At 35.5% G+C, this 144179-nt stretch overlaps 4 protein-coding genes across 5 annotated transcripts in view; 2 read left to right on the top strand and 2 right to left on the bottom strand.

Moving 5' to 3' along the window:
* LOC131146001 (ceramide synthase 1 LOH3-like) overlaps nt 1-14357 on the top strand; it is a 25649-nt gene extending 11292 nt beyond the window's left edge. The window contains exons 2-6 of one of the 2 annotated variants that reach the window (XM_058095218.1): nt 10940-11178; nt 11373-11528; nt 11811-11996; nt 13156-13340; nt 14054-14357. In XM_058095218.1, coding sequence (XP_057951201.1) covers nt 10940-11178; nt 11373-11528; nt 11811-11996; nt 13156-13340; nt 14054-14085 — 798 coding nt within the window. In that variant the 3' untranslated portion in view covers nt 14086-14357. The remainder of the gene's footprint in view (nt 1-10939; nt 11179-11372; nt 11529-11810; nt 11997-13155; nt 13341-14053) is intronic. The other variant, XM_058095219.1, reaches the window with a different exon arrangement.
* Nucleotides 14358-15770: 1413 nt separating this feature from the next.
* Nucleotides 15771-23486, bottom strand: LOC131146000 (uncharacterized). Its single transcript, XM_058095217.1, has 6 exons — nt 22914-23486; nt 21852-21994; nt 19233-19376; nt 18796-18981; nt 16823-16947; nt 15771-16204 (listed from the first exon to the last, which is right to left on the bottom strand). Exons 1-6 carry the CDS (start codon nt 23125-23127, stop codon nt 15979-15981), a joined length of 1038 nt encoding a protein of 345 aa, XP_057951200.1. The 5' UTR covers nt 23128-23486; the 3' UTR covers nt 15771-15978.
* A 57233-nt stretch (nt 23487-80719) lies between these two features.
* On the top strand, nt 80720-123947 carry LOC131146130 (agmatine deiminase). The gene is made up of 10 exons (XM_058095484.1): nt 80720-81137; nt 85909-86022; nt 86127-86216; nt 86312-86396; nt 87000-87055; nt 87172-87250; nt 95512-95646; nt 108900-109132; nt 117091-117249; nt 123581-123947. The coding sequence occupies exons 1-10, from the start codon at nt 81051-81053 to the stop codon at nt 123686-123688; spliced, it is 1146 nt and encodes a 381-aa protein (XP_057951467.1). The 5' UTR covers nt 80720-81050; the 3' UTR covers nt 123689-123947.
* Nucleotides 123948-130221: 6274 nt separating this feature from the next.
* Nucleotides 130222-139513, bottom strand: LOC131146129 (DNA-directed RNA polymerases II and IV subunit 5A-like). Its single transcript, XM_058095483.1, has 5 exons — nt 139279-139513; nt 133887-134095; nt 133161-133340; nt 131168-131281; nt 130222-130569 (listed from the first exon to the last, which is right to left on the bottom strand). Exons 2-5 carry the CDS (start codon nt 134085-134087, stop codon nt 130444-130446), a joined length of 621 nt encoding a protein of 206 aa, XP_057951466.1. The 5' UTR covers nt 134088-134095; nt 139279-139513; the 3' UTR covers nt 130222-130443.
* Nucleotides 139514-144179: the final 4666 nt, after the last annotated feature.

Below are 144179 nucleotides of genomic sequence, written 5' to 3'. Positions count from 1 at the left end.
GAAGCCTAAAGATTTTGCTCAAGGTGATCAATCAAGTTGGAGTCGGTGCCAGTAATGACAATATCATCGACATATACAAGTAAAAGAACGAGACCATTCGGAGTCTTGCACAAAAACAAAGAAGAGACATATTGGCTTTGAACAAAGGAGAGACGAAGCAGAGTAGACCTGAATTTTTCAAACCACGCTCGGGGAGCTTGTTTTAAGCCATAGAGAGATCGCTTTAACTTACATACCACAAAAGACGAGAAGAAAACAAACACGGAGGAGGACTCAAGTAAATATCCTCTTTGAGATCACCATGAAGAAAAGCATTTTTTTACGTCCATCTGGTGAAGTGGTCAACCTTGGGAAGCGGAAATTGAAAGAATCATACGCACTGTAGTCATCTTTGCCACAGGAGCAAATGTCTCCTCATAATCCACCCCATATTCTTGCCTATTTCCAAGTGCAACTAAGCATGGCTTGTACTTGTCTAGACTCCCATCAGAGCGGAGCTTAATCAAGAAAACCCATTTACAACCAATGGCTTTAACAGTAGAGGGGCAAAGAACAATATCCTAGGTATAATTGTCGTGGAGAGCTTGCAGTTCCTCATCCATCGCTTTTTTTCCAACATTCATGTTTAACAGCCTCTAAAAAGCATGTAGGAATGGAAATAGATGACAAAGTAGTGTTAAAAGAAGTGTGGTAATCATCATACCGAATAGGAGGACGTGATACTCGGGTAGATCGTCGAGGACTAGGCTCAGGAGGGATGGGAGAACTGATCGGACCTATCTCGGATGTCATGTCAATCTCAGGAGAAGTCATCGGAACGGTTTCAAATGAAGGGTCAGTCCCTAGAAGAGGCAGAGTTGGTCGACGTCGTGTTTACACAAGTCCGAGTTTGAACCGGTTAGGAAGAGATGGCAATTCATCAAAACAAGGTGGAATACCCTCAGGCAACAACTCAACATGTGTAGGAAAGTAACATTGATTCTCAAAGAAAACAACATTACAAGATATTCGAAATTTGTTAGCACAAGAATCATAGCAAACATAACCTTTGTGGGAAATAACATAACCCATAAAGGCAAATTTAACAGACTGAGCAGAGAGTTTGTGACGTTCATGATGAGGTAAATGAAAAAACCAAACACATCCAAAAATATGCAGATTAAGATAGCTAGGATGCTGATGGTAGAAACAGTAATAAGGAGAATCAAAATTCAAGACTTGAGAAAGCAATCTATTAATTAAGTATACTGTAGTAGATAATGCCTCAACCCAGAATTTAGATGGGACAGATGATTCAAGCAATAAGGTGCGAACAACATCCAAGAGGTGTCAGTTCTTTCGTTCCACCCATGGTTTTAAATAAAGGCCGCAGCCATTACGTAACAGTTTTTTGGGTTACCGATACCGTTACACACCGCGAAATCAGTGAGAAGAAAAATCATGACCATAGTGCCCATTACGAACCGCAATCGTTACGTAAAGACCGCTACGGCCGTTACATAACCGATATAGGACTATTACACCAAATTTTTATTTTTTTTTTACTTTTTCGCTCTCTTTCCTAAATCATTCTCTATATACCATGTGGCGAGAGGGGGAAAAGATTATAATGAGGATGACAATGATACAAAATTTACTATTTCTTTAAATACCCACAATAGATGCATTAATTAACAATTTGAAAATACTAGTTAGGAAAATATTTTATTTTGATAATATTAGTAATGTGATATATATGTTCTACATTTTTCAACTTCAACCATCTTTCTTTTCTAGCTATTTTATATTTGTAGTATTTGTATGTCTTATGTGTCTAATAGATTAATGGAGTGTATAATGTATTTTGTTCTATTAATTAATTTAGCACACATAAGAATTTATCACGGATAAGAACTATGAGAAGTATAAATACACACACACAGACGTAATTTTTCTATCAATGGTAGTTTAAAACAAATGTAAACTTGTTGCCCTTACCAATAACTTAGTTACTTGAACTAAAGGATCCAAAATACACTAAAACTCTTTCTAAGAAGGGCTAAAAGCTTAAAACATGCAAGTACGCTAATATGCACAAGATTGTGCGTGCTTCAAAAAAATTTACGCCCGTTTCACTGGCTTCCCGTTATGTAACATCTGCTACTCCCGCTTCCTGTTACACCCGTTACTGTTATGTTACGCTACCTGCAACTGCAATTTAAAACCATAGTTTTACCACCCCATTTTGCTGAGGAGTATAAGGACAAGAACGCTAAGAGACAATTCCTTTATGATGTAAGAAGTCATGAAACTCGTGGGACATGTACTCTCCACTAGAATCAGACCACAACATCTTAATACATGTAGAAAATTGGTTCTCAATATATGCGACAAAGTTCTTAAAAACAGATAGGACCTCAGATTTGGCCCGAAGAAAAAAGACTCAAGTATATCTACTGAAATCATCTATGAATGTCACAAAATATTTATATCGAGCATGAGAAATTATAGGAGAAATGCCTCACACATCACTATGCACAATATTAAAGCATTTTGCCGCAAGACTACCATGAGGAGGAAACAACAGAGTCTTACTATTACCAAGTTTGCATACAGAACAATCAAATGACAAGTGTTTAGAAACATGTTCTTTATTGCCTAAAAAACCAAAATTTAACATACGAGACAACACAACGGAGTTTGGATGGCCCAAACGTTTATGCCATACTTCACTCGGAGTATTAACTGTCATACAAGCCAAAGATAAACTACTAGGAATAGAAAACTACAGTGGAAAGAGCTTGCCAACTATAGGCCCCTTCGCGAGTATCTTCCCCGACACTTGATCCTGCACAAGACAACCATCATAAGAAAAATGGATATCACAATTTTTTTCAACTGACTGGCCAACCAAAATAAGATTATTAGATAGTCCAGGAGAACATAAATATATTTGAATGAAGGATTGATTTCTCCTATTTCATTAATAGCTGACTCCCATTAGCTACTTGAATTTGCAACGAACCATGATATGGATGAACATTGCACAATGCATCAAATGATTTGGTCATATGATTGGATGCAGCAGAATCAATAAGCCAAGACTTATGCGAAGTATTTCCTTGAAGCCCCATGGCGGAGAAAGCTGACATAATCATTTGCTGGACCATTTCAGGGGTAATACTAGAGGATCCAGCGGCAGACGATGAAGCTGAGGACATCCCTAGAGCAGAATAAGTGTTCACTGTAGCCTGATAAGCAGTGGCGTGACGATTTGGAAGTCGAGTGGGACATTCTCTGATAAAGTGGCCTTGTTTCTTACAATAGTTGCACACTTTCTTTGCACAATTGGCTGCAATATGACCATACTCCTTGCAGCCAAAACACTGGACCTTGTGCATATCCTTACCCTTCCCTTTCCCATAGGCTGCATAGGCAACGGGATTCAAGTTAGCACCCTGCTAGAACTCAGCCTGTGTGAGAAGGCGCTGCTCCTTGCGAAGTAATTCTCCAAAACAAGCATCCAAAGATGGTGAAGGATCTTAGTTCTTTAAATTTGAACGAGTAGCCTCAAATTTAGGGCACAATTTCATTAGAAATTGATCTCTTTTGCTCTGCTCATGAACAGCTTGAACAGCAGAGATAGATGCAGCAAGTACCTTCACATAAACCACATCAGGAAAATCTTCCCATAAATTCTGAAAACCAGAAAAATACTTCTGAATGGAGAGATTGCTTTGAGTGTAACTAGCTATCTCATATTCCAACTGAAATCGACGTGCAGTATTATCCTGGTGATAAACCTTGAGCAAGTACTCCCAAATAGTCTTCACAGTCTTATAGGCCCTTAAATTGAGCACAATTAGAGGGTCAACCGACCTTAAAATCCAGGACATCACACGTGCATCTTTGACCTTCCACTTGGCCAACTCCTTAGGCTCCGTAGGAGCTGGATCACTACCATCAATCTGGCCTCACAATTCTTTCCCCGTAACAAATAAACGAAACTGGAATTCCCAGGCAAAGTAATTTTTTCTAGTAAAACACACCCCAAAGGAATCACGAGAAGACATGATGAAAGCCCCAAAGGAATCACTAGAAGACATGATGAAACCCAACAAAAAATTGAATCTCAAAAAATATAACCTAATTCGCGTGTCAACAACCTTCGGTGGAACCTCCAAAAGCTTGAATCGGCAAAGATATGCAGCAAAAACACACCACAGATCAACACCACCAAAGATTTGTCATGAAACAGAACACCAACAGCCACCAAAGATTCTGAAGCAAATAGAATCAACCAACTGCCCAATCCCAACACAACAGAAACTGTCGAATAGCAGTTTAACACCCACCAGAAACCCAACAAAAAACTACCGACAGTAAGAAACTGCCGACGACCTAGAAATTGCTGCTACCCATAGAAAAGAACTGAAAAATAAAATAAAATTAGAACAACCCTAATTGAGATAAAGCTCTGATACTATGTCAATTGGATTGCTCTTTGTGAGGGTTCTCGTATTATATAGTAAATAGAAACGTCAGTTACAAGGCTGAAAATCAGCAATTGCAGCCATTAGGAGACTAAATAAGGCAATTACAATCATCCTATTAATTACAGAATATCAACTACAATCAGCTTACTAATCACAAAATATCTACAGAAATAATATAAAATCATGCCATAATTAGAGAGACTAATTATGGCACCACATCTAACTGACAAAAACTACCATAAGTATTGCTCAAAATCCAGTACAACATGATCGCACGAAGCATGTTGAGATTGACAAACACTTCATAGAAGAGAAGATTGAAGATATTAATTTGGAAGTAAGGTCAGAAGGATCTGAACCATTTAAATTAAGACAATCAAAAAGTAGGAGGATAGTTGGTCAGAGAACCATAAGAATTCCTATCTACACAGATGAGGAAGAAGACCAATCTCATGTAGCATATATGGGAACATCCATTTTAAGTGCCAATATCGAAGAATGGGCAACACTTGTAAACATTTCTATCAGCAGGATAGAATGTACAACCCTTATAGATACTAGATATACTTGGTCATGTATACAAATCACATTTCCAAAAGTGAATTGGGAATCAGCAAATCTTCAAGTTACAGTAGGTAACAGTGCATTACTCCAGATTGGAGAAATAGCAAGAAATGTCTAGATAACTCTAAATGGTAGAGTATTTGAGGAGCAAATACTTTGCTTAATTCCAGAGTTACCAGATGATTTTCTCCTAGGGAATTTAATCCTTAAAGAGATATGAGCCGTTTATGGTATTTGCAGAAGGGATTATATTAGACAACCATTTTATTCCTACTTTGTCTTCTATCAAAAGTGGTAGAAGCCAAGTAATGATAGAAAGGAAAGAGGAAAGACATGTTTATCGAGAGAAGCTTGATGAATGAAGAAATTTGGTTGAAGGAGAAATCTTGAAGGTAATAGCCAGATTGAAGAAGTCAAGGCTATGCTTTCAGAAAATTGGTCAGATAATCCTCAAGCATTATGGCAGAAAGCTATGCCTAAGGCTGACATTGCTCTTAAAGATCCAAACACGATTATTCGTAGTAGAGGGGTCGCTTATCCTAAGTTAATGATAGAGGAATTTGAGAAGCAAATTCCAGAATTATTAAAATTGGGACTTATTCGACATAGCCAAAGTCAGCACAGGAGTGCAACCTTTATGGTTACGAATCACGCTGAAAAGGTTAGAGGCAAGGCCAAAATGGTGATTGATTATAGAAAATTAAACAAAGCCACAAAGGATGATGGTTATAATCTCCCAAATCAAGAATCCTTAAGGAATAGGATTCGAAGAGAGCAACCAATGGTATATTCTAAGTTTGATCTTAAGTCAGGATACTAGCAGATTAAGGTCAAAGAAGAGGCCATTGGTCTCATAGTCTTTACAACCCCAGTAGGATTGTATGAATGGATAGTTATGTCATTCGGATTAAAGAACGCTCCAGGAATTTTCCAAAGAAGAATGGATAAAGCATTCTAAGGGATGACAAAGTTTGTGGCAATCTATATCAATGATGCCCTTGTCTTCAATAGAAATTTAGAGGAGCATTACAAACACCTTAAGCAGGTGGCTGAGGTGTTCATAAGAAAAGGAATGGTTCTTTTAGAAAGAAAGACCATATGGGCTAAATCCTAGATTGATTTCTTGGGCTTAAAAATCCAAGGAAGTGGAGAGGAGCTCCAGCCGCATATAGCAGAAAATCTATTGCAATTTCCTGATGAACTCACAGATAAAAAGCAGTGTCAGAGCTTTTTGGGAGTTCTAAATTATGCAAGAAGGTTTATCTAGAATCTTGCAAAAAAATCGTTTCCCATACTAAAAAAGGTTTCTAGTAAGAAGCCATGGAAATGGGAGAAGGAGGACATTGAAGTAATCAGAATCCTCCAAAGGGAGATTCAGGATCTTCCAAGATTGGAATACCCAGATGGGACTGAATTAGAAATAATTCTAGAAATGGATGCATCCAATATAGCATGGGGATGTGTTTTAAAAATCAGAAAGATTGATAAAACAGAACATCTTTGTAGATATTGGAGTGGATGTTTTAATGGTGCAGAACTAAATTATCCAGTACACGAGAAAGAGCTTCTCACTGTAGTCAAAAGCATTCGTTGCAATGAATTGTTTCTAGGAAAGCATTTTATCGTCAGGACAGATAGTTCTTATATTAAGAATTTCATGAGAATTAAACTGAGACGATTCACACAGGCTAGATTAGTTAGATGGAGGAACGAATTGTAATATTACTTTTTTTAGTAGAATATATAAAGGGTAAAGAAAATATTATTGTAGACTATCTAACAAGATATCTCAATGCTTGCAGATTCAATGGCCAGCAGTAGTAGCCAAATTAGATGCATTCTTTGTCAACAAATTCACAAACCAGCAGATTGTCCGGTTGTAAAATTTGTTTAGGAAAAGAAGTATCTTCCTTCAACTTTCAGGGGGGAAGAAAGAAGAAGGGGAAGAGGCAGTAAACCAATCCCAGTTCGTGATGCAAAAAGCGGAATTACAGGAAGTAGTAAGTCTATTCACAAAGTTGTAGAAAGCAGCAAGGAAGTGAAAAAAGATAAAAAGTTATATTCAGTGTTTTATCTATAGCCAATATGAGCATTATAGCATGCAATGTACCCAGAAAAAGAAGAGGTATTCGCAATCAAAGAAAATAAGGAATGTAACTTGATTAGCGAGGATGAAGACTACTTAGAAACCAACAAGGTTAAAGAAGTAGATCTGTGTATTGAAGACTTTCTGGGAAGGATTCTAGATATTTCAAAAGATAAGAGAAGATCGTTGGAAGGATTACTAAAAGAACCAGTAAGTCTAGCAAACGATGAATTCTCTATCAGGTTCAAGGAAGTAGTTGAAATGATTGAAGAATTTGAGGCATTTATTTTAGATAACTACAAAGTAATCTATATGGAAAATATGGCAGCACTCATTCATCAGCAGATTATCCTAAAGGTATAAATGGATATACAACTTAAAAAATATAAATTTGCTACTAGAGCGATAATCGGAATTTCGGAGTACCCGGAATTAAAGCAGTATTGGATAAGAAGTGGAATGTATATTCCAAAATTACACATTCCTTGAAACTTTAACCCTAAGAATCTAATTGCAGTTCAGAAAGCCTTAAGGCTAGGAGATGTCCAATTCTTCGGTTTCAATAAAACAGGACAGACCTTTAATTTTCTACTAGCATTGGTAGAATATGTATTAAACTTCACTAATCCAGGAAGGTTATGGTGGACAGCATACATTGAGCCAATATAATTTAAGACAAGGAAAGTACTGTTTTGGAACCTTTTTCCAGAGGACTGGACGGATGGATAGGTTTTAGATTTTCATGAGGAAGAACCAGATTGGGATGATTTCTAGAAACATAGAAAGTTCTACGAGTTAGTTCAGAACCTATAGGGAATCTATCTCCTTGAAGCAAGGTCTGCTTTGGATTGTGTGTTCTTTGCAAATTTTGAAACCCTTATTTCTATTGAGGGAAAATATCTCTAGCGATTTGAAGAAGCCAGTTTAGCCGAATATGCAATTGAGGCAAGAAAGGTGGTAAATCAAATCAAAGACTGGGAATATCATCTTCCGTCAACACAAGCAATGAAGAGTGATATCTAGCTAGTATTAGCAGAACTAGCAAGAAAGGACAAAGATGAAGAAATCATCGAAGCCCTAAAAGATCTTTGAAGATAGTCAGGATCTTTGCCAGATGCACAGTCCAGATGATAGTCCAGAATTTCGTCATATCCCAGGCTAGACTAATTGGACTAATCGGTAGGGTCATATCAAACGCTTGTCCAAAATCGTGTCATATCCAGGCCTCATCGAAAGGATGATCCGACAAGTCATATCAGCTTTATTAAAAGAGATTCCATTTGTCTTGTCTTTTTGTAAAGTGAGTCAACAGACATGATGTGTTGTCCCTTTACTTTTTATTTTCTTTATTAAAGTAGCTTTAGCTTTTTTAAAGAAGGAATCTTTTCTTTTTCTTTAAGTCAAATCAAGGAGAAAGCGAGGTTGTACTTATCCCTTGAGAACAGGCATTAGCCTATTTAAGGGAACTCCGACCCTATTGTTCGGAGAGGAAAAATTAATAAAAGTTTCATTTTGTTTCAAGACATATCTCTTCTCTCTCTTAAATATTTTCCTTTCTAGTAAACATTGTTGTGTGGGTTGAAGTCCTATCTCGCTTGAAAGAGCCTGACGGAGAGGCATAGAGCCACCACATAGGCACCAACATAATAGTGGGATTGGAAGATTACCTTCTACAACTTCGTGGAGGTCCAGAGAAGAGAAGAAAGAAGAACAGGTATTGATCTTTTATTAATTTAGTTCTTCCTCCCCCTTTCATAATGATCTAATTAGTCGAGTCCTTTTAATTTAGTAAGAATTAAGAACAAGAAAATCATTAGATGAGAATAGGCTTTTGTCCTTGCACACGTGCCTCAATCTATCCACCACGAATTGTTATCCTGCAGTACATTTGCTTCTGACACATACTTCTTGTTGCATTTTTTGTGCATTTTTCTTATTTTTAAAATGTTTGTACTCTCTTTTATAATTTCCAATTTACCGCAATAATAGCATGAATCTATTTTCATTTTGTTTTGGTTGTAGAAAGAACCTTGTCTCTTAGTTTTTCTTTTATTAATTTCAAATTTGTTCAATGTTTGAATTCCTTTCCTTCATCATATGCACTTTCGAGGATTGCCTATATTGTTCATTTTGCCCAATTTGTTGCCCTTTATTTCTTGCTACGTTAACACTTTCTCAACTAAAAAATGGTGGGATATCAAATCCTTATAAATCAATCTTTTTTTTTTTGTTTTTTTAATCTATGTGTATTTTTGACTCTTATGATCTTTCCATGTAGGAAGAATTTTATCAGTTATGCACAACACATCAATCAGTTCATCCATATGCATATTCAATTGTTTCATTTGTCGTAAGATGCATTGAAGTTCATTAAATTGCTGACATATAGATTTGACATCTTTCATTTTATGAAGACATAAATTTCTGGTTTGTCTCTTCTGTTAAACATCATATAAATTGTCTGATAGAGCATTGAGAATGTGAACCTTGTGTCTTTCATAGTCATTCTAATTTCGTCTTAAGATTGTTAGAAATGCAGGGAAAAAAATGCTCCTAAACAAGCAATAACATGTTGTCCGTACCATACAGTTTGCAACAAGTTTTTTAGAAAATGTTTCCATAGAGCCTAGTCAATGTTTTAATTGTTTGCAACCAGCACATTTGAAAGCAGTTTGATTATGCTACTTTAATAAGTCCTTTGAAGATGCTGAAAATTTTTATTTGAAGGATACAAATTTCCATAGAGAATTTTTAGAATGAATACAGAAATGGATAATGCAGAAAGAGATATTTTGAATTGCCTGCATGTATTTAAATAGAGACCAAACACCTTCTTTAATAATATTTGACAGTCATTTCTTAGTAGAGTTGCATACAAATTTAAATTTAAAATTCTCCTTGTAATTGCCAATTTCCATGTTTAAATTTTAGAGGGCCCAAATAATATAAGATAATCCATGTTAGAAATAAAATCATGTCCTAACATAAGGTTGGCTAAACCCTGCCTGCTCTTGCACTTGCATAGAGAAAACTTGTTAAGCAGTACATGTTCTACTGAAGCGATACAATATACCATTAGCGCCTCACTGCCCACTGCCTACTGCCCTTGCTGCTCATGCACCTATATTTGCATGTGCTGTGGAGCAAGCACCACAGTGCCATTCAAGTGGGCTATCCATGGGTTGGCTTATAAGTTTCAAGGTATGGAAGTAAGACACACTTATGAACACATATTTCTTTTCTTAATTTTCCATGCAACCTTTCCATACATGTCTCCTAAAGGTGTTGTGTGTGGTTTTGAGAACCTCTAAGGAGAGAACCAATAATTTTGAAAATGTGATTTGTCTATTAATTGGACTGTCTTTCCATGATTTATAGTGTGATGTGGAAATTAGTAATCCAAACACTTGCAAACATAATCAAGTTTGGACAGCTTGTGACCATCCTGATCTTCAAATTATGTGGGGAGGAGATAAATCTCATTCCTGGTCCAGATCTGTCAAGAAAAAACATCTCTACAAAAGAAGTTTGAGTTTCAGTTGTGCTCCTTTCCAACTGCTTATAAGTTATAATGGCACCAATTTCTGTTAGTGGTCTGCTTTTTTGGGGGCTATTGATTAGCAATTGTTTTAGTACTGCTGTTCGCAATAGTCTTTGTAAAAATCTTTTAAGTGTGCACTTTTTAGTAATTGACAAATTTGCTTTTGTTTTTCATTCACTGTATACTGTTTTATTCTGTTTACATTTGCTTACTTGTGCCATAACTTTCTCCAAGATTAGCTCATTTTGAACTTAATATTCATGGTTATTGCAGAAATTTGCCAGACGTATGATTCTTGGAAAAGGGCATGCTTTGTTGGATGTTGACACACGGCGTCAGAGGAACAAAGTCAAGATAATCAATAAATTCAAGGAGTCAGCATGGAAATGTGTCTATTTCCTTTCTGCAGAGATTTTGGCTGTGTGTGTCACATATGATGAGCCTTGGTTCACTAACACAAAGTACTTTTGGGTTGGTCCTGGCAATCAGGTTTGGCCTGATCAGAAAATTAAGTATGATTTCTGAACTCATTATCTGGGAGTCTTTTTATTTTTATACTAAGTACCATGATATTTTTCACATATATGTTTGGGCATATTTTAATGTAGGTGTTTTTGTTGTGAGTCTTGCAATGGTATTATAATTACCATTGACCATGATAATCTCATCTGAAATGTCAACTGGCTGTTTCTTATGTGATACCCAGACTGAAATTGAAGGGATTGTACATGTATGCTGCTGGATTCTACACATATTCAATATTTGCTTTAGTTTTTTGGGAAACAAGGCGTTCGGACTTTGTGGTTTCAATGGCCCATCACTTAGCAAGTGTCATACTCATCGTATTGTCTTACATATTCAGGTTTGTCTTTAGAGGCTATGGCTTTAGTTTACCAATGAAGAATTGGGTTCAAGTTTGACGACACAAAGAAAGCATGAGGGATGCCTTATATGAAGTCACTAGCACATCTTTAAACACTGAAAAAATGCTTAGTCTTGGCATGGTATGCATATTAGTTGCACATAAAAAATCAAAAGGTGTGCTGCACATTCAAAAATTTTCTTTCTGATTTTCTAAGTTACAATTTAATCTGATGACATATGTTTCTTCTGCATCTTAACAAAGTTCTGCTGTCTTTTGCAGGTTTGCTCGTGTTGGTTCAGTTGTTTTAGCTCTCCATGATGCAAGTGATGTATTTCTAGAAGTTGGAAAGATGTCAAAATATAGTGGTTGTGAATGGCTTTCTAGCTGTTCTTTTCTTATGTTTGTTTTATGCTTCACAATACTTCGCATTGTTTACTATCCGTTCTGGATAATACGGAGCACAAGGTGAGTAGTTTGCAGCATGATAGATACCTATTGATGCTCATTTGTATTTGAATTTGTTCAATTTGCTTTCCAGCAGCACAACTCCCCCCCCCCCCCCCCGCCCCTCCCCATAAATAAATCTTCCTGCAAGAAAATGGTGATACAAATGAATAAGAGGTTTTCTCAAGAATAATTCCATCATCACAAGGAACTTACTTCATTATACAAAAATAGCAGATCTACAGTGCCAAGAATGAAACCAGAAAAGTCTTCCAGCATAATTTTTCCTTATTTAGCTGAGGAACTCCTTCCATTTTGGTTGATCTAGGAGTCCATGCAAGAGAACTATTTAAAGCTCAATATATTACTAGCTTATTTTACAAATCTGGAAATTAGCATGGAGCTCCTACTTCATATTGACTCACATGACAGCTTTAGAATTAACGCCCCCACCAAAATGCAATAAAATGGCTTATTTTAAAGACATTTATATAGTTCTTTTGAAGAGCTCTTATGTTACTTCAACTGCATCCCATAAAGGGCTTTGAGATTACAAAAATTTCTGATTTATTTCAATGTAAGGGCCTATATTCATGCCTTACAATATTAGCTGCTTCGGAAAATTGCCTTGGCTGCAACAGTTTATTATATTTGGAACTTTAGGAACAAATTCAGATTTGAGGGACATTCAATCTCTCTTTTGGAGCTAGTCAAAGTAATTCAAAGACACACCTTCACAGCAGTTTTTAACAAATATGATATGTTTCTAGTCAATATGTAATTCAATTGTTAAAAGTTGTCTTGTTTCGGTTATGTAAGGAAGAAATAGTATGATTTCTTTAAGGGATGCCTAGACTTGAATGTATTGAGATTGGCTGATTCTCTTTGGATCCTGGGTATGCCCGGGTTTTTGGATGTATTTTCAATTTGGTGTAATACCTTGTTTGATTGGCCTGGGTATGCCCAGAGTATTTGTACATACGTACTTTGATCAATATACGCTTTTACCATTTGATCAAAAAAAAGTATTAGCTGCTTCGGGTATTTTCTCTTAAACCCCTGATTTATGTGTTGAACAAGCAACTTGTTTCATTCAATTTACCCTTTTCTTTTTTCTTATGTTAGTGTAAAGCTGCACAAATCCTTCTGTTTGATTTTTTCTTTTCTTTTTTTATTGCAGCTATGAAGTTCTTTTGACCCTGGACATGGACAAGCATAAGTTGGATGCGCCTATATATTACTATTTGTTTAACACACTTCTTTTCTGTTTACTTGTTATTCACCTCTATTGGTGGAGATTGATGCTTCAGATGCTCATAGAACAAATCCGTGCAAGAGGCAAGTTGAGTGATGATGTTCGATCTGGTAAGAAGCACTAATTAAATTTATGTGGTGCAAGTTATGTGAGTGCAAATCATGGAAAAATAAACAAGAAAAAAATGTACTGAGCATAACTAAGTTGGAAGAAGGTACTATGGTACAGCCAGTAGAACTGATTCATGAGTCCAAGCGGCTTAGATTATAAAAGTGTTTAGACCTTCAGGAATCATTTTCAAAGGGGACAAACTGAGATGATTATCTTCTCTTGAGGAAAAAGAAGAGGGAATTGAAGTAGAATGGGTGGCTTTTCTACAAGAATAATCATAGGATAGCAGATAGCAATTTTAATGTCCATTAAACACTGCTGATATGTGTCAGCACATGTGCGTCTCTGTTTTTTTTTTTTCTCTTCTACATATAATCATTACGCTGGCCCCTATCTTGTATCTACCCCCGAGTGTAGCACACTGTAGAAATACCATCCCTCATCAACCATTCTTTATTGCCATTACTGGGAGTTAGGTCTTTATCATCCGAAGAATATGCTTAATTCATATTGCATACTAGCCTGCACTAATGTCTTCGTTAAAATATCCCAGTTTCTGTGGAACAGTAAGTAGTAACTTATAGCTGTGGTAGTGTAATACTTCTGTTTGAATTACTAGCCACCTCTCTAATTTACTGTAAGAAGTTATAGACTTTATCAACTTTACGTCTCCTTCAATTTCTTATCCTGAATGACTTTGTTTCTGGTGCAGATTCTGAAGGTGATGATGAACACAATGATTGAACAAAGATTGATTGAAGAACAATGCTCGCATGTGCCTATGTGCTTATGTTTTGTAATTAATCACTCAGAAAGGGATATTCAAACTTCTAGTCCTCAATCCTTTTGGTGAGATCTACATTGTCTATTGCCTTCATTCATGCACATAAGCTTCAATTAAGGTGTATATTTCATATCTACTGCCTCCCATTTTCAAATGTTAGAAAGAAAATATCAAAATATTTGTAAATGACATGATCCTTCTTGCTATAGAACTTCATATGTTGTGATTCAAACTAGGGGTTTGAGAAAAACGTTGTTAAGAGACTTATCCTATTCTGGTTTTTGGCCTACATAATACATTACTGCAATTTTTCACTTTTTGGAAGATTGTTTACAAGGAAATTCTTAGATCAGGATGTAATATTCCTTCTGCCATCTCAAACTTGGAATCCATTTGTTGGCCAAGGTGAAACGTAACGACAACTAGCCCAAATGGCAAATGCTTGGGGTATGGGTCAAGTCCAGTAAACATAGCACTTGGATTATTGTAGTTTTAGATGATTTGAGTGGCAGTCTAGAAGAAAGGTTATAGGTTTGATACTTGGTAGACTATTGTTGGGAGGAAGATTGTTTGCCGAAATGCGATTACAATTTGCTGTGATGGAGGCCCGAGATGTGGGTCAACTTATAGCCAAAACATGATGCTTAGATCCCAATTTAAGGTATTTGAGTAATATTTGACTATTAGTTATAGCTTTTGATGCAGCAAAAAAGGGTTCCATACTGGACTAAATTTCGTTGGATTTCTTTTTGCCTGCGCAAAGTAATGGCTTGTAAACTCTATTTTTTTCTTTTCAGACAAAATATTTCAAGATGGTTTTATTGGAAAGGGTGTTTGCATCAGGTAGAGTATGAAATACATGGAATTTTTTATATCGTGCATAATGATTAGCAAGCAAAAATGAAATCATGATTTTTGCATAGTCTTTCTGATTTGAGATGATAACACTTATAAATTATTAAATTCTTATATTATGAAAATTTTTTATACTGCTTGGATTGCAGAACAAGAGGAAGTCCATCTCTCATCCTTTTTCTCTCTTAAGATTTCAAGCCTAAAGTGTCCAACAAATTATTGAGGTTTATGTAATCAGTCGAGCAAGGATGCATCAGAATAAATAATCTATTTCCTAAACAACACCCAAATATTGGTGACTGATCATATAGTATAAAGAGGATTTTTTTTTTTTTTTTTTTCCCTGAGCAAGAGAAACCTTTTATTATGGTCGACTCAATGTGCAAAAGAAGAGTCGTCTATAAAAATTTAAAAAATAATTATAAACCCAGCATATGACAATAGAGCTGCCTTCCATCCAATTCCTTCAAAGGTTGGGCAGCACTCAGGCCCAGAAAATCCAAAGAGTGAACCTAAAATGAAGCCCAGGACACTGTATTATATTAGAAAGGGGGAAGATGGTTTTTCTACTCATCAAATGTTGATTGATTTTGAAAATAATTTATATAAAAAAATGTTAAGATATCATATTTTATTAAATGATATATAGAAATTCATGTTCTCATAGTGAGTCAATGTTACAAATATATAAATGAATTTAAAAAATAAAAAAATTAGTTATATTAAAAAAATAAATATATATTACACACGCATAGCATAGCATGTGCTAAATCACTAATCTACAGTAATGTTAAAACAAGAAACTGCTATTGCTTTCATTGCCACATTCTCACATTGAAGTAAAGAGGACATACAAAGGAAACTGGCACAAGGATCACAAAAACTGACACAAACACCCAATTTGCCAAAATGTGCATGGAACACCTGCGCATACTAATCCAAAATCTTCTTCCTTCTTGGGTTTTTATCTTTTTTCCTCTCTGGAGCCTCGAGTGATCTCAATGCGAGAACTTTGAGATGAGCTTGTCAACATGTATAATGATATCATCAATACGAGGGCGGAGTGTGGCCTGCGGCTGGAGCATCCATGTCACGAACTGGTGAAGTGCTTCTGGATATCGGGGCTTAGGCCCAGGAGGCCACCTTATCTGCGCATTTACAATGGCCAACTGTAGGCTCCCTCCAGACTCCCCAAGTGCATATTCGAAAGGAGATACCCCATACCTGCAAGCAGGGGGCAAAGCGAAAAAAAAAAAAAAAAAAAGGGGGAGAATTGAGGGGGTGCTCAAGAAGTTTAGCCTACATTTTAATGCAATATGACAAGAACCATTTTTCCACGAATTAAGGTGCCTGGAGGCAACATAGAAATGAAACCATTTCCAGTTTACTTTCCATGGATCATTTGAGTGCACAAATTACAATGAAATTGAGTATAAAACAGTAAAGGGGCACAGAACACATCCCCTGTGATGCCAAAAAAATAAACAATTGTGTCCTGATATTCTGACAAGAGAAGGATTAATATTCCAATGTTCACATGAGCTGATAAACATGCATGCATAATTTTCACACACAAAAACATGCATGCAAATTTGGAGTATACGATAGTGTTTGGTGTTACATCCAGGGCCAGCCACAGGGTGCTAGGCGTGGAAATTTAAAGACAAACTCTCCTTCTCCCCCTCTCCATACAGTGTGTGTGTGTCAGCGGATTCCACAAGAAGAAAGATTCAACAAGCAAAACTCAAGGAATACAACCACTAAAATCACAAAGGATCAATCAAATTATTCGCATGTCAAGAATAAAACTGATGAGCTGAAAAAGGAAGGATGATTCCTCACATTATTGCATATAAAGAGCACCCTAATGCCCAAATATCAGTTCTCTCGTCAATATCTGTGTGGCTTGGGCAATCCCACAATTCAGGAGCTCGGAAAGGTGCTGAACAGTGCTCAGCAGCCCATTCCTACAAAACAATCATCCAAGTAACAAACTGTGAAAATTTAAAATATAATGTATCTAATAAAATGAGAAAGGGAGAAGCAGCGTCCACAGTATGCAGAACGTGCATGAGTCTACATGAGGATTGATGTCAAGCACATAGAATAACCAACTATAAAAAAAATATAATAACAAAACGAGACATTTAAATGATTAAAAAAAAAAAAAAATCTCCAGGTCTGTTTGATATCATTTTTGTCTTTTGGTTTTGTTTCTGTCCAGACAATGAAACGTGCTTGTTTGCACTCATAGTTTTCTGTTTTTGTAATCGTTTTTCAGCTATTATAGAAAAAACTAAAAATTAGATTTTATGATTCAGTTGTTTTAAAAACTGCCAGAATCCTCCAATATCCAAAATTAACTTTCTAGATTAAATCATCCATTTTGTGCATAATTTTATATTAATATTAAAGTAAATCACATTGTGAATTTAAAATATAATTAAAATAAAAATATCCGTAACATTTTTAAAATTATAAAAATGAAAAATCCATTTGAAAAATATTTTTACAAATTTTCTATTGTTATGCACAATAAGATTGTTGTTATAAATGAATTTTAAAATACAATTAGTAAGTAAATTAATTATGATAACTTCTATTTTTATTATGATATTTAAAATTTGTAGTTTATTTTATTTTTATTATTTTAATCATATTTTCAATTGTTATTTGTTAATCATATTAAGGCAAAAAGCATGCTTATGAGAGATTAATGGATCTTGAAACAGGCACTAAATGTAGTTACAAATTAACATAATAAAAAGAAAACTGCACTGAAGTTGATATTTGCTCATACATCCTCCCCAGGCTACTCTCCCCCATACATCCATACAGATGCTGATAGATCTGCTCATGTTTACTCTCTTTAAAACACATTCCTATTTTTGGATGCTGCAAGTTTTCTTGAATCTCCGACATAAACACTAATCTATTAGCTTCAGGCTGTTTACCATGCACAAAAACCACATACCAATCAGCCATGTCGCTGTTATATCTTTCCAAATGCCAAATAGTCATCGCCCCATTCATCATCAAAACTAGTCATCATCCCACTCATTGCCAACTGTGAAATTTAAGTGCTGATAATAAAATAATGCTACATATATCAGCTCATTGTAAACTTCGCTGACCTACCCATACTGAGGTCAAGCTAAACTTCCTGATTGTTAATTAATAAGTGAAAACACACACAGCCTTGGGCTTTTCCCTCTCAATCTTACTGACAATTTATAATTTCTAAATTCCACCCAACTCTTAACCCTCACAAACTTCTCATCAAGCACTGATAACATAATAGTTAAGAAAGACTCCACTAAGGTCAATTAATGGGGATTTTCTACAGTTGTTTTTCACTGCAAGCTGATCCAAGTAAACAGAGCATAAGCCTTTGGTAATGCTTTGGCATGGCAGATCAAGAAACCAGCGAAGTTAGGTCCAAAGTACGACAAAACTCTGCTCACATAATCAAATAACCAGTTGGGTTTAGCTCAGTTCCAATGTTGCATTTAAAAACCAATTCATCTCAATGAAGAAAAGAAACCTACTAATGGTACAAAAGAATTGCAAGTGAAAAGCAGGAAAAATAAATGTGAAAAAGGATTTATTAACTAAGAAAGACACCAAATAGAATCAAAAAGGGCAGCGATGAAAGGCAAAATAGAAGAAGGAATAAACAAGTGAAAGAATTGCTAATGAAAAGCAAATAAAATAAATATATGAAAGAATTTATTAAAAGAAGAAAGGCACTAAACAGAACAAAAAAGGGCAACAATGAAAGGTGAAATTGAAGAAAAGAAGAAGCAAACAAGCACCTGCAACTGAAGTGCCTCTGATCGAGAGCGAATTTGCTTCCTTGCAGGACGAGCACTTCCAAAATCCATCAATATGGCAAGAGGTGCCTGTCCTTTTCTATGCGTTAGAAGGACATTACCAGGTTTGACATCATTGTGCGCATATGGTGGCTCAAAATTATGCATATGCTTCAGTCCTGCACAAAGCTGCAGCAGATTTCTTTCAATTAAAAATACTAAAAAATCTGAATGCAGGAACTTTTGATTGATATGATTAGCCACCAACAACTACCAATGCAAATAATTAAAACTAAAAATAAGGGCATGTTCATAAATTATCATGGCCTTAATTCTAAATTACTTAAAGGGCTAAAATCAAACAAATGCCATTACGGTCCTAAGTGTTGTATTGAGGAAAGAAAAGATGTCACGAAAAGGATAAAATGATTCTCATTCACCTGCCGAAATATTTGAAGAACATCCGAGGTAGAAAAGAACTCCTTTTTAGTTTTCATAACGTTAGCATTGTCCAGTATAGTTCCATCCAGATGAACTGGAAATAACAGGTATGCTTCATGTTTGAGAGAACTTTCTTGTCCGGCCTGGCCAATGCAGTATAATCTCTTTGATAAATAATTATTCATTTATAAAGGAAGAAAATTACCACCCAGAGAAAAGAAAAGAAAAGAAAATAAAAAGGTAAAATAAGGTTAACCTCCTGAAACAATACAAGTTAAAAAATCATTTCAATCATTAAATGGAATAATATTCACTTCAGGATTGAGGAGCAAGCAACAAAGGTGATTGTTCCCACAGGAAATTTAATGTGAACTTCAATTATTAAAGATTCATAAAGGTAAAAAAGAGGTAAAAGCATAAATAATCAACTATACTAAAACAGGTCTAAAGAGCCCAATTTTTCTGGTTCTAAAAAAACTCTAAAAATAATAATCAAATGCAGCATAGACTTTATAACAAAGTGCTCTTATGTCATTTAGCTACAGATTACATGAGTTTCCATAACAAAGCTGAAGATATAGCATTGTTATGCAAGCCAAAATTTCATATTGTTTTCCATTTGACCACAAATTTAATCATCCATGTCATGACTATAGAAGGTCAACTAGGAAGCTTGAGGACTCAACCTAGAAGTTCGTATTAGATTCAAATAAAACAATAAAAGTGGAATTTTTTATGTTCTTATGGCCAAAATTCACATGGTACATAAACGGGGCTGTGCCCTTAGTCTCTGTTTTACTCCAATGGCTGGTGAAAAAGAGGTGATGAAAGGAAGCTGCTTCAAGTTAATGTGAAAATTGTCCGCCCCTTTGAGGAAAAGGAGAATCTTTCTTTGAATGTTTGGAAAATAAAGCAGCAAACTTGCCAGAATGTCTTAAATGACAAGTGGATGATTTGTAAATCTACATAAACATCTTAATAGACAACTTTGCAATATCTGCAAAAAGTTAAGGATGCACATAGGGAAAAAAAAAATACATCCCCGTTTAGTTAAGGTTCAGTATATGAGGAAAACAGGAGAAATAATTGGTTACATGTTTTCAGAAAATCATTTTGGAAATGTATCCAAAAAACACCTAAATAATACAGGTTTTCTGGAAATGATTTTAAGGTGTTTCCTACATTTGCAGGTACAATTTTCCAGGTACAATGAAAAATGAGGCATGGAGTATAACCCACTTTTTAATAGTAATAGTACAATAATAATTATCCTATTTTATTATTTTATTAACAAATTACCACTTGGATCCACCTTAACCAACGCAGTTCCACTATTTTCATTTCTGGAAACAATTTTGAAAACAACTAACCAAACGTGTTTTTTAATGTACAAAGTACATGAACATCCCTTGTTTCCATTTTCAAAAAGACAAAAACAACAATCCCTGGATCTTTTGTTGTCAAAATCTCAGTTCATAGATTTTAAATGCTCCCAAAAAACAAGCTCAAAGTTTGATTCAAAAGCTTAGAAGTTTTTTGCCAAATGCCTCAAACCTAAATTTCACTTCTAGAAAGGTGAACCTGCCTCAGAATAAATAGAAAAAAAAAAAAAGGGGGGGGGCGGGGGAGCATTGTAATTGCTCCTGAAATGTGCTATGCATGGCTTGGCAGTATCAAGAACTACGATCATGCAAATTTATAAATGATGAAAATGCATCCCTAAGCCTATCAACAAGAAATGGGGTAGCAATTTGCACAATTATTAAAACATGCATACAATTTTAAGATGATAGTTCCCTGTCCCAAATTTAAAATTCAATTACCTATCAGATCTTATTTTGAAGTGAAGGTGGGCCTTGGATCAACGGTAAGGTTGCTCCTTTATGATCAGTTGGTCAAGGGTTTGAGCCCAAGGAAACAGCCTCTTTGCATAAAAGCAGAGGTACGATTGTGTACACTATGACGGCCCTCCCCTATCCTCGCAAAGTGGGGAGCTTTGTGGCCTAGGCACAACCTTTTTTATTTTTTTAAGATCTTATTTTGAAGCCTTAGATGAACTTAACTGCAAAGTAAGAAGTGTGAAGCACCATAACTATAACATATTTCCTAGATAAGTACCCAAGCCAAAAAGCAAGAAACTAACTATCCCTTTGTAACCATTTGATTTGAAAGCAGTTACTGACTGTCCTAAAATTGAAAATATTTCAAAATTTTAAAAATAAAAATAAATTAAATGATCAAGTTAGTCCTTTGCATTGGTGGAAGTGAGGAGCATCCAACCCATATTTCTATTAGCACATAAACCTAAGTTATTTCAGTTAAGCAACTCCAACTTACGGCACAATAAAGCAACAATGAATATCTAAAAGATTTTAAATAAAATATGGAGGTATGCAATATTCAGCCAAATCACAAATCTTGTGAATCATTGTTCCACGATTTTCCCATGTAGAAATTACAACAGGTAGTTTGTCAATTGTCACTCTAATACGATTCAAGAGATTAATTCACAATATATCCATAAAGGTTATAGAATTTATCAAATATAGATTCAGCATGTATCACATATCATTTGCTGGACATGGTGAGGAAAACACTCTTATGTCTAGGTTGACTACCTTCACTGTGATGATAGCATGATCAAGAAGTGGAAGTAGATTGGGATGACTAAACAATGACGAAACACGGATCTCCTCCCTCACCAACTCCAACTGCTCATTATTTTGAATGAGAATTTTTTTCATTGCATAGGTGCCATCATCTACACAAAAATCAGTTCAAAATAAAGCTAAAATTAGATTTCTATTTTCATCAATCAAAAAATAAAGTAGAACATATGCTAAACATGTCGAACATTTAAACACGCACACAAAAAAAAAAAAAAAAGAGAAGAAAAAGAATGCTAAAGCCATAAAAAGTTTCATACTACAAAAACCAATTCTTCTCTTCTTTATAAGCAGGAACATGAATAGAAAGGAAAAAAATGAAGGCCGCATTGGAAATCTATTACAAAAGAAACATGACAAAGAACAACAAAACCACAGGGTTCTGCTTGGTTGCTAAGAAAATGTAGGGAAAAAAAGAGTCAAGTTTGTCCTTTTCAAGAAAAAACAGCATTATTGGAAGACTTTGTTTTGTTAATGTTTCTTTTATGGTTTTCGATTTTCTTCTTTCTTTGTTCTTTTTCCCCCTCTGGAGGATGATTTTTCTTCCATTATTTATCTCTATTTCCCTATTTCCCTCAATAGCTTCCTTTTTTTTTTTTTTTTTTTTATATCCATAAAATAAAATAAACAGAGTATAGCTGAGCAAAATAGACGAATTTATCGTGGTTGAGTTGAGCTTTCCAAATCCAAAGCTAGACCTTGATGTTTCCCAAACGCATTGTGAGATTAAAATAATAATAGGAATAAAAGATACGCAACATTCACAAATCTAAGAATTAAAGAATTACTAGATCACAAATTCAAATAACACCTGCAACAAAAAAATAAATAAAACAAGCTCCGAGACACCAATACCACCATTTTAAGATCGCAATTCACAAACAATTCAACATTACTCCAAAAGGGAAAAAATTAATAAGCGCATTCTACGATAATCCAGATTCAAAATCAAACACATCACAGATCAAAAACCCAAGAAAATGAAAACTCCGGGGGTAGTTGAGGTGATCGAACCAGAGACGTGAGAGGGGTCCTTTAACTTCTTAGAGAGGCCACCGGTAGAAGCAGAAGAAGAGTCGGCGAGAACCTCCTTAACCAGGAAGACGAAGGCGAAGGCTCCTTCCCCGAGCTGCCTCACGATCCTGAACCGGTTCTCGTTGATCCACACATCCCCTCCTCCATTCACGGCGTCGTAGAGAGCATTCAACCCTGAAAACGAGCAACCCATCTTCTCAGGTCTGCTCTCTCCCCCTCTCTCTCTCCTCTCACTGGAATTCTCCTGGCCTCGTCGGCTCTGTCTCTCTCTCTGCTTCTCTCCGCTTCTCTCTAGTCTCTGCTTCCGATTTCTCAATCTAAAAACGCAAACAGATCCTCAAATTTTCTTGTCAACGAGAGTTTCTCTCGTTTTCTTACAAGTCTCTCCCCCAGATCTCTCGAACCACTACATTCTGAGTTTCCTCCACCCCGATTTTTCGCCCTTCCACTCCTCCCTTCCTGCGGTTTGCCTTCACTTGAATGCCCACAGGGTAGTGCATGGATCAAAAAAGGGGGCGCGCGGAAAGGGAAACTTTACTTAATTAACTGACCTTTATTTCGCTTTAAATGCCCACCAGTTTATATTTAAAATATTTAATCGCTCTCTCAAAAATTTATGGAAATTGAAACCAAAATTAAAAATTAAAACATCTTGATTAATTATATTATATTTTATATATATATATATATATATATATATGTAAAAGCAAAACAAAAAGGTCGACCATTCAAATTTTAATAGGACGAATGCACTGACCTTGTGAGATTTTAAAATTTTTTGGAATTTTTCTTGAAATTTCAATAATTTTATAAATCTTTTTGAGATTTGTCAAAAAAATTATTAATCTTTCTATATATTTTTTTTATTAAAAAAAAAAACCTTTGAGGCATGCAATGTCCAAAAAATAAATGTCAAAAAAGATTTGTGAAAATTTTGAAAGTTTAGGCGACATCTTTGTCTTTCTATTAAACCTTAAGGAAGGTCATTGTCTTTTGCTCAATTTTAATTCTAAATTTTGGTAATTTTAGTTAAAAATAAAATTTCAAAAATTAATAAATATTTTATAAATATAAATAAGATATTTATTATAATGAGCCATATAATTTGAGATATACAAAAAATTAACTTTTAAAAAAAAATGAAACACAATCATTATTTTTTGAAAAAAAAAATAATGATTAATTGTGATAAAAATTTAGATCCTAAATTACTAACTTTTTTTCTTTCAAAATTCAACTTACACTGTAATTTAAAATAAAGAGACACACTATAGTATCTAAATATGCACAATTAGCATGTTTTGTTATCGAGTTGATTTTATTGCTTTGTTAATTATTATTAATTAGTCTTTTATAATATTAACTTTTTTGCACAATAATTTTTTTCTCGAATTTACAAATTCTTTTTAAAAAAAATTCAATTAAAGTATTTTTTCCAACATGCATTTTACAATAAAATTAAATATCTTATACAAGTTATTTACCAAAGTCACATGATTTATCTTTTCTTTTCATGCAATAGTAAAAGGAATTGCTTTAGATTTATAGGCTTGTGTGTGCATGTGCTCACACAATAGTATAGCCTCTCATATCAACAAAATGGAATTAAAAACAAATGAGGAAAAACTAAAAGTTGAGAAGACAAAGGATAAGAGAAATTAGTATATGTTATTTTATTTATTTATATTATTACTTCAAGTGTATATAAATACTAGCGTACTCATTATAAATTTATTCATTCAATTCAATTGTTCTATAATATAATATAATATTATAATATAATATATATATATATATATGTATGTATGTATGTATGCATATATGTATGAGGAGATTCAATTGAAATCAATTTCAACCCCCCTCCCAAGGCCGGATACTCTCTCCCTCTCTCTCTCTCTCTCTCAAATTTTTCTCCATTTTCCGTCCAAATTGAAAACGGACACCTTTTCTGGGTCCCAGCTCTGCTTCTGAATGTTTTAATCGGAGTGATTTTGTCGTTTGGACGTCGTTGGCACTACTCCAGAATTAAGGTAAGGGGAATAGATTATGTTAGGTTTTGTATTAAAATATGACTGATTTAAATTGATTATTTTTATTTTCATTATTTCCATATATTTGAGTTAAGTTAAATTGTGTGAATTTGATCAAATCGAGATTTTGGGGAATATATTTAAATTAAATTAAACTGCGGGGATTTGATCAAATCGGACTTTTCAGAATATATTTGAATTAAATTAAACTGTGGGGTTTTGATCAACTCGGGTTTTTTGGGAATATATTGGAATTAAATTAAATAGGTGGAATTGATCATACTCACGTCTTTCTTTAAATTTACTACGTATATATATTTATAAGAATTTCGCAGGTAATTTATAAAATTATAATTATTATACAAATTGTGAGGCATGAGAATAATTCATGATAATACATAATTAAACCTGTTGGATTTTTATGGTATTTACTAATTCTGGAGTTTTTTTGAATATGTGAATATTTAAAAATGATTATTGGAAATTCTGTACTGAGAAAGAAATGAGGTTCATTTTGAGAACACTGTATCGAGAAAAATGGGATTATGAATTTGATGGTTTGATACCGATTTGTGAAACTGATGATTTTATACTGATCACGAGAATGTTTGGAAAGATAACTATGAAATGTATGTTGAGAATATGAGTTCATGTTACTGTTTTATTATATAAATTGTATTATATGGTGTTAAACATTGTAGCCCGGGAGTATATACGTGTGCCCTGCAACAGATATACAATATAGAGTCAGAGAGGGGTGAATGATTCATTTCGCGTATTTAAAATTTTCTCTACAAAATAAAATACTTGGCAAGAAGCAAGCAATTATATCACAATATATAGCAAATGCAAATCAAGCACAGGACAATATAATAAAGAGTAGCGAGAGAACAGCTTAACACTGAGTTTTAATGTGGTTCGGCACTAAGCCTACCTCCACGCCTTAGCACCAAGTCAAGGATTCCACAATCCACTATAGATGCTCCTTCCCCAGGGGAGCAAGCCTTACAACTCGGGTACAAAACCCTGCACTTGGGCACAATTCTCTACATGCTCACAAAAAGCCTTCACTTCGGTTCACAAAGAACCTTAACCAAACTGGTTCACAAAGAACCTTACAAAGAGATGGAACCTTACAAATCAATCAATGCTCCTCAAATGAACAAATATGAAATACAATTCAAACCTCACACTACTCTCTTAAAGAATGATTCAAATAAGATGAATGAGTAAGAGAGATTGAGCACTTTGTGAATGAATGACTAGAATGTAAGTGCAAAGTGCTTGGTTTTGGATTCAAAGATATTTTTTTCACTAAATGCTTGTAATAAATAATCAAAACCATTGTTAAACAAGTATAAGGACTTGTATTTACAGGCAAAGTGGGCTACTGGCTATTTTATGGATGTTGGGCATTTAAAACAATTAAAAACTATGCAAACTAGCCATTTTCCATCCGTTGGAGCAATTCTGCCCATTGGACTCGTCGACTAGCCCCCTACTCTAATCGACTAGCCACACACTACCACTCATCGACAAATCCCCTGTGTTCTTCAACAAGTATCCTGAATCAGAAAAAGTCATCAACATGAAAGTTGTGGCATTTTGTCTTAGCTTTCTAAGGACATGAAGATCGTTCTTTTTGGACATTTTTAGAAAAAAGTTATGCCCCAAATACCGAAAGGTGTTTAGGACTCAAAGTTACACTACGTTAGTGATGATTGCTTTATTTTTCCTTGTCAAAAAACCTTTTAATGACTTCAAATATTTTTGGACAAAAGTATATGAAATATATTAAGTCTAATGAAGATTAAAACTTGTCCAAGTGAGTTTCCTCGTGAATATAAGATATCATGCTTTATGAAAACATATTTGAAAACTCATTTCGATATCTTAATTATATGCTTAGTATGTCCTTTATTGAAAATATACTTTACTTTCTTTGTGCCCTTAAGACATAAGACTCGTTTTGATAAAATTGGGATTAAGTATGAAGATGTTCAAATTACCAAGATGTTTGAAAACTTGTCCCTTTGAAAACCATGTTTTGAGTTTTAGGATTCATTTGATAAACTCTTTAAGTTTAACTTTGAAAACCATGAAATGTGAGTTTGTGAGTTTAATGCAATCCTATAAACTCATTTGTCCTAGTATGCATGTGCATTGCTCAACTCTTGCTCAGAAATCATGTAGAAACAAAAACACAAGAGTTACAAACTGAAGCTACCACTCATATAACCCTTATTACAAATAATTCAACAATTATAAAACATCTAGTTGTGCTTGGGTCCTTCTGAGTATGTGTCCATTTGATATTTCCTTCTTTAAGCCTACTCGGTCCGATCTTTGCCTCTCACTTAGTACTTCAAGCATTTGCCACTTGTACCTCTACTAACCATAACTACAAAGATAAAAAAACACTAGGAACCCACAAATAGGTTAATATAATCAAAACACATTAAATATGATATTGTAGCCAACAAGGCTAACATTCTCCTCCTTTTTGATGATGTCTAACCTATTGCTAATTTACTTAATCTTTGCATTTGAGTTTGACTTACCATAACTTATTATGCAAAGATAAGTTAACCTAGAATCACTAATGGGTTGTTCTCATCAAAACAATGCAATTAAGCCTCTAAGGCTAGCATATAGTTTAAGAACCTCGATGGACCAAATGTGTCGAGAGCCCAGTATTGTAGGTAAAGAAATTGTTAGTGCAGCCACACTGTTATGAGAGTGTTGGTTAATGGATAGTTGATTTGACCAACGAAGGGTTGTGTAGCCCTCCTGGAGTCCAGACCAGGTTACGGTAGCAAATCGGACTTACAGACGAGGTATTTTGACTTAGCCTGGTGGTAGGCCAGTCAGTGTTAAGTCTAGTCTTTGGACCGCACAACTCAATCATGAGGGTTATACATGATGTTATATGATTGTCTAGTCAGGGAGATTCTTTTATGCATATATGTAGATTTATGTAAACAGAGAAATTTATTGAGTCAAAACATGTTTTGAGAAGAAAGTATGTATTTTCAAATTTTAAAGAAGTGAGTACAGTTTTAAATGCTTTTTTCATTTGAAGTTAAATAATGGATGAATTTTGTTTGCACTAAAACTCACTTTCCACACACTGATAATAATCTATTCCATCTTACTGAGAAGAGTGTCACCCCAATTATTCTATCACATTTGAGGGAATACAAGGAACCGAGCTTAGCGAGCTTCAAAAGGGGGCTTAGTTATTATAGCTTATAGTAAGTGCTTGTGAGACACTAATATGTATATAGATATGTTTTTGTCTATTTGGGATGTAGTATGAATGCTTGGAGGTACATGTGTAATCATGATGGTATTAGGACTCTGGTATATTTTTCAAGCTTATAATATTTTCCGCTACATGATTTTAAATTGAATTATGGATAGGAGTACCCGGTACCCCACTTTGGGTTCAAGTTGTTATATTATGGTATCAGAGATCATAAAATGGATTTATTTATAGATTTGTAGTACTCTGGGCCCCACCGGGTTCGGGGTACTACATGTTTAATTCAAATTATTCAAGTTCTCGAGTTCTCTCTATTTCTTCCTCTTGTTTTCTCTTTATCTTTTCCTTGTCATCAAGTGTTAGAATTGGTGTATTCCCAATAGGGGGGTTGAATTGGATATTTAAAATTTTCTTCCTATGTTTAACTAAGCCAACAGCAGTAATACACGACATAGGGTCTATTTAAACATAAACCAATTCAACAGATGAATTACCGAGCAGATATTGAAACAAATTAACTATTCTCAGTAATCACAATCATTCAAAGTGCATATGTAAAATAATCAGAGTATTAAACAATAACATATAGGTGTAGAAAATAAATTGCGGAAATATAAAGTGCACACCCGATATGTTATTGGGGTTCGGCCAATACTGCCTACATTCCCACCTTAAGCCGCAATTCAAGGATTCCACTAATTGCTCGCTTGACAAGTGGAGCGATACCGTTTACAACACCTTACAAAGATGGTGCACCTAGTTCTCTTAACCGGTTCTGAACTAGTTTGGTGCTCTCCTAACCAAGTCAGAGCAATTCGAGACTATTCACGGGACTAGTATCCCTCTTCCGACCACCTGTCAGGAATACAACAGATAATCAAATATTTGTGTCCAAACAGAAGCTTTTTACACTAATCAGATATGTACTCACAAATGATAGAGATTTATGCTCAAGTGAGATTAGGTTTAATCAGTATATCAACTCACAACAATATGTGTATCTATATGTATATGTGTGAGTAAGTGAGACTTTTTATTCAAGATAATATATTCTCAATATGAATAGTCAAAGAATCTCTACAACCCTAAGCAAATATCACAATAGTATTTTTTAAATATCAAGCACAATAGATATTAGGGTTTAAGCTTGCTAAAAATATTTTTATCAAAACATGGAGCAAGCTTATGAAACTTGTAATAAGGATGCAAGTTCCCAAGCTAGGAAGAGTTTTTCCTACTCCAATATTTATAAGTGAAATACAATGGGAAAAACTTTAAGCTACTCTCAAAAATCAATATTCAACAAATGCAAGTATAAGAGAGTTTAAGCTATGAAGAATGATGTAAAAACGTATGCACGACAATAAGAAATTAAACTTCCTTTCAAGTTGCAATTAGATTGCAAGCAAGGAATATAAGCAAAGATTCTCCCCAAGGATAATTTTTCAAATGAGAGTGTAAGGAGAATGAGTAATATGCTTTGAAAGATTGAAAAAATATGAACAAAAAGGAGGAGTATGAGTATAAAAAATTTCAGAGAATTTTTGCTAATGATCTTTGCTAATCTGATGCTAATTAAAACAAATGAGGGAGTATATATAGACATCCATAAATAAAAAAAATAACCGTTGAGGACACGGATGTTTTTTGAAAAAAGATTAATGGTGTTTAATTAAAATTAACCTCATTTATCTACGGTAAACAATTGACCAACCAAAGAGGTTCAGTCAACCAAAGGATAAGGTTCAGTTGACCACTTTTATAAGTTTGGTCAACCAAGGCAAATTTGAACTACAGGTTTGGTCAACCATCTCAGGGTGATTTTGAACCCTTCGTGGGTTCGGTCAACCAAGACAAAGGTCTAGTCGGCTACTCATCTAGGTTTGGTCGACCAAGGCTAACTTGAACTACATATTTGGTCGACCAAGTAGTTGGGGAGTTAGACACTTTATGGTTCAGTCGATCTAGGACAGTGCATTCAATTCAGTATGGTCGACTGATTGAAATCAACATGTTAACTTCTAACCTGTTCGGTCGACCGAGACATTTATATTGCTAAGGGTTCGATCGATTGAGACCACTTAAAAATGTGCATTTACGTTCATTTTGGCCTCTATGCTTCATCAACCTTGTGTGAATAAGCATATGACATTTAAGTTTAAAGGGGATGGTTCCAATGGTCATTCTAAGACTTCTTGAGCATAAATACATAGTATGCATGATATGCAGATTATTACAGACCATTATTACAAACCAACGATTTAAATGCCAATCCTAATGAAAATATCTTCATTCTCTGCTCTTTATGATGCCAAGTCAAATCCGTAATGAATTGATCTTTCAGCTCCTTCAAGATTTGACAGTATCCACTCTTTGTGCCATCCAAGAAATACATGTTCAAGTACTAGGCACACACATTAGATCCAAGTGCTTCGCCAACATCAAAACAGAGATCATACTCAAAAAGTCAACATAAAGTTCTTGACATGGTATCAAAGCGAGAATCAATCTTGCTTCCGCAAAATCATTTCCTTTCTTTTATTCTACTCAAATCTTGAACTTTGTATTACAAACATTCATTCGATTTTGTAATTGCCTTCATTACAGATTTTTTATTTTGCATCCTAAACTTGAATTCAGATTTTCTTGCCATGAATTCTCTGTATTCTACTGTCAATCCTTCGGATGACTCTTCTAGCCCATATTGACTTCATCTCAGTGATAATTCGGATGCTCTCTTGGTCTCAAAAGTTTTTGTGAGAGACAATTACATTGCTTGGAGTCACTCGATCACCGTAGCCTTGACTGTCAAGAATAAGGTTGTAAGGACCCGACCCGAGAAATGTGGATTAAACAAATAAGAAAAGGGGAAGGAATTTAAAAAGGTGAAAACAGCAGGGTTCATCAACAAGGTTCCTTCGCTCGTCGACGAAGTCTCTTCTGTGGCTCGTCAACGAGGTTCAAAGGATCGTCGATGAATGGATACCGAGAGATTTCTAGAATTTTGGAATCTCAGGCTTATCCACTTCGTCGACAAGTCTAGTTGGGTCAACTAAATTATAAATATCTATTTCATTGCTTCATGGTTAAGAAACTCAAAACTCTTTCTCTCTCTCTCTCTCTCTCTCTCTCTCTCTCTCTCTCTCTCTCTCTCTCTCTCTTCGATCCTTCGCTATTCCTCACTCGAATCCACGATCTAACGTTACTACATGGATCAGGGGGAAAACCTCTACGATTATAGCAAATCGGATCTTCAGTTTGAGGATTTCCAGGTTTCATCTTGAAATCGAGGTAAGGGTCTAAGTTCATTCATGGTTTGGTAGATATGTAGTAAATAGGATTGTGTTGAAGTATTGTTCCTTGGTTTATAGGTTCTGAGAACTCGGTTCGCTGTTTTGGAGCCATATAGTTCGTGCTTCGAAGTTCTAGGAAAGGTAAGCGGATTTGTTTACATCACTTTTTTTAGAAACAAAACTGTTAGAAAGTTAGCTTATGTTTATATGCAGGTACTAACTGCTTATTTGCAAAGTTTCACTGGGTAAAAATGTCAGTTTTACGATTTTGGTAAAAATGAGGGTTTTGGCATATGATCTCCAAACTTTTCAAAACTTCTTAATTTGCATTAAACTTATGCAGGAGATGCTTGGACCCCTTTTGTTTTCCATTTAAATGTTATTTTTCGAGTTATATACTATATAGCAGATTTTAACTAAATGAGTGTGGTATATGATATGAAATGGAATATGTGAATTTGTTTAAGTACCTATATGAACTATGGGAACTGAAGTTCCATTTTGCTATCTAAAAATTGTATATATGATATTGGGACCGTAGCTTGTTACTATGAAAGCCTTAAAAAGCTTACATATGTATATATATAAAAGCTTTTTAAGGCTTTCATAGTAACAAGCTACGGTCCCAATATCATATATACAATTTACAATAAGACAGATTAATTTGTTTCCAATTCATAAATCACCTGTTAGTTCCTGTATTTTCACAAACTCATTCATTCATACTGTGGTATATATATATATATATATTTGTGTGTGTGTGTGTGTGTGTGTGAGCACGGTTTCGTTGCTATATTCTAGATACAGTGCAACCACACATCTGATTTTCAGTGTTGGTATCAAGATAGTCGGTTGGATAGGTATGTGCCACTGGTTGATTAATGGACCAGGTGGATTTAGTCGGACTATAGTAACCATAATGACTGACAAGTGCCTGGGCAAGGTAGGGCTTGTTTAGGGATTTATGATCGCATAACCCACGCCAAGGGGTAGTGTTGGTATTTGTTATGAAGTTTCTAAGTTGGACGGTGTTCTAAATAAGCATATATATGATTTAAAAACTAAAACGGGTAAAGTCACAGGTTTGAGTTGTAACGCCTCAACATGGGTCTACCAAGGAGCACTGCGTCTCTCCTCCTCCACCTAGACCAGACAATAGGGGGTAGACCTTATCGGACTAATGGCTAGCCCCACAAACCAATACGTGTCCTTTTTAGTGTGTTTTTTCCTCACTCACACACTTCCTGAGAAAACTTCCCAAGTGGTCACCCATCCCAAGATTGCTCCAAGCCAAGCATGCTTAACTATGGAGCTCTTATGGGAAAGCTCCCGAAAAAAAGGTGCACCTTGTTGATATAGATAGTAACATCTAGTCTTTTAAGCCTTTCATCCATGGGGTATCACATTCTCCCCCACTTATAGAATGCAACGTCCTCATTGCGAACCCACATTTCCAAACCCAGGCGATGTGAATCTCATCACACTTCCAGCTGGGTGTTGGCTCTGATACCATTTGTAATGCCCCAACCTGGGTCTGCCAGGGAGCACTGTGCCTGTGATACCCCATGGATGAAAGGCTTAAAAGACTAGATGTAACTACCTATATCAACAAGGTGCACCTTTCTTTTCGGGAGCTTTCCCATAAGAACTTCATAGTTAAGCGTGTTTGGCTTTGAGCAATCTTGGGATGGGTGACCACCTGAGAAGTTTTCTCAGGAAGTGTGTGAGTAAGGACCAAACACACTGAAAATGACATGTGTTGGTTTGTGGGGTTAGTCATTAGTCCGATAAGGCCCGCCCCCTGTTGTCTGGTCTAGGTGGAGGAGGAGAGACGCAGTGCTCCCTGAAAGACCCAGGTTGGGGCATTACAAATGGTATCAGAGACAACACTCAGCCGAAAGTGTGATGAGATTCACATCGCTTGCGTTTGGAAATGTGGGTTCGCAACGAGGACGTTGCGTTCTATTAGTTAGGGAGAATGCAATACCCCATGGATGAAAAGACTTAAAAAAGATTAGATGTTACTACCCATATCAATAAGGTGCACCTTTCTTTTCGAGAGCCTTCCCATAAGAACTTCATAGTTAAGCGTGCTTGGCTTGGAGCAATCTTGGTATGGGTGACCACCTAGGAAGTTTTCTCAGAAAGTGTGTGAGTGAGGACAAAAATATACTAAAAAGGACATGTTTGGGTTTGTTGGGCCAGTCATTAGTCTGATAAGGCCCCCCCCTGTTGTCTGGTTTAGGTGGAAGAGGAGAGACGCAGTGCTCCCTGGCAGACCCAGGTTGGGGCATTACATGAGTACCAGGTGGAGGGATTGTACAGTGTATGGGCCTGTACCCTAACCTAACTTTGGGAACTCTCGCTTGCAACGATGTTGAATTATCCATTGCAGGAAATATATAAATATCTCCTATGTTACAGTATTAAGAATATTCTTTAAATGTAACTACTTTCGACTGAAATAAACACATGTAGTTACACACTGATGTAATATCTTCCACCTTACTGAGAAGTGTCTCACCCCAAAATACAACCTTTGTTTCAGGTCCTGCAGGGCACATGTCTTAGTTTCTAGAGGGACTTGGAGCATAGTCTTATGTGTAGATTACGTAAGTATTTTGTATATGTAATAGACTTAGTTCAGAATGTCTTTTGGGGGATTGTAAGAACGTGTTATGTTTTAAGTATGATCGTATGTATGTGAGGATACAATCAGAAACTCTGGTATGTCTTTTAGATTTCCATATGGATGTTTATGTTTTTTGCTATGCATGAGATTATAGATCAGTATAAAACACTCGTATGTCCCTATTCAGGGCGGGTTGTACATGTAGTGATCCTAAAAAAAATTTAATTAAATTTAAAAATTAATTAATTAAATAAACAAATAAAAATTAATAGTATGAAAGAAAAAAAATTGGAATAAGGATATATATATATATATATATATATATATGTAAGTTTATTATAATATATTTATATAAGTTGAAGTATAATATATATTTATATACATTAGAAAAGCTTCTTCAGGAAGCTTTCAAATCTTCAGAACCTGCAGCGCCTCTCTTCTCTCACTCTCTGCTTCTTGTTGTTTCTCCTCCTCCCTCCTCCTCTCTCACCTCATTTCTTTGACAAATATTCGACTAATCGGGAAACGGAAGGTACCGTTGGGTTCTTAGCTCTGCCACCGGTATTTTTACTTAAGCGGATTTGTCGTGGGAGAGGCGTAGGTATCATTCCTAAGGTTAGGTACCTTTTCCCTATTTTCTTAATTTCTCCTTAAATCTCCCGCTAAATCGACGATCGGGCACCACCATGGGGTCCTAGTCGCGAACGTCGTCATTTTGGCCAAAGTAAATTTCCAATTTGGGATTCCTAGGCACCACTCCAAAGCGAGAGTGAGATCTGGGGAATTAAGTAAAATGGTTATATTTGAAGGTATAATTATTTATTTAGAATTTAAGAGCCTAGGAAATATTAAAATAGTATTTTATTTAAGGTTGATTTAATTGAACTAAATTGAATCAAGGTTCGGGTGAGCGTCGTAGGCATCTTTTCGGGGTCCCTGTTGGCATAGTTCAAGAAACCAGATAAGGGGAAAAATATATATATTATGTAAGATCCCGAACCGTGATATATGGAATAAATAAATAAAGAGAAGGGTAAAACAGTAAATTGAATAGGCTTCGTCGACGAAGCTATAGTTCGCTGACAAAGGTCCTTATGCTATTTGGAGATGAAATGCAGGTGTTCGTTGACGAGGAGAAATCGAGAGGTTTTAAGAAATCTGGAAATCTCAGCCTCGTAGACGAGGCCACTGTTTCATCGACGAACTATCTACATTGACTCGTCGACAAAGATGCCGCCTCGTCGACAAGGTTGGCCGAGTCAAAGGTGTTATAAATATCCATTTAGGTTGCTTCTTAGCTAAGAAATCAAAATCCTCCCTCTCTAAGAACTCAAACCTGACTTTCTCTCTCTAGATTTTTTCGTCGTACGTTGTTAGAATCGACGATTCGACGTTACTACAAGGATCAGGGAAGGATTCTCTTCGAGATTTGTGAAACAGATCTTCGTTTCGAGTGTTTTCAGGTTTTGGCTCAAAATCGAGGTAAGGTTCGATTTTCATTTCCATTTTGATAGTTCTATAGGGAATGAAATTGTGAATATGTTTTGTACTGTGGTTTATAGGTTTTGGGAGCTCGGTTCACTGTTTAGGAGCCGTAGAGTTTAAGTTTGGCTATTTGGGGAAAGGCAAGGGGATTCTGTTTATATCGTATATTTTCAAAATCGGACTCGGTAGAACTGTGGTTCAAGGTCCTGTGTGTGTTTTGGTTACTCATTTGGAGAAATCTAACAGGTGAAAATTATGGGATTTTCATTCATTATGGTGTATCATTGGTGTTTTATATGATACAAGGATAGATTAGGTAACTAATTCACCCTTAGGTCCCATTACCAGGTTCGGGGCATGACAGCTTGGTATCAGAGCTAACCGGGTTGTTAGGTCATGTAGACTTGGTTAGGCATAACTATATGTACATACCAGAGGATGTAGGAAATGGGTAGAGTAGGTCGAGGGTTGTTTTGTTGCTAGACAGGGACTCATTGGCAGTGTTCCGTATTTTTCCTGGAATGACGATTTTAGTAAAATTATGGCAAACCATTGATGATTTTCGTGTCGGTGTGATAGGACAGACCTAGACCCGTGAGGTGGTAGTTAACATGATTAGTTGTAAATGATTGCATTAACTGTACGTGACGTAAGAGTGCTAATAGATTCCTATCGTATTTTCAGAATGGAGCCCAAGGATAATAACTTGCAAAGTGACTTCGAGGAAACTGCGAGCGATGAGTCCCCTTCTGTGCCTCAAGGGTTGACGAGCCAGGTCATGCGGGAGATCGGGCGGAGTGTTAGGAGACACGAACATTCTCCTACTGCTCTGGGGTGTACCATCAAGAGGTTCACACGTATGCACCCTCCTACGTTCTCAAGAGGACCTGACCCGATGATAGTAAAGGACTGGGTTAAGAAAACTGAGAGGATTCTGGAGATCCTACACTACATAGATAAGCAGAGAGTCCTCTACGCTACCTTCTAGCTGTTTGGGGAGGTAGGGCGATGGTAGGCTGCGGTGAGTCTTCTGGAGAAGCAGAGAGCCGGTCCTATAGAGATGACATGGAGTTGATTCAAGGAAATGTTCTTTGAAAGATACTTCCTGGCTTCCACACGCGATGCTAAGACGGATGAGTTTTCTGCTCTGACACAGGGAAATATGACGGTGCAAGGGTATACTGCTCGGTATATAGAGCTATCCTATTTCGCGCCGTGTTTGATCTCGAATGAGTACGGGAAGACTCGGAGCTTTGAGAAGGACTTGAGGAGAGACATCCGTAGGTTAGTGAGAATGCTGTAAATCAGTGAGTTTTTTTATTTTGGTGGATAAGGCCACTGTGATCGAGATCGGTATCCGAGAGGATGAGGTGGATTAGGAACCAAAGAAGAGGCCAGTACCTTCTGGATCTTAGTTCAGATCTTGTCAGGGATCATGGAAGAAGAAGAATAAGGGCTTGGGTTACCGTTAGAATACTGAGCATTAGAGTTCTTATGTGAATCAGTCAGGTGATTGTTGTATCGGGTGCCACAGATGGCATAGCCGTAATGCCAGCCGTTTGGGGGTAACTGCTACAACTATGGCCAGTCAGGTCACATGGCTCTGGATTGTCACGCACCAAAAAGGGGTACACATGCTTCGAGTTAGAATCAGGGAAGTAATAAGGTATCCTAGGGAACTTATCAGGCGAACACAACTCTGGTATGGGTATACTCGCTTACTCTAGCGAATGCTAAGCGTGCGGGGAATGTGGTGACAGGTACTATGATGTTACTTTTAAATAGAGCTATGGTTTTATTTGATTCGGGTGTGACCCATTCCTTTATATCTATTAATTTTCTAAAACTGTGTGGGGTGGAGACCTAAGTCATGAATGAAGAGTTGTCTGTAGCTACACCATCTGGGAGTGTATCGTTCTGTAGGAGGATGTTAGAAAACTGCCTAGTGGTAATTTGGGGAAAGTTGCTACTGGCGAATCTTATGGTATACGATATGTCGGGGTTTGATGTCATATTGGGGATGGATTGGTTATTCTCCAATTATGTTGTGATCAACTGTCATAGAAAGGTTGTAGTGTTCAGACCTCATAGGGAGCAAGAGTATGAGTTTGTAGGATCATGTGTGCGTTCGACGCCACAGGTTCTATCAACACTATAGACAAGGAGGTTACTCTTGGACGGATGTCAGGGGTACATAGCTTGTGTGAGGGAACCATCATGGGATGAGTTGAGGCTTAAGGATATTCAAGTGGTTAGCGAGTTCCCGGATGTGTTTCCAGAAGATTTGCTCAGTTTACCTCCAGATCGTGAGGTGGAGTTTGCGATAGAGTTGCTGCCTAGTAAGGCACCGATCTCTAAAGCTCTGTACCGGATGGCTCTAGTAGAACTTTAGGAGTTGAAGGAGCAGTTGCAGGAATTACTAGACAGGGGCTTTATTCGACCTAGCATTTCACCCTGGGGAGCTCTAATTTTGTTTGTGAAGAAGAAGGAACGGTCGATGCGCATGTGCATTGATTATCGTGAGATCAACAAGGCGACTGTGAAGAACCATTACCTGTTGCCTCGTATCAATGATCTCTTTGACCAGGTACAAGGGACTCAGGTCTTTTCAAAGATCGACCTATAGTCAAGGTATCATTAGGTAAGGGTTAGATCTAAGGATGTGGCAAAGACTGCTTTCCGAACCAGATATGGCCACTACGAGTTCTTAGTCATGCCTTTTGAGTTAACGAATGCTCAGGCAGTGTTCATAGATCTTATGAACAGGGTTTTCCATGAGTACCTGGACCAGTTTGTGGTGGTGTTTATCGATGATATTCTAGTATACTCGAGGAGTCTAGAAGAGCATGAAAACCATCTAATATTCGTGCTACAGATTCTGTGGGAGAGGAAGTTGTATGCCAAGCTAAAGAAGTGTAACTTTTGGTTGAATCAGGTCGCATTTTTAGGCCATGTGGTGTCTAAGAGCAGTATCTCAGTTAATCCTAGCATGATTGAAGTTGTGGTAGACTAGGTGAGACCGAAGAGTATACAGAAGGTTCAGAGTTTTCTAGGAGGACTGGCGGGTTATTATCGTTAGTTCGTGGAGGGATTCTATAAGTTGTCTGGGCCTCTGACATGATTGACTAGGAAGGGGGTGAAATTTGAGTGGACCAGTGATTGCGAGCAGTGCTTTCAGGAGTTGAAACATCGGCTGGTTACTGCTCCGATTTTGACCATTCCTTCTCGGAATGGCAATTTTGTAATTTATAGCGACATGTCTCTAAAGGGTTTAGGATGTGTGCTTATGTAACAGGGTAAGGTAATAACGTATGCTTCTCAGCAACTTAAGGAATATGAGAAGAATTACCCTAAGCATGATTTGGAATTGGCCGCTGTAGTTTATGCATTGAAGATTTGGCGACACTACTTGTATGGTGTACAATGCGAGATTTTCACTGATCACAAAAGCCCTAGGTACTTTTTTATGCAGAAGGAGTTAAACATGAGGCAGAGACAGTGGCTTGAGCTAATCAAAGACTACGATTGCACCATCATCACTCGGGGAAAGCTAATGTAATAGCTGATGCGTCGAGTCGGAAATCGGAACATGCGACAGTATCTGTGGTTGTAGCTCAGCATCATATCAGACAGGATCTGGAAAGCCTTGGTATAAAGTTGGTAACAGGTGATCATCAAGCTTTCATTGCTAGCATGGTGATCCAACTGACTTTGTTTGAGCGTATCAAAGCTGAGCAGGCTAGTGATGCAGAGTTAGTCAAGATAGTAGGGAAAGTACAATAGGGGTTGACTATGAATTTTAACATCTGAGGGGGGGGGTGTTGAGGTTTGGAACCAAACTATGTGTTCCAAACAACGACGAGATCAAAAATACAATTCTATAAGAAGCGCATCGTTCTTTGTATATGGTACATCCGGGTAGCACGAAGATGTATCAGGATTTGCGCGAGACCTTCTGGTGGAGTGGTATGAAAAGGCAGATTACTCAGTTCGAGGAGCAATGTCTGATGTGTCAACAGGTGAAAGATGAACATCAGAGGTCGGCAGGGTCGTTACAGCCCTTAGCTATTCCTGAATGGAAATATGAGCATATTTCCATCGACTTTGTGAGCGGATTTCCGCCAACACTTCATGGGCAGAATGTTATTTGGGTGATTGTGAACAGGTTGACAAAATCTGCTTACTTTTTACTGATGAAGGTTAGCTACCCTTTGAGTAGGCTAGCAAACTTGTACGTGCATGAGATAGTTAGAATGCATAGGGTACCGGTGTCCATAGTGTCAAATCAAGACCCGAGGTTTACCTCTTGTTTCTAGAAGAGCTTGAAGGAAGCACTGGGGACGAAGCTTACTTTTAGTCCAGCGTTCCACCCCTGGACTGATGGACAGTTGGAGAGAACAATACAGATCTTGGAGGATATGTTACGGGCTTGTGTGTTGGACTTCAGTGGTAGCTAGATACAATTTATGCCACTAGTAGAGTTCGCCTATAACAATAGCTTCCAGGTTAGTATCGGGATGGTACCGTTTGAGACTCTGTATGGTCGGAGGTGTCAATCTCCTCTGTATTGGGATGAGGTTGGTGAACGTCAGGTGTTAGGACCTGAACTTGTGCAGCAAGCGTCTGAGAAGGTGGGGTTGATCCGGGATAGGATTAAATTGGCTTAGAGTCGGCAGAAGAGTTACGTGGATGTTCATCGTCGTGAGTTAGAATTCGAGGTGGGGGGTAAGGTATTTCTGAGGATCGCTCCAATGAAAGGGGTGATGAGATTTGGGAGGAAAGGCAAGTTAAACCCGAGGTTTATCAGACCATTCGAGGTTCTTGAGTGAGTGGGTTCGGTAGCCTACAGGATTGCATTACCCCCAGCACTCTCGAGGATCTACGATGTGTTTCACGTATCCATGTTGAGGAGGTACGTGTCAGATCTATCGCATGTTATTAGTTACGAGAACTTGGAGATTAGGGATACTTTAGCGTATGAGGAGGTACTCGTTCAGATTCTGGACAGTAAAGTTCAGAAGCTACGTACCAAGGACATATCGTTAGTGAAGGTATTGGGGCAGAATCACGAGGATGAGGAAGCTTCTTGGGAATTGGAAGCAGAGATACACCGGAAGTATCCACAGTTGTTCTGAGTATGTGTGTATTACCTTACTAAGGTATTGGGATAGGTGGTTAGTTGTTGGGAGTGTGTGTTACTGTGAACTTCCGAGACGATTTATGTATGTAACCACAATATTCCTTCGCCATAAGTGAGGGTATATATATATTATGACGGGGCTGCGTTGTAGTGGCCACCGGTTCTTTCTAGAGTCGAGTGTGTGCTTGGTTGTGTGAATGAGTTCATGAATGAGAGATTTCAAATTTCGAGGACGAAATTTTTGTAAGGAGGGGAGGTTCAAAGAACCCAAACCGTGATATATGGAATAAATAAATAAAGAGAAGGGTAAAATAGTAAATTGAATCCAGTGTTCATTGATGAAGGCCCTTCTTCTGTTCGGCGACGAAATGCGGGTGCTCGTCAATGAGGAGAACCCAAGTGGTTTTAGGAAATTCAAAAATCTCAGGCTTGTCGACGAGGCCACCACTTTGTCGACGAACTGTCTACATTGATTCATCAACGAAGACACCGCCTCGTCGACTAGATTGGCTGAGTCAAAGGTGCTATAAATATCCATTTGGGTTACTTCTTAGCTAAGAAATCAAGATCCTCTCTCTCTCTCTCTCTCTCTCTCTCTCTCTCTCTCTCTCTCTCTCTCTCTCTCTCTCTCTCTCTCTCTTTAAGAACTCGAACTCCACTCTCTCTCTCTAGATTTCTTCATTGTACGTTGTCAGAATCGATGATCCGATGTTACTATGAGGATTAGGGAAGGATTCTCTTCGAGATTTGTGGAATGGATCTTCGTTTCGAGCGTTTTTGGGTTTTGGCTCAAAATCGAGGTAAGGCTCGGTTTTCATTTCCGTTTTGATAGTTATTTAGGGAATGGAATTGTGAGTATGTTTTGTACTGTGGTTTATAGGTTTTGAGAACTCGGTTCACTGTTTAGGAGCTGTAGAGTTCGGATTTGACTATTTGGGGAAAGGTAAGGGGATTCTGTTTATATTGGTTATTTTTGAAATCGGACTCAGTAGAACTGTGGTTCACAGTCTTGTGTATTTTGGTTACTCATTTGGAGAAATCTAATGGGTGAAAATCACGGGATTTTCATGTTACAATTTTGGGAAAAGGGGGCATTGGGTTGCATCTCTGGTTTTGTTAAAAAACCGTGGATATATTGTGATATATATTATGTTATGGGGATGGTCGTGCCTGGACTTGTTTAAACTGTATTTTTGGAAAATCATGATTTTTAGATTACCAAATGGGTGTGGATTGTTTTGTTATGTGAACATGCATGAGCTGTGATTTTCTGAAATGAGATATAGGAATGGGGTTCCGAATTATTCCAAGTTGTGAAAGAGTGCCCGACTTTGTATTCGAGGGTGTGAAATACCACCTGCTAGTGATTGGCAAGAGTGTCCGGCTCTATATCCAAGGGCATGAGCCTTACCAACTGATCACCAAAGGGTGTGGATCCACCAGTTGTACCGATACGATGCCATGGGAGCCTGGGGCTATGCCATGTGCCAGGGATGCCGTGTAATGTGGGCTGACTTCGGGCTGAAGGGTGTGACGACACCGAGCTACTTGATCATGTGTGTGTGCGTGATGTGCACTATATTGGAACAGTTTTGTGAAAATACTAGAATTGTATTGAACTGTGTATATTTTATGTCATGATAACACTCATATGCCACACACCGATATAACCTGGATCTGCCTTACTGAGAGGTGTCTCACCCCTATCGTACGTACATGTTTTTCAGGTCCTTCGAGTAATCGGAACTAGCGTCCTTGTGTTGGGAGCGTAGTGGTCAATGTACTGCGGGAAGTACTTGTGTAAGTACTAAGACTTTATCAGGTTGTCATTTTGGGTTTTGGCTGACACCCGGGTTTATGTTTTGTATTATGGAGCTTAGACTCCTTTTGTATAGACTCTGGTATGGTACAATGTACGTATAGAAAGAACATTTTTCGCTGTGTATTTGTCATGTATGTGAATGTGTATAGGATGTACGGGAACCCTACGGGGTTGGACCCTCATTCATTATGGTGTATCATTGGTGTTTTGTATGATACCGGGACAGGTTAGGTTACTAATTCGCCCCTAGTTCCCATTATCGGGTTTGGGGTGTGACATATTAAACCAGAATTTTTATGAATTTAATGGAAAATGAATTGTGGTATATATACGTGTATATGTTTTGGTATGGGTTTAAAATGTCAACCATTTAAATTATGTTTTTCGAGTTTAGGGTTGTTTATTAGATACGTACATGCAAAAATGAACTGATGAAAAAGAGATATTTTTAAGATAATTATGTAAGATAAGAAAGGTATGTTTTGAGTATATGAATGTTAAATGCAGGTTGGCTTATTTTATGAGGAATACATTTATATGAATTTTACTTTTAAATAATATGGCATGAGTAAATTGAACCTTGTATGGGACTATATTATATGTACGAGATGCATGTTATGCAGGAAATGCACTAAAATGAAATGTTATATGGAATATGCTGCATGTGTTTGTTAAAGCAACCATGTTTACGACAACCAAAAGAGAGTTGTGGATCACATTTATGACAGCCAAATGGGAGCTGTGGATCACGTTTATGACAGCCAAAAGGGAGCTATAGATTATGCTCATGATAGCAAAAAGGGAGTTGTAGACCATGTTAATGACAGCCAAAAGGGAGCTGTAGAAATAACAACCAAAAGGGAGCTGTTGTAATTAAAAGACAATGAGAATGATAAGAAAATATGAAATGCGAACAATGTGAAATGGAATGAGCCACGTAAAGTGAAATGCTATGAAATGGTTAAGCTAAGAACATGAACAGTTAAGAATTACAGGAAAACGACAGACAAAATAATGTATTATGATATTATCAGTATGTATGCTAGTAGAACGTGTTACATTTGGACAGGGCAAACTCTTCACCCGAGGGCTTGCTGAGAAAGGCAAGTGCCCCAGTAAGTACAGATGTTGCATTAGGCTGCATAACGTGCTAGGGCAAAGGGAAACTATTTGTATGGGCAGGTAGATTTTCTTATTCTCGGGGCCTTCACTAGTAAACCTTTGTATGAATTGTGTGAGTACGAGATTACATCACTACCTAGGGGCTTACTGAGTAAGGTGAGTGCTCTGGTATGTTTCAGTTGTGACCTTTGGGTTATCTAAAGTATCAGAGCAGAGAGGTGCTATTTGTATGGGTGGGTAATCACCCATATCCTTGGGTAATCTCGTGGGTAATATGTCTTGCATGTGTTTGATTAGGAACAAGAAATGATTTCAAAAATTATGATAATGATTTGCAAATGATGAAAATCTATACTTATGTTATTTACAAACCTCATGTTGGCTACATATTGTTTTAATATATTGTTTCTTCCCTTACTCAAATGTGTCTCACCTGAATATGAACTTATCTTTTTCAGGACCTCCATGAGATCGAGCTTAGAGAGCTCGAGCTGTTATAGTTTTTTTTAGAAAAAGGGCATAATTTTGATGATATTTTGGGATGTATATATTTTATATTTTATATTTTATATTTTATGTTTTAAGTCTTCTGAGAAAATGATGGTTGTGAATACTGGAAGTTGTAGATTATGTTTTGGAGATATATGTATATGTGGATATAGGTGGATGTATGATTTGTTTTGAATGTGGTTAGATGTAGAAAACTCTAGTATTAGTGGAAGATTATATTTATGTTTTCCACTGCGTACATGATATTAGAATGTGGATCATTAGGTAAATGAATGGATTAGTAGCACTCCAGGCCCACGTAGAGGGTCGGGTTGTTACAGATGGTATTAGAGCCATGTCCAGCTGAAAGTGTGATGAGATTCACATCACTTGGTTATAGAAATGTCAGTGCATTAGGTTTGGAGATTCTGCAAACTTTGGGATGATTTATACCAGTGTATAGGAATCAGTTAGGATAAGGATACTAGATGGATAGGTGTGGTTGGGTGTTGAGAAGTATAGGATTTTGTTTTGTAGTTTAGAGGTAGAAATACATCGACAATTTCCTATGATTTTTCTGAAGCAGTCGACGGCCTCAGAAAAGTCACGATAAACCTTAGATGATTTCATTTCTTAGCTGTGAGGCTGGTCTTTATATGGGGAACTTGGATGTATATTGGATTTAAATTATATAATTGTGTTGTTGGGGTTATGATATGGTATTATTATCTCTTTTCTGTCCTATTTTCAGGATGGATCCTAGAGATGAGAACATAGAGGCAAAAGGAAGGGATGATTCAGAGATCTCGAGTGAAGAGGAATTTGATACCTCTGTGATGTTGAGGGGTATAGCCCGACAAGTTAGGGCAGAAATGAAGAAGGATTCCAGAGAGTAGATGTAACGACCCGACCCTCTAAGTGGGCCCGGAGTGCTACAATCCATTCATTTACTTGATAACCACATTCTAATATCATGTACGCAGCTAAAAACATAAATATAATTTCCATAAATATAATGTTAGAGTTTAATATTTCTATCTATAATCCAAAATAACTATTCATCAACTGCATTCTCATATATACACATATCTCCAAAAACATTTAGCATTCACAAGCATCAGTATGTTTCACAACCATCCATATCTCAGAAGACTTAAAACGTAAAACATAACTTACAAACAACCCAAAATATCAACTAAGTATATACCCTTTCTTTTCTATATCCCAAAAATGCTACAAACACCTTTGTAGTGACCCAAAGAATAATAGCATTTAAATAATAAGTGAGAGGAAAATATAAATAGAAACAGAAGGAGGCCGTAGACTTCGTCGACGAGAAAATACCGAGCGAGGTTTTTGGCTGCTCTGAATTTCGTCAATGAATTTAATGAAAGACTCGTCGACGAGGTGACGTGTCTTGTCGATGAATCTGGCCCTATAAATAGCTAAAAACTGGATTTTTATCCATTTTTTACGCCCCTCTCTCTCTCTCTCTCCTCTCTCTCTCTACGTCACTCTCTCCCTTCTCTCTTCGATTTCGGTCCCGCCAGACGCCGGATCGACGATCCGAAGCCACCACAACGTTCCTGACAAAGTTCTCTTCAAGTTTGCTAGGACGGATCGTCAGTGAGATCGAGTTGGATTTCATCCAAATTCAGGGTAAGACCTTTTAGCCTATTTTTGGCCTTATGATAGTTATAGGAAATGATGTAGGCGGAGAAATACTGATATTCTGTTCTGGCAAATACTATTTTCAGGGTGTTTTGTAGAAGGCCCTGCGGGTGTTAGGCTAGTATTCCGTAGGGGCTTTCTAATAGTCAGGTAAGGGAAATATGCTATGCTAGGTATTTTTAAAATATTATACGGTTTATTAAATGATGAACATTATGTATTAAAGTATCGTGTGGCTTATGAATATGAATATAGTACGAAGTTATGTTTTACGATATTTCAGTGTTCTGATTTTACAATATTTCAGTACCATGATTTTATGAATCTCAGTATCATGATTACACAAATATCAGTATTATGATTATGCAGTTTCAGTATTATGATTATGCAGATGTCAATGTTATGATTATACAGTTCTCAGTATTACGTATGAACTACAATTACAGTTTATGCAGCATCATGGTTATTTCAGTACTTCAGAATCATGGTAAATCAGATATATATATATATATATAGAGAAATATATTATATGATATCAGACCCTGTTGTACTTGCAGCTACAGAGCATGGTACCATTGCTACAGATATTATGTTACTTTATGAGTGCAACCACCTATTTAGATAATACGTGGTAAGGTCAATCACCTAGGCCCTTAAAGAGGTTGGGCTCCCCATCTAGATATGGGTTGAGGTGGGCAAATTGACCGATGGAGTATAGTAATTTATTCCTGGTTGGCCAGTCGGGATAAATCCCGCCTACGGGCCGCACAACCCTGTCATGAGGGGGTAAGTCATGACACACAAATAGCCATAGGGAATATTTTCAGTTACTATTACGTATGTATAGATTTGCAGAAACAGGGAACATACTTACTTATACTAGAAGTATTTTGAATAATAAACTCCAATACTGTCATGTTAAGCAATAGGGACAGGGGTGGTGGATTTTATCACTTATACTTTGTTTATATATTCAGTAATACATATTTATTTGAAAATAGATTTATGATATAGTAGCTCATTTGCCACACACTTGTAATAGCATATTTCATCTTACTGAGCGTTGGCTCATCCTAGTGTTGAATTATTTTTCAGGTGATCCAGGTAGGCGAGCAGATCAAGCTCGCAAATAAAGGCGCTTTAGTGGTGCCCTGTCAGAGAGTGAGTATTGGGAGTGTTTTTGTATATCCCAACATGGTTGTGGGTGTTTTTGGGAGTAGTGATATATGTATATTTTGGAAAAATATGTAGTACTCTGGTATTGTATTGGATGGTATTGATACTATATATATTTACATATGGTTTTGTTTACTTGATTTTAAGCTTCTCGCTGCTTAGGTTAATAATTGGGTTTACCCCAGTATGGTATCAGAGCATGTAGAATATTATAGTATAAAAATAAAATAAAAAAACCCAGTTTATTAAGCAAGTCGTTACAACCTCGAACTTTCTAAGCTCGATCTCGTGGAGGTCATAAAAAAGTTAAGTACATATTCGAGTGAGACACATCTCAGTAAGGGAAGAAACAATATATTAAAACAGTGTGTGGCTAACATGAGGTTTGTAAATAACATAAGTATACATTTTCATCTTTGCAAATCATTAGCATAATTTATGAAATCATTTCTTGTTCCTAATCAAACACATGCAAGACATTTTGCTTACGACATTACCCAAGGATATGGGTGATTACCCGCCCATACAAATAGCACCCCTCTACTCTGATACTTTAGGTAACCCAAAGGTCACAACTAAAGCATATCAGAGCACTCACCTTACTCAGTAAGCCCCTAGGTAGTGATGTAATCTCGTACTCTCACAATTCATACAAAAGTTTACCAGCGAAGGCCCAGAGAATAAGGAAATCTACCCGCTCATACAAATAGTTTCCCTCTGCCCTGGCACGTTATGCAGCCTAGTGCAACATCTGATACTTACCAGGGCACTCGCCTTTCTTAACAAGACCTTGGACGAAGAGTTTTCCCCGCCCTAATGTAACATGTTCTACTAGCATACATACTAATAATACCATAATAAATTATTCTGCCTGTCGTTATCTTGTAATTCTTAATTGTTCATGTTCTAAGCTTAAACATTTCATAGCATTTCACTTTACGTGGCTCATTCCATTTCATATTTCCTTATCATTCTCATTGTCTTTTAATTACAACAGCTCCCTTTTGGTTGTTATTTCTACAGCTCCCTTGTGGCTGTCATTAACATGATCTACAACTCCCTTTTGGCTGTCATAAGCATAATCCACAGCACCCTTTTGGTTGTCATAAACATGATCCACAGCTCCCTTTTGGCTGTCATAAACGTGATCCACAACTCCCTTTTGGTTGGCTGTCGTAAAGATGGTTGCATTAACACACACATGCAGTATATTCCATATAACATTTCATTTTAGTGCATTTCCTGCATAACATGCATCTCATACATATAACATAGTCTTATACAAGGTTCAATTTACTCATACCACACAATTTAGCAGTAAAATTCATATATATGTATTCCCCATAAAATAAGCCAACCTGCATTTAACATTCATATACTCAAAATATACCTTTCCTATCTTATATAATTATCTTGAAAATATCTTTCACTTTCATTAGTTCATTTTCGCATATACGTGTCTAATAAACAGTCCTAAGCTCAGAAAACATAATTTAAATGGTTGGCATTTTAAACCCATACCGAAACATATACACGTATATATACCGCAATTCATTTTCCATTAAATTCATAAAAAATCTTGATTTAATATATATTTTTACCCTTACTTGGTTTCTTGAACTACGCCAATAGGGACCCCGAAAAGATACCTGTGGAGCTCACCCAAGCCCCGAATAAAAAATCCTAGTTCCATTAAATCAACTCTAAATAAAATACTATTTTAATATTTCCTAGACCCATAAATTTCAAATAAATAATTATACCCTAAAATATACTTAATTTACTTAATTCCCCAAATCCCACTCTCGCTTTGGAGTGGGGCCTAGGAAACCCAAATTGAAAATTTACTCAAAATGACGATGATCGTGACTAGGACCTCGTGGTGGTGCCCTATCGTCAATTTAGTAACATATTTAAAGAAAAATTGAGTAAATAGCAAAAAAATTACCATTCCCAAGGAGTGGTGCTTAAGCCGCTCCTACAACAAATCCGCTCTGGTAGAAATGTCAAGAGAGAAAAGGAGACGGAGGTGACGCGAGAGTGAGCATCCAAAGGGTAATTCGTTCTGGGGGGGGGGGGGGAGTGTTGCTCAGTAAAGGAAATTGAAATTTCCTTTAGGAAAGCTTACTGCTTAAGCTTTCTAATATACTAATATATTAATTATATATATATATATATCCACTTTACTTTATTCATATACATATATATATCCATTATATTATTTATTTAATAAATTTAATTTAACAATATTTAATTTATTTATTAATTCAATTAAATAATATTTAATTAATTAATATATATTTTTTTGGATCACTACAGCAGAACTGCCCAATTGCAGATAAGGGCAATAGCATCAAGGAGTTTGTGAGGTTAACCCTCCTACTTTTGAGGGAGGACCTGATCCGGTGATTGCAAAGAACTGGGTTTAGTAGATAGAAGAGATATTGGAGGTACTTGGTTGCACGGACAAGCAGAAAGTCTGTTATGCCGCATTTAAGATGACCGAAGATGCAAAACGTTGGCGACTTTCTGTGAAGCTACTAAAGGAACAGAGATTGGTAAAGATAGCTCTGATATGGGAAAGATTCAAGAAGCTATTCTTTGATAGATATTTTCCTTCATCTATCAGAGAGGAAAAAATTGAGGAGTTCACTGATTTAACCTAGGGGAATATGACGGTTGTAGAGTATGTGACTAAATTCGTGGAATTGTCGCATTTTGCTCCGTTTTTTATTTCGAATGAAGTAAGGAAGGTCAAAAAATTTGAAAAAGGCCTGAGACGTAAAATCTACGAGCTGGTGGTGGGATTTTAGGTTCAGAATTTCTCAGACTTAGTAGATAAGGTTTTGGTGCTGGAGAAGAGTATTCAGAGCAACACAAAGCCTATAGAGCATAAGAAGGGGCTTGCACCACCTAGTTTCTAGGCTGAGGCCAGTTAGGGGTCAGGGAAGAAAGGAAAAGATGCAGTGGGTCCCGGTTATCAGGATAGTTAGTCTTACCCTGTATGCTAAACATGTAATAAGAGACTGCTGGTTTCAGACTCCTACCTGTTTTTGGTACTGTAAACCAGGGCATGTTAAGAAGAATTGTCGGGAACCATTGTCTGTAGTACCTGAACAGACCCAGGACTGAGGGAAATAGCAGATACCACTAGGCAAAAGTGGACCAGCACGTATTTATACGATGGTCTTGGATGAGGTAGATAAAGTCAAGGGGACAGGTATGAATTTATGTTTAAAATAATGATGATTTTATTTAATTATTGATGATACAAAAATTTATTTGGGAGATATATTTACTGAATTGTATGAGATATAGTGAATCGTGGAATTATGGAAATGAAAGATTAGGTAACGAATTTCAAGGACGAAATTCTTTTTAGGAGGGGAGAATGTAATGACGCTAAAAAAATAAAAATAAATAAATAAAGTTAAATTAAAAAATTATTATTAATCAATTTATTAATTAAATATTATTAAATTAATTAATTAATTAATTAAACAAACAAAAAGGAATAGTATGAAAGAAAAAAATTGGAATAAGGATATATATATAAATGTAAGTTTATTATAATATATTTATATAAGTTAAAGTATAATATATATTTATATACATTACAAAAGCTTCTTCAGGAAGCTTTCAAATCTTCAGAACCTACAACGCCTTTCTTCTCTCACTCTCTGCTTCTCGTCGTTTCTCCTCCGCCCTCCTCCTCTCTCTCCTCATTTTTTCAGCCAATATTCGGCCGATCGGGAAACAAAAGATACCGTTGGGTTCCTAACTCCGCCACCAAAATTTCTACCGAAGCGGATTTGTCGTAGGAGTGGCTTAGACACTACTCCCAGGGAAAGGTAATTTTTTCCTATTTTCTCAATTTCTCCTTAAATCTGCCACTAAATCGACGATTGGGCACCACCACAAGGTTCTAGTCCCGATCGTCATCATTTTGGTAGGAGTAAATTTCCAATTTTAGTTTCTTAGGCCCCACTCCAAAGCGAGAGTGAAATTTGGGGAATTAAGTAAATTTGGGATATTTGAGTGTATAATTATTTATTTAGAATTTATGGGTCTACGAAATATTAAAATAGTATTTTATTTAGGTGGAACTAGGATTTTTTATTCAGGGCTCGAGTGAGTGCCACAGGTATCTTTTCGGGGTCCCTATTGGCGTAGTTCAAGAAACCAAGTAAGGGTAAAAATATATATTAAACCAGAATGTTTATGAATTTAATGGAAAATGAATTGTGGTATGTATACGTGTATATGTTTCGGTATGAGTTTAAAATGTCAACCATTTAAATTATATTTTTCGAGGTTAGGGCTGTTTATTAGATACGTATATGCGAAAATGAACTAATGAAAGTGAAAGATATTTTCAAGATAATTATGTAAGATAAGAAAGGTATATTTTGAGTATATGAATGTTAAATGCAGGTTGGCTTATTTTATGGGGAATACATATATATGAATTTTACTGCTAAATAGTATGACATGAGTAAATTGAATCTTGTATGGGACTATGTTATATGTATGAGATGCATGTTATGTAAGAAATGCACTAAAATGAAATGTTATATGGAATATGCTGCATGTGTTTATTAATGCAACCATGTTTACGATAGCCAAAAGGGAGTTGTGGATCACGTTTATAATAGCCAAAAGGGAGTTGTGGATCACATTTATGACAGCCAAAAGGGTGTTGTGGATTAAGCTGATGATAGCCAAAAGGGAGTTGTAAATCATGTTAATGACAGCCAAAAGGGAGCTATAGAAATAATAACCAAAAGGGAGTTGTTGTAATTAAATGACAATGAGAATGATAAGGAAATATGAAATGCGAACAATGTGAAATGGAATGAGTCACGTAAAGTGAAATGATATGAAATGGTTAAACTAAGAACATGAACAATTAAGAATTACAGGATAACTACAAACAAAATAATGTATTATGATATTATCAGTATGTATGCTAGTAAAACGTGTTACGTTTGGGCAGGGCAAACTCTTCACTCGAGGGCTTGCTGATAAAGGCAAATGCCCTAGTAAGTATCAGATGTGGCACTAGGCTGCATAACGTGCTAGGGCAAAGGGAAACTATTTATATGGGCGGGTAGATTTCCGTATTCTTAGGGCCTTCGCTGGTAAACCTTTGTATGAATTGTGTGAGTACGAGATTACATCGCTACCTAGGGGCTTACTGAGTAAGGTTAGTGCTCTAGTATGCTTTAGTTGTAACCTTTGGGTTACCTAAAGTATCAGAGCAGAGGGGTGCTACTTGTATGGGCTAGTAATCACCCCCTATCCTTGAGTAATCTTATGGGTAAAATGTCTTGCATGTGTTTGATTAGGAACAGGAAATGATTTCAGAAATTATGCTAATGATTTTTAAATGATGAAAATGTATACTTATGTTATTTACAAACCTCATGTTGGCCACGCATTATTTTAATATATTATTTCCTCCCTTACTAAGATGTGTCTCACCCAAATATGAACTTATCTTTTTGAGGACCTTAACAAAATCGAGCTTAGAGAGCTCGAGCTATTATAGTTTTTTTGAGAAAAAGGGTATAAATTTGATGATTATTTGGGATGTATATATTTTATATTTTATGTTTTATGATTTAAGTCTTCTAAGAAAAGGATGGTTGTGAATACTGGAAGTTGTAGATTATGTTTTGGAGATATATGTATATGTGGATACAGGTGGATGTATGGTTTGTTTTGAATGTGGTTAGATGTAGAAAACTCCGGTATTAATGGAAGATTATATTTATGTTTTCCGCTACGTACATGATATTAGAATGTAGATTATCAGGTAAATGAATTGATTAGTAGCACTCCAAGCTCACGTAGAGGGTCGGGTTGTTACAGTATATGTATTTTTATCTGAGACAGGTGTATTATACAGGTGTAGTAGCACTCCAAGGCCGTATAACGAGCCGGGGCGTTACAAAGGTAGCCTTTAATGATGATTTGATTACTAATCCTCCTATTGATCATCGTGTTAATCATACTGCTTGGTTGCGTGCCAACACCTTGGAACTTTCTTAGCTCATAAATTCTATTTCCAAAGACATTAGAAATAGCTTGCTTTATGTTGCACCTACCGTTGATCTTTAGAATGAGTTAAAAACTAGATATTTGAGAAGTGATAGTGTTGGAATTGGTGTGATCCCAAGAGGAGGGTGAATTGGGTTTTAAAAACTTTTTTATTAATTTTAACATTTCTCTGATTCACCACAAAGCATATCCAATTCAATGTACACGCATATATGTAAAATAATTAAACTATGAGTTCAGGCATACACGTGTGCAATATATCTCATTTAATTTAAATGTGTGCATGCAAATAATTGTAACCGTGAATAAACAAATATACACATACAAAAATTTAAGTGCGAAAATATAAATGAGATAGAGAGAGAGTGACACACAGATTTGTCATCGAGGTTTGGCCAAACCAACTTACGTCCCTGCCTTGGGCATACCCCCCAAAGATTCCACTATCCCTGCTCACTTAAATGGGCGAAGCAGAAACCATTATAACCTCTCCTTATGGGGCGAGGTAAACCTCAGTTCAATTATAAGGCTGAGCCTAACTTGTCTACCTTACGAGGCGGAGACTCGCCAGTTCAATTTTCGGTCTGAACGGAACCGGTCTCACTTACAGGGCTGAGACTGCCTAGTTCAATTATGGACTGAACCCAACCGATACATTAAAATCATTTTTGTACATAAAAATACTTCTGAAATATACAAGCAGAAATGTATACATTTAAGCTCAATACATGCACTCTCTAATGATATGCATTATGCTTAGTAGAATAAGAGTTCTATCAAATAATTTTGCCCAAATGAAATATATGAATATATATAAGATGATTATTATGTTCTCCAACAAAGATTTTTTCTAATAAAAATATTTGGAGAATTTGGAGTTTAAGCTCAAGAAAAATATTTGCGTAGTAAAGGATTTCTTCCAAAAATGTTTATCAAGAAAAAATAACCGGAAGAAATCTTAAGGCTACTCTCAAAAAATAAATTTCAAGATAAAACCTAAGTGAGAGTAAGTGCATGTGAATATAAAAATACATACCCAAAATAAAAATACTCTCTTCCAAAGTGATTTTGAAAGAAGTGAATGGAAAGAGGGTTGGAGAGTTTTGTTTTAAAAAATTTGCCCCAAATGAATAGATTTTTGCAATAAAAATGATTTGGGGGAACTTTGACTAACAGAGGATTTGAGAGAAAATTTAGGCTAATCAAAGTTGCTAATCAAAGCAAATAAAGGGGTATTTATAGTTTTTCTGAAAAATATGACCGTTAGGGACACGTTGGGTATTTTATAAATTATTTAATTAAAAGTTAATTATGTTTAAGCCCTTCAAAAATTTGGAACCTGAAAGGTTCGGTCGGCCAAGGAAAAGGTTCGATGGACCACCTTTATAAGTTCAGTCAACCGTGGCAATTTTGAACTGTAGGTTCGGTCAACCATCTTAGGGTGATTTTCAACCCTTCCTATGTTCGGTCAATCATGACTTAGGTTTGGTTGACCGCTCATATGGTTCGGTCAACCGTGACCAATTTGAACTACACAAACAGCCAGCCAAACAGTTGGGATGTCAGACACTTAATGGTTCGATTGACCAAGAACAGTACGTTCATTTCATAACAGTCGACCGAGCGAAGTCAATATGTTGACTTCATACTTGTTTAGTCGACCAAGCCAATTTGTGCATGGTGGGTTTGGTCGACCGAGACTTGGTCAAATATTGTGAAGGTATTGAAAATCATCTGCTTAGAGAGAAAAATTGAATACAATTCTAAAATGATTTTCAAATCCAAAGATGGGAAGTATAGTTCAAACAAATCCTTAGGAATTAAAAAGAAAAATTTTTTTGAAGAGGATTCAGGGTCATAATATAAATTCCATAATCATGCCTCACCATGGAAACATAAGATTAGAAAGCATAGCCTTTCAGGAAATTCCAAAACTTGCTTATTTCGAAAAATGAAATGGCACATTCTATTTACTTGCTTATCTAGAAGTGCCAAAGGCTTAGAAAGAGAGATGAAATGGACAATCATGAAAGCAAACCCCATAGGACTTAAGGAAAAATAGGTTCAAATTGAAATTATCTTCTATTTAATCTTTCCTTAGTTTCTACGTTTAGGGATTGTGATGACTGTAGGCTTAGGAACTGATTAGTGCTTAAAATGAAATAAGATTTGCAAGCCAATTCAAAAATTGAATAAAATCCACTTCCAAATGGACTAGGCATCATTGCTAGGTAAATAATTCCAAATGCTTGACCCATGCTTAAATATAATATTTAAGTTAAGCCACTATTGTACATTGCACAAGATTTTGTGTTAGGGATCCATCTTATATCGTATATCACTATACCCTAAACTCACTTTTGAATATGAAAACCCTAAATCAAAAACAAGTCATCACTCTAAGCTTGAAGCACTATTGATCATAAATGACTAATATATATTGAGTGCTCATCATAAGACATCCCTCCTACTCACCAGCTTTATCGTTGCTTCATAATTGTAATTATATCTAAAGGATACATACCACTGTCCAAATAGATGTATTTAAAAAATTCATACTCTCCTAGACGCTCTTTGCTCATACCTGGACATAATTACTGAGCACGAAAATATTTTGAAAAATGTCCACTCATAATGAATACTCTTCAAACTTAACAGAAATTTTAATCCTTAAGAGTATTTAATCCTGTGTCTCTCACATGCATTGAGATTCATAAGAAAAGAGGCAAGGCAGACTTATGACCTTGAAAAATATTGTTTGTGACTTTTTGGTCCAATAAGCCTAAAGCAATCATAGCCAAGCTTGAATCATTAAAAATCTTAAGATTCTTGGCTAAGACATTTTGAGATAAAAAATGCATAAAATGAATAAGTGCATAACTCAAGGGGAGCATTTCTTTTCAAAATTTCATGACTCTTTTGAATACTTTCATTATTATATTTCCATATGCCTTGTGAAAAACAACACAACACTAATCTCATAACTATCCACTATTGTATATTGTTTTTAATATATCTTGATGGATAGTGATTTGTGATTATCTAGCATTGTGAATTGTTATTGAATATATTGATTGATAATACTGGATTGCATGGAACGCCATCTGCAATGCTGTTGCAGAAACTTAGTTATTTGCATGCTTGAATGGAACGCCAACTGCATGGCTGATGTAGTATGTTGTGTATTGCATGTTGGTAGTAGAAATAGGTTATCGCATGCTCAAACTGAATTATTTTGAATTGATTGCTTGAATCTATCAGGTCTTGGTGCATAAGAATTTGGGAAATGTTCAATTTGCAGTCGGCACGCTGCCGAAATTTCAGTGGAATTTTCCCCAACCAAATTCATGCACAAAGATGATTATGACGATAAAAGTGTTAAAATATTTTTGAAAGGATGAGTGAAAACTTAAATAGAAATATCAAAATTTCATCTAAATATAATCATCGAATAATTAGAGGAGCCCAGCTCCTTCCCTATAGAAAGAACATAAAGGATTCATATGCATTAATTCACATTTTTGAATATTGAGGCCCTTTAAAAAACCCTGAACATCATATCCAGTGCTTAAAGGTCTATGAATAGGTATGGATTGTTCTAGGTTGTGAGTATTAGTTCACGCCTTCATATATTTTCTAAGATGCATCTGTGGCCTATAGGGATAACCATACTAATTAGTATACTGTTAATAAATCATCAGTATGGTTGGTTTAAAGGATTTCAAATGAATGACTTATACTACGGAGCATAATGAAATTAATCTTTGGATAGTATAAGTAGTTAAAGAATCTAAGCACGTACTCAAATTGATAGGGGGAGCATACGAAATTAAATTCCTATCTTGTTATGCTCACCAATATTTTTTGCTTAGATCAGTTTGTTATTCACTATGGCACGTGCTCAATTGTGATGACCTTATTGAATATCTTAATTGAAAAATATAATACTTAGTCACATGTTCTTTGTTTTTGCCATATGATCTTGCATGCGATTGTTAAATCTTTAGGATCATTATGGTTGTGGTTTTCTAGTTATAATTTTGTATGTGCTTAATTGACAAACCAGAAAATTTTTGCTTGCTTGATCTTTAAAATTTCTTTTTCAACAAGAAAACCCCAGTACCATTTTTCAAACATTATAAGGGGGATATATATTATTATTATATACATATAATTTTAAATAGCATAACTGGTTCGATAAATTCACATTAAAATTCATACGAACTAGTTAGATTATCTTTATGTTCAAACCTTCTATATAGTATCATATGTCATGTGCTTTTAACTCAAATCTTTCACGGGTCTTATGATATGCTTCAATTGCAATGATTTGTGTATATTTCCATTCTGACCATGTTTTTCATGACATTTGAAATTCATGTGACCAGTTTTTCTGGTTTGTGTGCTTAATTGCTAAGCCTGTCATTGCTTTATATGTTATGAATTTGTTTGTGGTATGAAATGCACAATTATCATATCTCTTGCATATTGATAATTATATTTATGTTTTTTTTAATACTGGACTGTTTGAGTAAGTAGTTGTGGATATATTGTCAATATATTACTTAATAAGGTCATTTGTATACAGAGATTTTTGGGAAATGCTCTACTTTCAAATGGTATGCTGCCGAATTTTTTTAAAATTTTCCTAAACCATATCTTGTATATGAATGATATTTTCCACTTATTTGCGTATATATACTTAAATGTTTATCTAGGCCCTTTTTGATATTGCCAAAAGGGGGAGAAGTAGGCAAATATTTGTCATCATCAAAAAGGGAGAGATTGTTGACTTTATAGGTCATACTCAGTTTTAATAATGACAAATACTCTTAGTATTTGATGACTTTCGAGTTTGTGTGCAGGTACATATTAGCAGATAAATTGATGGCATATAAAGACTCCAAGTATAAAGACCCTGATGTTTTCTTTTGTTGTAATTTATAGTATTGCTCAATTCGGGTATGTAATAGTAAATATAAGAAAGGTCTGTAATGTTAATACATATCATACATGTAGGACTATAAGCACAAAGACCATAAGTTGGCCTTAGGAATTGGTCGACCGATGCTGAATTTTTTCGATGTCCTCATGGACGTTAGAAAGACCTTAGGTCCTTACAAAAATGTAAAAAATAGTCTCCATATCACTTACATTATCAGGGGAAAGAATTGAAATGAATTGGACTAAATAGGCAAAATTGTGAGAGGTGGGGTGACCGAACTTGGGTCTTTAAAACACCTCGGTCGACCGAACTGCAGAAAAGTTAGCAGGTTGACTTGGTTTTGGGCGACCAAACCAATAATGAACGTAACGTCTACGGGCGACCGAATCCCTTAGCTGACCTTTTTCACCAACTCAGCCAACCAAACATTTACGTTCAAAATGGGCCTCAGGTTACTGAACACATGAGTTCGGTTAACCGAACTTCAGACCGGGCACCCGAATCTCGGACAGTGTGGAAATCGCCTTGGTTCAGCAAACCAAACCCATGCTCAGGCGGTCGAACTTCAAAAACACATTTTTGCATTTTGTCTGTTCAGGCACCCAAACCTTGGATCGGGGACCCAAAACTCTTGGGTTGTTTTATTTTTTAAATGAGGTAAAATAGGTTAAATAGGGTTAATTTTTCCAAACACTTTTAAAACAATTTTAAGTATTACCCTGGTGTCCCCAATAGTCATAATTTTGCCATTCTCTATATAGGGGCTCATTTGCTTAGATTAGCATGGATTGGCAAAAAGATTAGGCAAAAATTTTCTAAAAAATCCTAAGCCCTAATTTGCTATACAAACCTCATACACTCATACTATACTACTTCCTTTGAGAAATCCATCATTGTGAGTGTTTTATTTATCATTCCAGATTGCTAGAAATCCTCTCTTGTTATGGTGATTGTGATTTTTATTTGAGGGTTAAGCAAATAATTTTTCCTTCGATTTGATTTGTTAAATATTTGTGTGGGAAAACACTTATTGTTAAGTGAGTCTTTGCATTGTTATTGCAAGACTCATTTGTGCTTGTATTTTTGATTGTGCAAAAATATGTTTACAAGCTCTGATTTGAATATCTCTTGATGCTTTGATATTGAGAAAACTATTTTGAGATATTCTAAATTGCTATTGGTTTGAATCTTTGAAACCCTAAACTAAGATTAAGATTTTATTACTACTTAGTTTCAAAGACTAGCTTGTAGAAACACTCTTGCGTTTGACTTGAGAAAATCACTATATTGAGTGTTGATTGCACATAAACACCATTGAGCTTATAATTCCTATATGATTGGTGTGCATTGATTATACTGTACTGAATCAGTATATAGTCTGCCTACTTTAGAAGCATTTATTTGTACGCCAAATTATATTGATTGTTGTATTCCAGGCATGAGTCTGAAGAAGGAGACTAGCCCTATGGAATAGTCTCGGATTGACTTAAACTCGGTTAGGAAAGCTAGGTGCACTACCCTAGTAAGGTGCGATTGTTGGTTGAGGTTAACCCAGTTAATTGACCTAACTATAACTGGTCCCACTCCACCCGTTAAGTGAGCACTAGTAGAATCCTCAGGCTTGTGAGCTAGAGGCGGAGACGTAGGCATAGTTGGCCGAACCTCGATAACATATCATGTGTGCACTTTACTTTTCCGTAATTTATTTTCTGCACGTGTATGTATTTTATGAATGTTGCGCATGATTTAATTTCCTTACATTTTATTTATCTGCGCATTTGATTTTATGAGTATATAGACAGACCCTAGGTTGAATATTACTACTACTGACTTGAATATACCTAGGAAGAAATTTTAAATACCCAATTCACCCCCCCCCTTTGGGAATACACCAAGGCTAATAATTGGTATCATAGCCTCATTGCACTAGGCTTAACATCTTTTGTAAAAGATCGCAATGGCTCTCATCGGTGTGTCCCTATTCGGCGAGGGACAGTCACCTTCTAGCCTCCCATTGTTTTGCGGTGTAAATTACACCCATTCGAAAATTAGATGAAAATATTTATAAAATCAATGAACTAGAGGGCCTGACAGGTGATTGTTAAGAGAATTTGTATGCCTGTGGAAAATGATATTAATCTGATGCATGCGAATTCATATGCCATGGACATGTTATATCTTGCATTAGATTCTAATGTTTTTGTTGAGTTTGGGGCATGTCGCAGTGCACAGGAAATTTGGGATGAACTAGAAAAGAAATATGGAGAATCCCAGGAGAAGGAGATTGTAACTCCTCCGAATGCTCCAAGCTCAAATGATCAGGAGGAGGTAAATCATGAGCTAGAAATCAATGATGAGGTATATGATTCTCACTCTAGCTCGATTGATGATTCTTATACTGAATATTGTGTTGTGTCACATGCTGAATCATCTATAACTAATATTGTTAATGATGTATGCGATGATTCTTATGAAAAGTAATGCAGCATATCGTATGATGAATCATCTGATAATCTTTGTAGTCCTGTTGAACAAGCATGCAATGATTCATATAATTTGTGTAATATTTTTATGATAAATCATGTGATGAACTAAATGTTAAAAGCATGCCATCGTATGGAGAACTAGAAAGAGGCTTCATTTAAATTTCATAAGTTTCTAGTTAGATTATCTAAGCAGGAAATTGTGGTGAAAAATGAAAATAAAAGATTGGCAAAACAATTAATAGATTTGAAAATTTATCATGTCGTCTTAGAAAAAAAAAAGATTGTGAAGGTATTGAAAATCATCTCCTTAGAAAGAAAGATTAAAGATAATTCTAAAATGATTTTCAAATCCAAAGATGGGAAGTATAGTTCAAACAAATCCTTAGGAATTAAAAAGAAAAATTTTTGTGAAGAGGATTCAGGGTCATCATATAAATTCAATAATCATGCCTCATCATGGAAACAAAAGATTAGTAAGCATAGTCTTTCAGGAAATTCCAAAACTTACTTATTTCGAAAAATGAAGTGGCACATTCTATTTAGTTGCTCATCCAGAAGTGCCAGAGGCTTAGAAAGAGAGATGAAATGGATAATCATGAAAGCAAACCCCGTAGGACTTAAGGAAAAATGGATTCAAATTGAAATTATCTTCCAGTTAACATTTCCTTTGTTTCTAGGTTTAGGGGTTGTGATGACTGTAGGCTTAGGAACTAATTAGTGCTTAAAATGAAATAAGATTTGCAAGCCAATTCAAAAATTGAATAAAATCCACTTCCAAATGGACTAGGCATCATTGTTAGGTAAATAATTCCAAATGCTTAACCCATGCTTAAATATAATACTTTAAGTTAAGTCACTGTTGTCCATTGCACAAGATTGAGTATTAGGGATCCATCTTATATCATATATCACTATACCCTAAACTCACTTTTGAATATGAAAGGCCTAAATCAAAAACAAGTCATCACTCTAAGCTTGAAGCACTATTGATCATAAATGACTAATATATATTAAGTCTCATCATACGCTAGGATGCTAGTTTTGACTACCCTAAGGACCTGAAAAACATTTGTATGTTTAGGGTGAGACACCTCTCAGTAAGGAAGAAAGCAGGTTATATCAGTGTGTGACATACAAGTGTTATTTCAACATAAAACATAACACAATACAATTCCACTATTTTCACAATCCAGTTCCAATACATACGATACCAAATATATGGTCAATGTCATCACACTCAAGCACACGATACCTTGCAATAACCGAAACCTCACAATAATATCGTTGCCAATACGGTGTCCACTCATGCCCATCGTGAGTAATTAGCCGCCCCTAGCTGCTTTACAAAACCTGGAACAATTTTGGAACTCATGTTCCTATACTCATCAGCGTATGGTAATTAGCCGCCCCTAACTGTTTTACAAAACCTGGAACATTTTACATGCAACAGTTCATTCCACACTTATTTGAGCATACACAAATCATATCGTTTTTAGTTCGAGAAATACAGTTTTATACAAATACATGTACGGTCATTTGAATACTACCATTTTATATAACATATGATTTTCCAATCGAAATAGAGAGGATACCCGAAACCCCAAATTTTTCGAAAGGTTTAACCCGAAAATCCCACATTTTCACCCAATAGATTTTCCCAAATAAGTAGCCAAAACATACATACGATCGTAAACTACATATTTACCGATTTTGATTTCAAAAATAACTGATATGAACAGAATCCCCTTACCTTTTCCCGAATACCACAAATCCGAACTGTACGGCTCCAAAACTACGAACTGAATCCCCAAAACCTAAATATCCAAGAACTATACTTCACTATAATTCTTACTACTACATATATACCGAAACAAAACTGAAATCAGACACTTACCTCATTTTTGGGTCAAAACCTGAAAATCCTCAAAACGAATTTCTGATCTGCTAAAAACGTAAAGCTTCTCATCCTGATCCACGTGGTAACGTCGAATCGTTGATTCCGGCAACTGACGGCCTGAAATCCTAAAAGGAGAGAGGGAGGATTCGAGTTCTAGAGAGAAAGAGAGAGAGAGAGGTTTTGAGGTTTCTTAGCAATGAAGCAACAAAATATCCTATTTACAGACCCTTGACCTGGTCCAATTTGTCGATGAGACGACGCGTTCGTCGACAAGTCATTCACCCATTTTGTCGACGAACCGGCTCCTTCGGCGACGAACCCTATTCCGATATTTTAAAACACGTTCGGTATTTCTTCATCGGCGAGGCTCTAAATTTCGGTGACGAAGAGTGTGAGGGCCTTCGTCGATGAGAACAATGGCTTCGTCGACGAAGCTTGTTAAATTTACCTTTTTACCCTTTCGTATTTATTCGATCTACATATCTCGGGTCGGGTTCTTACAGTAAGCATACAATAACCGACCCTTTCGGCGTGACCACACCTAACTCGAACCCTAGCAACTGAGTCTCAACTCCGTATACTCTAGCAAATCCCCGAGATATAAACGAGTGGGTCACACCTAAGTCAAATAACACAATGACATCATGTGACATAATTGAAATCGTACCCGTCACCACATTGTCAGCGTTCTCTACATCACCCGACGTCAATAAGCCCATGCCTACGCGGTGCCCCTTTGGTGACCACCTCTAGGTGCCTGACTACCTCCCCCATACTGCTAGTGTGGAGACGTGTAGATCAATACCGCGCGACAATCTCACACCAGATGTCTCGCATTACCACACCGGTAGCAACTCGTAAAACTAGCCCTTCACTTGCCCGCATGCTTCTTATGGCATTTAGGATAGGTAAAGTGTAAGAACCCAATCCAAGATATGTAGATTAACTAAATAGGAAAAGGGTAAAAAGGTAAATTTTACAGGCTACATCGACGAAACCATTGTTCTCGTCGACGAAGGCCCTCATTCTAATAACTTGGAAAAAAAATTATTAAAAAAATAATTAATTAAAAAAAATTAAAATTAAGAGTAATTATTGATTAGTTAATTAATTAAACATTATTAAATTAATTAATTAAATAAACAAATAAAAGGAAAAAATTAAATTAAATTAAAATTATTTATTATTAATTAATTAAGTATTGTTAAATTTAAATTGTTGAATAAATAATATAATATATATATATATATGTAATGGTTAAAGTATCTGTATATATATATATATATATATATATATAATATAATATTATTATTATATTACATGATAAGGTAAGTTTAAAAAAAAAAGAAAAAAAGAAAGAAAGAATGGGATAAGAGGAAGCTGCATCTCGTAGGATCTCTCTGCGCCTCTCTCTCTATATCCAGCTTCTTCCCGTTCACTCTTCCGTCATCCTCCTCTCTCTCCTCAATTTTGTCAACCTAACGAGCGCCGATCAGAAAACAGAAGGTATCGTTGGATTCTTAGCTCCACCGCCGACATTTCTATTGGAGTGGATTTGTCGTGGGAGCGGCGTAGGTACCATTCTTGGGGTAAGATAAAATTTCCCTAATTTCTTAATTTCTTGTTAAATTTGCTATTAAATCGACGATCAGGCACCCCAACGGGGTCCTAATCGTGATCATCGTCATTTTGACATAAGTAAAGTTCCAATTGGGGTTTTCTAGACCCTACTCCAAAGCAAGAGTGAGATTTGAGAAATTTGGTAATTTGGATATATTTAAGGGTATATTTATTTATTTAGAATTTATGGGTTTAGGAAATATTAAAATAATATTTTATTCAGGATTGATTACATGGAATTAGAATTTTTAATTTCAGGATCCGGGTGAACGCCGCAGGTATTTTTCGGGGTCTCTGTTGGCGTAGTTCAAGAAACCAGGTAAGGGGAAAAATATATATTAAATTAAAATTTTTATAAATTTAATAGAAAATAAATTGTGTTATATATACATCTATATGTTTCAGTATGGGTTTAAAATGCCAACCATTTAAATTATAATTTTCGAATTTAGGGTTGTTTATTAGATATGTATATGCGAAAATGAACTGATGAAAGTGGGAAATATTTTCAAGATAATTATGTAAGAAATGAAAGGTATTTTCAGTATATAAACATTAAATGTTGGTTGACTTATTTTACAGGCAATGTATGAATTTTATTACTAAACTGTGTGACATGAGATTCTGTGCAAATATATGTTAAATGTGATAGATTCTGTGCAAATATATGTTAAATGTGATGCAGGTTAAGTAAGTAATGTATTGTGAATAAAACATGATATGGACTATGCTGCTTGTGTGTGTTAATGCAATCATATAAACAGTTGACAAATGTTGGGTAAACAGCTGAAAAATGTTGGATAAAACAGCTGAAAGATGTTGGGTAAATATGTAACAGCTGAAAAATGTTGGGTAAAAACAGCTGAAAGATGTTGGGTAATTGTATGACAGCTGAAAAATATTGGGTAAAACAGCTAAAAGATGTTGGGTAAATAGCTGAAAGATGTTGGGTATGAAATGAAATGAAATGAAAAGGGAAATGAATGGAATGGAAATGAAATGTGAAATGTGAACAATGTAAAATAGGAAAGAGTCACTTTAAGTGAAATGAAATGCAATGTTTAAGTTATGAACATGAACGGATGTGTATGATTGAATAATGACAAAAAAGAATAATGTATTATGATATTAGAAGTATTTATGTATGTAGAACATGTTACGTTTGGGTGGGGCGCACTCTTCCCCTGAGGGCTTGCCGAATAAGGCAAGCGCACTAGTAGTTTTAGATGTGGCAGTAGCTGCATAACGTACTAGGGCAGAGGGAACCTACTTGTATGGGCAGGTAGATTTCCCTATCCTTAGGGCCTTTGTCGGTAAGCTATTGTTGAATAGTGTGAGTACGAGATCAATCTAACACTTGAGGGCTTACTGAGTAAGGTGGGCGCCCTGGTATGCTTTATTAGTGACCTTAGGGTTACCTAAATATCATAGCAGGGGGGTGCTACTTGTATGGGCGGGTAATCACCCTTATCCTCGGGTGATCTCGTGGGTTAAATCTTTTGCATGTGTTTGGTTAGGATCAGAGAATGGTTTCAAAAATTGTGTTAACGATTTTTAAATGTTAAATATTATATTGTTATATACCTCATGTTAGCCACACGCTATGTTCAGTATATGGTTTTTCCCTTACTGAGATGTGTCTCACCCGAATATGAATTTATCTTTTTCAGGATTTTCTCGAGATCGAGCTTAGGGAGCTTGAGTTTTATTGCATTATTGGGAAATAGAAAAAAAAAGAGAAAATGGTATATTTCTATGTTAATTTTAGGGAATGTAAATATTTTATATTTTATGTCTTATGTTTTAAGTCAATTATGAAAGGAATGATTGTGAAAATACTGAAATATTTTGGGAGTTATGTAAATTTATGGAAATGCAGGTGATGGATGATTTATTATGGATTATAGTTAGAATTTGTAAACTCTGGTATTATGTTATATGGAGATTATGGTTATTTTTTCCGCTGCGTATATTATGGATTAAGGATTATTAGGATTTTATCAGGTATAACACGCTAGACTTGGGTTTAAGGGTTCGGGGCGTTACAGATGGTATCAGAGAAATGTCCAGCCGGAAGTGTGATTAGATTCACATCGCCTGGATATGGAAATTTTAGAGTATTAGGTTAGGAATGATTTATACCAAAGTATAGGATTGAGTTGTGATAAGGATAGGAATGGGTAGATTAAGATATCAATTGGAATTCTGAGTTGTGTTTCGTAAGTTTGGGGGTAGAAATTCCTTGATGGTCTTCTGTGTTTTTCTGAAGAAATAGCTAACTTCAGAAAATCATGGCAAATCCATCGATGGTGATGTTTCCGAGTAGAGAAATTCGAACTTGGGATTTGAACTCGATGGTGAGGTTAGTTGATTTTAGAGGTTATGGTATCGAGGGAAATCAGCAGATAACACAAGGTAGAGGTGGACAAGCATGTGGTTAAACAATGGTCCTGGATGAAGCAGATAAAGCCGAGAGGGCAGGTATGAATTTATGTTAAAGATGATGATGATTTTATTTAATTATTGATGATGCAAAAATTTATTTGGGAGACGTTTATTAAATGGTATGAGGTATAGTAAATCGTAGAATTATAAAGATGAAAGATTAGTTAACGAATTTCGATGACGAAATTTCTTAAAGGAGGGAAGAATGTAATAACACAGAAAAAAATGTATTAAGAAAAATAAAATTAATTTAAAAAAAATAAAATTAAGAGTAATTATTGATTAGTTAATTAATTAAACATTATTAAATTAATTAATTAAATGAACAAATAAAAGGGAAAAAATTAAATTAAATTAAAATTATTTATTATTAACCAATTAATTAATTAAGTATTTTTAAATTTAAATTGTTGAATAAATAATATATATATATATATATGTAATGATTAAAGTATCTGTATATATATACATAATATAATATTATTATTATATTACATGATAAGGTAAGTTAAAAAAAAAAAAAAAAAAAGGGATAAGAGGAAGCTGAAGTTTCGTGAAGGAAGTTGCATCTCACAGGATCTCTCTGCGCCTCTCTCTTTGTCTCCAGCTTCTTCCCGTCCACTCCTCCGTCATCCTCCTCTCTCTCCTCAATTTTGTCAATCTAACGAGCCCCGATCAAAAAACAGAAGGTGTCGTTGGATTCTTAACTCCACCACTGACATTTCTACTGGAGCGGATTTGTCGTGGGAGTGACGTAGGTACCATTCCTAGGGTAAGACAATTTTTTCCTAATTTCTCAATTTCTTGTTAAATTTGCTGTTAAATCGACGATCAAGCACCATCACGGGGTCCTAGTCGTAATCGTTGTCATTTTGACATAAGTAAAGTTCCAATTGGAGTTTTCTAAGCCCTACTCCAAAGTAAGAGTAAGATTTGGGAAATTTGGTAATTTGGATATATTTATTTATTTAGAATTTATGAGTTTGGGAAATATTAAAATAATATTTTATTTAGGATTAATTACATGGAATTAGAATTTTTAATTTTAGGGTCCGGGTGAATGCCGTAGGTATTTTTCGGGGTCCCTATTGGTGTAGTTCAAGAAACCAGGTAAAGGAAAAAATATATATTAAATCAGAATTTTTATAAATTTAATAGAAAATAAATTGTATTATATATACGTGTATATGTTTCAGTATGAGTTTAAAATGCCAACCATTTAAATTATATTTTTTCGAGATTAGGGTTGTTTATTATATATGTATATGCGAAAATGAATTGATGAAAGTGAGAAATATTTTCAAGATAATTATATAAGAAATGAAAGGTATTTTCAGTATATAAACATTAAATGTTGGTTGACTTATTTTACAGGCAATGTATGAATTTTATTACTCAACTGTGTGACATGAGATTCTGTGCAAATATATGTTAAATATATGAGATGCAGGTTAAGTAAATAATGTATTGTGAATAAAACATGATATGAGCTATGCTGCTTGTGTGTGTTAATGCAACCATATAAACAGCTGAAAAATATTGGGTAAATAGCTGAAAAATGTTGGGTAAAACAGCTAAAAGATGCTGGGTAAAACAACTGAAAGATGTTGGGTACGAAATGAAATGAAAAGGGAAATGAATGGAATGGAAATGAAATGTCAAATGTGAACAATGTAAAATGGGAAAAAGTCACTTAAAGTGAAATGAAATGCAATTTTTAAGCTATGAACATGAACGGATGTGTATGATTGAATAATGACAGAAAAGAATAATGTATTATGATATTCGAATTATTTATGTATGTAGAACATATTACGTTTGGGCGGGGCGCACTCTTCGCCTGAGGGCTTACTGAGTAAGGCGAGTGCACTAGTAGCTTCAGATATGACAGTAGCTGCATAACGTACTAGGATAGAGGGAACTTATGTAACGCCCCGAACCCTTAATCCAGGGTCCGGGGTGTTATACCTGATAATATCTTGATAATTCATAATCAATATATACATAGCGGAAAATATAACCATAATCTCCATATAACATAATACCAGAGTTTACTAATTCTAACTACCAACCATAATAAATTAATCATCCACCCGTATTCAAATATATATATATATATATATATATATATACATGTCTCCAAAACATTATCCACTAATACTAGTATGTTTCACAATCATCCATATATTATAAAATTTAAAACATAAACGATAAAACATAAAATATACATATAAAAATTAACATAAAAATATACCATTTTCTCTTTCTATTTACCAAAAATGTATAAAATCTCGAGCTCTCTAAGCTCGATCTCGAGGATCTCCTGAAAAAGATAATTTCATATTCGGGTGAGACACATCTCAGTTAGGGAAGAAACAATATATTAACCTTAGCGTGTGGCCATTATGAGATTATACATATCATTTTATAATATTTGCAAATCATTAACATAATACTGAAAGTCATTTTCTGAACCTAACAATCACATGCAAAGGTTTACCCATGAGATTACCCAATGATAAGGGTGATTACCCACCCATATGACCACCCATACGAGTAGCACCCCTATGCTCTGATACATAGGTAACCCTAAGGTCACAATTAAAACATACTAGAACACTCATCTTTCTCAGTAAGCCCTCAAGTGTAAGATTAATCTCGTACTCACACAGTTCAACAATAGTTTACCGGCAAAGACCCTAAGGATAGGGAATTCTACCCGTTCATACAAGTAGGTTCCCTCTACCCTAGTACGTTATGTGGCTACTGCCACATCTGTAACTACTAGTGCACTCGCTTTACTCAGCAAGCCCTTAGGCGAAGAGTATGTCTCGCCCAATCGTAACATGTTCTACGTATATTCATACTTCTAATATCATAATACATCATTCTTTCTTTCATTATTCAATCATACACATCTGTTCATATTCATAGCTTAACATTGCATTGCATTTCACTTTAAGTGACTCTTTCCCATTTGTATCATTCACGTTTCACATTTTATTTCATTGCATTGTTATTCCTTGTCATTTCATTTCATGACATTTTCATTTCATTCATTTGTACTACAACCGCTCTTTAGCCATCATTTATTAGTCCACATAAAAATGCGTTAGAATCTAACACAACTCCTTATAGCTGTCATCGGTTAGTCCACATAGAAATGAGCTAGATCTGCTAACTCAGCTTTCAGCTGTCATACCTTTACATGGTTGCATTTAACATACACAGGCAACATTGTCCATATCATATTTTATTCTCATTGTTTTACTTACTTAGCCTGCATCTGATACATTTAACATATATTTGCACAGAATCTCATTCCATACAGTTTAGCAGTAAAATTCACACATTGACTGTAAAATAAGTCAACCAACATTTAACGTTTATGTACTGAAAATCCATTTCATTCCTTACATAATTACATTGAAAATATTTTTCCACTTTCATCCGTTCATTTTCGCATATACATATCTAATATACAGCCCTAAACTTAAAAAAATATATAATTTAAATGGCTGACATTTTACCCATACTGAAAAATTACACATACATATAACACAAATTATTTTTCATTTAATTCATAAAAATTCTGATTTAATATATATTTTTCCTTTTACCTGGTTTCTTGAACTACGCCAACAGGGACTCCGAAAAATACTTGCAGCTCACCCGGACCCTAAATCAAAAATTCCTAACTCTAATAAATTATTTCTAAATAAAATATTATTTAAATATTTTCTAGGGCCATAATTCCTAAATAAATAAATATACCCTTAAATTTAGTCAAATTACCAAATTTTCCAAATCTCACTCTCGCTTTGGAGTAGGGCTTAGAAAATCCCAATTGAAAAATTACTTACGCCAAAATAACGATATCGACGACTAGGACTCGGTGGTGGTGTCTGATCGTCGATTTAACAACAGATTTAAAGCAAAATTAAGAAAATGAGAAAAAATTACCTTTCCCCAGGAGCAGTACCTAAGTCAATCCCACGACAAATCCGCTCTAGTAGAAATGTCGGTGGCGGAGTTAGGAACCCAACGACACCTTCCGTTTCCTGATCGGCACTCGTTAGGCTGACAAAATTGAGGAGAGAGAGGAGGATGACGGAGGAGTGGATGACGAAGAGTACAGAGAAAGAGAGATACTGAGAGGCTACGCAGGAAGACAGAGAGATCTTTATCTTTTTTTTTTTTTTAGCTTTTCAATTCTTAAAGGTTAAGTTTTGTATATATATATATATACATATATCTTATATTATATTATATTAATATTTTATATATATATATTTATTCCAATTAATTTTTTTTACTATTTATTTTATTTATTTATTTATTTATTTAATTCAATAATGTTTAACTAATTAAATACTAATAAATAATATTAATTTAATTTAATTTTTTTCCTATTTCCTTTATTTATTTATTTAACACATTAATTTAATAATATTAGACTAATTAATTGATTAATAATTTTAATTAATTAATTAAATTTTTTTTAAAAAAAATTTCGGGTTATTACATTCTTCCCTCCTTTAAGAAATTTCGTCCTCGAAATTCGTTACCTAGTTTTTCATCTCCATAATTCTATGATTTATTATACCTCATACCATTCAATAAATATGTCTCCCAAATAAATTTTTGCATCATCAATAATTAAATAAAATCATCATCATCTGTAACATAAATTCATACCTGCCCTCTTGGCTTTATCTGCCTCATCCAGAACCATCGTATAACCACGTGCTCGTCCACCTCTACCTAGTGGTATCTGTTGATTTCCCTCGATACCATAACCTCTAAAATAAACTAACCTCACCATCAAGTTCAAATCCCAAGTTCAAATTTCTCTGCTCGGAAACATCACCATCGATGGATTTACCATGATTTTCTGAAGCTAACAACTTCTTCAAAAAAACACAGAAGACCATCAAGAGATTTCTGCCCCTAAACTTATGAAACACAACTCAGAATTCCTAACGGTATCTTAATCTACCCATTCCTATCCTTATCACAACTCAATCCTATACTCTGGTATAAATCATAACTAACCTAATACTCTAAAATTTCCATATCCAGGCAATGTGAATCTAATCACACTTCCGGCTGGACATTGCTCTGATACCATCTATAACACCCCAACCTTGGTCTGCCAGGGAGCACTACGTCTCTCCGCCTCCACCTGGACAAGACAACAGTGGGCGGGCCTTATCAGATTAATGACTGGCCCCACAAACCAACACGTGTTCTTTTCAGTGTGTTTTGTCCTCACTCACACACTTCCTAAGAAAACTTTCCAGGTGGTCACTCATCCCAAGATTGCTCCAAGTCAAGCACGCTTAACTATGAAGTTCTTATGGGAAAGCTCCTAAAAAGAAAGGTACATCTTGTTGATATGGGTAGTAACATCTAATCTTTTAAGTCTTTCATCCATGGGGTATCACATTATGGTATCAGAACAAAGGGGTAGTTACCCCCGATCCTCGGGAACTCTCGCTTATGAATGTTTGTGGCGAAGTAAGACTCTCCGCCTGGGGGCTTACTGAATTGAGGGACGGTGATATGTAACGCCTCAATCTCAGTGAGTGCTCTGATAGGTACCCGTTGTTGCCACGAGCGCAAGGCGCCTAAGGGAAAGTGACAATGCCCGAAAAGGGGGTCATTACAGATGGTATCAGAGCAATGTCCAACCGGAAGTGTGATTAGATTCACATCGTCTGGGTTTGGAAATGTGGGTTCGCAACGAGGACGTTGCGTTCTATAAGTGGGGGAGAATGTGATACCTTATGGATGAAAGACTTAAAAGATTAGATGTTACTACCCATATTAATAAGGTGCACTTTCTTTTCAGGAGTTTTCCCATAAGAAGTCCATAGTTAAGCGTGTTTGACTTGAAACAATCTTGGGATAGGTGACCACTTGGGAAATTTTCTCAGGAAGTGTGTGAGTGAGGACAAAACACACTGAAAAGGACATGTGTTGGTTTGTGGGGCCAGTCATTAGTCTGATAAGGCCCGCCCCCTGTTGTCTTGTCCAGGTGGAGGCGGAGAGATGTAGTGCTCCCTGGCAGACCCAAGTTGGGGTGTTACAACCTACTTGCATAGGCGAGTAGATTTTCCTATCCTTAGGGCCTTTGTCGGTAAGCTATTGTTGAATGGTGTGAGTACGAGATCAATCTAACACTTGAGGGCTTATTGAGTAAGGTGAGTGCCCTAGTATGCTTTATTAGTGACCTTAGGGTTACCTAAATATCAAAGCAGAGAGGTGCTACTTGTATGGGCGGGTAATCACCCCTATCCTCGGGTGATCTCGTGGGTTAAATCTTTTGCATGTGTTTGGTTAGGATCAGAGAATGGTTTCAAAAATTTTTAAATGTTAAATATTATGTTGTTGTATACCTCATGTTAGCCACACGCTACGTTTAATATATGATTTTTTCCCTTACTGAGATGTGTCTCACCCGAATATAATTTATCTTTTTCAGGATTTTCTCGAGATCGAGCTTAGGGAGATCGAGGTTTTATAGCATTATTGGGAAATAGAAACAAAAAGAAAATGGTATATTTTTATGTTAATTTTAGGGAATGTAAATAATTTATATTTTATGTCTTATGCTTTAAGTCAATTATGAAAGGAATGATTGTGAAAATACCGAAATGTTTTGGGAGTTATGTAAATTTATGGAAATACAGGTGATGGATGATTTATTATGAATTATAGGTAGAATTAGTAAACTTTGGTATTATGTTATATGGAGATTATGGTTATGTTTTTCGCCACGTATGTTATGGATTATGGATTATCAGGATTTTATCAGGTATAATGCGCCGGACCCGGGATTAAGGGTTCGGGGCGTTACACTCGTACTCTTCGTCGCCGAAATTCAGAGTGTCGTCAACGAAGAGTTACCGAACGTGTTGTAAAATATTGGAATAGGGTTTATCGTCGAAGGAGCCAGTTCATCGATGAAATGTATGGATGATTTGTCGATGTTAGCTTTACCGTAATCCCAAGAGGGGGGTGAATTAGTATTTTTAAATGTAAGCCCTAGGTTAATCTCCTAACACTAGTATATTCACAACCCTATGGACAATCTAGTGCAAGCAATGTAAACGTATACCAGAAAGTAAATAAATCAATTTAATCAATCACACATGCACTAGAAAGTAGTAAAGTAAGAGTGACACGCAAAAATGTTATCGAGGTTTGGCCAATTGCCTACGTCCCCGCCTTGGCTAACAAGCACAAGGATTACCATTATAACTTGCTCACTTAAATGGGTGGAGCGACATCTATACAGACCAGGTCAATCCTTACTGGGCTGGATTACTACCCCCTCAGGCTACGCCTGGAAACACTCATATTTTGCAATCAAATGGTACATAAATTGTGCTTTCACGTAAAGTAGGTTTGTACCCAAATTTGCACAATGACATATGCATCAATAGCATGGATATAGTGTAAGCTCAGTGATGCAAGATTTGTTCTATCAATACTCAACACAGTATAGTCAATATGAAGCTCAAGAGTATTCAACACAATGCGATCAGTATGATGCTCAAGAATAATCAATACAAGCAATGACTTGGAATCTAAACAAGATATTTCAACAGCACATCAATATTCCAAGTATATTAAGCAGATAATCAAACTAGTTTCAGAATGATTTTCTTCAATGAAATAAGCACAATGCTAGTTTGAAAAGATTACTTGCTTGTTTGAAAAATCTTTGCACACTAAAAGTAAAGCTCTTGGACACTTGCAATGTAATGCAAATATCCTAAGCATTCTTGGGTTAATCCCACACAAGATTTATAAAGGAGAAATCTGTGGGATAAACCTAAGCTAAGCTCCCAAAAAAATTAATCTCAAGCACACACACAAGTGAGAGTATTAGCATAGAACAATAATCCCATAAGCACAAAAGTAACTCTCACACTCTTAGATTTTATCAAATGGATGCAAGATATGAGAGTATTTGGACAAAGAGTAATTTTTCAGTAGAGAGGATTTTTGCTTAATCACTTTTTGCTAATCTGCCTCTAATCATGCAAATGAAGGCATATTTATAGCCAAGTGAAAAATTATAACCGTTCGCGACAAAATGGGTATTACTAAAAAAATTCCCAAATAATTAAAATCCAATTAGCCTCATTTAACCCATTTTTACCACGGTTAATTTAATGGCTGGGGTTCAGGTGGCTGAACCTAGGTTCGGTCGCCCGACAAGACACATACAAAAAAAGTTTTCTATTAAGTTCGGTTTCCTGGATAGAGGTTCAGCAACCTGAATCAAAGTCAGTAGCAAAGCTACATAACTTTGGGTGCCCAGTTGAATTCTTGGTGACCCGAACACAGGTGTTCAGTCGCCTGGGGGTCTTTATGAACTAAAATCATCGGTTGCCCGAGTTGGTGAACAGTCCCTTTCGAGGGATTCGGGCACCCGGGGAAGACGTGTACATTTATAGTTCGGTCACCCAAGGGTTGGTCAACATTTTGACTTTCAAAGTTCGGGTGCCAGAGGAGTTTTGTACTCCAAAGGTTCGGTCGCCCGAGCCCTCTTAACTTGCTTAGTTTTGTTCAATTTTTGACCACAATTATAACACACTCATATATTTTATACTGTGTGTGTGAGTGTTGGAGCCTAGGGTCTTGCTATGGTCTAGTTGAGTTTACGCTATATCCTGTATGCATGATGTGCAGGTGATAAGCATACAACCACAACCTAAGTTACTATTACAGACCCATATAAATTATTACAAACTGATTATAAATTACAATTTCAAATTACAGATCTTCGCGGTCTTCTTGTTTCCTCAAGTGTAAGTATGCACAAGAACTTGACAATCATCAAATATCAGTATTTGTCATTATCAAAATCGGGTGCGACCTATAAGGTCAACAGTCGACGAAGGCGCCATCTCGTCGACGAGGTTGGTCGGGTTAAAGGGGTTATAAATATCCATTTCTCTTGCTTAGTTGCTAAGAAACCTCAAACTTTTTTTTTCTCTCTCTTTATCTAGAACCAGTAGGATCTCTCTCTCTCTCTCTCTCTCTCTCTCTCTTCGATTATTCGCTATTCGTCGCCTAATTCATCGATCCGGCATCAGGGGAGTAAGTTCTATTTTTTTAGTGGACCGGAATCTCATTTTGAGGATTTTCAGGTTTTGACCCAAAAATCGAGGTAAGGATCCGATTTCAGTTTCGTTTTGGAATATATGTAGTAGTACGAATTGTAGTGAAGTATAGTTCTTGGATGTTTAGGTTTTTGTGTCTCGGTTCGTAGTTTTGGAGCCGTAAAGTTTATATTTTGGTATTCAGGAAAAGGAAAGGGGATTCTGTTTATGTCGATTATTTTTTAAATCCGAATTGGTAAACATGTAGGTTATGATCGTATGTATGTTTTGATTACTTATTTGGGAAAATCTATCAGGTGAAAATGCAGGATTTTTGGGTTACCGTTTTTGGAAAAATTCGGGAGTTTCAGGTATCATTTCTATTTTGTTGGATAAACCGTATGTTGTATTAAAATTGTAGTATTGAGATGACCGTACCTATATTTGTACTAAAATGTATTCTTGAACTAAAAAATGATATGATTTGTTGTATACTCAAATAAGTGTGGAATGAAATGTCATATGTAAATGTTCCAGGTTTTGTAAGATCAGCTATGGGCGGCTAATTACCGTATGCTGATGAGTATAGGGACATGAGTTCTAAAATTGTTCTAAGTTTTGTAAAATCAGCTAGGGGCGGCTAATTATCGTATGCTAAATCAGTTAAGGGTGACTAATTACCGTACGCTGATGCCATGTGTCGGCTAATTACCATGGGCAAGAGTGTCCGACTCTATATCTAAGGGTGTGAAATATCGCCTGTTCTTGCCGGCTGATCACTGGTTGGTGTGAGCTACACCGTACTGGCAACGATATCGCTGTGAGGCTTCGGTTATTGTAGGGTATCGGCTGCTTGAGTGTGATGACATTTACCATATGTTTAGTATCGTATGTACTGGAATGGATTGGTGAAAAATATTGGAACTGTATTGTATTGTATTGTATTGTACTGTGTTATGTTTTAAGCCAAAATAACACTCGTATGCCACACACTGATATAACATGTTTTCTTTCTTACTGAGAGGTGTCTCACCCTGAATATATAAATGTTTTTTAGGTCCTTCGGGTAGCTGAAACTGGCATCCTAGCGTCCGAAAGTGGGGGTGTTGTTTAGCTACGTTTAGTACCTGTGTAGGTACAAGTTTTGTAATCGAGTTGTCAGTGTTGGTTTTGTAGATACCCGGAGTATGTATTGTAATTTTGGAACGAATATTCTAGTTCTGTATAGACTTTGGTATGGTGTGATGTATGTATAGAAAGAACATTTTTTGCTATGTATTTGATGAGTATGGATATGTATGTGAAAGTGTATAGGGTTCATGTGTACCCCACGGGGTCAGACCCTCATTCAGTGTAGTATCATGTACGTTTTAATTAATACAGGGACATGTTAGGTTACTAAAATCACACCTAAGACCCATCCGTGGGTTCGGGGCGTGACATAAAGCGCTGAGAAATCCCCTTAGGAGTTCGAGATCCCATCACTTGTCTCTGGCCTGACGAACTACCAGGCTGCTTCCATGAGCTCTGGCTAGTGCTGGACTAAAAACTCTGAGACAAGGGCCTCTTCTTTTGATTTGCCTCTCTCTCCCCCTCCGGAATACTGGCCTCCACTGCTATGGCTCTGTCCACTAACTTAGTAAAGCTCTGAGCCAATAACGCTGCCACCTACACACGTATTGCTACCTCAGCCCTCTCTTAAATATCCGAGCCTTCTTCGGCTCATCAGGGACCATATGTGGAGCGAATCGAGATAGCTCCACAAATTGGGCCACATACTACTATACAGTCATGGGCCCTTGGGTCAGATGTAAGAACTCCTCAGCCTTCACCTCCCGGGTGGCGATGGGGAAGTATCTACCGAAGAAGATCTCCCTGAAATAACTCCAGCTAATAGATACATACCCTGGACATTGTTCCTCCACCAGCCTAGCTGATCTCCACCACCTCTTTGGCTCCCCCACCAGTTTGAAGGTGGCAAAATGAAATCTACTCTTTGGTGCATTCCAGCACACCTAGTAGCTCCTTCATCTCTTGAACTCAATCCTCCGCTGCAATCGGGTTCGACCCTCTTGAAAACACCGGTGGATTCGTCCGAGTGAACTGTTGGAACGTGTAGCCCTTGTTAGTCGCTAGTTGATCCTGCTCTCTAGAATCCCTTCGAGTTTTCTTCCTAACCTGCCATGCTATACTGCGCAACACCACCGAAGCATCGGTATCGTCCTCACTAGATGTGTCCACATGGTTATCTCCCCTGACATCCACGTCCTTTCCCTTGGAGTCCATCTTGAAAACGGGATAGAAACCAGCTCAATATTCCATTCTTATTAGGTGGAACACAATTATCAGATGAAGCAATACCATGACATGTAAATTCTCAATTTAAAAGAACAAGTCAAGCAATTCTGACACAATACCGTTGACAGTTTGCCATCCGCAAACCATCTCTCTCTCTATTACGTATACACACTTAGTTGTATAAGGATTTAGGCCTCTAATCCTTACTCCGGGATAATTACATACTCACTTAACCTAACATCTCAACTTAGATTTTGAGTTTCAGCCTCTCAACCCCGAAATGAAACCATAGATGGATTTACCATGGTTTTTCTGAAATCATCATTCCAGGAAAAGTACAGAAGACCATTGAAGGAAATCTGCTTTCAAGCCTCTAGACTAAAACCTGCCTAACTTACTAACTCTTATCTGCACCTCATCTCAACCTATACTCAGATAATCCTACTCTGGTAATCCTTAACCTTCAAAGTCTATAGAACCTAGCAAACCTGGCTCTGATACCACCTGTAAAACCCTGAACCTCTCGCAGGCCCAGGGTGTTACTTTAGTGACGTCTGTGTACCTGATACCATCTCATATTTAAAACATGTAGTAGAATAAATAAAACATTCTCCATAATCTATTACCACAGTCTAACCATCAACATACATCAAGGTCTTTCCATTCTCACATTACATCTCAAACTAATAAGTCAACTAACTTAGTCCATACAACCATAATACAAGCCCAGATACTTACAATCTCTGGGATTTCCTAAAAAGATATGTTGTATAATGGGGTGAGACACCTCTCAGTAAGGAAGATTAAGTTAATAACAGTGTGTGGTCAACATGCGTTTTAGTGAATACGGAACCATACATCTCTCTTTTAATTAAAAATAGTCTGTATACTCATTGCTTGTTTCTCACAGTATAAAATCAATACTGAAAACAATTACATCGTTTATATAAATATACAGATATGCATAAAAGACTCTCCCTGGAACTAAACGCCATGTATAAACCCCCGTGGTAAGGATTGTGCTGCCCGAAGGCTGGACTAAAATCCGGGGGATCAACCTAGGCCAAGTCATTCCCTACTATCTACGTCTGCAGGCTTCCACAAGTTCGCTTGCGAGTCCGATTGTCTTACCACTTTCTGGTACATACTTCCAGGGAAGATAACACCTCTACCTGGGTCAAATGGCTGGACCACCCAACACCACTCTCGCAGTATAGTGTGGGCGCACACGGTCAACTGGTGAAATTCTCTTTAGCAACGGTACCATACTCATAACAACTGGGTCCTTAGGGTTCTTAGAGCATATCATGCAATTTAAGTAATTAAAATTATACTTTAAACTCATTTAACATAAAGTCTATCATTTTATAAACCCTGGCCTCGTGCCGTTTAATACAAACTTGGCCTCAGCCCTCTGTTACAACTCGACTCTCAGCCGCTAAATAAAACTCCGACCCTTGGCCATCTGATAAAACTCAGCCCTTGACCCTCTCATAAAAATTCCTGCATTTCTCAAACAGTTCCAATACATTTCTCAATCAGTTTAGTATTTCACAAACATTCTTATTTCTGGTCTTTCCATAACTTTCAAAATAATATTTGCCTGCCACACAATTTTCCATATTTAAAACATAACCTGTAGGCAAACAAGAAGAACATTGTATAAATGGTTTGTAGGATCAAAGCGAGCTTTCCACCGTTCATTTCTACTTAAAATATCATATCATATATCTTAAGTTTAGAAAAAACTCATTTCGAACGGTCGGTTTTCAAAAAGATAACTGAAAAACATAAATATACGTACTCAAATCATATTTCAATCGGTTCAAAATCATTAAAATGCTGCATTAACTTAATCCCCTTACCTGTTTTCGCAATAGAAACCGAAACAGACCAAAAACTCGAAAATCGAACCCTAACTTTTTCCCTAGTTCAAGAATCCACTCTACTTGACTTGAAGAGATTCGCCCTCTGATCCTCGTGGTAACTTCCGTTCGTAGAAACGGGCAACGAACGACGAGAGATCGAAGAGAGAGAGAGAGAGAGAGAGAGAGAGAGAGAGAGAGAGAGAGAGAGAGAGATAGATATTTAGTTTTCTTTATGAAGAAGCAAACGAAATCCTATTTATAGCCCCCTTGACCCGGTGAAATTCATCGACGAAATGGCACCTTCGTTGACTGACTGTAGAAAACCGTTCATCGACAAAAGAAGTACTTTGTCGGCGAACCCTAAGTCTGATATTTTCGGTCATTCTGGATCTCTTCGCCGACGATACTCTAAATTTCAGCGATGAACCTCAAAAGGGTCTTCGTCGACGAAAGCAAAGGATTTTTCGACGAAGCCTGTTGAAATCCGCTTTTTTTTTTTTTTTTTCTTATTTAATTTCCTTATTTTCTGAGTTCGGGTCTCTCTACATCTAACATCTCAATTTGAGGCATCGAGATTTGATACTCATCGTGCATTAAGGAGACATACTTACAGTTATCTTTTATTTTTTATTTTAATATTTTAGAAGTTATACTTTTATGTTATTATTTTAACATGTTTTCTATTGCTATTTGATCACAGAAAAATGAGAACGAATTTGGTTAGGTTTTAATTTATTTATTTTAGTTTTAGAAATATGAATTGAACAGTCTGTTTATTTTTAATTTTTAACTTTCATCTCTAGTTTTGATTTGCATAATTTTTGTGAAAATTTTTATGTTTAATTAAATTATGTAAATGTAAATAAAATAAAATAAAAAAAATATTATATTAAAAAAAATAAAATTCAACCCAATTTGAGACTTCCAAACATAACCTTCCATGCTATCTGTAGACTCTGCTGGATATAAAAATTTTTGTAGCAGAGAGTTGAAGTCATTTGACTGAAATGGGGAAGAAGGCGGATGTGGCGATCCAACCGCTGCTTACTCACATGGAGACCCGGAATGGAGAAAGAAATCACCCATAACCATTTGTCGCCACATGATTATTATTATTATTTTAAAATAAGGGAACCATTATATGATCACAGTATCATCTTCTTGCGCTTCCTGCGCGAAGTGAAGTTGCAGAGAGAGAGAGAGAGAGAGAGAGAGAGAGAGCAGGGGTGGAGGAAGGTTCATTGGCGATTATGGAGATAGAGGGCACGCCGGCTACAAATGGGTACCACATGCCTGCAGAGTGGGAGCTTCACTCACAATGTTGGATGGGTTGGCCTGTGAGGTTCCTCTCTGCAATTGTTCTATGCCTTACTATGATCATTTGGCTTATGATGTTCGAGTAATCTCATATTTCATATTAACAGGCTTCTGTAGCTTAAAAATATTTGCTTCTTTATTTTTTTTAATGAGTGTTTTTGTTGTTCTTATGGTATTCGATCCACGCAGGGTTCTCAGATTTTGTTTTCTTTTGGAGTCAACTAGTCTTCTGATAATTTTAAGTTGCATGTGGAAAAAGAACATATATTTATTTATTTATTTATTTTATAGATTTTTTTTTTATTAAAGACTTTCTGATCTGACAATTTGTGCTTTAAATGATATCTAATTGCTTTTTTTTTTTTTTAATGTCGCATGCTGCATCTGACCTTAACTTGTTTGCTGCATTTGACGATGTTCTTATGAAAAAATTGTGTTTTCACATTATGTCAATGATGCTTCCTTTTTTTTTTTTGGTTTTGTCACTTGTTTCCTATAGTATTTTCTGTTTCTCAAGTTCATATAGTAATTGTATCATATTATGAGCCATCTACTTTCATGTCTATTGGGGAGTTGAAATGCTTTTCTAAGTTCATTATCCACTCAGAAAAAGCAAAAAAGAAGAAGAAATTGTTATGCCATCCATCTGTTTGATGATTTTCCCCCTTTTACTCGCTATTCATTGCATGGTTGTGTCCTCCATTTAGTAACATTTTACATGAGGCTCGTGTTTATAATTGGCTCTCTTGTAATTACATACTGCTTGGATGAAAGCATTATTATGTAGATCAAAAAATTGATTTGTTTTATGAGCTTGTATTCTCGTGTTTCAGGTCATTGATTTTCTTAGAAGTTTCTATTAATCAAAAGCTCCTTATCTTTCCCACTATTATTTTGATGACACTACACTAATTTCTGAAATAACTCCTTCTGTGATGCACTTAATGTCCTAATTTTTTCACACACAACCGGTCCCAAGCCCAGTTAAAGGAGGAGGGTTGCGTTAGGTAGTTGACAGCCAGCGTAAAATTTGTTAGATCGCTATAATATGAATCCTTACCGAATATTTGCTAGGGCGTCCCCTACGAGCGACGCGTTGCACTTGAACCACCTGAGTGTAGTGAAAAGTGGGCGAGGGTGGGCTAGGTCGTCGCCTCGAAGCGACGCGCCATGTCGGCGCCCGGGTACGGTGTCGAATATGCCAGGGTTCCTGCATCATTCTGGATGTGGGCAGGTAAAGACGTTAGTTCAGGAAACTAGGATTAGATTATCAACTTGGAATTTAGGGACACTTACGGGTAAAAGCATGGAAATTGTGGATACAATGATTAGAAGAAGAATTAATATAATTTGCCTTCAAGAAACTAAGTGGGCAAGGGAGACAGCAAGAGAAATCGATAAATTAGGATTTAAACTTTGGTACACTGGAAAAGAAAAACATAAGAATGGAGTAGGCATTATTATAGACAAAAACTTAAAAGATAGCGTTGTGGATGTAACTAGAGTAAGGGATAGAATTATCAAAATCAAGATGATATTAGGACAGGAGATAATAAATATCATTAGTGCTTATGCTCCTCAAGTTGGTTTAGCAGAAAATCTTAAGAGACAATTTTGGGAAGATATGGATAGTATTATACAAAGCATACCAAGGACTAAGAAAATATTTATAGGAGGAGATCTGAATGGACACGTTGGAAGAGATAATAAAAATTATGAGAGGATACATAGAGGATATGGATATGGAGACAAAAATGAGTCTAGGGAGATGATCATAGACTTTGCTATGTCATATGATTTTAGTATAATGAATACTTGCTTTAAGAAGAGAGAATAACACTTAATAACCTTTAAAAGTGGACAAAATAGAAGTCAGATAGATTTTTTTTTTAACTAGGAGGTAGATCGTTTATCATGCAAGGATTGTAAAGTTATTTCAAGTGAAAGCCTAACCACACAGCATAGAGTCTTAGTGTTAGATATATGTATTAAAAAATGGAAGAAAAAAGATAAAATAAATTAGTGTAAAAGAACTAGATGATGGAACCTAAAAGGAGAAAATATAATAAAATTTAAAGATAAAATGATCAAAGATGGGGATTGGATCATAGAGGATGGGATAGATACAAATACTCTTTGGAGTAGATTAGCTAGTTCTATTAAAAAGATAGCAAAAGAGATTTTAGGTGAATCAAGGGGAAGATTCTCGAATAGCAAAGAAAGTTGGTGGTGGGATAAAGATGTACGAAAAATCATAAAGACAAAAAGAATTTGGTATAAAACGTGGTAAAAATGTAGAAACAGAGATAGCTTTGAAAAATATAAGGAGGCAAGAAAAGATGCAAAAAAGGCCGTTAGTGAAGCTAAATATAGATCATTTAATAATTTGTATGATAGATTAGGTACAAAAGAAGGGGAAAGAGATATATTTAAACTTGCTAAAGCTAGAGAAAGGAAGAGCAAGGACTTAGGAAATGTAAAATGTATTAAAAGTGAGGATGATATTGTCTTGGTTAGGATGAAGATATTAAAGAAAGATGGCGAAGTTACTTTAGTAAGTTGTTTAACGAAAACCAAATAGAAGACTTAAACTTAGAATTGTCAAATGAGGAAAAGACTAAAAATATAAGATTTATTCGCAAAATTAGAGTTAACGAAGTTAAATTTGCACTAAAAAAGATGAAAAATGGGAAAACTATGGGATTAGATAACATCCCAATTGAAGTTTGGAAATGCTTGGGTGATAACGGAATTATATGGTTAACTAATTTATTTAATACAATTGTAAAAACAAAGAAAATGCCAGATGAATGGAGGAAAAGTACTTTAATACCTATATACAAAAATAAAGGAGATATTCAAAATTATAATAACTATCGTGGAATTAAACTTATGAGTCATACGATGAAACTATGGGAAAGGGTAGTTGAACAAAGATTAAGGTTAGAAACGAAGATCTCAGAAAATCAATTTGATTTTATGCATCGGAGATCTACCACAGAAGCTATTTATCTTTTAAGAAGATTAATAGAAAAGTTTAGGAAAAAGAAGAGGGACTTGCATATGATATTTATTGACATTGAGAAAGCATATGATAGGATATCTAGGAAAGTTCTATGGTGGGTTTTAGAAAAAAAGGGTGTATGTTATAGGTATACCGATGTCATTAAGGATATGTACGATGGAGTAATGACTAGTGTAAGGATTATTGATGGAGAAACTAGAGAATTTCCAATTACCATAGGTTTACATCAAGGATATGCTTTGAGTCGTTATCTTTTTGCTTTAGTGATGGACCAATTGACTAAAAGTATTCAAAAGGAGGTTCCATGGTGTATGTTGTTTGCAGATGATATTGTATTAATTGACGAAACTAGGGACGGAGTAGAGGTTGAGTTAGAATTATGGAGAGAAACTTTGGAATCTAGATACTTTAGGATAAGTAGAAATAAAACAAAATATATGAAATGTAATTTTAGTAATGATAGGAGGAATATTGGAGTCAAAGTTATACTTGATGATGAAGAAATAAATAGCATTTGTAGATTTCGATACCTTGGATCTATTATGTAAGTTGAAGGAGAAATTGAAGATGATATAATGCATAGAGTTGAAGCAGGTTGGGTAAAATGGAGAAGTGTTTCAAGTGTGCTATGTGATCGTAGAATACCCTTAAAATCGAAAGGGAAGTTTTATAGGACAGCTATAAGACCAGCTATGCTATATGGATCGGAATGTTGGGCGATGAAGAAACATAATATCCAAAAAGTAAAAGTTGCCGAGATGAGAATGCTTAGATGGATGAGTGGTATGACATTGAAAGATAAATTAAGGAATGAACATATTCGTGGTAAGCTAGGTGTAGCTCCTATAGAAGATAAGATAAGGGAGGGACAACTCAGATGGTATGAACGATTGGAACGTAGGCCACACAGTGCACCTATGAGGAAGAGTGATGTAGTTACTGTGGGGGGTAGTAGAAGGGGTAGGCATAAAATAACTTGGGAGGAGATAGTGAGTAAGGATTTAATATCTTTGAATCTATAAAAAGAAATGGTCCATGGTCGCATAAATTGGCGGAAAAGGATTCATATAGCCGACCCCACTTAGTGAGACTAAGGCTTGGTTTTGGTGTTGTTGTTGTTGTATACTAATTTCTGAAATGTTATGAATTTGCTTCACCTATAGCACTTTTTTTTTTATGGGGAGTTGAGTTTCAGGTTTTCATAAGTAATAAGCGTTAGTTGCTATCCCCAGGATTCTTGTGGATACAACTTTCATCTAAGTGAGTTGTTTTTGAACCTTATATTATGAGGGCACTACCATGGCATCTTTGGTAGTTGCATCTCATATGGCCTGTTTTTCCTTTCAGTGCTGCTGATTGTTGTTGTTGAACTGTAAATTAAGTTGGTAGACTTGGAACAGCCACGACATCTTTGGTAGCTACGCTTTATGTGGCCTGTTCTTCCTTTTAGTACCGCTGATCACTAATTTCTTTTTCTCTACCACTAGGCTGTGCTCTTCCTTTCCATAAACTGCTTCATGCCATTTGAATCTTTCTTGCTTCTTCCTCTTATATATTGGGACTTTCATGTACTTTTTCTTTAATATAAATAATATATATGCTACCAAAAAAAATATAAGTAATTTATATATCTGCTTTTATTTGCAAAAAAGATCAGGTGGGCTTTGAGATCTCAGTTAACATTCTTTTAGGGTTCATCTTTCTTTTGAGTATTGGTTGCTTTGCTCAGAGTATGTTATGATGGTCAATTCCATTTTGACTTATAGGAACGTGCTGACAACTGGCGTGATAAGGCAGTGCATGCACAACATGTATTTGCCAAGGTAGCATGTGCAATCTCAGAGTTTGAGCCCGTGACTGTCTGTGCAAGTGCTGCTCAGGTTTGTACAGCTTGATGTTAATAAGTCATGGAAATCTTTCATTGTAAATATAGGCTTTGATATGATTTACAGTTGGGTCTAATATTGAATTGTTGCATGCTTAGTGGGCCAATGCACGAACTCAGCTACCACAAAACATCCGGGTTGTTGAGATGAGTATGAATGATTCTTGGTTTCGTGATACTGGGCCAACTGTAAGATTCTTTGTTCACGAAGAATCCTATTTTGTGACAGGAAAATCATTAGTGTAGTTGCAGTTGTATCCTATGACATGATTGTTTTTTTATAGTTTGTGGTAAGCAAGAGGTCATCGACTCCTGGTACCCTGAAGCAGAAACTTGCAGGAATTGATTGGAATTTTAATAGTTGGGGTGGTAAGGCTGACACTATTTTAGTCTCTTCTGTCCTTAATGAGGAAGTGTTCGCCGTCATATTGTAACATTACATAATCATTCTGTTACTTCTTCTATGATCCATAACGATTGATGCCTTGGGCCACATATATTAGTTCAGCTTAAGTTTTCACCTTTTCTCTTTTCTCATTTTTGTTTAACAAAAACCTTGTAGGCTTTTTCCTCCCTTCCTAAAACAGATGGTTTTCCTCATAGAACTTTGAGCTTATGAACAAGAATTAAATGTGAGGCAGTGAATCCTTTTATGTTTGTGCATGCTGAAAATTATTTTTGTCATTGAATTGAAAAGTATTGTTAATCCTGGATTCAAACCCTTTTAACAACCAAAAGAAAGAAAGAAAAAAATTGTTACGCGCACCCCATTGCTAATATAACAAACATAGCCTCTTACTTGGTGCATCATGTCTACAATTTTGAAGAATAAATTTGCAAGGTCTGACTTTCATTGCAGTTAGTGAGGAATTCCTTTGGGGTCAAAATCTGCGGACATGTTAGTATTCCTATTGAGAAGTCTTGTTGTGGATTCCATTCTTTAATGGAAATATTTTGGTCTGGGATTTCTAGGTGTTGATGATGGCTGTTACAAAGACTGGAGTTCTGATCTTCTTGTTGCGAGGAAGGTTTAGTTCGTAAATTTTCATTTTGCTAGTTTCTGAGATGCACACTTTTCCTATCCTAAGTGCATTGATAATTTATTTTTGCCAGTAATTAATTCTCAATTTTGTTCTGCTGGTAGATTCTTGAAATTGAGAACATTCCTAGGTTTCCGCAGTCTATCGTGCTTGAAGGTGGGAGCATCCATGTTGATGGAGAAGGTAAAAGTTGAATATTTGCATTTACATGGGCAGGATTGTTCTTTTTTATGGATAGGAAGTTTTTAAATGTCTTCTGCAGACAGACATGCACATGCGTACATGTGTTTATCAGTAGCCATGTAACCATTTATGTAACCATTAAGTCATATTATTTTTCTACTTGAAGAATATTTCCTTGTAATGTTTTTGCTCCCTGCATTTCAAATTATTTTTCTTCTCTAATGTCCTGTTTTGCATGCTCTAAATTTAAAAAAAAAAATGTGTTGGAAAGTTTCAAATCTGTTTAGTCAACTTTCCTATTTTTTCTAAGAGAATCTCAGCTGTAAATGTGTGAATATCCTAGAATATTTAGTTTCCTTAGAAGTTAGCATCTTTGGTTCTTTCCTTCTATTCTTCTACTGTACATCTATTTATACAGACCTGCACCTATGTTGCGATTAATGAGAATTATTTCCACAAGAAGCTATCTCATTCTAGATGGTATTAGAGATAGGTCCGGCACTTGGCCTTGTGTAAACCCTAGTTTCCCTTGGCGGCTCCGATCTGACCCTAATCTCCATAGGGTTTTCTTCCGTGTTGTGTCGAAGGAGTGTGATGATGAAGAAAAAGGAGGATGAGACTGTGGAAAATTCTGCTCTACTTGCTGCCAATAATCCTGCTCCTCATGCTGCTGGTAACACAGATTTGGCTAATGCCAAAATTTCGGCACAGCAGCCTTACTCTGATCAAAGGAAGTTGGAAGATAAGCTTCGAGTATGGTGTGACTATTGCAATAAGCCACGCCACACTTGGGAAAATTGCTGGAAACTCCATGGAAAGCCAACAAACTAGAAGAGCAACAAATCTGGACCCTCTGGCAGCAATCATGCAGTCCCTAAAGCCAATGAAGCTAATTTCCTAAGTCCTTAGCAGGCAGATCGTTTTCTTCAACTGCTGAAATCTACTTTTGCCTCTGATCTTCCTACTGGTTCATTGGCCCAAACAAGTGATAACTCTAGTGCCTACCCTTGTTGCTTAAATTTTGCACCATGGATTATTGATTCTGGTGCATCTGATCACATGGCCAGTACCTCACAATTGTTTCAATCTTATTCTCCTTGTTCTTGTAATAAAAAGATTAGAATTGCAGATGGAGGTTTTTCATCCATTGTTGTAATAGGTTCTATCCAAATCTCTGAAAAAATAGAACTCAAATCTGTCCTTCACGTCCCTAAACTTGCTTGTAACCTGCTGTTTGTTAGTAAACTCTCATGGGATTCTAATTGTCGTATCATTTTCTTTGATTCCCATTGTGAATTTCAGGACCAACTCTTGGGGAGGATGATTGGCAGTGCTAGGATGATTGATGGACTCTACTACTTTGATGAAACTTTATTCAACAATAAACAAGCTTATGGTTTGAGTAGTAGTACTAGTTCTGTTTCTTTATGTGAACAAATAATGCTCTGGCATCTTAGATTAGGACATCCTAGTTTTCTTTATTTCAGACATTTGTTTCCTAGCTTATTTAAAAAACTGGATTGCAATTCTCTTCATTGTGATGTTTGCCACATATCCAAAAGTCACCGAAGCACCTATCAATCAAAAGCTTATCATTCTTTCAAACCTTTTTATTTAATTCATAGTGATGCTTGGGGTCCCTCAAAAATCACCACTACTTCTAGTAAGAAATGGTTTGTTATGTTAATTGATGATCATACATGTTTGTGTTGGGTGTACTTACTGAGTGACGAATCTGAGGTTGCAAATTTTTTTTAGGATTTTTATAATATAGTTGAAACCTAGTTCCAAACGAAAATCAGTATCCTTATAATTGATAATGATACTGAATATTTTAACAAATGTGTAGGAACGTTTCTTTCAATAAAGGGTATTCAACATCAATCTACTTGTTGGGACACCCCACAACAAAATGGCATTGCTGTGAGAAAAAATCGCCATTTGTGAGAAGTTGCACGGACCCTAATGTTTTCAATGCAAGTTCCTAAATATCTATGGGGTGATGCTATTTTAACTGCATGTTATCTCATTAATAGGATGCCTACTCGAGTGTTAAAATACATCACTCCCTTAGATTGCCTAAAAAAACTGTTTCCTACATGTCAGATAACATCAGACCTGCCACTAAAAGTGTTTGGATGCACTGTTTTTGTTCATATACCTACCAATCTTTGATCCAAGCTTGATCCTAGGGCAGAAAAATGTGTTTTCCTTGTATATGCTCCTAAGAAAAAGGGTACAAATGTTTTAACCCTCTGACCAGAAAAATTCATATTAGTATGGATGTTGTTTTTATTGAAAACCAGCCCTTTTTTGACCATAACTATCTTCAGGGGGAGAACAAGGAAACTGAAGATGAGTTCTGACAAACCTTTAAGCCTCTTCCAAATGTTTTCCTTGACATTGACATCCACTCTTTAAGGGGTCAGGAAACCAATACTTTAACTGGTGAAAATGATGGAAATCCTAGTCTACCTATACAAGGCATACCTGATTCACAAATAGGGGGAGAAGTATTATCAAATATTTCCTCATCTGAGCTTTGTGTTTATACTAGAAGATGAAATTATTAGAATAATAGAGCTCTTTCTTCAAATCCAGAGCAAGGCCAATCATCATCACCTACACAAGTTGGTCCTCCCTCACATACTCTAGGTACTTTTTCTTCTCCAGATCTGTGTTTTGATAATTCTTCTGATCTTGACCCACCCATTGCCCATAGGAAAGGAGTTAGAACCTGTACCATACATCCTATTTCCAACCATCTATCCTATCATAGACTCTTCGATTCTCATAAGGCCTTCACTTCAAATGTTTCTCATCTATTTATTCCAAGAACTATTCAGGAAGCACCAGATCACCCAGAATGGAGCTTGGCTGTTCAAGAAGAGATGGATGCACTAATTGCTAATGGCACTTGCGAAATCGGTGACCTATTAGAGGAGAAGAAGACTGTTGGCTGTAAATGGGTATTTACAGCAAAATTCAAGGCTGATGGGAGTATAGAAAGGTACAAAGCAAGACTTGTGGCAAAGGGGTTCACTTAAACATATGGAATTGACTACCAGGAAACATTTGCTCCTGTAGCCAAGATGAACTCAATCCGTGTGTTGCTCTCTTTAGCAGCTCACTCTAATTGGCCCTTATATCAACTAGATGTAAAGAATGCATTCTTAAATGGAGACTTAGATAAGGAAGTCTTTATGGATCTACTGCCAGGATTTGAAGGGAAAGGTGGCAAAGGCAAGGTGTGCAGCTTGAGGAAATCATTGTATGGACTCAAACAATCTCCTAGAGCTTGGTTTGAAAGCTTTGGGAGGGTAGTAAAGAGTCATGGCTACAACCAAGGTCAAGTCGATCATACTATGTTCTATAGACACACGAGTGAAGGTAAAATAACTATCCTTATTGTCTATGTAGACAATATAATTTTGATTGGTGATGATAGCAATGAGCTAGAGAGGTTAAAGAAGATCCTTGCTTAGGAATTTGAGATCAAAGACTTGGGCAACTTGAAGTATTTTCTTGGTATGGAATTTGCAAGGTCAAAGAAAGGAATTTTTGTTTCCCAACGCAAGTATGTGCTTGATTTACTTGGAGAAATAAGTTTGCTAGGATGCAAAGCACCAGAAACACCTATAGAGCCGAACATAAAACTCCAACCAGCTAAGGCTGAAAAAGTGATCAACAGAGAGCACTACCAAAGATTGGTAGGGAAACTCCTTTATCTCTCTCATACTCATCCTGACATAGCCTTTGCAACAAGCGTGGTAAGTCAATTTATGCACTCACTAGGACCCGAGCATTTTGATGCTGTTGTTGGAATAGAAGGATAGAAAAACAGAAAAAACAGAGAAGAAAAATACTTAAAAATGCCTCTTTAATTTACTGACTTGAAGAAATTACATATATAAAAAGCTACATTGCTGCAGCACTTTTTGCTGGATTTTTGAGATTCTTTTCTATTTTTTCATTACTTAAAATGACTGGGATAAGGCCACTATTTATAGGGCAGAGTACATGGGGAATAGATGGGAAATTTTAATATTCTAGGAACTTAACTACTCATTAAATAAACCTAGAAACAAGGCAAAGAATATGACAAGTTCCTAGACTAAATAACTTGCTCCTGTGCTTTTAATGGATGACAGTTGTATTCCACTTTGAAAAACTGAATAGAACTTTGAATAAGAATCACACTGGCTGCAACTTGCTGATTGAATAATTTTATTGTTGAATGTTTTGATGACTGTAAGCTGAGTTGTCTGCTGACTTTTCGACTAAATAGCTGAATTAACTAACCTCAGTAGGTTCGCTGCTTTCTCCCAAATTCCCCTCTAAAGCCGTGAGTCCTAACATGTCTCTGAACTTCAAAAACTTCTCAACAGTAATAGGTTTTGTGAGCATGTCTGCTGCTTGTTCATTAGTGCTGATGAATTCTAGCTGAATTTCTTCCTTCTGCACAAGGTCACGAATAAAGTGATGTCTGACCTCAATATGCTTTGTCCTGGCATGAAAAACTGGGTTCTTGGTTAGAGCTATTGCTGACATATTATCACAATAAATGGTTGTAGGACCCTCTTGCTTCAGTCCTAAATCACTAAGCAATTTCCTCGGCCAAACTCCTTCACAAGCAGCCTCTGTTGCTGAAATATATTATGCTTCTGCAGATGACAAGGCAACAGTGTTTTGCTTTCTTGAACACCATGAAATGGTGCCATTTCCAAGGCAGAAAACATATGCCGATGTGCTTTTTCGATCATCAACTGATCCGCCCAATCATTGTTAGTGAAACCGGTCAAAACAAGCTCAGAATCTTTGTTGTACTTCAGTCCAAGTTTTAGTGTGCCTTTAAGGTATCTTAATACCCTTTTTGCTACTGCATAATGAAGTACACTTGGGCTGTGCATGAACCTAGACAACATACTAACAACTTGTGTAATATCATGCCTAGTATGAGTTAAGTAAATAGGGATCCAACTAAACTCCTATACTAATTTTCATTGAATTTCTTTGCTCCATCATCAGAATTTAATTTTTCATTTAGAACCATAGGAGTACTTATAGCCTTACTGTCCTTCATATGAAATTTCTTCAAGATATCAGCTGCATACTTTTCTTGGGAAATGAAAATTTCCCTTCTTCCCTTGATTTTTCCGGTTCAAATTGAGCTTTGATTGAAAAGCCTGCTCCAAGGGCTGATCTGAAGATCTTTTAATTCTTTCCTCATGTGATTCTAAAGAACCACGGAGGTCGAACATGGTCATAATTGAGAGGTCTTTTGATTCTTCAATTGCTGGAGCTACATGATCAAATTTTGGTGGTAAACTTTTGAGAATTTTTTCAACGATCTTTTTTTCTTCTATCCGATCGCCATAAGCTCTGATTTGGTTGACTATTTCAGCAACCTTGGTGAAAAAATCTTTGATGCTTTCAGAATCTTTCATTGCCAAGCAATCAAAGTTCTTCGAAAGAGATTGTAGTTGGATCAAGACTACTTTATTGTTTCCTTGAAAATCCTTCCGCAGTGTTTCCCATGCGTTTTTAGCCTTTTGAATGCCAAAGATGCGGGGATAGATGGTCTTGCTGATCCCTTGATGAAGATAACTCAAAGCAAGAGCATTATTTTTTATTTTTTCTTTGTTCTGAGCAGATCTCTGAGATAAGGTTGCTGTGCTTGTGTTTGTAGAGGATGAATCATCATTTGCTGAAGTTGAATCATCATACCCTTCTTCAATAATCTCCCTTAAGTCTCGTGCAATGAAGAAAATTTTCATTTGATCAGCCCAGTATCCATAATTTTCTCCTTCGAAGATGGGTACTTGGTTTTGAGAATAATTGAACATAGTTCCAGCAGAGGAATAGGTGCTAGACGACATGGATCTGATACCAAATTTTGTTGGAACAGAAGAATAGAAAAACAAAAAAAACAGAGAAGAGAAGTACTGAAAAATGCCTATTTAATTTACTGACTTGATGAAGAAATTACATATATAAAAAGCTACAGTACTGCAGCACTTTTTTCTGGATATTTGAGATTCTTTTCTATTTTTTCACTACTTAAAGTGACTGGGATAAGGCCACTATTTCAGGAACCTTGGAGAAAAAATCTTTGATGCTTTCAGAATCTTTCATTGCCAAGCAAAGAATATGACAAGTTCCTAGATGGGAAATTTTAATATTCTAGGAACTTAACAACTCATTAAATAAACCTAGAAACAAGGCAAAGAATATGACAAGTTCCTAGACTAAATAACTCACTCTTGTGCTATTAATGGATGACAGCTGTATTCCACTTTGAAAAACTGAACAGAACTTTGAATAAGAATCACACTGGCTGCAACTTGCTGACTGAATAATTTTATTGCTGAATGTTCTGCTGATTGTAAGCTGAGTTGTCTGCTGACTTTCTAACTAAATAACTGAATTAACTAACCTTAGTAGGTTCACAGTTTTCTCACAGCTGTGTACAGGATTCTAAGGTACCTAAAAGGGACTTTAGGTAAAGGTTTATTATTTGGAGGACATGGGAATTTACAGGTTGAAGTATACACTGATGCAGATTGGGCTGGAAGTATCACTGATAGAAGATCAACTTTTGGCTATTGCACCTTTGTTGGAGGAAACCTAGTAACATGGCGCAGCAAGAAACAAAATGTGGTGGCAAGGAGTAGTGCAGAGGCAGAATTTAGGGCTGTTGCTCATGGAATTTGTGAAGCACTATGGATCAAAAGGTTGCTGGAAGAATTAAAGGTTACTAATTCACTACCAATGAAACTATATTGTGACAATAAAGCTGCAATAGCTATCGCTCACAATCCAGTTCTTCATGATAGAACTAAACATGTGGAGGTAGACAAGCATTTTATCAAGGAGAAAATAGATGAGGGAGTAATCTATCTGTCATATATCTCGACAACTGAGCAAGTAGCTGACATACTGACAAAGGGACTGCCGAAGAAACAGTTTGAAAACTTCATTAGCATGCTGGCCATGGAAGATATCTTCAAGCCAGGCTTGAGGGGGAGTGTTGGAAAGTTTCAAATCTGTTTAGTCAACTTTCCTATTTCTTCTAAGAGAATCTCAGCTGTAAATGTGTGAATATCCTAGAATATTTAGTTTCCTTAGAAGTTAGCATCTTTGGTTCTTTCCTTCTGGGTTCTTTCCTTCTATTCTTCTGCTGTATGTCTATTTATACAGACGTGCACCTATGTTACGATTAATGAGAATTATTTCCACAAGAAGCTGTCTCATTTTATAAAATGATATATTTTATCACTCTTTTAGAAACATTTGGCATTATTTTCACACTTCCATAGATATATTTAGCCATTGGTGGTTGTTTGCCCTTCCAAGAATTTAGCTGATGATCCAAGGTGGACCTTGAACAAAAATAGCATTTTTCCTGTCAGTTCTTCCTATAGAATCTGACTTATAAGACTGAGATCAGCCCCACAGTCCCCTGAAAATGCATATATAAGACTCCAGTTCACACTGAAGTAGCTTTTTTCTCTTGGGAAGCTGCCTTGGGGAAAGTGCTCACTATCAACAATCTGCAGAAAAGAGGCCTTACCTTGATAAATAGGTGATACTTGTCTGAGAATGAAGCTGAATCTGTTGATCATCCTCTTCTGTTGCCTATGGACGAGGAACTTTTGGAATATTGCTCTTGCTTTGATAGGGCAGCAGTGGAGCACAACTAAATCAGTTGAGATGGAAACTTGGGCTTGAAAGGGTATCATTCCGTCAAGGAGGAGAACAGTGTTGTCCCTTATTCCTATTCTGCATTGTGAAGGAAAGAAGCAAAAGGGCCGTCGAAGGGTCAGCCATGCCTCTTTTATTGATGAATGACAGATGGCTGACCACTCTCACTACTTGGTTCAGGGGCTGTTTCTCTCTGGATACTTCTGCTGTTTTAGACTTTATGCACATTCTTCTTTGTTGCATTGTCTTGCTGTACTTTGTGCCCTTTCATGAATTATCTATTTTGCTCATCCAAAAAAAAATGTTATCAGAACTATGTTGACAGGCGGTCCTGGGTTCTATTCTTGTTGTACACGTTTACTATGTGATTGTTCAAAGTTATGTTATTTTTTATAAAGGTGCTATTGATCATTTATTTATCTCTCCTGTGCAATCGGCCTGCACATGTGGGGGAGTGTTAAGGCTTGATATACATGGTTGGCTCAGAACTGAAGCTTTTAGGTCTTAGTGATGAAGGCTTCGGTTGTATGTATTCACTATTTATATTTTTCTTTCAGGTACTTGTCTTACAACCGAGGAATGCCTCTTGAATAAAAATAGGAATCCGAATTTGACTAAAAAGCAGATAGAGGATGAACTCAAGGCATATCTTGGAGTCAAGAAGGTCATTTGGTTGCCTCGTGGATTGTTTGGTACGTGCTCTTGTTTACTTGATATTACAAGTTGCAATACTCTTATATGACTTGTATTTAGATACTTTTTTTCACCCCAAATGTTACATACATGTTATGAAGGCTAACATGATTCTTACAATTTTGGCTTAGTTTGTGTTAGCATGACATCATCTTTCTTAGTTTTCTGGTTTTCTTGGCATAATTGCAGCTTTTGTGAAAAATAGTGGGAGTGAGCTATAATGACAAAAACACAAGCTTTCATTTCATTTTCAATTATCATCTGATTTACTTAATTTCACAATAGACACATTTTCTTTTTGAGAGTGAAATATTGCTAAATGGACTCCAAGGAGGAGTCGCCCAAGTAGGGGACGAGATTACCTAGAAACTATAAATATCCAACAACGAAAGCTATTTACAGAGATTGTGTCCATAAACATCGTGATGCAATACGATGCATTCAACCAAAAGTGAGAGACAGAAAACCATTCTTCTTTCAATCGCTCCAAAGTGATTTTATTCCTTTCAAAAGGCTCTGAAATTTCTCTCTTTCCAAACAAGCCAGAACACAGCCAAGTGGATGGCATCCCAGAGATCCTTGTCAACTGTTACTCCTCCTGCGTAAAGGTGTCCAAGCTTTTAATTCCTGCTCCACCTTTTCTGCTGCACCCATCTGGTGCTTAGTCACATAAGCAAACCTTCACAGAGCCTTCGCCCATCTACAATGCATTGAGAAAATGATTGCCTGCCTTTTCTTGATCTTTACACATAAAAGCTGTGCACCATTCTCTCTTCATTACATTATATTCAGTTGAAATTCTTTCCCAAGCTTCCTCCCAAGTGAGAAAGTCCAGCTTGAGAGAATGATTGTCTTTCTATATTGTTTTCCAAGGCAAATTTACTACACCTGCTTGTCTTTCCATGTTAAGCTACCATGCACATTAGGACTCATGCGTAAATCTCTCAGACTTTGGATCATGGTTTTAAATCACAGTCACGCGTAACATTACGTAATGGTTGTGGGTGTCGCAAGGTGCAGGAAACGCGGGTGTTACGTAATGGGAAGCGAATGTGACGGTTGTAAATTTTTTTCACGCATGCACAACCATGCCAAAATAGAAAAATAAGCATGATATCCATTAATACATGATTTTTAATGAATTTTGACTGCTTTTATTCAACCTACACATGCTTTTTAATAGGCAATATGATTTTTATATTAATTTTAGTGCATTGTTCACAAAAAAGGCATACTTTTTTATAGTTTCATTACTTTACTGGGTAAAAAAATGTAGAAATGTAATTAAAACGAAAAATCAATTAATTAAAGACATAAAATTACTTAAAATGAGTCAATACTCAATATACACATATTTGAATTTGAAAAATAAATTTGGTATCAATAGTTGAATACATGAATACAATATTACAAATTTATAACATAGCACATGTCACCACCAAAAAAAATGACGTGGAGGGTCTTCATAATCTGCATCCCTATCTTGAGATTGGGATTGGGATTGGGAAATTATCTCCCCACCCTTGTGGAAATACATTGTTGAATATACCTATGTTTATGTTATTTCGTTGTTGCTCCTGAAAATCTACTAGGGGTGAAAATCCAACTAATATAGGAGGTCCTCCTTGACCATATCCTGAATAATATCCATAAGTTGGGGGTTGGAGCTAGCTCTGGGTAGTGTGGAGAAGAAGACTCACTAGATCCTGACCCACTATGATAAATATGAGATGCATAATATGGATCATAGTGTTTAGGTCATGGATATGCTGGATGACATTCATATGATTGTGATGATGAATCATCTAAACCAAAGTCGCCAAAACTACGAATCACGCCATATTAATCTCAAGCAAAATCACGATCTAGGTGTTAGTGACTTCTCCTAGTTTGTGCACCATGACTCCCACTAGGACCACCACTAGTAGCACTCCTCCTCCTAGGTTGTGAAGATTGGTACTTTGGAGGAATACCCAAGTCATAATTTTCGAGTATATCATGTAGTCCGTAATGGCTAGGAGGATATGTATCCCCTACAAATGATGTCCCTGAGTCACACCCATAATCATATTATACACTGCCGCCACCACCACTGCCATCACCCCCAGCCCTAGCCCTAGCACCACTGCCACCATCATCGCTTCGAGGGATCAAATCAAAATTGTCATCACTTTGTGTACGTTCAGGGCTTGAACTTGAATCATGCACGTTTATTGGTGGTTAATCACCTCCTTCTATAGTACCACCAACCTTTTCATTTAACCAATTTGAGTTGTCCTAACCGTTGAGTATTGACTCCTCTCTCTCCTCTAACCATGGACTCAAAGGATCATCTTCTTTGCAAATATAGTCCAAATTGATAGGGTTGAAACTATCTTCAATTTCCTGTTGACTTTTTCTCATTGTATGTCTTAACTTTAGCATCATGTTGTAATGCACGAAAACAAGTTTTTGTAGTCACATGTACTTTAGTCTATTTCTTGTTTTTGTATGGATGTGACTAAAGGTGCTCCAATTACACTAACAGATCGAAGTTGATGTGGTCTGATTAAGAACTCTGATAGATATTCTTTGGAGCTCAGGAGCACACATGCCATAATGAATCCACCATTCGACTGTATGAATAATTAAAGAGAGTTTTATGTCAGTATAACGTAGTTTTCAAAAGTCAAATTTGAACATAAAAATGACAAAATAGATCCATTCATCCATCATTTAGTTATATTTACTAGGATTTGTTTGTTTCACTGCCCTTTGAGCCAACAAGGTTCCAAATGCCTCCTGCCCTTTGTGCACCGGGCTGCCCTTTTTTCTAAATTAATATATATTCTAGAAAATATTACAAAATACTGAAATAATTTATTATTCAATTCAATAGAACCAATATTTACTTGATTAATAGCTCGAATTTGAGTATCTATATCGGATACCAACTTAGTTATCACTTTTTTAACCCCATCCATGACTTCCTATCAATTTCAGAAGAGGGTGGGGCACCATAAAGAAATTGAGGGTTCAAAAAATATCCTTAAATTAAATTTACAAACATATTAATCAATAATAGTGTTTTAATGCAACTATGCATAATTTAAAAGTTAAAATAATAAGAAATTATATTTTATTTACTCTTACCAGCAACGTGCAAATCTTGGTGCAATTGGAAACTCCACCAGTTGTCAATAATTTTCCAATAGTCTTTATAGAACTTACAGTCTTTTTGAATGACCAACTTTGCCCTATCATTGCCTCGTATATGAAACCCGTCGTTGGTTTTTCATCATCATCAACCAATTTAGGAACTTTCATAAAGGGTTCCTGTACTTTAATTATATCAGAGGCCTTTTGCCAAAACTCTTTCCCTAAGATAATCTTCTTCACATCATATGTTGAACCTGATTTTGCCATCCCAAACCTTAAGTTTTTCCAAGCATCAGATGTGAACATTTTCCTCAATGCTTGTTTATAGCTAACAATAGTCTCCAAGGCAATAAAGTTGGTGACAAATCGAGTGATGGCAGGGTGAAGCAACTCTCTATTATTTGTGAATTTTTTCATGAAATTCACTGTCCATGTGTGGTTGTAAATAAAAAAGGTTATTGTTTTTGTATCTTTTAAGACTTTCTTCATATTATTTTTTTTTACCAATATCTTCAAGAATAAGGTCTATGCAATGAGCTGCACATGCTGTCCAGTAGAGATTGGGCCTCCTCTGCATAGATAATTTCCCTCCTGCCTTCATTATCAATCACTACTTGGACAACATTCTTCTCTCCATTTTCTTCAACCACCTTGTCCATTAATGTGGAATGAAATTATAGATTTAATAATTACTACTACTTAATTAAAAATATACAAGTCCATAATACTATTTGCATATACAATTAAAATTAGACAATTATTTGAAATAATATTCAACTGTTCGGCTTGGCACATCAGAGGCATCAATTGACTTATGAATCACGGTGCCTCTATTGCAGTAAATTAAAAAGCTTATTATGTGTTATCTAGTTGGTCCTGACCAGCCATCACACATAATGGTTACTCCTCTCTCCTTCCAAATGCTAATAAAAGAAGATATATAATCTTTCATTTCCTGATACTCTTGCTCCAAATAAATTTCAGATACCTAATAGGGTGATGGACCCTTCACCTCCTTTCCAACCTCTGTAGCAACATCAAGCATAGGCTGCATAAATGGAGAGTTAGTTACATTTGTTGGAATATGATTATAAAATAGGAATTTTCCAACTGCTTTTCCTAATTTATTTCTTAAACCTTTCAGTACCTTAGTATTTATTTTTGGTTGTTTTGCACTCTTGCTCTTTTCTAAAATATGATCCATTGCCCTTAGTTTAACTTCAGGGGCATTGAAATTGATTTATTATCGTCCACTACCTCCAGCTTCTCGAACACTATAAGATCGAGCTCTATTGAAACCATTGGCACCACCATTGCCAGAGCCACCTCCCTTTTCATAAATATTACCCCCTTCAATTGTTCTTGCTTGAAATCTCTGTCTCTCTTCCCATTGTTGCTGTGATTGTATGTTTTCTTGTCGAGCAAATTTCATTCTTTCTTCTTCCGAGTCTTCTTCATCGCTCAAATTCTCAAAATCTCCTTAATTTGAGCTTCCGCTTCTTGCTATTTTTGTTCATCTCTTTTCTTCTCAGCATATTGTTGTAGTATTTCATCATTTGTTCTCTTACTTGTGTGGTTACATTTGAGCATCTAGTCACTTGACCTTTTTTATGTGTCAAGTGTTGTTTCAAGCGTGCAATGCCTCCTTTAATTATCTTCCCACACAACTTGCACATAATAATATGTCTGTTACCATCTACTGGATTACCAAAATGCCATCCAATGTCCTTACTAGGTAAGTTCTTATTTCCTTTCTCACATGGCATCTTGATAGACTTGATTTGATGATTTCTGCACAAAACACAAAGTACAAAGTTACAGTGCTTATAAAAAAGTGAAAATAATATATAATATAATTATTAAGTACTAAATAGTCTTTATAATTTTAAATATTTTTTACATAAAAATAAGATATAATATTTGATTAAAAATTATGAGTAGTGTTTATTTAAAATCTTTAAATAATTAAAATTTAAAAATATTATATATTTCATCTATTAATAAAGTAAGTCATAAAATAAATAAAATATTAATTATTTATGCATAATATATTTATTTTAAGACCATTAAATTTATTTCTCAAATCTTAGCAATTAGGAATTTAGGGTTTTAGGTAAACCTCATATAATATATAATATATAAATAAAGCTAGACCTGATATAATATATAAATAATAAGATATATAAATAACTAAAACAATATATAATGTATAAATAAAGCTAAACTTGATATAATATATAAACAATATAATATATAAATTGTATACTAGTTTAAGATTTAAGTAAACAACAAGAGAAAAAAAGACAAAAAAGGAGCTTGAAGAGTGAAGATTCAAGAGTGAGAGAGACAAAGATTGTGCTGGAGGAGTCTCGAAGAGTCCATTCCGAAACCCGAAGTCTCAAACTCTCGAAGACTAGAAAGGAGTTAGGGCTGGCAGCGACTGGCGGAGCTGCTGTATAGCTGGCAGCAACTTGCGGAGCTGCTGCAAGGCTGGCCTTTGACTGCCGAACAGGCTAGGACAAAGCTTCAAGCTTTCGATTGCTTGAGTAGGGGGGGAATGTAAGCTTTCGACAGTTCGACTGCTTGATGGGGGCAGATCTTAGCCTTCGAACTTGAAGAAATTGAAGAAATGGAGGAGGGGGAGAGTTGGTCGACCACAATGAAGGGTCCTTCTTATTCTTCAACTTCCAACAACAAATCTAAGGTACGATTTCTTGATTTCTGTCTATGGAATGGTAGATTTTCCAAGGATGTGTGGTTGGGAGAGGGGGAAAGCAGGAAATCATGAGAAAGTTGGGTGGATTTGAAGGAGACAAGCAGAATTGGAGTATCGGTTAGCATAACGGAATGTGACGCAGTGTAACGGATCGTAACGGCTATTACGAATTGTTACGACTGTGAATCCCCCCCCCAACAATATCGATCCATAATGGTTTTGGTTCCCCATTTTCCGTTATGTAACGGTCGTTACACTACATAACAGCCGTTATTTAAAACCATGTGATCTCATCCTAGTCCTTGGGTTATAGACTCCGCTACCACCATAGTTTTAAATAATGACCATTAAGTAGTGTAACGGAAATTAGGGAGGCCGAAACTGTTACGAATCGATATTGCGGGGGAAAAAACTTCCCGGCCGTAACGGTTTGTAACGGCCGTTACGATCTGTTACACTGTGTTATAGTCCGTTATGGACCGTTACGCTGACCGACACTCAAATTCCACTTGTCTCCTTCAAATCCACCCAACTTTCTCACAATTCCTTGCTTTCCCCCTTTCCCAGCCACTCATCCTTGGCAGATCTACCATTCCAAAGACTGAAATCAAGAAATCGTACCTTTGATTTATTGTTGGAAGCTGAAGAATAAGAAGAACCCTTCATTGCAGTTGGCCATCACTCCCCCCTCCTCCATTTCTTCGAGTTCGAAGGCTAAGATCTACGTCTACCCCCCTCAAGCAGTCAAACTGTTGAAGGCTTAGATTCCCCCCTTCTCAAGCAATTGAAGGCTTGAAGCTTTGTCCTAGCCTATATGGCAGTCGCAAGCCAGCCTTGCTGCAGCTCTGCAAGTTGTTGCCTGTTGTGCAGCCGCTCCTCCAGTCGCCGCCAGCCCCATCTCCCTTTTGGTCTTCGACACTTTGGGTTTTGGAGTGGACTCTTCGAGACTCCTCTAGCGCACCCTCTGTCTCTCTCACTCTTGAACCTTCACTCTTCAAGGTCTTTTTTTTTTTTTCCTCTTGTTGTTTACTTAAATCTTAAACTAGTATACAATTTATATATTATATCAAGTTTAGATTTATTTATATATTAGATATTGCTTTAGTTATTTATATATCATATTATTTATATATTATACCAGGTCTAACTTTATTTATATATTATATATTCTATGAGGTCTACCTAAAATCCTAAATTCCTAATTGCTAAGATTTGAGAAATAAATTTAATGGTCTTAAAATAAATATATTGTACATAAATAATTAATATTTATTTATTTTATGACTCCTACTTTATTATTAGATGAGGTCTATCTAGTATTTAAAATTTTTAATTATTTAAAGATTTTAAATAAACACTACTTATTATTTTTAATCAAATATTTTATTTTATTTTTATGTAATAAATCTTCAAAATTAGAAGGACTATTTAGTGCTTACTAATTATATTATATCTTATTTTCACTTTTTTATAAGGATTGTAACTTTGTATTTTCTATGTGTTTTTGTGTAGAAATCATCAAATCAAGTATATCAAGATGCCACGTGAGAAAGGAAATGAGAACTTACCTAGTGAGGACATTGGATGGCATTTTGGTACTTTGGTGGATGGTAACGAACATATTATTATGTGTAAGTTGTGTGGGAAGATAATTAAAGGAGACATTACACGCTTGAAACAACACTTGGTAGATAAAAAAGGTCAAGTGGCTGGATGCTCGAATGTAACCACACAAGTAAGAGAACAAATGATAAAACATCTACAACAATATGCTGAGAAGAAAAGAGATGAAAAAGAAGGCAAAAAGAGGCGGAAGCTCAAATTAGAGGATATTTTGAGAATTTGAGCGATGAAGAAGACTCGAAAGAAGAAAGAATGAGATTTTCTTGACAAGAAAGCATACGATCATAGCAACAATGGGAAGAGAGTCACCGATTTCAAGCAAGAACAATTGGACGGGGTAAAATTTATGAAAAGGGACGTGGCTCTGGCATTGGTGGTGCCAGTGGTTTCGGTAGAGCTCGATCTTATAGTGTTCGAGAAGCTGGAGGTAGTGGACGACAATGGATCAATTTCAATGCTCCTGAAGTTAAACTAAGGGCAATGGATCATATTTTAGAAAGAAGCAAGAGTGCAAAACAACCAAAAATAAATACTAAGGTGCTGAAAGGTTTAAGAAATAAATTAGGAAAAACATTTGGAAAATTCCTAATTTATAATCATATCCCAACAAATGTAACTGACTCTCTATTTATGCAGCCTATGCTTGATGTTGCTGTAGAGGTTGGAAAGGGGGTGAAGGGTCCATCACCCTATGAGGTATCTGAAATTTATTTGTAGCAAGAGTATCAGAAAATGAAAGATTATATATCTTCTTTTGCTGGCATTTGGAAGGAGAGAGGAGTAACCATTATGTGTGATGGTTGGTCAGGACTAACTAGACAATACATAATAAACTTTTTAATTTACTGCAATAGAGGCACCATGTTTCATAAGTCAGTTGATGCCTCTGATTTGTCAAGCCGAACAGTTGAATATTATTTCAGATAATTCTCAAATTTTGATTGTATATGCAAATAGTATTATGGACTTATATATTTTTAATTGAGTAGTAGTAATTATTAAATCTATAATTTCATTCCATATTAATGGACAAAGTGGTTGAAGAAATTGGAGAGGAGAATGTTGTCCAAGTAGTAACTGAAAATGAAGGCAAGAGGGAAATTATTAATGCAGAAGAGGCCCAATCTCTCGTGGACAACATGTGCAACTCATTACATAAACCTTATTCTTGAAGATATTGGTAAGAAAAGTAATGTGAAGAAGGTCTTAGAAGATGCAAGAACAATAGCCTTTTTTATTTACAACCACACATGGACAGTGAATTTTATAAAGAAATTCACAAATTATAGAGAGTTGCTTCGCCCTGCCATCACTCGATTTGCCACCAACTTTATTGCCTTGGAGACTATTGTTACCTATAAACAAGCATTGAGGGAAATGTTCACCTCGGATGCTTGGAAAAACCGAAAAACTCAAGGTTATAATGGCAAAGTCAGGCCCAACATGATGCGTAGAAGATTATCTTAGGGAAAGATTTTTGGAAAAAGACCTCCGATATAATTAAAGTAAAAGAACCCTTTGTGAAAGTTCTTAAATTGGTTGATGGTGATGAAAAGCCAACCATGGGTTTCATATACAAGGCAATGGATTGGGCAAAGTTGGTCATTCAAAAAGATTGTCGGTTCTACAAAGACTATTGGAAAATTATTGACAATCGGTCGAGTTTTCAATTGCACCAAGATTTGCATGTTGCTGGTAAGAGTCAATAAAATACAATTTCTTATTATTTTGACTTTTAAATTATGCATAGTTGCAGTAAAACACTATTATTGATTAATGTGTTTGTAAATTTAATTTAAGGATATTTTTTGAACCCCAAATTTCTTTATGGTACCCCACCCTCTCTTGAAGTTGCTAAAGAAGTCATGAATGGAGTTGAAAAAGTGATAACCAAGTTGGTACCTGATATTGTTACTCAAATTCGAGCTATTAATCAAGTAAACTATTGGTTATATTGAATTAAATAATGAATTATTTCAGTATTTTGTAATACCTTCTAGAATGTATATTAATGTATCTAATTAATTAATTATATTTCAATCATCCTTTTTTAGTTGTGGCTGTATGGAGATAGGCAAGAGGCATTTGGAACCCCGTTGGCTCAAAGGGCAATGAAAGAAACAAATCCTTGTAAATTTAGCTCAATAATGGATGAATGGATCTATTTTGTTATTTTTATGTTGAAATTTGACTTTTGAAAAATACGCTATATTGACATAAAAGTCTCTTTAATTATTCATGCATCTGAATGGTGGATTCATTATGACATATGTGCTCCTAAGCTCCAAAGAATAGCAATTGGAGTTCTTAGTCAGACCACATCAACTTCGAACTGTGAGTGTAATTGGAGCACCTTTAGCCTCATCCATACGAAAACAAGAAATAGACTAAAGCACATGAGAATACAAAAACTTATTTTCGTGCATTACAACATGAGGCTAAAGTTAAGACATACAATAAGAAGAAGCCAACAGGAAATTGAAGATAGTTTCAACCCTATCAATTTGGACAATATTTTCGAAGAAGATGATCCTTCGAGTCCATGGTTAGAGGAAAGAGAGGCGCCATTACTTGATGGTCAAGATAACTCAAATTGGTTAGATGAAGAGGTTGGTGGTACTGCAAAAGGAGGTGATCAACCACCAATAAACGTGCATGATTCAAGTTCAAGCCCTGAACATACACAAAGTGATGACAATCTTGGTTTGAGCCCACCAAGTGAGGATGGTGGTAGTGTTGCTGGGGCTGGGGGTGGTTGTGGTGGTGGCAGCGGCGGTGTATAATATGATTATGTGTATGACTCAGGGACATCATTTGTAGGGGATACATATCCTCCTAGTCATTATGGACTACATGATATACCTGAAAATTATGACTTGGGTATTCTTCCAGAGTTCCAATCTTCACAACCCAGGAGGAGGAGTGCTACCAGTGGCAGCTCTAGTGGGAGTCATTGTGCACAAACTAGAAGAAGTCGCTGATCCCAAGATCATGATTTTACTGAAGATTAATATGGTGTGGTTCGTAGTTTTGGCGACTTTGGTTTAGATGATTCATCATCACAATCATATGAATCTCATCTAGCATATCCACGACCTTAACACTATGATCCATATTATCCATCTCATCTTTATCCTAGTGGGTCAGGATCTAGTGAGTCTTCTTCTCCACACTACCCAGAGCTAGCTACAGCCCCAACTTATGGATATTATTCAGGATATGGTCAAGGAGGAGGTTATGCACCTACTATATCAGTTGGATTTTCACACCCAGTAGATTTTCAGGAGCAACAACGAAATAACATAAGCATAGGTATATTTAGCAATGTATTTCCACAAGGGTGGGGAGATAATTTCGCGATCCCAATCCCAATCTCAAGATAAGGATGCAGATTATGAAGACCCTCCACGTCATTCTTTTTGGTGGTGACATGTGCAATGTTATAAATTTGTAATATTGTATTCATGTATTCAATTATTGATACCAATAATTTTTAAAATTCATGTATGTGTATATTGAGTATTGACTCATTTTTAGTAATTTTATGTCTTTAATTAATTGATTCTTCATTTTAATTACATTTCTACATTTTTTTACCCATTAAAGTAATGCAAACATTAAAAAAATATGCCTTTTTTTTTGTAAACAGCGCACTAAAATTAATTTAAAAGTCATATTGCCTATTAAAAAGCATTTGTAAGTTGAATAAAAGCAGTCAAACTTCATTAAAAATTATGCATTAATGAATTTCCTGCTTATTTTTCAATTTTGGCATGGTTGTGCATGCGTGAAAAAAATTCATGACTGTTACGCCCGCTTCCCGTTATGTAACACCTACATCTCCCTTGTCTAGTGACCGTTGTGCGATGTTACCTGCGACCGCGATTTAAAACCATTCTCGATGTTGATCTTCCCATTGCTATCCAGAATGGTAAACGCATATGCACACAATATCCCATTTCCAAATCTGTTTGCTATGACTTTTTATCATCCTCCTATTATTGTTTTTCTACTGCTCTATCATCTACTGCCCTTCCTAAATCTATTTCGAAAGCCTTAGCCCACATTGGGTGGAGGAATGCCATGGTTGAAGAGATGAATGTTTTGCATGATAATGGTACTTGGGACTTGGTATCTCTTCCTCCTGATAAGTTTGTGGTTGGTTGTCGTTGGGTATACACTATAAGAATCAACCTTGATGGTTCTGTGGCTCGTCTGAAGGCACGTCTTGTTTCTAAGGAGCACACTCAGGTGAATGGTTTGGATTATTTTGACACTTCTTCTCCGTTTGCCAAACTTACATCAGTATGTCTATTTTTCTCCTTGGCTACCTCTTGTCATTGGCCTCTGCATTAGTTAGATGTGAAGAATGTCTTCTTGAATGATGATCTTAAGGTGCAGGTTTATATGGAGCAACCACCTGGGTTTGTTGCTTAGGGGGAGTAATGCTTAGTGTGTCAGCTCAAGAAGGCACTATATGGTTTAGAACAGTCTCTCAGAGCATGGTTTGGTTGATTCAGTGTTGTAGTACTCAAGTTTGGTCTTCGACAGTGTGTAGTGGATCACTTTGTGTTTTATCGTCATACTTCACCGGGTAGGATATTTCTTCTTGTGTATGTGGATGATATTGTTATTACAGACAATGATGATAAAGGTATTCTGAATCTTAAACATTTTCTGTAGACTAAGTTTGAAACCAAATATTTGGGACCGTTGAAATACTTCTTGGTTATAGAAGTATCTAGATCTCGTGTGGGAACTATTCTTGATCTGTTGGATGAAACTGAACTATTGAGATCCAAACCAGTTGATACACCCTTTGGATCTTGGACAGCAAGTTAGCGATGGATATGGGTGATTTGCTGCCTAATCCTAGACGATACCAAAGACTTGTTAGAAAGTTGAGTTAACTCACAGTCACTCAGTCGGATATATCTTTTGCAACAAGTTTTGTGAGTCAATTTCTGGATTCTCGAGGACAAGTCACTGGAACGCAGTAATTCACATATTGAGATATCTCAAAGGTGCACCTGGGAAGGTCTTTTATATCGAGATTAGGGTCACACTTATATTCAGAGATATACAGATGTAGATTGGGCTATAGGGTCACACTTATATTTAGAGATATACAGATGTAGATTGGGCTATAGGGTCACACTTATATTCAGGGATATACAGATGTATATTGGGTTGGGTTGCCTTTTAACTGAAGATCCACAACTAGGTACTATATCTTGGTTGGTGGTAATTTGGTTTTGTGTAGAAGTAAGAAAAAACAAACTATGGTGGCCAAGTCAAGTGCTGAATCAGATTATAGAGCTATGGCCCACCTACTTGTGGACTTGTTTGGTTGAAGAACATGATGGAAGAATTATGTTTTTGACATTTTCAGTTGTAGAGTTAATGTGTGATAATCAAGCTGCTCTTTATATTGCCTCCAACCCAATTTTTCATGGGAAACGAAACACATTGAAGTCGATTGCCATTTTGTTTTGGAGAAACTCATATTGAAGCTTATTGCTACCACTTATGTTGAGTTTGATATGCAGCTAGCTTGCCGATTTGTTTATCAATGCTTTGGGGGTTCCTCATGTTAAATTTATTTGTTTATCCATTTTATGTGATGTGTTATTGCTCTTTTCTGTTCTGATATTGTCAATGCTATTTTCATGCACATCCTTGGGTTTTGGTTCCCCTTCAGAAAATCATAAATACTGCCTTTGGATGTATTTTGTATTTGTTATAACTGAAACCTTGTAAGTTCGCGTATGACAGGTGATGATGACACCAATGGTCATATTGACAATATGTGCTGTTTTGTGAGGCCTGGTGTGGTTTTGTTGTCCTGGACCGATGATGAATCAGATTCCCAATATGAACGATCTGTAGAAGCGTTTTCTGTCCTCTCAAATACTGCAGATGCAAATGGTAGAAAGCTACAAATAATTAAGCTCCACATGCCAGGTCCACTCTATATGACAGAAGAGGAAGCAGCTGGAGTTATTCAGGTAGGCATTATGCATCTCTGGAATTGAACTGTCGTGGTTTTGTTTATTAGTTGGTCCTCCATAAGCACGACTGAAGTAATCATAATGAGATTGTGATTAATGATGTCATTTTTCTGGTTTGAAGTATCAAACATGTAAATTAATGAAATGTTTTTTTTTTCCTTCTTTGATTAGCAAAGATATAACCCTGTCTTTCTCTTACATATACTCTCCAGAAGGTTCTAATTTTTGGAGGAATATATGGATACTTTTAAGGGCCCAAAATAACTCAATACACTTCACTAGATTACCACTTCACCTAAAACCTAAAAACTTAAGCTGCTTAGTTGTGGGTCAACAATGTATATTAAGTTTAACACTTCCCCACACATGCAGCTTAATTGCTCATGGAGAGATAAACAAACGATGAATAACACCAATTACAGGAAATAACCGAATCAGATAATTTTTAACCACCACAAAGTAAATGTTGGCAGCAAGACTAGAGCCCAAGATCTCCTGGAAACCATAGCCCTAATACCATGTTAGGTTACTGATTTACGTAAAAGGTTGAACTGGTAGGTTGTGGGCCAAATAATGTAAATCAAACTTGACGCACTTTATGTGAGGCTTTCCCCTTGCTAGGTCCCATCACTTTATTTACTTATTTCTAAAATAAGTAAATATAATCCTGTCAAGATTGACTCACATATACACTTAAAAAATCCCTGACTTTTTTGAAGGCATATTCGGATATTTTAAGGGCCTGGAATAACTCACACTTGATGTGGTACTTACCTCATAAGTCTTACCAGAGCCCATCAAGTTGTTTTGTTCCCCCCTTTTGTTTTTTGTTTTTTTTTGTTTTTTAAAAAAATTAGGCTTCTATGGAAAATTGTTCTGTTTGAGAGTTTATTTAGGGAGTTATCTTCTTTATTCATTTACCATGATATTGAACGACAGGCATGACATGAGAAGAATCTCATGTGATTAGTACAAATCAAAAGGAAGTCCTTTGATCTAAGAATAGAGAGGACTATGGTAGGAGGTTTTGTAGTTCTGATCAAGACGAATGTGACAAGAAATTGATGAGGGCAACTAGGTCAGTGGTACAATGAATCTTATAGAGTTTGACATCGATGTGGTCTTGTTTGAGCAGATTTGGGGAAAGAAATTTGATCAATTTGATTGTATTATGGGCGATTAGGCTGATTCCGATTGGTAGATTTCTTGAGTTGGGAGTCTGATCTTATGAAAAGGAGTTTTCTGATTTTTGTTCCTGGAGGGTTGAAAGGAGGTACTTGAAGAAGTTTTGCAAAAGGGTTGCAGGATTGGGAAGAAATGAATCAAATGGCTCCAATCTTAAGAGTGTTAGTATCTAGAAGGCAAAATGGTAAGACTCAGTGGTGTGAGGTCATTGAGGGAGGATTTGCTTTGTAGTCGTTTGTTCATGGAAGGAGGTGCATGAATTGTAGGAATGAAGAAGGTTTCCGTCGGAAGGCAGTCAAGCAGCTGCTGAATGGTATGATTGAAGAGAAAAGGTGGTGGCCATGGTGGTTCACTGAGATGCATATCTAAAGTTTTCTTTGAGTGAACCATCAATGAAGAATATTGTGATGTTTGGATCAGAGAGCAGCAGGCTTTCAGCCTTTTAATCAATTTGCAGAAGGTTTAAGGTAATAGACGTAATCAGGCTGTTGGGCCTAAGAATGGTGGGCTTCATATTTGTGGGCCTAGTACTGATGCAAATGCATCATGGGCCTTCTGGAAGAGGGAAGGGCTTGTTTTAAAAGTTATAATAGACCTGGCCCAGTTGAACTGTTGTGGCACTTTTGCTGATGGGGGCTTACGAGTAAAGTAAAGCAGGCAGATGGTTCGGTTGGTTTGGTTCTGAATAACAAAAAAGCAGCAGTGACAATTGGAGAGTACCAGCTGCAGCCAGGTGGGGTGTCTCTTTTAGGGCTGGTATATGGGTTGCTGGATGAAGGGACCTCATGCTTTGACGATATGGACATTGTGCAAGTGGAGAAGAGAAAAGATTATGATTTGGCTATTTCTTTTCAATGTGTGGCAGATTTTTTTCAAAAAGTTTCTTTTCAAAATAAGAATGATGGAATGTTACGAGCAGGGGCCAAGCAATAGAGGGAGTTTGGTTAAGGTTTAGGAGGATCAGAGTTGTACTGAAAATATGGATATTCAAGAGACTCTGGGTTATAATGGTAGGAATAAGCTTGTTAGTGGTGTGGAAAAGCTTGATTTGGATGGGTCTATTAAAAAGTATTCTCGTTGGGTAGTTATGGATATGGTGAACACTCTCTTGTAATTGAAGTACTTGATGGTTGTATTGTTGAAACTTCGAATGAATTGATGATAAAATCAGGTGACGAGGAGAGCGAGAGTGGTCGCATCAAGGATAAAAAGAAATGGGTGATGAGTCTGATAATGGAAGTGATATTGATAGTGACTTTGCATGCAATGGTGGTTTATTATTGGACAAATTTTGTCCGTATTTTGGGTATGTTTCAGACTCCACAATTTTAGTTGGAGACATTTCCCATGTGCAGGAAAGTTCCCCTTGAAGGCTTAGAAGGTGTTAGTCACTATGAAGATGATGGTACTATTGGGCAAGATGGGTTTATGTTTGACTGATCCTTGAGCGAAAGTTTGTCTGGATTGTGGTAAAAGCAAGGGGTAAACGGTCAGCATGAGTTAGCTAATTTAAAGTTTTCTATCAATTACGTTGGTGAGGGTTTAAGAATGGGCTTTCTTACTTAGTGTTAGATTTTTTTTTTTTTCATAAGTTTTTTGTTATTTTACTTTTCAAGTTCTTGAGGATTTCTGGTCCTCCTTTAGCTTGTAATTCTTTTTCTTCTCTCTTAATATATTTGTTTTCTTACTAAAAAATCTGGATTCATTTCGTAGAACATCATTGCAACTTGAACACAACGTAGAGTTTTAACACACCACAACCGAGGACCCAAGAACTCAAAACTATTTTTTCTCATCATCTCATGGTAGGCAAATAACTCATTTGTATGGCTTATCAATGTTACAGACTCAATAATGAACATCCTCATTCAACGTCATAAGACCTATTTCTTTTCCCGGTTTTGTGATTAATGAAAATGTATAAGCCTTTATACGTTCGTTCGAACCCTCAACCTTCTTTTCCAGGTTCATCAATATTGAATCAATTGAATGCACGTCTAACACGTGTTCCACTTTTGGAAGGCCTTGTGTTATATCACCATATCTCAATTTTTATATATAAATATAACTAATGTGTCTCCTACATAAAAGGTTTCCCCATAATGACCAAGAACAGTTGCTGCTAGAGTGGCTAAATGAGTTGTTAGAAGATCAAGGTTTTGGGCAAAAACTAGTTTCTAGTCAATATTCAGATTTACTACCATGTGGAAAAATGCTCATTCTTTAAGATATCTTTGTGGCCAAGAGGGTGCTTGAAACTTTTACTCATGTCCTCATTCTTGCTTCAAAGATGACTTTCTTTTGTTCATCTGTTAGATGATTGTTTAAAAAAAAAAAGAATTGACATAGAAATTCTTGTTGGATTAGCAATTTCTTTTCCTTAGCTTCGTCAAAAGTCTTTTTTCTTTTGTTTTTGTTTTTGGGGTGGTGGGTGGGATAAGCTAGCTTCTAAGAGTGGTGAATGTTGGTTCAAAGCAGTGAACCAAGTGACTGACTGGGATTTCAGAAAAAAAATGAAATAAAATAAAATAAACAATGGGAACAATATTCTAAATTATGCAACTGCCTCATTAAAAATGCATTTATCCTCCCACACTCGAGTATGAGTTAATTAAGAATGACAATAGCTAGTGGAAAAATTTACATTAAATTGTACTAACAATATCTGATCTCATATTCATGCTTTTTCTCACACAGAAGCATCTTCTTTTTTATTGTCAAAAGATTAACAATACCATTATTAACACAGATGACTCGTAAAAGTGCTTTTTGTTTTAAACATTTTAATTTGTTCAGATTTTTCATAGTGGCAATGCTATAGAATATTTCAGCACCCAATTCACCACATATTTGAATGCCTTAGGAATGATTCATTAATCCTTTTGTGCTTGCTCTCCATGACAAATATGGATTTGCTGAATGGAATAACAGAAATATCTGGAAGTCTCTCATACTCTGTTATACCAGATGAATGTGCCTGAAGTGTTGTGGAATGATTCAGTTATTACTGCTTTCTCTGTTGTCAATAAGATGACATCCTTTATCCTTGGAGTTAAAATAGCATACTCCATCCACTTTCCCATCCCCTTGTCCTCATCCCCGTTCATCAATTAACTCCTAAGGTTGATTAATTGGATCTTTATGCCCTCGGGTGTGTTTTTCTAGGGTATTCTAGTTTTCAATAAAGGGTATCAGTGTGATTGTCCTACCTTGCATCGTTTCTTTGTCTTCGCTGATGTCACTTTCATACTCCGTATGACTCTAAATCTCTAAGCCTCATAGATTCTCAATGATTGCTGTCCATTGCCTACTCTTCTTTCCTCTCCTTATTTGGGATTTTTTTTGTTTACCTGTTCCTTGTTCTCCTGAGCCTTCATCCACGTAGGCATATGCACAAGTGCACAACAGCAACACAAAGCAAGTCAGACCCCTCCAATTCTAGTGCTATGCCTTTGGCTACTTTGTCTACAGATCTTGCTTCTTATAACCAAGAGCTAAAATTTCAATTTGAGGGAAATTTCGAGTGTCTCAATTTGCAGTCGACCAAAATTTCAATTTCAATTCAAAGCAACATAATAAACTCATAATAACTTATGGGAATTGTGAATGCAACTTTTGGAATATTAAATAGATGATTGTGAATGGTTTAAAAATAAAAATAAAAATTCAAAAATTTCACCTTTTTCTTAGGTTTTCGTGAATTTTCAATATTTCTGCCAGATTTTTGAAAATTTCTCAAGTTTTGGCTGAAATTTTGCCAAACTGGAAATTGAAGTCCACGACTCTCTCAAAATCCGAAATATCAGTTGGCAAAATTTTCCAGAATTACTGTGTTTGTGACATTGATCTCCCTATTGATGTTTGGAACGGTAAACACACATGACCAAACATCCTATCTCTACCATTATCTCTTAAGATTTATCTCAAGTCACTATCCTTTTACTTTTTACTACTTAATATCTTTGTTGGTAACCGTGGGTAATGCAATATGGTGCAATGATTCTGAGGAAGACTAAAACTTGACTGCAAGTGATATGAATCCTAAAATGACTACAACATACACCCATGAAGCTATTCGAACATAATGCATATGAATTGACATAATCTCAAATAACATGGCAACAAGGAATGAGCTAGGTATGAGTATGAACAATAATTCAAGCAATGAAATGAACTAAAGGAGTTCATCAGACAAAGGGCAGTTTTTTCTTTAAATGGTAACAAGAAACTTGGAATTATATAATCACTAATTTCCCTAATCATACAAACATTAGTCGAAAGAAATGTGTAAATTTGGTTACCTCACCAAAGGTTTTGAACACAAATTAAATTGACCATCAGATTCTCAGGGTATATCATGCAATTCCTCAACTCTCTTTTCTCAAATCCTCAACAAACAGCCTTCAAACAGCAGCTGGGCCTCAATCTGAATGCTGGCAGACCTTCAAAACTCATAAATTTGCTCTGAAAGTCCAAGATTAAGCTGAATTAATCCTTATAATGGTGAAACAAAACTTGATAATCAGTTTTCAATAAAAAAGCTTCAAAATATCAGGAGAACATCTCAAAATATCACAGCTGGGAGCAATATCTAATGGGTTTGGATAATACAGGGGAATTCAGCAACTTCCTCACGCATGTGACAGGTGTGTGGGCCACATGGGGTGCGTGGGGGCCGGAAGAGATCCTCTGGCAATGAAGTTCTGGCTGGAGGCATACCAGGGGCTGAGGATTCCAGTGGGAGCAGCGGTGTATCAAGGAAGCTGCAGGAAATTGGAGATTCTTGTGGGGAGAGGGGGAGCAGCCGGAAAAGTTTCAGCTGGCAGGTGGATACTCTCCAGTGGTTGGATGGCAATGAAATTTCAGAGAGTGATGTTTTTCAGAAGATTCTGATTTTGATTGTGTAGGGGGTGCTGTAAAGTGGTTGCTGGAAATTAGGGTTTTGAACCAGTGCTACAACTGTAATTTCCTGGAAAATTTGCAGGTGAACAGTGCTTGCAATTTCTGAATTATGAATGGCTGTGTGGTGATTGTGGTTTGCTCTGATACCAATTTGATGTAGGAAAAGTTTGGAACTCAGAAACAGAGAGAGAGAATTGAGGGAGAGAAACAGAGGGAAGAAGTAGAAGAAGAAGGAGAAGAAGAAGAGAAGCAGGAACCTGCGAGAGAGAGAGAAACAGAGAGGGAAACTGCCGCTGTTCTGATTTCAAAATGATTAACTGTACATCAATTTGCATGTCCAGCACTTATACCACTACTACCAATAACACATATTTACAGAATAACCCCAACTAGAGACATAATTACAAAAATACTTTCTTAAGTACAAAATACTAAAGAAAGTCGCTAAGTAATACAAAAAGATCCTAATACAAGCACAATTTTCTAAACCTACGCCTAAAATACATTGTGCTGAACCTGCGGCCTGTAGGATGTAGACGGTCCTATCCATCATACCAATTTGATGTAGAACAAGTATTAGAATTAAGAGATAGAGAGAGAATTGAAAGAAGACGAAGAGAGTGGGGGGAACTGCACAGCCATTCTCATTTCAAATGATACCATACATAAACAACTGCAAGTCAGAAAAGAGACGGGAGAGGAATCAGAAAAGAGTGGGAGAGGAAGAAGAAGAAAAAGGAAGAAAAAGAGAACCTGCGGATGGGGAGACAGAGAGAGGGGTGGGGGGAACTGCACAGCCATTCTGATTTCAAATCATACCATGCATCAACTTGCATGTCCAGCACTTATACCACTACTTCTAAGTTTCTAACACATATTTACAAAATAACCCCAACTAAACACATAATTACAAAATACTAAAGAAAGTCACAAAGTAATACAAAGAGATTCTAATACAAACACAATTTCCTGAACTTGGGCCTAAGATACATGTGTTGAATGAGCGGCCTATAGAACCTTCACAAACATAATAATACAAGATTTAGACTAAAAAATTATGAAAAAACTACATCAAGGACAGTTATGTGGTGCATAAGATGCAATAATTGTAATATAATAATGATTTTGAACATATTCTATTAATATAAATGAGTTCACAAATCAGTTAAATATTTTCTATTACAAGTACAGATGATTTAGACACACATTTAAATGTTGTTCTTAATATCGAAGTTTAATTTTTCATATAATTTGAAAAGTCTGAAAGCCATCCATATCCTTTGTGTAATGATCTTTAGTTTCCATAAGAAAAGAAGATAAATTCAGGGATAAATTGCAATTTGGATTTTGAATCTCAAAATTGAATTTCAAGGAAATTTCATTATGTAGTTAAAATTTCAACAAATTTTGTTGAGATTTTGAAATTTTGATAAATTTCAGTTGATTCCTGGTAATTTCTACAGAAATTGACTGCTAATTTTTTATATTAAGGGTGGTGAAAAGAATAAATTTCAATGGGCAATTTCGTGGAAATTTATGACCATGACTATGAGCAATTTAAAACCTAAAAAACTATTCTTACAATTATCTGCATCATTCTGCTGTTTTTGGGCATTATCCTCAATTAACCAATCTTTGTGCAGCCATTGAAAGCTATTGTCTTATGGAGCATTATTTTTATGGTTTTTAGATGGTTGAAAGAGATCATAGCCATGCTGATTTTTTTAATATTCTCTGTCTCCTTTTATAATTTTAAATATTTAATAGTTAACATCTATGGGCTCAAATTCGCTGCATCTAGCTTTGTGTTTTGATCAAGTTCTGGTAGCCTGTCTTATGGCAAAGTTTAATCAATTTTTTCTTCACAGGATGGTGAGGCTAAACCAAGGCCTCCTGGTACTAGACTTGCTGCTTCATATGTAAACTTTTACATTGCCAATGGAGGGATCATCACTCCACAATTTGGGGACCAAAAATGGGATGATGAAGCTGTACGTGTTTTGTCTCTGGCCTTCCCAAATTATAAAGTAAGTGATGAAATGTGCAAATGAAATCTATTTTAGTTTTCATTTTTTTTTTTGTTGATATTTTCGTTTGTTTTAGTTAGAGTAATTTTATTAGGTCATATCTTTGAGGCTCTAGGATATTATTATTTTGGACGCAAGATTCTAGGGTAATAGTATTCCGAAACCTAGCATTTTAGTTTATTCAGGTGTCTTAAATTAGTTTACTTATCTTCCGAGGATACTCTTAAAATTAAAAAGGAAAGTTTTAATAGAAATGCTATAAGACCAATTGTGTTATATGGATCAAAATGTCGGGCAACTAAGAAATAACATATCCAAAAAATAAATGTTCCTGTAATAAGGATGCTAAGGTGGATGAGTAGTATAACATTAAAAGATAATTAAGGAATGAACATATTTGCAGTAAGTTCGGCATAGCATATATAGAAGATAAGATAAGATAAGAGAGGGGCAAGTGAGATGGTTTGGGCATTAGGCCAAATAGTGCACCAGAGGTATGAGCTAGTTACTATTAGAGGCAATAGAAGGGGTAGGAATAGACCTTAAATAACTTGAAATGAGATACTGATTTAGGTTTTAATAGACCTTAAATTTTCAATGGAAATTGCCCAAGATCATGTAAATTAGCAGAAAAGGATTGTCAGTCTATAAATAGATCTTTAGTATTAAATTTTATATAGACCAGAAATGAGAGCTAAAGTTGCTGGATATTGTCCTGCATCAAGTGCCATTAGAACACTCTTACCTGACATTGTCAGTGTTTTTGACAGGGTTGTCTGCTAGTTTCCCCTTAAACTCGTAGGGTTCAACTTAAATTGCCTTGCATCTGCCCCCTTTTGCACCAACACCACCATTCAATATCTATCTTTATCGCCCCTTCACCACTTACAACCAGCCACGGGAATATTTTTTTTAAAAAAATTACGCAGCACCAGATTTCCTCTAGCTGCCAAGTTAACCAACCAGGGCATCAGACCTTGGAGCAATCAAAGCCTTCATTGTTGCCTAACAGAAGTTTATTGTTGTCTACCTCCATCATGGACCTTTCTGTTACTTGTAAGGACTGCAGATTGAGCTAAAGTTGCTGGTCATTGTCCTACAGCAAGTGGTATAAGAACAGGCTCTTGTCTGACATGGCTGTCAGTGTTTTTGACAGGGTTTGAAATTTGAACTCAAATCACCATGGGTGTCAGTGTTTGACAGGGTTGTCTGCGAGTTCCCACTTAAACTCATAGGGTTCACGATTTCTACTTAAACCGCCTTGCGTCTGCAGCCACCTCCACCACCACGATTCGACATTTATCTTGCCCCTTCACCACTTCCAACCAGCCACAAGAATAATAATAATAATAATAATAATAAAATTGCAGAGCACCAGATCCTTCCCGCACCAAGTAAATCAACCTGGGCATCAAAGTCTTGAAGCAACTGAAGCCTTTGTCATTGCCTAATGGAAGTTTATCATTGTCTACCTCCATCGTGGACCTTGCTGTCGCTTATAAAGACTGCCGATTGAACTAAAGTTGCTGGAAGTTGTCCTGCATCAATTGGTATCACAATGGACTCATCTGACATGGCTGTTAATGTTTTTGACAGTGTTAACAATTTCAACTCAAATAGCTGAGGTTATCAGTGTTCAACAGGGTTGTCTGCAAGTTTCCACTTATAGGGTTCACTATTTCAACTTAAATCGCCTTGCATCCACTGCCATCTCTGCCACCATCACCATTCAACATCCATCTCTATCATCCCTCCAGCCATAGAAATATGTTTTTTTTTTTTTTTAAATGCACAGCACCAGATCCCCTCCAGCGCCAAATGAACCAACCAGGGCTTGAAAGCCTTGAAGCAATTCAAAGCCCTTCTTGTTGCCTAACAGAAGTTTATCATTCTCTACCACCATTGTGGACCTTGCCTTTGCTTGTAAAGACACTGCAGATCGAAGATCTTTGTCGTCTTTGTTGGCAACTCGCAATAGCTCGCCATTGTCGGCTCATAGGAATTTTCTTTAAAAAAAAAAAGATATTGTGCCGCATCAGATCCCCTCCGGCCCTAACCCGGGCATCAAAGCCTCGAAGCAATCGAAGTCTTCCTTGTTGCCTAGCAGAAGTTCATTTTTTGGACCTTGCCATTGCTTGTAAAGACTATGCAGATCAAAGACCTTTGTCATCTTCACCGAAAACTAACAACTACTCATCATTGCCGACTCATAGTAGTTTCATACCATCAAGATCACTTCATTGACTCATTTGAGCTGGCTTCATCCACCGCAGGCACCTGCAACTTCACGTCCAAATCTGGTTTCTTCAGTTGCCGAGCTTCAGGATAGAGCACGCCACAACTCCATGCATCTTACACGAATCGCCCCGGTTGTACACTCCTACCTTGTCGATGAAGATCACTTTTCCCCATCCGCAATTGGCTCTACGACAACATTAACACAGGGATGCTACTCATTAATGCAATATTGTTGCTTTGTGTCCTTGATGCTAGTATCAAACTAGCAGGTTTGTGGAATACGAAGAAAACCCTACCTCTCATTTGGTTTTAAGCTAACAGGACTGAGCTGGCTCTTTTTGATTGGATGGACCGTGCTAAACCAGCCAAAGAGCCACAGACACACACACACAAATGGAGAGTACCTTTCATGGTTTTACATAGTTGTGGCGACATGATGGCGTTACATAACAGCTTTTCTGGTTCCTGAATCCTGATACCATTACACGCTGCTAAATCAGTGGAAGGAAAATTCAACAGCCACAACAGCTGTTATATATATGTAGTTTTTCTTCACATTTTCCTTTTTCCCTTTCATAAACCATTCTTGGGGCAGGGGAGGGGGGAGGGGATTATCATAGGATAATGATGATACAAAATTATTTATTTTTATTAATGTTCATGTTAGATTACCATTTTACCTAAAAGCTTAAGCTATTAGGTTGTGGGCCAACAATGTATATCAAGCTTTAACACATGCAGCCCGACAGCACGTGGAGAGATAAACACACAATAGATTAACACCCATTACAGGGAACACAATAACTGTTTAAACAGCACATAATAAATGGGGGCAGCAAGACTATAACCTAGACCTGACCAGCTCTGATACCATGTTAGATTACCACTTTACCTAAAAGCTTAAGCTATTAGTTATGGGCCAACAATGTATATCAAGCTTTAACAATTCACAGGCGATGCATTAATTGACAATTTTAATGTTAAAAAAATTTATTTTGATAAATATTATTAATTTGATATAAATTTTATGTAGTTTTCAACTTCAACCTTCCTTTCTTTTCTTGTTTTTCGCTTTTATGTTGTCAGTACTTTCTTTATAATATATAATCATTATAATTTTAAAGCTTCGCTTATAGTTATACAATATAACTTGTTGGTCTAAATTTATTATATTCTATTACTTTTAACAAATGAAATAGTGGAACTTGTTTTTATGGCTTATGTACCTAATTTATTAATGGAGTGTATGATCTATTTTTTTTTATTAATCAATTTATTACACATGATTAATGAAATTACTGGAAAAAAAATATCAAATTTTATGTCCATAGCAATTTAAAACAAGAGCAAAATTTATTGACATTATATTTACTAAACAACATTATTAAGTTTAACTAGGGGATGCAAAAGGCACCAAAACTCTTTTTAAGAAGGATTTAGAGATTAAAATATGCAAATAAACAAATCACATAAGATTTTGTGTGCTTGAAAAAAAATCACAGCTGTTACACCCACTTCCTGTTATGTAATATCGACAACTCGTGCTTCCTGCTACTCCCATTACTGTTACGCTATGCTACCCTCTACTGATATTTAAAACCATGCTACCTTTATCTCTGCATTGGACATGATTGATTCTAGGACATTGGCCTCCCTCAAGCATGGTCACGATTAGGATTCATCCTTTGGATTTTTTAAATTCAAGGTCAAATATTTTTCTAATTGAGCGGAAAAATGAAGCTTGCAAACAGATATTCTTTAATTTCCTAATTTGTATTGTATTTTCATATGTTTTATTTAAGATAGTTTTATTAGGATCATATTTTCAAAATTCTAAGATATTATTATTTAGGAAGCAAGATTCTAGTGTATTTTTATTTAGGAAACTACTTGTTTTGTTCATTTAGGTTTCTTGAATTAAGTAGCATATCCTCCAAGCATCGTAAGCCTATAAATAAGCCTTCATGCATTAGGTTTTATTTCAGCTGGAATTGAGAACTAACCTAGCTAGAAGCTATCCTGCATCAGTAAGTGGTACCACATTCTATTTTGTTAGAGTGAAATGTATGCAAAGGGACGACCCCAATTTTCTTGTCTGTGCATCTATCTTTATTGAGAAACCATTCAACTGAAAGCTAAAAGTCATTAAGCCAATGAGCAAGAGTAGGCTTTAAAATCTAATAGCCTCATCTTGTGAAAGTCTGTTGTGCTTGCAAGTGCAAACAGAGCACAGGGCTCTTGCTTTTTCTTTTTGAAAATAATATAACAATGGGGGCACCAGGATTCGAATTTTGTAACTTTAGATTAAAGAAGCTTTGATATGATATTTTTAGTGGTTTTTGTTGTTATTGTAGGCTCTAATGCCTTCCACTCAACCTGAAGATCAGTGGTGAGTTCGGCCTCCCTTTTTGGATGAACTCATTTCTGGAAGTAAAAATTGGGTGGAACTGTTTGATTGTTTGGTAAACAGCTTTATGAGCTTTTAAGAAGCTAACTTTTAGCTTTTTAAGGGAGCTTTCATAAGTTACAAATTTGACGCTCTTAATACATAAAAAATTAACATTAAAAAAAAAAAAAAAACAAACAAACTATTCTATTCCCTGAGTGTTGTGGTTTCTTCTTTTCATTTTTTTTCTCATATACAAAATTACCCATGCATTATGTACATCTGGTAATATTTTATCTAGGTCACCTTTTTTTTCAGCCAAACACCTGAGATCAGTTTCTCCTTTCCAATAGCTCCTTTTTGAAAGGGAGCACTATTTTTACAGCAACCTGAATCAGCTCTTTTCTGGGCAATTTCAAAAGCTCATTTTGATCTGTCACGCAGGGGCTACGCTAAGTGTAGCTGAGGACCCTAGGGTTAGATGTTAATGACTATCTTTATTTTACTTCTTGCAGTTGAGCTGCAATATGAAAGAAAAACCCCTGTATTCCTTATCTCTTAGGCCCTATCCTTTAAATGAGGTAGCCAAACTACTAGTTCTCCATGGATTTCTGAATTCTAAACAAGAGCATAAGGATTCTTGTACAAACTGAATTTCAATCAAAGGGATTAAGTCTCTTAAAACTGGGTTAAGGTAAGATAAAAAAAAAATTGGAACAAAGACTTAATCTGGACTTGTTTGACTTTGTACCTAGACTATCTTGTCTAGCATCCTGTAAAGCTACATAATTGGTTCTCTTTCTTCAAAGACTACAAGTGTAATAGGAGCTCCCGTCAACAAAAGAACCAAAGCTAAGATGATCATCTCATGGCAATTGAGGACAAATCAAATCAGATAGAATTTTTCTTTTTAGTTTCGGTCCAATATTTTGAATTGATATATTAGATAGAGATCCTATCTTGCAAATTATCTCTCTTTTGTCTTGTCAATTGACCTTTCTTTTTATCCTTTCTTTTGAGCTCCTTAATGACTAAACAATTGAATCTCTTATAACTATCTAAATTCTACCCTACCACTCTAGAGGAGAGAAAGTTCACGTAGAAAAGGAAGGAATGTTTCTAGTAAACCCTCATAGACAGACTGCAAGAGAATTTGTAATTTGCAAACATTGGTAATTGAGAAGTGAGAAAAATTAAGAATGAAATCTGGGAAGTGATTTTTTTTTTTTTTTTTGAATTTATAAGAACTGAAGTCCCTTCTAGAGGAAATCACTGAACCATGAAATTTATATTTGAAACTAAAAAAATAAAAAAAATTCAACAAGCATATGATAAGTCCATTTGTTGTGATAGAATGAAATGTTGCATGTATTCCAGTTTTGTGAGTCACGAATGAAGAGGAAAATGCTTCCAAAATTTTCTAGTTATGAAGTTGAGACTTTTTCCTATTTTCCATGAAGCCATTTACTGCCTAAGTCTAGGTAAGAGCCCTTTCATTTTGCTTGTTAAGCATGTGAAGATGTGATCCATCTTCTAGGATATAGCTGCATTGCAAAAGCAGAATAGATTCATGAAGAAAATTGCAGCCAGCACAGATGTTGAAAGTGTAAATGTTTATAAAATTCTTCGAGTGAGATTGATCTTGTGCATGAATTCATCTCATACACTCATATGACATGAAACTATTTTTGTGGGTGATTGGCTCAGGTGGTAGGAATTGAAGGTGCAAGGGAGATTGTTTTGGGAGGTGGAAATATTCATTGCATCACACAGCAACAGCCGGCCATCTCATTCAACATCGAGAAACAGGATTAACAAGGTTTACTTCTTTTTCATGTGACGTTGGCTGTATTTCTGGTAGTGCATGCTTGTTCAAGTGAAGGCATCGAGATGTCAAACACCGACACATATTATAACAAGAATATGGGATTCTACTTCTTCCCATTCCTTTTAATCATAATATGGGACTACGATGAACTCACTTCTATTCTGCTTTGATCTTCAGTGTATCTCATTGAGAATTCATGGTCAGTGAGGAGGTTTGATTTATCAGAAGGATACATTTAAAAGAGAACATGACTTGTGCCATTGTTTTGCTTTGTTCACCAGAACAATGCCAAATTGGAAATGATCTTACTTTGAGAGGGCAAATTTCATTACCAAAAAAATGGGACTAATCTGATGAATCATTTTTGGTTCTCACATAAATATTAGGTGACCTAGCTTGTTTCATGCTAAACTATTTTTTCCCCAAGGAACAATTTGATGCCATCTACAGTGAGGAGTCCTTGAAAAAAGAGAATTACGGTGATTTTAATCATGACAAAGTCACAGAACAATGCTGCTTCTATTGTTCGCTTCCCCATCCATCCAAAGATGGCATTGTTTTGCTTCCCTCACAGCATCATTGCTGCAAATGTATTTTCACGGTAACATTATATTGGTTCTTAATTTGGTAAAACTACAATTGACATAAATTAGGCAATGGCTCAATTTTACAACTGAAATTCATATGAAAATTTTGCCACTTGATCCTTTCAACTACTTGAAAAAGAAGAAAACGCAGGAGAATTAATTAAGAGAGACGAGAGTCGAGAATGAGTAAAAGAAGCAGTTGCAGAAAATATTAATTTCATGTTGTTTACATTGGAATAAAACATCCTTCTCATCTGAAAATTCCCCCAACTGCCTATTGTACTTCACATAAGTAGCTATTTGTTGGCTTCTTAATTTCTTTATTGAAGAACATTTTGATCAATTCTCTTCCATGAAATGGCCCTCGCCCTCGAGGTTTCAAGAAAATGAAATTTGAAACCAATAATGTCCTTTGATCTTGTGAATAGACAGACATGGATTCATATAGTCAATCCCACTTAATAGGACTTAAGATACGTTGTTGTTGCTGCTGCTGTTCTCTGGTTGTGTAGAAAGGTCGGCCCATTGGATTAAGACTCGAGTAGCAGCTTGGCCGCCCTTTTTTTTTACCATTCTTTCTAGGTAAAACAGATTCATGTGTCAAAGGAGGTTGAGGTCATAATATTATATATAGTAATGCATTTTTTTTATATTGGGAAATATGAGCTGTTGAAAGCATTTTAGGAATTGGAGACTTATATTTTGTAGTTTGATTATTAGTACTAGTGTTGCCATTCTTTTTATCCAAACAATTAGATTAGGAAAAAGACTTGTACTAGTTTGAGTAATCCCATTGTATAGGAAAATGCTTAACGACACCGGCCCATGAAGGCATAGTGCTATTGTTGTATAGCACGACTACATTGTGTAGCATTTCCTTTGTAATTTGCTAAATTGCATTCTTTTGCAATGCTTTTAGGACCTTATGTTGATTAGTTGTACACCTATTTCAATGGAATTCTATGGTCATGCTTTCTTTGGATTGGTAAACACACATTTTCTCCAAATAAGTTAGAAAACTTTTCTAATAATCTTTTTTCAACCCAAGATCAACTAAATCAATCTATGCTCTCTATTTCATGGAATGGTTTGCCTAAAGTCATGGTAAGGTGACCACCTCTCACCCTAAACTTTTTTGTCATGTGTATGGAGAAATTGTCTTTGCCAATGAATAAAAGTTTTTTAAAGGAGGTACTTCTTTTCACCCAAGCTGCAACTCTCAAGTTAAGTCTATTACTTGTACTCTTTGTAAGTTCTGTGATGCTTTAAGATTGAAAGTGGATCTCAACAAATCTAATGCCACAATGTCCCCTTTGTTACTTTGAGGGTAGAGACTAGATATCTTTCATTATTAATATTCAAGTTGGCAAGGATCTCGGGAATTAGTTGGGTGTGCAGATCTCTATTTGTAAAGGGGGGAAAAATCCATTTGGATAGGCAGTCTGTTAAATTTGGTAGGGTGGGTGATACTAGCCCAATATACTTTTAACTTCTATTCTAAACGCAAACTACTTGGCTTCCTTAATCTATTTGTCATTCTATTAATAAAATATCTGGAAGATTCATTTGGAATTCATCTAATGGTAGATGAGGCACACATTTAGTGAACCAAAAACGGTAACTATGCTTAAGGAGTTAGGACTTGGGGGATTTGGTGTTGGATCAAAATTCAATTATGAGCATATATGTGAAACAATTGTGTTGTGGACTGTCTAATAAGGAAATGCCCTATTTAAAAGTGATCGGTTATTTTGGATTATAATGGGTTTTAATGTATCCGAAACGGTTGTGGACCTTTAATGTATAGATACTTTAATGGTTATTTTCGTTTCTTATGATGGACGAAAACAGAAATACACATATATGGTCAACGGTTATATATATAGTGGTTATGATCCCAGGATGACATGGACGGTTCGATAATTTCTCTTCTGTTTTCCTATCGTCAAAAGAGAATACAGAGAACGTAGATTGAATTCTCTGGACATTACGTGTTGATCTAGAAGGCCAACCGCACGGCTCAACACATCTTGTAATACTATGGATTTAGGTATGCTTTCGCATTTAATTTAATGTTCTTGATGATTTGACATGACTGATTCTGGCATGATGATGGTTCTTATTAATTAAAAAAAAATACTCTTTAAGTTCTTACAAGTGGTATCAGACCGGCTTCATGTTGAATAATTGGGAAATAGTTTCTCAATTTTGGGTTGATTTGAATAAATTTTTGTTTTTTTTTTAATATGAAAATTTCGATCCAAAATAATAATAATAATAATAATAACTATTTTGGAAATTTTGTTCTTTTCGGTGATCTTGAGATATTTAGTTGTAGTTTAAATTTAGTTATTATATTTTTGAGATAAAGATTTGGTTTAAATTTTTATTTTATCTTTTAGTAAATTCAAATCAAATTAAAATTATGACCCAATAGTTTTTAAAGGGAGGATGGTCAAAGGATGGAAGTTATAAAATAAATTCAAATATGGGTATTTTTAAGGACATGTGTGTGTGTGTGTGTGTGTGTATGTTTTGAAACGAAGTTGATTAAAACAGCAAGTCGCCAAAGTGCTCCTGTGACAATCAATTTTGTTTTAAATTATAAACGGCTTATGTGTGTGTAACGTATGTAAAAATTGATTGGCCCAAAGGAAGATAATTTTTTTGACAGAATTGCACATGCACCTGTGGTAATAAATGCGTGATAATTTTTCAGTCTATTTAACATGCAAGGCCGGCTATTCATAATATGGGGCCCTAGGCGAATAATTTAATCAATGACCCTTAATATTTTGTTTAATTTTTATTTTTATTTTTATTTAAATTAATTTTTCCAGCGTTTTGAAATGCAAAAATAAATTTATCAAGAGCTTCCTTTTGAGATGACACTAATTCTTCTTCTTTTTTTCTTTTTTTATTTTTCATATTCGGATTCATATTTTCTCATTGACATAATTAAATTTCAAAATTAACACTAACTATAAATTGACAAATTATGTAAACAAATAAAAATAAATTTAATAAATCTATAGAAATGATAGATTGAAACAATATAACCTGATTATTATTATTATTATTATTATTATTACAAATCTATCGGCGAGTGAGACTTTAGAGATATCATATTCTTGCCGGATACAACGCTCTAATCTCAAAGCTTCCAAAATCTAAGAAAGAATAGAAAAAAAAAAAATCAGAGTAAAAATAATAGAAAAATAATGCACAAACATTAAAATCAAAATTAGGATGGATGAAAATTACAGAGAATCGGAGGCTTAAAGATGATGAACACAAGAGCCGGAGCAAAAATCATAGAGACACCGAGAGATGAGAGTGAGAGAGTGTGAGAGATGGAAAGATTTTCTAAAAGAGAGAGATGAGAGCAATAGATAGTTAGAAATATAATAAAGTTGTTAGTTGGGATGTCAATGAGACTTGAAAAAAAAAGAATTAAATTGCATTTATTTGTTAGTTGGGAAGTTAATGTATGGGAAGAGAGCATGATAAATAATATTAACATTATTTAATTTAAAAAAAATTTAAGACCCCAAAAATATATTATTATATTAGAAAAAAAATTTGGGGCCCCAAAATTTTTGAGACCCTAGGCGAACACCTCAATCGCCTAAAGGAGTAGTCGGCCCTGCTTTTCCTCACTGTCTTATGAAGAGTAGAGTTTTGAATTTTTGTTCATAATATTGAATTTTTTTAAGTATTAGAATTGGGTCAATTTTGATGTGAGTTAATGTTTTTTTTATTTGATTAAGTTTTCTAGTTATTTAAAATACATATTTGAAATGAAGGAAAATTCATACTATTATGCATATAACAATGATAATAGAGTGGAGGGCAGGAGGACTTGAATTTATGAATGGTTGTGAACTCACTGGATGATGTATATATATGATTTATGCAAACAATAAGCTTTGCGATAGAGTTCATAAGAAAATCATAAAATTAACTATCTGTTCAAAAAAAAGGAATTTTGAGTCTAAAACGATCCAATAGACTCAAAAAAATTTTGAAAGATTGAACACTAAGACCGATTGAAAGATAGAATTTGATTTAGTACTGTAAACAATGGGCAATGGGTTCACATCTAAAGATTGTAATGGTTTTTATGCATAAATGGAAGTAAAAAATTTATCTTAGAACCGATGGACCATGTTTCTATAGTATTCAAGTGGGTCATGAAAATAGGATGACGAGTTTTTTTTTTTGAGAAATGATCGTTCGAGATTGTATTATGAATATCTTGGAAATGCCTCTTTGTTTTTTACAAAACTTTTCAAATAAATATGTCATGATCTGTGCTCTATTTTTTAGGATTACCATTTTCATGTTCCAAAATTGAAAGAATGATTAGTCGTACCTCTGCCAAGAATATCCAACCGAGTGCCTTAAGGGTCTAGGTGAATTATTAAAAATGTTCTCATATTAAAAAATTTTCTTCCTTTTTCTTCCAAAACGAATTTACATGTTTAAAATAAAAACCAAAATTTGAACAAATCTTAGGAAATCAATTTGCAGGAAAATCTATTTTATTCAAATCACATTAACATTTTCACTTTACAAAATATCTACGCCCATGCATTACAAACATGGAAAATAGACATCTCATATACTTATTACATAGTGTACAACATAAGGAGATTCAAATATAATTCGCATTATGAAGCCTTATTACGAACTTCTTTGATATTAAGGATCACAAAATAAAATAGTAGAAAAAAAAAAAGGGTCATACTGGATCAGTAGGCTTTTATTTTGAGAAAATTCTTACTTTTTGAATCGTTTTGACTTTTATTTTGGTATAGGCATATCATATACAAACATGCGTTATATATATATTCCAAGAACACAACACTAGACACTAAAATATCCAAAGAATAATTAAATTCCTTTACTACTATATTTCAATTTGCAAATCAAACATCTCATTATTTCTCTCTCTGTCTCTCTCTCTCTCTCTCAGACATAGACACAAATAAATAATAATAAAGTATAGACACATCTGGCCTATAAATTTTTTTATTTATTTTTTTTTTACTTTTCTTTTTTTCCCTCTCTCTCTCTCTCTCTCTCTCTCTCTCTCTCTCATAATTAATTAAATAACAACAAAGTAGTTCTTTCTTTTACATTTCTTTTCTCTAATTTTCCTTTCAATTTTTTTTGAAAAAATATTTTCTATTTATTTTTTACTTGAAACTTTCTTTAATCTTACTTTGGCTCATGTTGGATCTTTTGACTCAAAAATCGTCAATACATAATCACTAGTGTTTCTCGTTAATTAGTGCTTCTTACAGTATATGTAATTAACATATATGATTAGTTTGTATTTTTGCAAACATTTTCATTCACATTTCATACAATACGGGTGGATTCCCTTGTCCGCTTTAATTTTACATTTAAGTTGCTCCATGCAAAATGCAAGCCTATTTTTACGATTAACAACTGTATCCAAGACATTTTGCGACATTTTGCCCAGACTAATCAGTTCCCTACATCAGACTAATCTGTTGCCTACACCAGCCGTGCCCAAATGCAAGCATATTTGCCAATATATAAATCCCTCCATATGCAAAACCATTAAGCCACCCCCTTCATAGACTTGCAAAACTTAACGACATCCACCTTAGTGAATATTCACTTCCACCTTTCTCAAATTGGATCAAGAATTTTATTTGAATAATAGAACGAAAAAATAAGAAAAAAAAAAACTGTTTTCCATTGTACTCTCTTTAAATGAAATACTGTTAAAGAGAAAGTTATATTTCAACATGATAAAAAAATTAAAAGAAATCAAATATAAGAAGGCATAAAACCAAAATCTTATTTCCTGTCTGATAGCCAAACATGAAAATATAAGTTGGTTTGAATTTTCATTTCTTTCTCAAGTGTTATTCATATTCCAAACGGGGCCATAGATGTAGTTCATCTAACCTCTATGTTTTTATTTTAAAAAAGAAGAACGAAAATAAAGAGTTCCACCAAAGTTTGGCAGCATCATGGTTACATTTCGTCAATTTATGTCAACCATATAGTTTGAGAGTACCCTACCGTTCAAGGCCTCAACTAAAACAAAAAAGTCAACTCTATAACAAAAACTGAGAGATAAGAGGATTTCAATAAAATATAGTGCTAAAGAAAGCTCATACAACGTATCGATAGGTGACATATCGGCCTGCTGTCTCACTTGGCCGGATTATTTTCACAACTTGCCCACGTTTCAGCCCGTAATATCTTGCAATTGGATCTGTCACCTGAATCCGAGGTAGCTGAATCCCATCCAATCCAAAGTACAGCAACAGAGATATCAGTATTTGGTGCAAATTCAAATGGAGAATGAACAGAAATGTGCATTAGACAAACCCAGATCCATCGTAACATTAAGGATAATAATAGCTTGCTCAAAGTTGACAAAAAAGCAACTGAAATCTGCATTATACTAACATACAAACCCATGACAATATTGAAGCATGGCAACTTGCTTACAATGTTCAATATGCATAGAAACAAAAGGCGTGACAATTAATATGCCCATTGTTTGTAGTTCACGAGGTAGCCTACTAATAGCTCTATCTAAAGGAAAGTTCATTATGTGTGAAGGGGTTCATAAATATAATCCGTGTTGAGCTACAGGTATATCAGAAATCAATCCCAAGGTTGCTCTTCACCCCATATCAAGCACAATGACAATCCATTAGCCAACCACCTTGCTTAATTATATCTGCACACTTCTAATGTTACAATTTGGATAAAGAAATTTCTCTATTCACCAGTTTTTTTCTCCTTTGATTGCCTTCGTCCAATAAAAATTTCATCTTCATACCATAAAAAATTCAACAAGTGACATCTAAATTGCTCAAAACTCACCTGTGTTTCTTTGACAGTATACCTCTCCAGCAAAGTCTTCTTCTCTTGATCTGCAAGAACTTGATGCTCAGGAACAAGAACATGTTCCTTAATGTTGACCAACAATTCAGCCTCCTGTATCCAGAGAGTTGATAAACATTAATATCCTATTTTTAAGTCCAACAATTAATCCTGATAAGCAACACAATAACTATAACAGCATTTATTGCATACGAAAGATGACCCAAGGAGAAAATGAAAAGAAAAAGTATTCCAGTTAAGCTGTATGGTACCCAAAAGAGTCGCAGAACCAAAAAATACCAAGTCATGGTACACTGAAAATCTCTTGAAAACAATTTTAAAACTTAAATTAGGCCAAACAATTATCTTGTTTCTGTTCCAGAGATTCTGTTGACAAGGTACTGCACCAGCTTACCAGATCGCCAAAAACCATTTTGAGAGAGAATTCATGAGCACTGTCTAATCCAAACAGGGCAGCCATCAAATCACAAATAATTACTAGAGATGAAAGCATCCTAATCAATTGAATTTGTCAAAACTATATGTAAGCACAGACATACAATATTTAAAATCTCCCAAAATAGTCCACAATATTGAAAAGGTTGCTATTTTTACAGACCTTTTGGGTTCTTTTGTAGCATTGCACAAGATGCAGGAATCTGGGTACATTGGGATTAAATTGCTCATTTAAAGAACACTAATAATCTTTCCAGTTACATAGTAGACAAATATAAAAATGCAGCATATTTTCAGTTTTTCAAGGTCTGTAATAAAGAGTTTGTTCAGTTATGAAAAATAGTTTTCATATTTCTTTTGTAGATTTTTTAAAAATACAAAAAAAAAATTGCTTTTCAATTTTTAAAAAATATATATAACAAGGCAGAAATCTAAAAAACAATAGAAAGACGGTTTCCAACTTTCCAATACAAATTTAGAAAATTGGAAAACCAGGTGGCATTTTCTTTGTAGTAATTGAAAAATTGGATGGAAAATAAAACTATTTTACACAAGTGAATGGCGCCAAAACTTTTTATCATTTTCCAGTTTTTTAAATCAAATGTTGCAAAACTGAAAATTAAGCTGGTCCTTCTCCAAACAGGCCCTAAACTATTATGCTGAACTACTGAAGGCTTTGAAATTTCGTTAACAGACATCCTTCATCTTGTCTTTCTTTTTTCAGAATCTTCAACTTACGTATGCTTGTGTTAATAATTTTTCTTTAGTTTTTTCTTTTTTGCTTGGCTTGTTAATTTTCCTACTGAAATACAAGTTTAACATTTTCTACTACTTTGTAAGGCAATCTTTTGTATAAATAATTAGCATGAAATCATAAATCACACCATTACACATGTTATCTGACTTCACAGTACATTAATCAAAAATCCAATTTTAACACCATTGTACACCATATGCCATTGTTGATTCAATGGACAGTCCTTAATCATATGACTTACAAAAAAGTTGCTTAAACCACTACATGGGAGTAAAAAACTACCACAAAATAAACAAATGATAGTATGCATGTAAAACTTTAAACACAACTGCAAATGACAACGTTGTTCTATTAGCAAATAGCAAGGCATGCAGTAGCAGCAGTACATATGAATGGTGAATGCCTTCCCATCAACAAAGCCTTGCAAATGTGATTCCAACATGGAAAATACAATTTTCCAAAATGATCCTACCCATTCAATCCATCAAACATCTAAGCAACATGATGACTCTCATTTAGATGACCCTCATTTGTCAAAATGGCACACATTTAAATGAGTCAATACTTGGCCTAAGATATTCATGAGATAGGAACAAACTATATGGCAGTTAAAATGTATTGCCCTTATGCTGCTGATATTAAAGAATTCAGATTTTTGGGATGGATAAAGCTGCTGATATTCAATATATTATTGACATGAAAACATTGCACAAGGGCTGGCAGGTTCTAACAGCCAAACTCTTGTCTTTATAATATTGAAAAGGCATTTTTTTTTTATACCTGGAAAACCTCCAAATGGAATTTTGCAGATATTTCATTTATGCATGTCCTGGCAAAGGGCGTCAAGTTCTGTTGGACAACCAAGATTGCCCTGAAAACATTTTCTGACTTCATCCGATTTGTGTAAGTCTTCATCGTCTTAACCCCAACCTTCTGCTCCTCAGGAAAGAAAACATAAATCTGACCAAGAAGAACCACCAGTGACTAGAAAAACAAAAAGAATAGAGAGACTAACAGGACAACAGCATATGGAACACAAGTTCTACAAAACATGAAATTTCAAATGGAGGAAAAACCTTAACCAGAGGTGGGGAAAATTACCCAACCTCTTACTAAGTTGCAGATGCAAAAGTTAACTTCAATAACTGTGTGAATAGCTTATGAATTCACAAGAACACAAAATATATAGAAAGAAATTCTTGTGCACACACTGCAAAAGATGACCTAAGACCAAAAATCTTGGGTAAAAATGAGGTAATAAACACTTTATCTTTCTTCATCATTGTAACTAAAACAAATTTTTTCCCTTAACTGCAAGCCACAGTAGCTTCATGCCTTCAGCTAAGAAATAAAAAAGAAGGATACACAACTCCAACAACAATTAAACATGAAAAGAACTAGAGCGTCTAAATACCCTCTGTACTAAGATAACAGCTGCAAATAACTGAGGATAACGAATATCTTTTAAACTTAAAAAACAGATGATGAAAACAATGCATAGCATACCTGACTAGAGCTATCATCCCGCTTTGCCTTGTTGATAACAAGATCTTCCCTTTTCATGTTCTCCCCATATTTGTCAATAAATTGTCTTTTTGTCATATTAACTTCAAATTCCCCAACAAAATAACCTCGATCCCTCAGCATTTGCATCACAGTTCTTCTAATTCTATGTAGCCTAGTGATATCTTCATCTGATGTAGACATCTCCTCACCTGGTAAGCATCGGTAAAGAGCTAGTCAATTTGGTGCTGTTGTGATAAACTTATGGAAACAAAATGGTTACAAAATGCTATGTAAAAAAACAATGGACTGATTTTTTTAACAAAGTATAAGACTTGGTAATGCAGGAACAGTTCTACAGAATGTACAGGCTTCCTTTTCTAAATTTGACTCAAATGTGTTGAGGGGGTTTTCGAGAGGGGAGGAGAGTTTTTGTTGCACACAAGTGATAGATGTTTGGACAGGGCCAAGGGATGAGAACAAGGCAATTCCCAAGAAACTCAAGCCTGAATGCTGGCAGGTGAAGGTGTTTTGATGGTTAAAGTAATTCCTCAAACTAGTGGGAATTCAAACTGAGGACATTGGAAAGAGAAAGAGAGCCCAATTGCTTAAATGTCAAAAGGTTGCCATTCAAGAATGATGGGGTGTATCTATGGGGATGAGGCAAAATGATGTGAGATGTCATCTTCCAATAAGAGAATACCAAGTCACATCTCAATCAATGAGAAAACAGTAAATTATTGAATTATTTAGAGTCATGAATCATGATAGATGGTTAGGGTGAGAGAGAGACACAGGAAACATGCGAACGCTTGAGCTGCCCTGGAAAAGGCTAAGGGATCATGATTCCCTTAATGAACCCTCATTCAAGCTCACCAACCCAAGACCCTCTAGAACATCTCAGGATCAGGATTGAAAGAGGCCCAGTCATACAACAACAACAAAACCAAGCCTTAGGTCCCACTAGGTGGGGTCAGCTATATGAATCCTTTTACACCAATTTATGCGATCATCGATCATTTCTTTGAACAAATTCAGGAATATTAAATCCTTACTCACAATCTCTCCCCAAGTTATTTTAGGTCTACCCCTACCCCTTTTACTGCCCCCCACAGTAATGAACTCACTCTTCCTCACTGGTGCACTATGTGGCCTACGTTGCAAGTATCCATACCATCTGAATCGTCCCTCCCTTATCTTATCTTCTATAGAAGCTATACCTAACTTACCGAGAATATGTTCATTCCTTAATTTATCTTGCAATGTTATACCACTCATCCATCTAAGCAATATAGCTGTCCTACAAAACTTCCCTTTCAATTTTAAGGATATTCTACGATCACAAAGCACACTTGAAGCATTTCTCCATTTTACCCAACCTACTTTAACTCTATGCATTACATCATATTCAATTTCTCATTCAACTTGCATAATAGATCCAAGGTATCAAATTCTACAAGTGCTATTTATTTATTCATCATTAAGTTTAACTTTATCTCCAATATTCTTCCTATCATTACTAAAATTACATTTCACATATTCTGTCTTATTTCTACTTATCCTAAAGCCTTTAGATTCCAAAACTTCTCTCCATAATTCAAACTCAGTCTCTACTTCGTCCCTAGTTTCACCAATTAATACAATATCATCTGCAAACAACATACACCACGGACCTCCTTTTGAATACTCTTAGTCAATTGGTCCATCACTAAAGCAAAAAGATAAGGAATCAAAGCAGATCTTTGATATACACCTATGGTGATTGGAAATTCTCTAGTTTCTCCATCTAGAGTCCTTACACTAGTCATTACTCCATCGTACATATCCTTAATGACATCAGTATACCTACTACATACACCCTTTTTTTCTAAAACCCGCCATAGAACTTCCTTAGGTATCTTATCATATGCTTTCTCAAGGTCAATAAATATCATATGCAAGTCCCTCTTCTTTTCCCCTAAACATTTCTATTAATCTTCTTAAAAGATATATAGCTTATGTGGTAGATCTCTCGAGCATAAAACCAAATTGATTTTCCGAAACCTTCGTTTCTAACCTTAATCTTTGTTCAACTACTCTTTCCCATAGTTTCATCATATGACTCATAAGTTTAATTCCACTATAATTATTACAATTTTGAATATCTCCTTTATTTTTGTATATAGGTATCAAAGTGTTTTTCCTCCATTCATCTAGAATTTTCGTAATTTTTATAGTTGTATTAAATAAATTAGTTAACCATATAAATCCATTATCACCTAAGCATTTCCAAACTTCAATTGAGATGTTATCTGGTCCCATAACTTTCCCATTTTTCATCTTTTTTAGAGCAAACTTAACTTCGTTAACTCTAATTTTGCGAATAAATCTCATATTTTTAATCTTTTGTTCATTTGACAATTCTAAGTTTAAGTCTTCTATTTGGTTTTCATTAAACAACTCACCAAAGTAACTTCGTCATCTTTCTTTAATGTTTTCGTCCTTAACCAAGACTATATCATCATCACTTTTTATACATTTTACATTTCCTAAGTCCTTACTCTTCCTTTCTCTAACTTTAACAAGTTTAAATATATCTCTTTTCCCTTCTTTTATATCTAATCTATCATACAAACTATTAAATTATCTGTATTTAGCTTCACTAACAGACTTTTTTGCATCTTTTCTTGCCTCCTTATACTTTTCAAAGTAATCCCTGTTTCTACATTTTTGCCACATTTTATAACAAATTATTTTTGTCTTTATGGCTTTTTATACATCTTTATCCCACCACCAACTTTCTTTGTTATTCAAGAATCTTCCTCTTGATTCACCTAAAATCTCTTTTACCATCTTTTTAATAGAGCTAACTAATCTACTCCAAAAAGTATTTGTATCTATCCCATCCTCTATAGTCCAATCCCCATCTTTGATCATTTTATCTTTAAATTTGATTATATTTTCTCCTTTTAGGTTCCACCACCTAGTTCTCTTACACTGGTTTATTTTATCCTTTTTCTTCCATTTTTTAATACATATATCTAACACTAAGACTTTATGTTGCGTGGTAAGGCTTTCACCTAGAATAACTTTACAATCCTCGCATGATAAATGATCTACCCTCCTAGTTAAAAAAAAAAATCTATTTGACTTCTATTTTGTCCACTTTTAAAGGTTATTAAGTGTTCTTCTTTTTTCTTAAAGCAACTATTCATTATACTAAAATCAAATGACGTTGCGAAGTCTAAGATCATTTTCCCATGCTCATTTTGTCTCCATATTCATATGCTCTATGTATCCTCTCATAATTTTTATTATCCCTTCCGACATGTCCATTCAAATCTCCTCCTATAAAATTTTCTCAGTCCTTGGTATGCCTTGTATAATACTATCCATATCTTCCCAAAATTGTCTATTAAGATTTTCTACTAAGCTGACCTAAGGAGCATAAGCACTAATGATATTTATTATCTCTTGTCCTAATACCATCTTGATTTTTATAATTGTATCCCCTACTCTATTTACATCAACAACGCTATCTTTTAAGTTTTTGTCTATAATAATTCCTACTTCATTCTTATGTTTTTCTTTTCCAGTGTACCAAAGTTTAAATCCTGATTTATCAATTTCTCTAGTTTTCTCCCCCATCCACTTAGTTTCTTGAAGGCAAATTATATTAATTCTTCTTCTGATCATTATGTCCACAATTTCCATGCTTTACCCATAAGCGTCCCTATATTCCAAGTTTCTAATCTAATCCTAATTTTTTGAACTAACATCTTTACCTGGCCACATCCAGAATGATGTAGGAACCCTCGCATATTTGACACCGTACCAGGCGCCGACACGGCGCGTCGCTTCGGGGCGACGTCCTAACCCACCCTTGCCCATTTTTCGCGACACCCGGGTGATACAAGTGCAACGCATCACTCGTAAGGGACGCCCCAGCAAATATTCGATAAGGATTCATATCATAGTGATCTAACAAATTTTACACTAACTGTCAGCTACCTAATGCAACCCTCCTCCTTTACCCGGGTTTGGGACCAGCTGTGTGTGAAAAAATAGGACATTAAGTGCATCACATGCGGAGTTGGTAGAGACCCAGCCATGTATCTTTGTAATTGATCGATTATGAATATTCCGAGTTACTAAAATTCCTGCACATATACATGTTTCTATATGTGTAAGCAAGCAGCAAATAGACAGGACATCAACTAAATATCACAAAAAAAATTTCAAAACAACACTCCCTAAATCCTATAAAAAAGAAATTCTGAATAAAAAGAAAAGGGAATAGGGGAATAATTTGAGACAATTCCCCAAGTCCCACCTTTTCTTGCATCAATTTATGCATGTAAGAAATATGTTTGTTGATCTACAACAAAATTAAAGGGCTTTTATAATCAATCCTTTTTTCTTTAAAGTTAGGAATCATTTGGAACCACTTACAGAAAAGTACTTTTTTTGGAAAAAGTACTTATCCAGACAAGTACTGATAATAAGAACTTATTTGAAAAAAGTAACTCTTTGGTTGTGTATAAAAATAAGTAAAGAATATTAAGTACTTACAAAATAAGTAGTGTTTAGATACCACTTGTATAAGTACTGTTTGAATATGTATTATTATTCTGTAAATAATATTATACATTTCAACATGTAATTAATATATAATATAAAACAAAATAATATAATATATAATTATTATTTATTTTAAAATTTTTATTAATACTTTCTATTTAACATTCTTTAATTAATATTTTAGTGTTATATGATTTAAAAAATTAAATAATACTAAATAGTCTTATTTAAATGAGCAATTTAATCCCAATATGTCCAGATTCTTGCATCTTGTGCCATGCTACAAAGACCTGAAAAGGTCTGTACAAATAGTAACCTTTTCAAAACTCTGGACTTGTTCAACAACAATCTAGTCTGTAATAATCCTCTTTATAAAATAAGACCACCTTTTCGACATTAATTTTTCAGCAACAATATTTTATCATTCCACACCAATCTATTTTCAAAATTTCAACAATTCTATTTATAAAATAGAGCAACAATTTTTCAGTAAAACTTTATCACAGCAATGTTGTTACCACGGTAAAATAGCAGCGAGTCAAGAACATAATCTTTTAGTAAAAAAAAAAAAAAAAAAGACAATAAAACAATGTATAATTTTTTCAATAAAATAGCAGCAAGTCTTCAAGACTGCAAGAACATCATCATATAATTAATCAAATTACAGCAATTTAATAAAATTATTGAATAAAAATAAGACTACCTAACTATATATATATCTCAATTCATAAATCCAGGCTTCAGTTCATCGATTGATTGGCTTTCAGTTCAAAGCTATCCATGAAGTTTCAACAAATTGGTGGGGGGGGGGGGGGGACGAAGACATATTTGTTACCTGGGAAGAAATTAGAGATTGTGATCGCAAGTTCAATAGACGTTTGGAGGAGCGGCCAGCGTTGATTCTCTCTCTCTCTCGCTCTAAGACGACGATGGAGAAAAAAAAATGAGAGAAACAGTGAGGCGATGAGGAGCCCCAAACGCAGAAAACAAAGAGAAGAAAGAGCTCCAGAGCGTCTGCCCTTCGCCTAAATAGCCGTCTCCAAGTTTTGGTTTTAATTTAGAAAATGAATAATTGTAAAGAAAATAAATTAAAATTAAAAACTATTTTAATTTGATTAGAGAAGCAGTGTTTTGGAAAATTAAAAAATAAGATTAATTGTATTATTTTATACTGCTAGCTTAGTTGGCAAAATAGCTATTCCATACAAAAAATAAAATATAATAAAAATTTTAAAATATAAATAATAAATTATATATTTTATATTATTTTATTTAAAGTATAACAAGAAATAAGAGGCATTTATAGGGTAAATTTGAAAGTAATTATTTTTTTGTTATAAATTTATTAAAAAAATTTCACATTAATATTTATTTTATAATATCAATATAATTTTTTATATAACTAATTATAACTCATTTATGTTAGGAGTAGATATTCTGCAAACCAAATTCAAGGTTAGAGATTTTTCTTTTTTCTTTTTTTTTCCCTTTTTTTTTTTATTACATAGGAACTCCAGCCACCAACAAGTCTTTCGGATCCCCTAGTGCGAAACCAAACCTACGGATCAACGTCCTCCTCTTAAATCATACTGATCAGGTAAAGTCCAGAATGCGGACACAACTTCCGTGCATTAGTTGGGTGTTCAGCCAACCTGATTCCGGGATACATCTCCATTACCATCCACGGTCCATGCTGGCTCACAGACGAACTCTCACTATCCACGATCCCAACTAACTTACAGAGTAAATTCTCTCATAAGCATAAGAACTAACACAAAAGCCTTCAAATTAATTGACTTAAAGCCTTCAAACTTTCCCTTATTGACATAGAGATTTTTAATTGGAGTTTGTGATGTTTGACTATATTTTTATGTTGTATGTACGAATTAGTACACATTTCATGTGTGTGTATGTGTGTCTATAGTTGCTCAATAAAATCTATGATTGGTAACCCCAATGTTTATGATATCCCTAATTGAATTCCTTTCTTTAATGTCAAAAAAACTAACCATCACCCCCCCCCTCCCCGCGGCCGCGCAAATGGTATTTTTTGTTATCTAAAAGAAAAGACAGACAGTTTGTCTTTTTAGAGCTATCGCCCTATTAAAAAAATTTTTGTGATAGTTCTCATTTTCAGTCAAAAAGATTGTGAAATTGTCTTTTCTATTCTTTTCCTGAACCCTGCTACTGCCTCATGTCACACATGGAAAAACATTTTACAAAAAATATAAAGTTCAATAACAGAATTTAAATCACATAAATCAAGGCTATAAAAACTTTGGTAATATTTCTTGTACATTTTGAATGATACGTAATTCCATAAACTACCTATAAAAATGGAAAAGAACTTCAACAAAAAATAAAAAAGAAGTTTATGAAATGCAACAATTCACTTTTATTTACAAATTTAGGCATTTTACAACATTTTTACCTAAAAATTTTAAACAACTATATATTATTACAAATGAAACCTGAACTATTTGATGAAAATAAAATTTACAACAGAGTATTCCCTCCAACCACTATTAGAAAACAAAAATTCTAAATCCATCAAAATATTATTTATTTTTTGTGATTCTTCACTTTTCCTTTCGATTTTGTGAAATTTAGGTATTTGAAATGTGGAGATTTCTACAGTAGTTGTGAATTATTATTGTTAGCTATTATTATTAATATTATTTGAAATTCTAACACTGATTGTGAATTATTATTTAACATTATTTGTGACGCCCCAATTTTCATACAATTTTTTTTCTCAATAATAAATAAATAATTACACATCATCCACAACACCCACAAATTGGCCACGTCAACAATCCTACTATCATTCGTATGACCCGACCCGCATTGGGTACCGGGTAAAAAGTTATTTTATTATACAACTTAACAGCGGAAGACAATATATACATATCAGTCAGAATATAATATCTAAAGTATCAATATACACACATACACAATACTATCTCATACCCAAAAATAATACAACCCTAGGGAATCACACCTTCCTAGTCCAAACTCATCCTGTATCTCAGGTTTCCAGCTCCCTACTATCACGGAGCTCTATCACCCGATCGATCTCTATTCCTTGAAAAATTTAGATAAATTGGGTGAGACATATCTCAGTAAGAAGGAATAAATTATTTACAGTGTGTGGTCATATGAGTTCAATTATAATACACTTTACTTTTCAAATCATTGTTTCATCTAAGAAAACACACTGATATACATATTCTTATAATCATATAGATATACAACACAAGCTTTTATAAGCTTTAAAACCATTTCTCAATTTCAATAATTTTCAACACATATTTACCGCGAAATTCCTGAGAATAGGGAAGATTACCCGCCCATACAGGTAGCTTCTCTCTGCCTAACACGTTATGCAACCACGTATAACCACATATGATACCTATCAGGGCACTCACCTTACTCAGCAAGCCCTCAGGCGGAGAGTTTCACTTCGCCTCAAATATGTATATTATCAACTCACACGGTTCCATTTCTCAATTTTATCATTCTTTATTTCTCAATTTCCATTCTTTCTTTAATTTCTTATTTTAGCCAATTTCATCATTCTTTCACTTTCTATTTTCATTTTACTTTCCGGCTCATGAGTATCATTGGTATCAAATACCAACATCGCGTCTGTAACTCATGGCCACCTTGAGGATCTTTCTATCCACGCCATGCTTTCCCCCATGGTCAAGATTGTGCGGCCCGAAAGCTGGATCTAACCGTGATTGGCCGACATGGTTAGATCAAATATCATATCGTATATCGCGTATCGCGTCTGTAGTATGACTGGCCGGCCTATAACCCTGATCCGGACTCAAGGGGCCCAACAATCCTACAAAATGGCACAATCGACTATCACGCCACACACTCCAAGAGTCCGTATGGTTGTTCTAACATCACTAGCAACGGTACCATGTTCAATATCATAACCATCCAACAGGGTTTACCACCACATACCCGCAATCATTATGCGGTATTGGCATTTTATCATTCATTTTTCACGTATTTCCACATTTCTCATTTTCATATTATAGAATTAACATTGCAATATTTTCATTTCACATATTCACATTTCAATATCAGTATTCTTAACACATTTCATCATTTAAATGATATTTTCTCAGTTCATAATTCATTTCATCTCATACTATCATATACATATCTTATTTCACAATTACTCAGTATTTTTATAACACATTTTCATATTTCACCTTTCTTCATTTTCTCAAAGAATACATTTCTTGCACATTTCACATTCATCATTTTCCCACATTTCAATTCTCATATTAAAACACATTCCAGTATCACATATTTCACAAGGTAAATCATCTAACTCAATTTAAACATTTCTCAATATAAATCATATGCCACACAAATTTCATTTTATATTTATATCATAATAAATTTCAGGTAAAATAACATACGCCATTTTCACATATTTCTCAACCCATAATTTTTATAAAAATATTGTTATAATTTATTCCCCTTACCTAACTTACTGAGAATCTTGCTAGAATCCCAAATCCAACACCATTGGCCCCCGAAATTCAACTACTGCAATTTACATTTTCCCCAGATTAATTAATTTATTTCTCCAAAATAATACTCATCTAACCTTCCCTAGGCTCCATATACCTCAAATTAATATTTAAATTATTATTTAACGCCCCCACTTAATTTTCTGAATTTTGCCTGCAGGTCCCAAAATTACACCCGTGGCGCTCACCCGAGCACTAAATTCCAAAAATCCTACTTCAGCCCCAGATGCTCAATATTTTAGCATTTCTAAATTAATTTTAATTAATTAAAAATAAGTCCCATAATAACCCCCGTACCCCAAATTTGGGGTTTTTGCCCGACACTCTCATAAGAATTTCGTCCCGTTAGACTTGTAGAGAATCATCCCTAGATTTTCATGATGGTATCCGTTCATCAATTTGGCTTATAATTTGCAAGAAATTAAAGGAAAATAAGAAATTGGCTGACCCCCGGGGATACGTCTACGCCGCTCCTAACACCGATCCGCTCCAGTAGAAGTGACGACAGCGGAGAATGGAGTCCAGCAGTAACTTCGGATTTTTGATCGGGCGAAAATCCGTCACGAAATCGAGGAGAGAGGGAGAGAGAATGAGAGGAGAGAAAGAGAGAGAGTTCAGAGCTGTGCAGGAATAAGAAAAGAAAAGAACAAGAAAAAAAAAAATATATATATATATATATATATATATATATATATATCCTGAAGCTGAGAAGCTTCAGGATGATTAATAATAATAATAATAATATATTTAATTAATAAAAATAAAAATAAATTTTAATTATTTTTTTCTTTTTTTTCGATTAATTAATTAATTAATTTTTTTATATTTTATATTTTATATTTTATATTTTTATTTTTTTTATTTTATTTTTTTGAGAATCACTCTACTAATCTTCTATAACCCTTTTTAAGGTTATTACATTCTCCCCTCCTTATAAAAATTTCATTCTCGAAATTTGTTATTTCCCTGTTTCCCATCCTTAGTGGAAATACTTTCAATTTTATTAATTAGCTTCACTTATGGAGGAAGAATACCGTGGTTACAACGAGGGCTCTAGGAGATTACAACCATTCAAAATTCTCCCAAAATCATTCACGTTTCAAAACTAAAAACCCTATCTATCATATATAACACTATACAAATAAAAACTACACAATATTATTCTTTTTACTCTGACTGG

This window comes from Malania oleifera, chromosome 13 (genome assembly GCF_029873635.1).
Source record: "Malania oleifera isolate guangnan ecotype guangnan chromosome 13, ASM2987363v1, whole genome shotgun sequence".
NCBI lineage: Eukaryota > Viridiplantae > Streptophyta > Magnoliopsida > Santalales > Ximeniaceae > Malania > Malania oleifera.
The sequence above is the reverse complement of the archived record's forward strand: the minus strand, read 5'-3'. Positions and strand labels throughout refer to the sequence as shown.

What these genes read in the sequence shown, in the direction of transcription:
- LOC131146129 (XM_058095483.1), bottom strand. Translation starts at nt 134,087, where the DNA reads ATGTCTACATCAGATGAAGATATCACTAGGCTACATAGAATTAGAAGA. An exon ending in GGGATGATAGCTCTAGTCAG is followed by an intron (nt 133,341 to 133,886) that starts GTATGCTATGCA and finishes CTTCTTGGTCAG; the next exon opens with ATTTATGTTTTCTTTCCTGA. An exon ending in TCCATTTGGAGGTTTTCCAG is followed by an intron (nt 131,282 to 133,160) that starts GTATAAAAAAAA and finishes CTCTGGATACAG; the next exon opens with GAGGCTGAATTGTTGGTCAA.
- LOC131146130 (XM_058095484.1), top strand. Translation starts at nt 81,051, where the DNA reads ATGGAGATAGAGGGCACGCCGGCTACAAATGGGTACCACATGCCTGCA. An exon ending in AATGTTGGATGGGTTGGCCT is followed by an intron (nt 81,138 to 85,908) that starts GTGAGGTTCCTC and finishes TTTGACTTATAG; the next exon opens with GAACGTGCTGACAACTGGCG. An exon ending in TCTGTGCAAGTGCTGCTCAG is followed by an intron (nt 86,023 to 86,126) that starts GTTTGTACAGCT and finishes TTGCATGCTTAG; the next exon opens with TGGGCCAATGCACGAACTCA.
- LOC131146000 (XM_058095217.1), bottom strand. Translation starts at nt 23,127, where the DNA reads ATGGGTTGCTCGTTTTCAGGGTTGAATGCTCTCTACGACGCCGTGAAT. An exon ending in GGACCCCTCTCACGTCTCTG is followed by an intron (nt 21,995 to 22,913) that starts GTTCGATCACCT and finishes ATTTTTGTGTAG; the next exon opens with ATGATGGCACCTATGCAATG. An exon ending in ATGCTATCATCACAGTGAAG is followed by an intron (nt 19,377 to 21,851) that starts GTAGTCAACCTA and finishes TGCATTGGCCAG; the next exon opens with GCCGGACAAGAAAGTTCTCT.